General features: G+C 46.3%; 2 protein-coding genes across 6 annotated transcripts; one reads left to right on the top strand and one right to left on the bottom strand.

Moving 5' to 3' along the window:
• Window positions 1–35183: 35183 nt before the first annotated feature.
• Window positions 35184–63683, bottom strand: LOC135054695 (zinc finger protein 271-like). 3 transcript variants are annotated; one of them, XM_063957966.1, is made up of 5 exons: window positions 63428–63681; window positions 57959–58072; window positions 57740–57837; window positions 45617–46343; window positions 35184–37415 (listed from the first exon to the last, which is right to left on the bottom strand). In XM_063957966.1, exons 2-5 carry the CDS (start codon window positions 57990–57992, stop codon window positions 35728–35730), a joined length of 2547 nt encoding a protein of 848 aa, XP_063814036.1. In that variant the 5' UTR covers window positions 57993–58072; window positions 63428–63681; the 3' UTR covers window positions 35184–35727. The 3 variants fall into 3 exon arrangements, with proteins under 3 accessions (XP_063814036.1, XP_063814034.1, XP_063814037.1); XM_063957964.1 differs by having other exon boundaries at window positions 35184–37418; window positions 63428–63680; XM_063957967.1 differs by lacking the exon at window positions 57959–58072 and having other exon boundaries at window positions 35184–37418; window positions 63428–63683.
• A 19-nt stretch (window positions 63684–63702) lies between these two features.
• On the top strand, window positions 63703–122412 carry LOC135054697 (zinc finger protein OZF-like). Of its 3 annotated transcripts, none has more exons than XM_063957970.1 (5): window positions 63703–64434; window positions 65529–65607; window positions 65727–65824; window positions 116405–116513; window positions 118312–122412. In XM_063957970.1, the coding sequence occupies exons 1-5, from the start codon at window positions 64237–64239 to the stop codon at window positions 119475–119477; spliced, it is 1650 nt and encodes a 549-aa protein (XP_063814040.1). In that variant the 5' UTR covers window positions 63703–64236; the 3' UTR covers window positions 119478–122412. The 3 variants fall into 3 exon arrangements, with proteins under 3 accessions (XP_063814040.1, XP_063814039.1, XP_063814041.1); XM_063957969.1 differs by having other exon boundaries at window positions 63704–64434; window positions 118309–122412; XM_063957971.1 differs by lacking the exon at window positions 63703–64434 and adding an exon at window positions 64869–64895 and having other exon boundaries at window positions 118309–122412.
• The last annotated feature ends 21767 nt before the right edge of the window (window positions 122413–144179 follow it).

The following is a 144179-nucleotide window of genomic DNA, read 5'->3' as shown; positions in this document are numbered from 1 at the left end:
TCAGAACTGAGATCAATTATGTCAGAATTCCCCGATCCCAGAAAAGATCTAGTCGAATGCCAGAAATTCATTAAAGAATTAGGTAACGCCCATGAGCCCACAAATAAAGATTGGCGAACAGTGCTACGAGTGTGTTTACCCTCAAATATTGACATCCCAAAATTGATAACAGATTGTAAATTAGATGCAGAAGTGCCTCTCACTGATGAGTACAATCAGGAGAATATAAGGCAAATCAACCTGCAATTAGGAGTGTATTTCCCCACTGTTGTTAAATGGAATAAAATTTTCTCCATAAGACAAAAAGAAGGTGAAATGGCATCCGAGTATTTCCATAGAGCACTGCAGGAAATGGCTAGATACACTGGGATCAAGCATATTAAGGAGAATGCCAACCACCGGGAGGTAGGTGTTTCTGTGTTAATGGACGGAGTAAAGGAGGCACTAAGGACAAGGGTGCAAACCTCTCTGCCAAATTGGAGAGGTATCTCGGTGGCTGCGTTGAAAGAGTCCGCTATCGAACATGATCATAACATCAGTAAACACAGGGAGTCGCAATGGGATAAGCTGATGATGGTAAGTATACAGGCACTTACAGGAAAGTCCCATCAGCCAAAACCCCAGACCCCTGATGGTAAGTCACGGGCAATGGTATGTTACTAATGCCAGAAGGGAGGACATTGCGCAAGGGATTGTAGGAGTAAAGGGACACATAACGTATACAGACCCCCTAGACCTGAATACGAACCACACTACAATACACATAGTTGGGACCAGGGACCACATAGAAGGGACTACGAACCGCATAGAGGGAAAACATGAAGGTGCCCACCCAGGAGGGACTGGCAGACCTCCGAAAACTCAGTTATCCCCCTCACATATTGTAGCTGCCAATGCGCTGCGGGAAGGTCCCACTACACAATAGAGGTTAGGCCACACCTGTAGTTTACAGCCAGTGAAGTTGATTGCTAGCCTTGGTAGTGAACCTGAGGTCATGGTTGGTGTAGCTGGTGTACCACTACCTTTTCTTGTAGATACAGGGGCGGCCAGGTCAGTGTTGAATTCCATAACAGGTGTAAAAACCACGGATAAATGATTTCGGCAATGGGAGTAACAGGAACGGTGCAACAATACCCTTTGAGTAGACCTGCAGAGATTACGATAGGGCCCTTGCAGACAAAACATTCCTTTCTGCTGGCTGCATTGGCTCTGACTAATCTCGGCAGAGATTTGTTGTATAAAATGAGGTGTGTCATATACTGTACCCCTGAGTGTGTATTCTTAGATATACCTGAGAACCACGCACAGGAAGTGCAAGATATATTAGACACCCCTCAAAGGCTAATGTTGCACTGTTATAGACACGTGTCCATCGCAGGTAGAGGAAATGATCTCGCAAATACCGGGTTCCCTTTGGACCAAAGATGGACAGGACACTGGATTGATGGCGAATGTAGCCCCAGTAGCAGTACAAGTAAAAGATGGCAGGATAGCTCCAAAAATTCCCCAGTATCCTCTGAAGCCAGAGGTAGAATTAGGAGTGTACCCGTCATAGAGCGGCTGCTACAGCAGGGCATCCTAGTCAGGACGTCCAGCACCGCCAATAGTCCCATCGTCCCTGTGAAAAAGAGTGGGGGGAGGGGTTACAGGCTAGTGCAGGATCTAAGGGGGATAAACAAGATAGTTGAGATCCAATTCCCCGTAGTGTCCAATCCAGATGTCATCCTCATGCAAATTCCCTCTACCTCAAAATTCTTCACTGTCATTGATCTCTGTTCTGCTTTTTCTGTCCCTCTTCACCCTGACAGCCAATACCTCTTTGCCTTCACTTACAGAGGAGTACAGTACACCTGGACTCACTCTCCCAAGGTTTCATTGACAGCCCGAGTATTTTCTCCCAGGCCTTACATGACTGTTTGCAATCTATTTAACCTGAGAGTGGGTCAGTGCTAATACAATATATTGATGACTTGTTGTGCTCTGACTCATTTGAGTCGTCCTTGGCAGATACTAAACAACTTCTGTTTCACCTCTCCCAGACAGGACACAAGGTTTCAAAGGATAAGTTGCAGTTGTGCCGGACCAGGGTTCAATACTTGGTACACTGCTTGACACAAGAATTGACCGCTGATAGAATACAAGCGATTTGCGACATGACTCAGCAACAGATCCGCACTTTTCTCTGAATGTGTGGGTACTGTCAGAACTGGATTCCGGGGTTCTCCATACTGGTATTACCTTTGCAAGAAATGGTCTCTTCGAACAAACCGACACGGATCTCTCACACAGATGAGTCCGAACTGGCGTTTGAGAGACTAAAACAGTATTTATCACAAGCACCTGCGTTGAGTATGCCAGATTATGAGAAGCCCTTTGAATTGTACGGTACTGAAACTGCTGGGTGCGCGGCAGGAGTCTTAACACAGAGACATGGTGATGCCAGCGACCGGTAGCCTACTACAGTGCACAGTTGGACACTGTAGCACGGTCTCTCCCCACTTGCTTGCGAAGTGTTGCAGCGATAGCTTTGCTGGTAAGTAAAAGCGAGGACGTAGTATTAGGACACAACCTGACCATCCATACACCTCATGCAGTATCAGCCTTACTGAACTCAGCCAAAATCAGACATGTCTCATCTGCTCGGTTTACAAAGTGGGAATTATCACTGATGGCCCCTGTTAACATCACCATTAAGAGATGCAGCTCACTAAATCCTGCAACCTACTTGCCAAGTGTGCCTGGTCATGCACAAAGGGTGGAGGATGAGAACAATGGTGAAGGAGGATTTAGTGCAGATACTGATACGTATGAGTGTATGGATTACCTGAACCAAACTTTCACTGCGAGACCTGACATCAGTGACAACCCACTGGAAGTAGACTTTACCTTCTACACTGATGGTAGTTGCCACAGACAGACGGAATCGGGAGACCTGTGCACCGGATATGCAGTTGTAGATGACGAAGGTATCATAGAAGCTGAACCCCTTGGCCCACTGCACTCAGCACAAGTCGCTGAGCTGGTCGCACTGACCAGAGCATGTGAGTTGGCCAAAGTTAAGTCAGCTAATATATATACACGGACTCTAGGTACGCCTTTGGAGTGGTGCATGATTTTGGGGCCCTATGGTGCCTCAGAAATTTCATGACGGCAGCTGGCACACCTGTAGTGCATGCGTCCCACATCAAAAGGCTTCTGACAGCAATACAGGAACCAGACAGAGTGGCTGTTATCAAGTGTAAAGCACACACTCACAACCAAGGCCCAATTTCACTTGGTAACAGCCCGGCAGACGAAGCTGCAAAATCAGCAGCAAGCACAACCATATGAACTAACATCACATCACTGATGACATTTGAAACAACATGCAACAGTTAATTGAAATGCAAAATTTGTGTTCCCTACAGGAAAAGGCAGTCTGGAAGGCGAAGGGATATGGTCAGGAGTCCTCATGACTTTGGACAGATGGACACGGTAAGCCAGTGGCCCCCAGAGCATATATCTTCCAAGTCTAGCTGATGCGGCACACGGTCTGACACATCTGGGCAAGGAGGGTATGTGCAAGCTGGTAATTGCCTTCTGGAGTGCACCAGGGTTCTCTTCTCATGCAGGTAAGAAAGCAATGACATGTCTTACTTGCTTGAGGAAGAATATTGGTAAGGCAATACGAACAGAGCCATCCCATATCCCTCCTACAGACGGACCTTTTCAGGTAATACAAATCAACTTCATACAGTTACCACCCTGTAGGAATTTAAAATATGTATTAATATGTACTGATGTGTTTACAAACTGGGTAGAAGCGTTCCCTGCTGCCACAAATACTGCTACGTTCACTTTAAAGAAAATCGTGCAGGAATTTGTGTGCAGATATGGTATCCCTAGAATGACTGAAAGTGCTAGGGGTACCCATTTTACAGGTGAAGTCTTTCAGGTCATGTGCAAACTGATGGGTATTAATAGCAAGCTGCATACTACCTACCAGCCACAGGCAAGTGCGACGGTGGAGAGAATGAACAGCACTATTAAGAACAAGCTGAGCAAAGTGATTGCTGAAACTGGGTTGTTGTGGTCAGAAGCTTTGCCACTAGTGTTGTACAGCATCAGAACCACTCCTAGGTCACCGCTTAACTTATCACCCTTTGAAGTTCTTTTTGGTCGACAACCGCATGTAATGATAGACCCCCAGGATGATTTGAAGTGCAATAACAAAATAACTGTGCAATATTTGGTTAGGATGAGCCAGCAGCTGAGAAATCAACAAATAAATCTAAAGCTGGTGATTCCTGACCTACCAAACAGTAATTGTCATGACATTGAGCCTGGGGATTATGTGATGATTCCAAATTTTTTACGCTGAGGTTGCCTCATAGACAGGTGGGAAGGACCGTATCAAGTTTTGTTGACCAGCACGACAGCACTAAAGGTTGCAGAGAGAGAGACTTGGGTCCACTCGTCCCACTGCAAGAAGGTCGCTGACCCGGAGAAAACTCGTGACAAAGATAAAGGTGAAGAGAACCTCAAATCATTAGTCTATTCCGGGAAAGCTGAGAGGCAGGACTGTTGAAAGGCACCTGAGCACGGAGAACAAGATCAAGGACGGTTGTCGTACCATTTTCTTTTTTCACCCCGCACTGCATTTTTCTTTTATTTTCCCTCTTATTTTTCTTTTTGCTCCTTAACGAAATGGATCTACCTCAAGAGACTGCGTTTCGGGTTTTTCTGGTAACTATGTTTTTGATCAGGACAATCTGTTTTTGTGAGGGTCCCAGAGACATTGAGCAAGGATCTGGAATGGGTTCTGATGGTGAGTACGGATTTATAGGAACTCAGGAGCAGCACATCACTCTAGTAAAGGCTGGTGTCAGTAAGCGCTCTGGTAGTCACGGAGCTCGGAGGCACTGTGAAAGGTTATTGTCTGAAGAATATTGTATATGTAGAAATTTGCGAGAACATAGTCGAAGATGGGTGCATCCAAAGATGTCAGTCCAACATTAATGCCGACATCCGTTGAGTGATTATCATTATCACTCATTAGTGGGTAAGGTCTTAAACCAGACGGAATGCTGGGTGTGCTCACAGGTACCTCTCAAGGACAGAGTAAGTCAGGATTAGTACCATACCCTTTAACGTTAGATAAGGTACTTGAATTACGGGGTGGGAGACCGGTGGACAAGAAATTCAATATGAACAAAAGAATCAGCTGCGCAATATATCAGGGAAAAGGACAATAAAAAGGTATGAGAGCCGATGTATATAGAATAGATTTATTAACCATAAATATAAAATAATTGATTAATAATCAAATAGTAACAATGCAACATTAAAATGTTATAAGATAAAAAAGCACACCTCAAATAAATATATCCCATTCAAAGGAGTAACAGCTGTATTGGTTCTCTAAATGAAAGTCCACACATAATATGGAGCTCAGCTGATATTCAGAACAATGAGTGGCAAATAAACTCGGGATAATGACAACAAAGCTGAATGCTGGAGACGCAGTGAAAGGTCAGTTGGATGTATGTCCCATAACATCAAAAGCGGGTTGACCCGATATTAAACACAGAATTGATACCTCTCCTTGTGTGGGCTGGTCCAGAGCCAAGCGTCCTTGGTGGTGTATCCTGCAGTGCCCACTGATGCGAATGCCGCAAGGGAGAGGGAGCCGTAAATTCACTGTAAAGAGCCGTTTGTTGGTATAGACGGCTAGCGGGGAAGACAAGCCCGCGGCTGCTCTTACGAACTCTGTGGATGATATGGACGGCTGGCGGGGAGACCAAACCCGCAGCTGCTTCCAAAACTGCTTCCAAAGCCGGATACCTTGGCAAGGTGTGCTGAAGGAGGCGTGGAAATTCAATATATCTAGGCCCCCTAGCTTGAAGCTCCACCAGTACAACGTAGATAGGTCCCTGTTGTGTTTTAATGTTTCCAATTTCCGAAAAACAGAAAATTGGGAAGTGACTTGGAATAACCAATGACCTTTTCACACAGAGCTGTGATTCCTATCGACTCTGAACTTGCACGCAAGATAGCCAACAGTGGAAAGTATTTTCGGTACCGGTATACACGGATCAAAACCATGTGGGTTGGAAAAGTCTTGTAGGGGTATTGTGCCCACATCATCCAGCCCAATACTTGTACTGAACAAATGAGATAACTAGGGATTGGTTTCTTTATAAGAAAGATTTGTCATTTGGTGTTGTTTGTTGCATTTTGTCCCTTATATTCTCCCAGATGATGCCTATTTCATATGTGGGAGGAAAGCGTACAAGTGGCTTACTCTGAGCTCTGAAGGGTTGTGTTATATTGGGAGAGTACTACCAGAGGTCATGACCGTAGCGCACGATAAAATGAAAGACATTCACCGCAACGCTCAGACTCCTTATACTCATACCCATTATAAACACATCATCAAGAGACACCTCATAGATAGGGCAGAGCACGCAGCCTCTGATTTGATCCACGAATCCACCGTGATTCAGTTCCTTCTCGCATTAGATATCACCCGTATTGCCAGAGGAACTATAAATTATAGGTACATCCATGCGCTGGTGAACTTGATAGATAATATCACCGAGATTTATGATGACACCTTCAGGTATACGGGTAGGGAGTTACAAGCCTACAAGAAGGAATTGATCCAGCATAGGATGGTCCTTAATTACGTTACGGCTGTGACAAGTGGGTACTGTGTTACTCTGGCAACTCAATATGGTGTGAAGTGCTGTACGTACATTACGAATAGCACTGACGACCCCACGGAGATCATTGATCAAAAGATGGACGAGATCCTGCAGTTGAAGTGGGAGATCAGGAGGAAACACAACCTTACCTTGACGGCTGTGGGTAATGAACTGACCGGCTGGGTCTCATGGTTAAACCCACGTAAATGGTTCTCAGGGTTAGGAGAGTGGGCACAGAATGTAATTATGAGTGTGGGAAAGTTTCTCCTTTGTATCCTGGGAGTCATCATAATTATTGGTTTGATATTCAGGTGTGTTCGAATCTTGACGAGGCGCAAGCACGGCACAAATTTGATGAGTCTAAGGAGCGAGGGCGTTGTTACAGCAGATTTGATTTATGATCCATCCGTAATGGATTGCAAATGAATTTCATGGCCTGTTTCTTTCACCATTTCTCTGTTTCCCCCTCTACCCAGAAACATCCAACCGGAAAAGACGTCAACCATACCCAATGTTATGTGAATGTATTTTTATATATGTCTTACCTTCATCACTGCAGCCCTCAGTTAATGGCACACATAGTCGACAGGTGTTATCCACACATAGTAGCACTCACATGTTTCCCCCTCCATGTATAATCAGATAAATGTGCTCCCCATTTGTTGGAATAAGAAGCCGAAAAGGGTGAGGAGTCAAAAGCCCTTGCCCGAAAGGAGCTCGGTATTGTCTGTTTGCCCAAGTACAGACCCTTAATACGGGATAAGAAGGATTTAATGTATACTTTGCAATACCTCGAAGCTTACTTAGCACATATACGGCACGATGATACATGCCCCTCAGACATTGATTCATACATACACTTTTTACTATCCCACTAGGCTATACATTTCCTACCTACAACTCTCCCCCGATCATCCGAACTTTGTATATATTGTATAGGTAATATTTTCAGTTTATTAGTTAGTAATGGCAGTTATTGATGACTGCCAAAGGGTGGACTGTCGAAGTCGAAAATATTATTGTCATACGCACCAAGGGGGTGATTCCGAGTTGTTCGCTCGCTAGCCGCTTTTAGCAGCATTGCACACGATAAGCCGCCGCCCTCTGGGAGTGTATCTTAGCTTAGCAGAAGTGCGAACGAAAGATTAGCAGAATTGCGAATAGAAATTTCTTAGCAGTTTCTGAATAGCTCCAGACTTACTTAGCCATTGCGACCAGCTCAGTCTTTTTCGTTCCTGGTTTGACGTCACACCCAGCATTTGCCCAACCACTCCCCCGTTTCTCCAGCCACTCCTGCAATTTGCAACTCGAACGCCTGCCTCTTTCCGCACACTCCCATTAAACGACCAGTGTCCGCCCAGAAACACCCACTTCCTGTCAATCACACTACGATCAGCACAGCGATTAAAAAGCTTTGTTATGCCATGAGTAAAATACCTAACTTTTGTGTAAAATAACTAAGCGCATGCGCAGTAAGCGACTAATCGCAGTATAGCGAAAATCGGCAAGGAGCGAACAACTCGGAATGACCCCCCAAGTACAAACACCACACAGATGGCCTCCGTGTGCGTACTTATTCTGCTGTGCGTGCACATACTCACAAGTTGCGTATAACCGCTCACGCGGTGGTGTGTATCAGCGCGTGGTATGAGTAATTACGGTAGCATTTGTATCCGCATGGAAAAGCCACAAAGAGACATTCCATATTTAATCCACATAGTGCACGATTTACACATAGCCTGCATGCACCACACCAGCTAGTTACACTTGCTTGAAAGGTACAATAACAAAGGAATTCACCTTTACAGGATATGAGGGGACAGAATTAGGTTAGGAGGTGGTGTTTGGTATCCAGCTGTACAGTATATTAAGAGCAATATTCCGATAGCAGTTTGCAGAAGATAGCACGCTCCTGCGCATAGATATGCGCAGGAACAGAATATTAATATTACACTGTATTTACTGTACTTTAATATTCGTCGGGAACCCAGTGGAGACCATCTGCACGTGCACCTGGACCAGGCATCGCCCACCTATTCAAACCAACCTATGACCCCTCCTGTACTGTAAATGACCAGCCCTTTGACCTATGGGTGAAGAGATTACAGTTTCTATTGTATCATGAACTGGACAAATGTATAAAAAGCCAAGCTTCCTGGCCGGTCACATTCTCTGAAAGTCATCTAGATTTACCGAGGACCGGGTGGCGCTTGCGAACAAACGTATGTATCATTGATTGTAGCCTGTATCTCGTATTGTGAATTGTATTACTATTGTAACCCCCTGTTAGTAAATAACTGTTGGTGGGTCGGATCCCAACATATTTAAATACAATTGGTGTCGTGTCCCTTTTCTGCTAAGGTTTAAGGTGTATTTCAGCAACACGTGTAGCTGCATTGTGCTTACAGCGTGTCGGTGTGTACGCAAAGTGTGTACTTTGTACGTCCATTGCGGCGTGTGTACGCAAGCTGCGTACACAGTACGGGCCTGTGTACGCTAACTGGATAAAAGGTACGTAGGTTAAGGATTACATCCAAACAGCCGCAGCGGCTAAGGTTTTAGTGTAAAAGGTATAGCTTTTCTGTCCTGTAAGTTAATCAGCATTAACAGCATCAACCACTCTGATCGGCATAGTAGAGAGATGGGGAGCAGTCTTTCTATAGACATACAAATAGACACACATTGGGACTCCACCCAGAGCTCCTGGAACACCCACATATAGCACAGTCCTTATTTCTCACACTTGTAGTGTCCTGATGGTGGCGCCGCTAACCAATTTCTGTGTCAGTTTTTACATTTTTAGAAAACAAAGCTGACATTAGAGTGAACATTTATGGAATCACATGTCTCTGCCACCTGGTATATCACAGGCTACTGCTGGTGAGGAGGTGGTCGGGAGGAACACAACTCTCAGGTGTCAGACCATATAGATGGGAGGGGACTTTAAGCTTCCGTAACACCCTTGGGACTGTTCATGCCCTCTACACTCTTGCTCATAATAATTTTTTTCTTTAGGACAAAAAACTTTTCCCTGCATACACACGTTTCACCTGTTTAAATATGTATGAATAATGTCATGTTTACCAAGAACTGATTTCTCTCAATCAGAACATGGAAATGGTTTGTCACCTATGTGACTTCTCTGATGTATGATGACAGATGCTCCACGTGTAAACCATTTCCCACACTCAGAACATGGAAATGGCTTTTCACCTGTGTGACTTCTCTGGTGTTTAACAAGATCTGAATTCTGTGTAATACATTTCCCACACTCAGAACATGGAAATGGCTTTTCACCTGTGTGCATTCTCTAGTGTTTAACAAGATCTGATTTTTGTGAAAAATATTTTCCACATTTAGAACAGGAAAACGGCCTCACCTGTGTGACCTCTCTGATGTGTAACTAGATTAGATTTATGTGTAAAACATTTCCCACACTCAGAACATAAATATGGCTTTTCATCAGTGTGACGTCTCTGATGTATAACGAGTTTTGATTTGTGTAAAACCTTTTACACACTCAGAACATAGAAATGGCTTCTCATCAGTGTAACATCTCTGATGAATAACAAGTTTTGATTTCTGTGTAAAACCTTTTCCATACTCCGAACATAAATATGGCTTTGCACCTGTTTGAATTTTCTCATGTATAATACGTTTTTTCAGTGTAAAACCTTTCCCACACTCAGAACATGGAAATGGCTTCTCTCCAGTGTGATGTCTCTGATGTATAATAAGTTCCAAATTTTGTGTACAACATTTCCACACTCAAAACATGAACATATTTTTACTCCTGTGTGAGTTCTCTGATGTATTACAAGAGATGATTTATGTGTAAAACATTTGCCACACTTAGAACAGGAAAATAGATTCACACCTGTTTGACTTCTGTGATGTATGTCAAGATTTTTTTCTCTGTAAAACATTTCCCAAACTCAGAACATGGAAATGGCTTTTCACCTGTGTGACTTCTCTGATGTATAACAAGAAGTGTTTGCTGTGTAAAAAATTTCCCACTCAGAACAGGAATATGGCTTCACATCTGTGTCACTTCGCTAATGTACAACAAGAGATGATTTCTAAAACATTTCCCACACTCAGAACATGGAAATGGCTTCTCATCTGTGTGACTTCTCTCATGCGCAACAAGATATGATTTAAATGTATAACATTTCCCACACTCAGAACATGGAAATGTTTTAGCTGGCTGATGGGTTATAAGCCTTGCGTCCTGTGTAAAGCATTTGGTATCTACTCTTTCTTCTGTGACAGCCATCTACTGGGAATACAATATATAGAATTATCAGTGATTGCCCATAACACGTGTAACAGCTTATATGAGACACTCATGTCCGCCCAAAGCAAAACATCTATAAGTACAGTATTTAAAATTCAATTTTATTTTCTCATACGTCCTAGAGGATGCTGGGGTCCACTTCAGTACCATGGGGGGTGTAGACGGTTCTGCAGGAGCCATGGGCACTTTAAGACTTAAAAGTAAATCCTTTCCTCGAAATGTCCGTCTCCCTGGGCACAGTTCCTATACTGAGGTCTGGAGGAGGGGCATAGAGGGAGGAGCCAGTTCACACTCTGAAAAAGTCTTAAAGTGCCCATGGCTCCTGCGGAACCGTCTATATATTTATGAAAACGGAAATTCAAATTGAACAGAGTAAAAGATCTGGTTAGCTTTGTAATAAGGACAGTATCTGGGTTGTACTAAGAATAACCTTAGATGTATGGAATTTCTTTACTCTTTGTATGTAATTAACGATAACACAGCATAGATTTACAACACTGGAGTATAGTGAAAGAGATGACATCACTGTGCCTTGGTGATTTCCTGTTTGGATATGATTGGCTACTAGTACTATAAATACATGGCTTCCCACACAGCAGGTCATGTCTTGACAAAGGTCCAAGGACCGAAATGCGTCGACAGACGGCTGTGTGAGTAGCCACCAATTTTTCTTTCAATTGGAAAGTTTTATTTGGACTCTTTTATTGTGGTTTGCACTAATTTTTTATCTTTGTAAACATTTTTTTGGGTGGAGAACTTGTTTACGTATATGAAATTCTCTCATGGTGGACTTTTTTTGGATTAATAAAGTATTGGGGGTCATTCCGAGTTGTTCGCTCGTTATTTTTTTCTCGCAACGGAGCGATTAGTCGCTAATGCGCATGCGCAATGTCCGCACTGCGACTGCGCCAAGTAAATTTGCTATGCAGTTTGGAGTTTTACTCACGGCATTACGAGGTTTTTTCTTCGTTCTGGTGATCGGAGTGTGATTGACAGGAAGTGGGTGTTTCTGGGCGGAAACAGGCCGTTTTATGGGAGTGTGTGAAAAAACGCTACCGTTTCTGTGAAAAACGCGGGAGTGGCTGGAGAAACGGAGGAGTGTCTGGGCGAACGCTGGGTGTGTTTGTGACGTCAAACCAGGAACGACAAGCACTGAACTGATCGCAGATGCCGAGTAAGTCTGGAGCTACTCAGAAACTGCTAAGTGTCTGTTCGCAATTCTGCTAATCTTTCGTTCGCAATTTTGATATGCTAAGATTCACTCCCAGTAGGCGGCGGCTTAGCGTGTGCAAAGCTGCTAAAAGCAGCTTGCGAGCGAACAACTCGGAATGACCCCCATTGTTTTTTAACTTCTGAGATCAACCGTTTACTGACTGATCAGGGGAAGCACAGTAAAGAAACCGTGATAGGATTCGTCTGACTCCCATATCTGTGAGTTGGGGTACGCCCATAAATCTTCTATTTGTAAAGATACTGTGATAAGGAGTTATCCACTTGATGATTGTGGGAGTCGGGGTACGCTACCATACTTGGAAGTGATTGGGATACTGAAGTCCTTTTGGGGTGAGATCACCCTGTAAAGAAACCTTGATATATGTGTGATGCTCAAATCTTGTGAGTGGGGTACGCACATGTACTAGTTTAAAGAAATTAGTACTTTTTTGGTTTGACCTCTGAAATCAATACCACACATTTGTTGTCTCTTTTTCTATATTTCTTTTGTTGTACGTGTTGACCGGATGTCTGAGAAGTATATCAAGATCCACGTAGGACACTTCTGAGACAGATAAAAGAAACCTTGATGAGAGTCAACATTACTGACATTGTGTGAGTTGGGGTACGATACCCTGTTTTTGGATCATTTTGAACACCTGGTTGATGGAACATAGTGTTTTCCAGCTAGGATAGCAAAGAAACTTTTATGTGCATATCCCACTACCTATCTACGTGAGTGGGGGTATGCTATACAGCAAAACCTTTTTCTTTTTCATCCACTAGGGTTCACTGGAGTACTCTTGGGATATGGACGGTTCTACAGGAACTAGGCACTGAATAAATTAAAATTTGAGACTACTCCTCCCCTCCATATCCCAGAGTACCTCAGTGTTTTTTTGGTGCTCACAGAGCAACAAGGCTTGTGGAGTTGGTCCACAATTATTGGATTTCTTTTGATTTTTTTTCAATGTTCCACATCCCTTCCCCCCTCCCAGAAAGGCGAGGGTCCGGGATAGTGGAAGCTGCTGAAGCAGCTGTGGGTGTCGGGCCTCTCTGAAAGAGCTCCCTCACCACCACGTGCAGGACTCCCTGCAGAAAAGGCTGGACGGAGCTTACAGAAGAAACCCCGTCATAGCCCTCACCACAGGGTCCAGGTATGTTGGGACGGGGCGGTCAGCTCACGCTGCCGCCCCGCTGTTTGGGGATACTGTGTGTGTGTGGCCACCCACCGCTGCTTTAAGCCGCCCACAGCCGCTTCCAGCGGCGCTGATTACGCTGCCTCCCCGCCGCTCTGAGCCGCACCGGCCACGTTGATTTATGCATAGGCCGCTCCACGGCTCTATGCAGCGCGCTCCCTGGCCCTTGATGCCGCTTCCGGCCCCCTCTCCACCATATCACAGCTCCGTGTATAGAGAGCGGTACACAGAGCACGGGGGGGGGGGGTGGAGGGGCACACAAATGAGAGTTAGTTGTAAAAGGCAGGCTCCATAGCCTAGTGAGTAACTTTGCTGCCACTGTGATGTTCCCTGCACACAGAAATGTCTGGGTCACTGGATAAAATCTCATGTTCAACTCTTGTTGATAAAAGGGAAAGTATGTTTACTAGAATACAGCAGCGCTGCATATGTATTACAATAGGCTATTAAGTTTTTGTTAAACCGGATGCAAGTTATATATGCAGGTTTGAATGCAACATAAGATGTTTATTAAATCTGCTTACATAATTATAAGTCTGCACTTTGTGTTATACTGTGAGCATGGGGACATATTTAACCATGCTTCCTGTTGTTTTTCCTGTTGTATTTCCAGAATTTCCTGTATTACATCTCTCCTCCATTGAAGGCGCAGGGGTGTTAAGGGGAATTTGGGATCAGGCATATTGCTGGCGTGCACTGCACTTGGCCAGATATATATTTATAGAGACACCTTAGTGCTATTTACTGAGTCGCGCAAGTTGTCTGTCTTTGTATTTTGTATTGTCTGTCTGCATAATGAGTAAGACACCAGCAAAGACTAAAAAGCAGTTTTCCCTGCCATGTCTGTAAGAGTGTATTACATGGATCTACACTCACTTCTCTTACTATTATTTTTATCATAACTGTTTATAATGATATTATCCTAAAGACTGCAAATCTGAATCATGGCTGTGGTCAGCCAAATACTGGCTTTGTTCACTGTTGTAAAGTAAGATGTGTTATACAATTGGTCAGCACAGGGTGCTTATAAAACAGTATCTGTGGAGCACTGCAAGCATTGTGAGTTCAGGCTCACCTGCAGCAGCTTTGCTTAATTCACTTAGCCACACCACACTGGATACGCCCAATCTCATCTGATCTTGGAAGCTAAGCAGTGTTGGGCCTGGTTAGCCACCTGGGAATACAAGGTGCTGTAGGTATTTTTAATCTACAGCCACACCACACTGGATACGCCCAAAATCATCTGATCTTGGAAGCTAAGCAGTGTTGCATATTGTTCTGCCATCTGGGAGGAAACTGGTGATCCAACTAGATTGCATACTAATGCATGCTAGTTTAAACTGTTAAAAAGATACATTCTGGTTAGCTCAGTTTGGGCTTACACTATCAATATAAACCTACCATAGGTTTTACAGTCATGATAGCTCCCCAGAGCCCGCTCCCGGCGCCGGCCACTAGATAGGGCCCATTAACTAAGCTGCGGTTAAGCAGCAGACATCTCAGGTTATTAAGCCTGTGAGAGGTCACATTTAGTTTCAGACTTCTAAGAATTATTATACCTCTGAATCAGGATATATCTGGATATATGTATATGGGTATATAATATATATGTGTATGTGTGTATGTATGCATATATATGAAATATATATATATTTATAAAGGTCTGAGTATGTGTGAATATACATTGTTGTATATATATATATATATATATATATATATAAAAAGACAAAAGAAGAGGGGGCGCTCCATAGTGCATAAAAGTTTTAATTCAAACAGACAGATAAAAGACTGTGAACTCCAGAGAGATGTGACTCGTACCAGAGAATAAAACACTGTGGGCTGGTTACCACACGACATGTAATGTTACCATCCAGGCAATACTCGTCCCGCAGTTTAACGACTCTCCAGAGCAGAACACATGAAGCTGCCAGCCGGAAAAGATGTTTTAGCTTCACACGGACCCGCAGTGTGTGTGAGCTGCTGCACTGGATCGCTTAGACACAGTAAAGGATTGCCGGAGGTGCAGATAGAGAGCGCACTGTCAGATCACACCCTGACCGGTTTCGTCTGAAAGACTTCGTCAGAGGGCGTGACCTGACATGCACCAGGGCAGCTTTTTAAAGTGTGTCTCTACCAACAATAGCAATCACACTAGCACACCGGTTACTAATGACTTCTAATTACTGTGTGCAATGAACATTAGCCCACCACAGCAACAATATAATGACTCACAAACATGTAGCAAGTCCTCAGAGAAGAATAAATGAGTATAGTAACATAGTTACTTTAGCAGCAGAGGTAGTAAATATTTGTAACAGGAATAGGTATAAAATAAATCATACCTAACAGCAGATAAATATAAACATTAAAAATACATACAATGTCACAAATAAATTACAGCCAATTTCATAATCATACCATAACATTACAGTTCTAAGTATCAGTCAGTAATAAAAGGTGTAACCTCATAACCTTCATTCAATTCTATAGGTACCATAGTGTTTAACATCAGTATCCAATATGTTTCTCTCTTCAGCAGGTGTTTGTCCCTATCACCACCACGCTTATTAGCAGCTACTACTTCAATACCTTTTATGGTGAGCCCACTAGGATCCATATTATGAAAAGCTTTAAAGTGCCTCGGGACACTATGCGTTAACACCCCGTTTTTGATGTTGCGATAATGTTCTAACATTCTAATTTTTAATGCTCGCTTGGTTTTCCCTATATAATGTTTATTGCAAGGACATGTAAGTAAATAGACCACAAAGGTGGTATTACAATTAATAAAACTCTTAATACTATATGGTTTATCTAAAAGCATTTCACAATTAGTAATAGTGGAACCTTTGGCAATAAAAGGACAAATCTTACATTTACCACAAGGAAAACAACCATTAGTCTTTAAAAAATGACTAGACTGTTGAGTTTCAGGAATACTAGTAAGTTGACTTTTAGATAAAAGATTCTTCATATTTGCGGCTTTTCTATACACAATTCTAGGAGTATCAGTAATAACGTCAGCTAGCATAGGGTCCAATTTTAAAATATGCCAATTCTTATTAAGAATCCTAGATATATCTTTCTGGTTATCATTATATTTAGTAATAAACAAACAATCAGCTGACTTTTCCTGGTTTCTAGGGCGTGGTTTGCTAGATAGCAAATCACATCTATTTCTCTCTCTTGCTCTGGAAATAGAGGTTTCCACAATATGCTTGGGATAGCCTCTTTCCAAGAAACGATCTTGGTACACACAAGCTTGTTCATTGAAGGTCTCAATATCCATACAATTACGGCGCAAACGGAGAAATTGCGAATAAGGTATATTATTTTTCCATAACTGAAAATGACAACTATTATACTCCAGATAGCTGTTACTATCCACAGACTTAAAAAACGTGGAGGTAATTGTACGTAATTGTACGGATATTGAGACCTTCAATGAACAAGCTTGTGTGTACCAAGATCGTTTCTTGGAAAGAGGCTATCCCAAGCATATTGTGGAAACCTCTATTTCCAGAGCAAGAGAGAGAAATAGATGTGATTTGCTATCTAGCAAACCACGCCCTAGAAACCAGGAAAAGTCAGCTGATTGTTTGTTTATTACTAAATATAATGATAACCAGAAAGATATATCTAGGATTCTTAATAAGAATTGGCATATTTTAAAATTGGACCCTATGCTAGCTGACGTTATTACTGATACTCCTAGAATTGTGTATAGAAAAGCCGCAAATATGAAGAATCTTTTATCTAAAAGTCAACTTACTAGTATTCCTGAAACTCAACAGTCTAGTCATTTTTTAAAGACTAATGGTTGTTTTCCTTGTGGTAAATGTAAGATTTGTCCTTTTATTGCCAAAGGTTCCACTATTACTAATTGTGAAATGCTTTTAGATAAACCATATAGTATTAAGAGTTTTATTAATTGTAATACCACCTTTGTGGTCTATTTACTTACATGTCCTTGCAATAAACATTATATAGGGAAAACCAAGCGAGCATTAAAAATTAGAATGTTAGAACATTATCGTAACATCAAAAACGGGGTGTTAACGCATAGTGTCCCGAGGCACTTTAAAGCTTTTCATAATATGGATCCTAGTGGGCTCACCATAAAAGGTATTGAAGTAGTAGCTGCTAATAAGCGTGGTGGTGATAGAGACAAACACCTGCTGAAGAGAGAAACATATTGGATACTGATGTTAAATACTATGGTACCTATAGGATTGAATGAAGGTTATGAGGTTACACCTTTTATTACTGACTGATACTTAGAACTGTAATGTTATGGTATGATTATGAAATTGGCTGTAATTTAATTGTGACATTGTATGTATTTTTAATGTTTGTATTTATCTGCTGTTAGGTATGATTTATTTTATACCTATTCCTGTTACAAATATTTACTACCTCTGCTGCTAAAGTAACTATGTTACTATACTCATTTATTCTTCTCTGAGGACTTGCTACATGTTTGTGAGTCATTATATTGTTGCTGTGGTGGGCTAATGTTCATTGCACACAGTAATTAGAAGTCATTAGTAACGGGTGTGCTAGTGTGATTGCTATTGTTGGTAGAGACACACTTTAAAAAGCTGCCCTGGTGCATGTCAGGTCACGCCCTCTGACGAAGTCTTTCAGACGAAATCGGTCAGGGTGTGATCTGACAGTGCGCTCTCTATCTGCACCTCCGGCAATCCTTTACTGTGTCTAAGCGATCCAGTGCAGCAGCTCACACACACGGCGGGTCCGTGTGAAGCTAAAACATCTTTTCCGGCTGGCAGCTTCATGTGTTCTGCTCTGGAGAGTCGTTAAACTGCGGGACGAGTATTGCCTGGATGGTAACATTACATGTCGTGTGGTAACCAGCCCACAGTGTTTTATTCTCTGGTACGAGTCACATCTCTCTGGAGTTCACAGTCTTTTGTCTGTCTGTTTAAATTAAAACTTTTATGCACTATGGAGCGCCCCCTCTTCTTTTGTCTTTTTTGTTAGAAATGACACCTATGAATCCTGGGTTTCTGGAGTTGGAGTAGGGGAGCAGCGGCCCTGATATACGTGGTTATAAGTGCAGACTCCCTACAGATCATCTGTTGGCTTTGCTGGACTATTTATACACAAGTACACTGGCGCTTTCACTAATTGTTTTATTTTAATATATATATATATATATATATATATATATATAAAATATGCTGACATTAAAAAAATCTATTTTGCAATAAGCAAGACTACAGTGGCGCAATTGGCCAGCACACAGTGCTTATTAAACAGTATCTGTTGAGCACTGCAAACATTGTGAGTTCAGGCCTCACCTGCAGCAGCTTTGCTTATTATTTTTACAGGTGGCTCTGTAGCCAAGTGGTTAGGCTTCCCGCCCACAGTGAACATTGTGATTGCATGGACACTGGTTCAGATCCTGGTTTAACAGGTGTTCGTAAAAAAAAAAAAAAAAACATGGTAGGACACCATTTTTAACGTTACTTCCTGGTTCTTTCCCGGAGGTTGCTGCCCTACAACACTCAGCCTCTGGAGGAGCGGGGTGTTGTTAGGAATTTAATTTATTAATTGTTTTTGTACAGCATGACTCTACAGGAAGATTCACTATTGCTGGTAACCACATTCACCGTAATGCAGGTTTATACACACGTTACTTCCGTGGTGTACTTACTGGTCAGGGTACATGATCACTAAGTCTAATGCATAGTCAAACAAGCAGCTTCACTGCAAAGTCGGTCACACAGTGTGTCGGACAAATACGACTGCACAGACAGACCCTTACCGGTCCTCTTTGGGGGGAATGCGGGCGCATGTACTGCCTGAGAGGAAAAATTTACTGTTTCAGCTAGATTGTTGCGGTCGATTCGCCGCCAGCCCTCATAGCACCAGGCCAGTACGTCAGGTTCTCAGCGAAGGCTGAACAATTTCCAATGAGAGACAATTGCAATTATTGGGCGTTTAACTACCTATCGGAGTGTACCCTGCACAGCAGTACGGCTGTAGCTTCGCCCTGCTTTGGTAAGGGTTTGAGGTAACAAGGCTGTAGTGGCAGGGCACTCCAGTTCAGGTTTGCCCTAAACAAAGACCACCTTACACTTCTTGCTGCCTACAGCTTCTCTGGACGTTGGCAGTTGGTTCTTGCGTTTTCAGCTTCGCTAGTGGCGCACAACGTCCACTTTAGCTACGTTCCTAACAGGCGGAGTCGGATTCCAAACGAGAATAGATCGCAGACCAAGTGGGGGGGGGATCTGATTTCCTACCATTGTCTACGCGAATTCCTGAATGATTCCATCTCAACGACTTCAATTCCTAGGTATGATTCTCGATACGGTAAATCAAAGAATTTACCTACCCGAACAGAAAGTACAGGTCATTCGTCATCTGGTACAATTAGTGCTCAAGCCACGCACAGTCTCGGTTCATTTGTGCATTCGCCTATTAGGCACAATGGTGGCGGCTTTCGAAGCGCTTCAGTTCGGAAGACTTCACTCACGTCCTTTTCAACTGGATGTGCTCGCACAGTGGTCGGGCTCGCATCTGCAGATTCACCGCAGGGTGAGGTTGTCTCCAAGGGCCAGAGTGTCTCTACTCTGGTGGCTCAAAGTACAGAATCTAACCACAGGGAAACGGTTCGGCACCTGGAATTGGATAATTCTCACGGCGGACGCGAGTCTCAGAGGTTGGGGAGCTGTAGTTCAAAATTATCAGCTCCAGGGTCTCTGGGCGGATCACAAAAGATTGCTGTCTATAAATATCCTGGAACTCCGGGCAATTTACAATGCACTACGACGAGCAGTGCACATGCTGCAGGCTCAGGCTGTTCAGGTGCAGTCAGACAATGCGACGGCGGTCGCATACATCAACAAACAAGGAGGAACGAGAAGCCGCATGGCCATGCGGGAAGTAGCTCGAATCCTCAATTGGGCCGAGTATCACCAAGTGATATTGTCGGCAGTGTTCATTCTGGGAGTGGACAACTGGGAGGCGGATTATCTCAGCCGTCGGGATTTTCATCCACGAGAATGGGCATTAAATCCAGAAGTGTTTCACATGCTGGTCCAGAAGTGGGGTTACCCGCAAGTGGACCTGATGGCATCTCGCCACAATCATCAAACGCCCCAGTACGTGTCCAGAACGAGAGATCCAAAGGCAGTGGCGGTGGATGCTCTCACAATCACGTGGCCATACAGTCTCGTGTACCTGTTTCTACCATTTCCGCTGCTCCCTCTGTTGCTAAAACGGATCAAAAGAGAGTCCGTCACAGTCATACTAGTGGCGCCTCTTTGGCCTCGGGGAGCTTGGTTCTCGGATCTCCGCGGTCTACTCGCAGACGATCCTTGGCCGTTCCCACTACGTCCGGACCTGTTACAACAGGGTCCGTTCCTTTACCCCGATTTAGCGCGGCTGCGTTTGACGGGTGGCTGTTGAGACAGCCCTCTTAAGAAGAGAGGGCATTCCAGAATCGGTTATACCAACCATGTTATGAGCTAGGAAGCCGGTTACTGCAGCTCATTATTACAGAATTTGGTGTGCCTATATAGGTTGGTGTGAAGCTCGGAAGTTTCCGACATCATCTTTCAAGTTATCCCGTCTTTTGTTATTTCTACAGATGGGGTTAGATGGAGGTCTGCGTTTATCCACACTAAAAATGCAGATATCTGCGTTGTCAATTTATTTTCAAAAAAGATTGGCTCTATTGCCGTCGGTACACACCTTTATTCAGGGTGTCCTCAGAGTAGCTTTGCCGTGCAGCTACAAGTTTGATACTTTTGCAGCATCTAGCTTTGGCCGTCTAGTGTTACAGGTGCCAAACAGCTCTCCCGCCTACGGGGGAAACTTTGGTACGTCCCAAGAGTACTCCAGTGACCCCTAGTGGATGAAAAAGAAAATAGGAATTTGGTACTTACCAGGTAAATCCTTTTCTTTGAATCCATAGGGGGCACTGGACGCCCACCCAGAGCAGTTATACCTGGTTTGTGGTAGGTTCAGAGAATCTTATGGTAACACACTCTCACCGACTGGTTCAAATTAGCATGTTCTATCGGGTTTGGTGTCAACTGTTAGTTGTCAGTAACGTTATGTGTCAACTTTATTGTTGTCCGTTTTGTTATATGTAATTCTCCATTATCAACCTCTATAGCTCCTGTTCTGCTCAGTTAAAAAACACTGAGGTACTCTGGGATATGGAGGGGAGGAGTAGTCTCAAATTTTAATTTATTCAGTGCCTAGTTCCTGTGGAACCGTCCATATCCCAAGAGTACTCCAGTGCCCCCTATGGATTCAAAGAAAAGGATTTACCTGGTAAGTACCAAAGTCCTATTATCTGTTTAGATTAAACCAATAAAGGGAAGTCATTTATTTATTTAGCATAAAATTTCCCTTTTCCCCAGCGCCATAGGTGGTTTATTTATTCATCTTTTTTTCTCATCTTTAACATCTGTCCGGCCATTATCAATGGCAGTGCACCAAACCCAAATCTTTTTCCATGACATGACGTTATCACTGTACACTGTAACTAGTTGGAGATGAATGCCAGCTGGCTGATGTGCCCTTTAGACTCAGACATCTGATCACACTATGCACCGCAATGTGTGACCATGTTTCCACCAGCCCCGCCATCTTACACCTGATGTTGGGGACATTATGACTGATATGAGGAGCAGTCTAATGGCCGTGAGGGGAAGCAGTGGTCTACCTGCTCTGGTAGGGACAACAGAACATTACACACGTGACATGTCTTCTTACCATACTTACTCAACCACCCTTGTAGATAGGACTTTATATTGGAGAATCTGAACCTGTTACTCTGAGTAACACGTCAATCCTACTGTATGTTGTAGTTCCCATTTTTCTATAGCTGCTTTGTCCATCAGTTGAATTGTATCACTAATACTGAATGTTACTTATATGATGCAAATGACATATCAAGTGAAAGTACTGCATGACCATAAAATGATTATGTATTGTTTTATGACACCATGTTATTCAATATCTATATGTGCAGCTAGGTATGGCATCATGTACCCATGTAGCCAAGTGACTCATCTGGGCTGCTAGGACCTACTACAGGATGTCCCAAACTGTCATCTCCATACACCGCTCAGCTGAATACCCGTGACATCACAAATGCCAACAAAGGGGTTAAACTGACATGCTTGGTATTTAAACATTGACCATGTCAACATTTGTGTGGGCACTGATGAAATGTCGACCAAATGTTCTTGGAGGTGTTTCAGGGACTTTCCTGTTGAGGTAGGCTCCAGTGGTGTCTTCCAGGTATGGGGGTGATGTAATATTGACTTCTGGCTCATCCTGCAGCGGTTCTGGTGGTGAGCATCCCTAACCCTAAACCTCCCCCTAGCACCTAACTCGAACAGTCCACTCCCATCCGGTGCTGCAGTCTATACCTCCGGTGCATGCACAATGTTGATATGGAAAATGTTGACATAATGACTGCATCACAATAACCAGAGTGCAGGGAGGAGACTGGCCAGGTCTCTGGGCTGGTAACAGAGAGTAACATGATGTAAGGAGGAGAGCAGGAGTATAATAAGGGCTGATGGTACCTCATGTATGAGATACACCAGAGAGTGTGTGGGGAGAAGACTGGTAACACATATGATGTGAGGTGGAAAGCAGGAGTTTAATAGTTGATGATAGCTCCTGATGTATGAGATACACCAGAGGGTGTGGGAGAAGACTGGTCATATCTCTGGGCTGGTAACACACAGTGACATGATGTGAGGAGAGCAGGAGTATAATAGTGGCTGATGGCTCCTGATGTATGAGATACACCAGAGAGTGTGGGGAGGAGACTGGTCAGATCTCTGGGCTGGTAACACAGAGTGACATGATGTGAGGAGGAGAGCAGGAGTATAATAGGGGCTGATGGCTACTGATGTATGAGATACACCAAAGTGTGGGGAGGCGACTAGTCAGATCTCTGGGCTGGTAACACACAGTGACATGATATGAGGAGGAGAGCAGGAGTATAATAGGGGCTGATGGCTCCTGATGTATGAGATACACCAGAGAGTGTGGGGAGGAGACTGGTCAGATATCTGGGCTGGTGACACACCGTGACATGATGTGAGAGGGAGAGCAGGAGTATAATAAGGGGCTGATGGCTCCTGATGTACGAGATACACCAGAGAGTGTGGGGCGGAGACTGGTCATATCTTTGGGTTCTTTACACACAGTGACATGATGTGAGGGGGAGAGCAGGAGTATAATAGGGGCTGATTTGCCTGAATGCTTTCCCTTTTGAGTCTTTTTAGAACCCTTGGAATGAGCGGGATTGGAGGAAACAGGTAAACAAACTGGTACGTCCATGGTGTCGTCAGCGCGTCCACTGCTACAGCCTGCGGATCCCTCGTTCTGGAACAGTAACGGTGTAGCTTCTTGTTGAGATGAGAAGCCATCAGGTCTATCTGCGGACACCCCCACCAGTGAATCAATTGTTGAAACACCTGAGGTTGAAGGCCCCATTCCCCCGGATGGAGGCCGTGCTTGCTGAGGAAGTCCGCCTCCCAGTTGTCCACTCCTGGAATGAATATGGCTGAGATGGCCCTTGCGTTGGCCTCCGCCCAGAGGAGTATTTTTGACACTTCTCACATTGCTGCTCGGCTTCTTGTTCCTTTATGTACGCCACCGCCGTGGCATTGTCCGACTGAACTTGGATAGCTTGATCCTGGAGAAGATAGGAAGCTTGTAGAAGGGCATTGTAAATCGCCCTGAGTTTCAGGACATTTATCGATAGTGCAGATTCCTGACTCAACCATTTCCCCTGGAACTGAGCCCCTTGGGTCACAGCCCCCAACCCCGGAGGCCGGCATCCGTTGTCAAGTAGAATCCAAGACTGGGTACTGAAACTCCGGCCTACCACCAGGTGAGTAATTTGTAGCCACTACAACAGGGAAATTCGAGCTCTGGGTTACATTCTAATGCATGTATAGATGAGACCCCGACCACTTGTCCAGCAAATCCAGCTGAAAACGATGGGCATGAAATCTCCGTACTGGACTTCCTTGTATGAGGCCACCCTCTTGCCCAGCAAGTGCATGCAAAGGTGAATTGAGACCATGTGGAGTCTGAGTATCGAGCGGACCATACCCTGGATAGTCAAGGTCTTGTCCATTGGTAGAAACATCTTCTGAGACACCATGTCCAGTTTCATTCCCAGGAACTGAAGTCGTTGGGATGGTTCCAGGTGAGATTTCCGAAAATTCAGGATCCACCCATGATCCGTAAGCAGGCAAGTCGTCAGGTCGATGCTTTGTAGCAGACGTTCCCTGGACACTGCTTTTATCAGGAGATCATCCAAGTAGGGGATAATGTTGACTCCCATTTTGCGCAGCTGCAGCACCATCTCCGCCATGACCTTTGTGAAGACCCTTGGAGTTGTGGAGAGACTAAAGGATAAGGCCTGAAACTGTAAGTGGCTGTCCAAGACGGCGAACCAGAGGTAAGCCTGATAAGGGGGCCACATAGGGATGTGCAGGTAAGCATCCTTGACATCTAGAGACACTAGAAATTCCCCTTCCTCCAGACCGGACACCATTGCCCGCAGGGACTCCATCTTGAATTTGAATACCCGCAGATAAGGGTTTAAAGTCTTCAGATTCAAGATGGGCCGCACCTAACCGTCCGGTTTTGAGATGACAAATAGACTGGAGTAAAACCCCCTGTTGTGTAACGGAGGAGGTACTGGAACCACAACTCCTGTTTGTAAAAGTTTTTGAATGGTCTCTTGCAAGTTAACCCTTGCTAAGGGTGAAGCTGGTAAGCCTGACCTGAAGAATCTGTAGGGAGGAAGTACATGGAATTCAAGTCGGTATCCTTGGGATATGAGGTCCCTCACCCAAGGATCCCGGCAGGACTCTGCCCACACATGGGCGAAGTGTTGAAGGCAAGCACCTACCTGAAAGTCGCCTTGTTGCTGGGGCCAACCATCAAGCGGAGAGCTTCACGGCAGGGGATCCAGAGGTCTGGTCCAGGGATGCAGCAGCTGCTGGTTTACGGGACTTACCACGAGATCCTCTAGCAGCATTGGAGGCCCCTCGGCCTCTGCCTCTTGCTACACAAGAGGACTGCAAAGAAGGCCCCCGAGTAGGGACGTCTAGCAGGTGGTGCAGCCGACGGCAGATAGGTAGACTTACCCGCCGTCCCCTGAGAGATCCACTTGTTCAACTCTTCTCCAAATAGCGCATCTCCTGTAAAGGGAAGATTCTCCACACCCTTTTTGGAATCAGCATCCGCTGACTGATGCAGCCACAGGGCTCGGCGGGCCAAGACCGCCATAGCAGTGGTACGGCCATTAATCTGACATAATTCCTTAACAGCCTTGCCCATAAAGTTTGCAGCAACCTGGATATGCTGCAGCAGTGTAAAGATCTCCTTATGAGGCAGGGAGTTAAATCCATTTATTATATTATCAGACCATTTGACCGCTGCCAAGGAAATCCAACCACAAACTATAGTGGGACGCTGAGCTACGCCCGCCGCCGTATATAGTGCTTTGAGAGTAGTCTCAATTTTACAGTCAGCTGGGTCTTTTAGAGATATAGCCCCAGGTACCGGCAGAACCAGCTTACGTGACAGCCTGGACACAGAAGTATCGACTGACAGGGGGTTTACCCATACCTTCCTATCTTCAGCAGGGAAGGGAAAGGATGATAACCTCTGAGGAGTCTTGAATTTCTTATCAGGATTGACCATGCCTCCTTGGCAAGGGAGTTTAATTCTTTAGATACAGGAAACGTGGCTGAGGATTTAGGTTTTACATTAAAATATGATTCCTCTTCTGGTTCTGTTTCCTTATTGGGTATGTTAAGAACCTCCCTAATAGCATAAATTAGGGCTTCTACCCATGGGGACAGATAGCTGTCCTCCTCCATATAAACTTCTGATTCATCTAAGTCTGGAAGTTCAGAATCAGACTGGAGCACCTGTGGAAATGAACGTTTATGTGACACCAACAGAGGGGGCTGAGGAGCCTGTCTGTAATCTGCAGCGTTAGCCATGTTCTGCCACCCCATAGAGAGTGGGATTGTCCCATCGATCTCATCCCCGGCAAGAAGCCACCTAGGGGGCGTACTTATCCGTTATCTGTACCTGAAACCGAGGCAATGAGTGAGTACATCAGGGAGAATTTACAGAAAGGATTCATCCGCCCTTCGTCCTCGCCCTCCGGAGCGGGTTTTTTCTTTGTTAAAAAGAAAGATGGAGGATTACGTCCGTGCATCGATTATCGGGGGCTCAACGATATTACCATCAAAAATAGTTATCCATTACCTCTCATCACTGAATTATTTGACAGAGTCAAGGGAGCCCGCATTTTCACTAAGTTAGATCTCCGCGGTGCCTACAATCTCATCAGGATCCGAAGTGGCGATGAATGGAAAACTGCCTTTAACACTCGGGATGGTCATTACGAGTACCTTGTTATGCCGTTCGGGTTGAGTAATGCCCCAGCAGTGTTCCAGCACTTTGTTAACGAAATTTTCCGTGATGTCTTGTATAAATATCTTGTAGTCTATTTGGATGATATCCTTATCTTCTCTCAAGATCTCTCCTCGAATCGCCTTCAAGTTCATGAGGTCCTCCGACGTCTTCGTGAGAACCGTCTCTACGGCAAGTTGTCTAAATGTACCTTCGAAGTTCCATCCATACCCTTCCTGGGGTATGTAATTTCCGGATCAGATCTCCAGATGGACCCAACAAAATTAGAAGCTATTGCTAATTGGTCCACTCTGAGTACTCTCAAGTCCATTCAGCGATTCTTGGGGTTCGCTAATTATTATAGGAAGTTCATCAGAGGATTCTCAACTCTCATTGCTCCTATTACCAGCTTAACTCGAAAAGGGGCAGATCATTCCAACTGGTCAGAAGATGCCTTGGCTGCGTTTCAGAGAATTAAGCAGGCTTTCATGTCCGCCCCAGTTCTGTCACAACCAGATATTAACAAGCCGTTCGAGTTGGAGGTAGATGCTTCTACAGTGGGAGTTGGAGCAGTTCTCTCCCAAGTAGGGGTTGATGGAAAGATTAATCCTTGTGGGTTCTTCTCTCGCAAGTTCCTTCCTGCGGAAGCTAATTACTCCATCGGTGACCAAGATTTACTGGCGATCAAGCTGGCCCTTGAGGAGTGGAGGTATCTCCTGGAAGGGGCAAAGTATCCATTTAACATCTACACGGATCACAAGAACCTGCTCTACTTAAAGGCAGCCCAGTGTCTTAATCCTCGCCAGGCCCGGTGGGCAATGTTCTTCTCTCGTTTCAACTTTAAGCTTCATTTCCGTCCAGGTTCTCAGAATACCAAAGCTGATGCTCTGTCCCGTTCTATGGGATCCGAAGAGGAGATTCCCGATCCAGTTCCTCATTCCGTTTTGAATCCAGTTGTGTTTGCCTCATCTCAAGTTACTCCTGTTCCGCCTCCTGGCAAGATTTTTGTTTCCCCTGAGCTTCGTTCTAAGTTGTTGTCTTGGGCTCATCAGTCTAAGTTCACAGGGCATCCTGGTGTCCTAAAGACTTTTAAGTTCCTGTCTGAAACCTACTGGTGGCCTAAAATGAAGGTCGACATCAAGGACTTCGTGGCATCCTGCTCCAAATGTGCCTAGCATAAGACTCCCCGTCAGTCTCCGGCAGGTCAGTTACAGCCGTTATCAATACCCAGCCGTCCCTGGTCTCACCTGTCCATGGACTTCATCTCCGATCTACCCTCCTCTCAAGGATTCAATACCATCTGGGTAGTTGTCGACAGGTTTACCAAAATGGCCCACTTTGTTCCACTCCAGGGCCTTCCCTCGGCTCCAAAACTTGCTCAAGTCTTCCTACTGGAGATCTTTCGTTTACATGGACTGCCTACTGAAATTATATCTGACCATGGAGTTCAGTTCGTAGCAAGGTTTTGGAGAGCCCTCTGTTCTGCCCTACAAGTTAAACTTAAGTTTTCTTCAGCCTACCACCCTCAGACGAATGGACAGACAGAAAGGGTGAATCAAGAATTAGAGACCTTCTTGAGACTTTATATTTCCTCTTCCCAAGATGACTGGGTAGACCTGCTTCCCTGGGCTGAATTTGCTCACAACTTTCGCTATTATACTGCCACGGAGACCACCCAGTTCTTTGCTGTATATGGGCAACATCCTCGTGTTCCAGATTTCCAAGATCTACCAAACATCGATGTTCCTGCAGCCACTTCTGTTCTAAATCAGTTTTCGTCAACTTGGAGGAAAATTCATGTTTCCCTTAAAAAGGCCTCAAGCCGTTACAAGTTCTTTGCTGACCGCAAAAGACGTGCAGTTCCCAGCCTAAAACCTAATGATAAGGTTTGGCTTTCCACCCGGAACCTTCGTCTCAGAGTGCCAGCAATGAAGTTTGCACCACGCTTTATTGGTCCTTTTTCCATTGACAAAGTCATCAGTCCTGTAGCGTACAAGCTCAGATTGCCTCCTTATTTGCGAATACCTAATGCCTTTCATGTCTCTCTCCTTAGACCCTTGATCCTTAATCGTTTCCAAAAAGCTCTTCCCGTTGGCCCCAAAGTACGAACTCAAAGGGGCATTGAGTTTGAAATAGAGAAGATTCTGGATTCTCGTTGCCGGTACGGTCATCTGCAATACCTTATCGACTGGTCCGGCTATGGTCCTGAGGAGAGGAGTTGGGTAAATGCTACAGATGTCCATGCTCCAAGGTTGATCCATGTTTTCCACAGAACTCATCCTTCCAAGCCACGTGGGTGTTCGGTGCCCACCCGTAAAGGGGGGTTACTGTCAGGAATCGACTTACTGCAGCTGCATCTGTCCGCCGGTGCGGTCTCGGCTCCCATGTATTGCTGCCACTGGTCACCTTGTCGCCAAATGTCATCCTGGGCCTAAGGACACTCCTGTTGTCAGCAGGCGTGCATGCACGCCGCGTTCCCGCCGGGCCGTGGCATGGGCGCCGCCATGACAGTTCCCATCAGCTTCTTCGCATCGGCCAATCCGGAGCTTGGCCGCACCTCCCCATTCACTCCCAGCCAATACCTGCAGACCGGGGGGTATATCAGGAGCAGCATGGAGAGTCAGTCCTTGCCTTTGACTTCGTGTCATTCCTCTGACCTGTGTCACTGGCTCCGTTCTCCAGTACCTCTGAGTTCCTACTCTGCCTTCCAGTCTGATCCTGCATTGCCGTGGAACCACAAGCAGTGGCTACTGACGCCTTAGAGAAATCGAAGTCTCTTGATGTAGTCAGAGCTTTGAAAATTTATGTAGCCAGAACGGCTCAGATTAGGAAAACGGAGGCTCTGTTTGTCCTGTATGATCCCAACAAGATTGGGGCTCCTGCTTCCAAGCAGTCTATTGTCATCCTGGGCCTAAGGACACTCCTGTTGTCAACAGGCGTGCATGCACGCCGCGTTCCCGCCGGGCCGCGGCATGGGCGCCGCCATGACAGTTCCCATCAGCTTCTTCGCATCGGCCAATCCGGAGCTTGGCCGCACCTCCCCATTCACTCCCAGCCAATACCTGCAGACCGGGGGGTATATCAGGAGCAGCATGGAGTCAGTCCTTGCCTTGGACTTCGTGTCATTCCTCTGACCTGTGTCACTGGCTCCGTTCTCCAGTACCTCTGAGTTCCTACTCTGCCTTCCAGTCTGATCCTGCATTGCCGTGGAACCACAAGCACCAGCAACCTGGGTGCTTGTGATTAAGCCTCTTCAGTTCCTCTGTGAATCTACTCTACATTCCAGTCTGGTCCTGTACTGCTGTGGAACTACAAGCACCAGCAACCCGGGTAACTGTGATCAAGCTTCATACCTTTACCAGCTACAGTGTGCTCCAGCCCTCTGCAGTAGAGACTTTCCTCCAGGTGCATCTCGTTATCTACACCTGTTCATCAGCCTGCAAGCTGCCAGTGTTATTCAACCTGCACTGAGGATTTCAACACTTGTCTCCTGCAACTGTTACCTGGCTTGCTATTCTTACCATCATCCCTGCTGTGTTCCATGAACCAGGAACCATCGGTTTCCAAACTGATACATTGATGCCCTGATCGATTGCTACATACCATACAGACTTTGCCATAAGATTTTCAACTTCTTTACTACTTATTCATTATTGCATATCCTCTGTTACCATCAAGTATTCCTTCTGCCATACTATCTGTTAAAACTGTTTAATAAACAACTTAGCGCACATGCGCAGGAATCCTATCTGGCCTCCTCGTTTTCTCCATCCTGTCTCCACTGACCCACTAGTGTCCCCTCCGGGAACACAAACTAGACAGAACCTGACAGCAAGATCCTAGCCCGAAAGGGTATTCCCGGTGAAGTAATTCCCACACTGCTTCAGGCTAGAAAAGAGGTAACGGCGAAACATTATCAGCGTATTTGGAGAAAATATGTGTCTTGGTGTGAATCCAAGGAGGCTCCTACGGAAGAATTTCAGCTGGGCCGTTTTCTCCATTTTCTGCAAGCAGGGGTGGATGCGGGCCTAAAATTAGGCTCAATTAAAGTACAAATTTCGGCCTTATCAATTTTCTTTCAAAAAGAATTGGCTTCCCTTCCGGAAGTTTAGACTTTGGTGAAAGGCGTGCTGCACATCCAACCTCCCTTTGTGCCCCTGGTGGCACCATGGGATCTTAACGTGGTGTTGCAGTTCCTGCAATCTCATTGGTTTGAATCTTTACGTAAGGTAGAGTTGAAATTCGTCACTTGGAAAGTGATCATGCTGTTGGCCTTGGCCTCTGCAAGGCGGGTGTCTGAATTGGCGGCTTTGTCTCACAAGAGCCCCTATTTGATCTTCCATGAAGATAGAGCGGAGTTGAGAACTCGTCAGCAATTTCTGCCAAAAGTGGTGTCATCATTTCACATGAACCAACCTATTGTGGTGCCAGCGGCTACTGACGCCTTAGAGGAATCGAAGTCTCTTGATGTGGTCAGAGCTTTGAAAATTTATGTAGCCAGAACGGCTCAGATTAGAAAAACGGAGGCTCTGTTTGTCCTGTATGATCCCAACAAGATTGGGGCTCCTGCTTCCAAGCAGTCTATTGCACGCTGGATCTGTAGTACGATTCGGCAGGTTCATTCTACGGCTGGATTGCCGTTACAGATATCGGTGAAGGGCCATTCTACCAGAAAGGTGGGCTCATCCTGGGTGGCTGCCCGTGGGGGTATCGGCATTACAGCTTTGCCGAGCAGCTACTTGGTCAGGTTCAAACACTTTTGCAAAGTTTTACAAGTTTGATACCCTGGCTAAGGAAGACCTCTTGGTTGGTCAATCGGTGCTGCAGAGTCATCCGCACTCTCCCGCCCGTTCTTGAGCTTTGATATAAACCGCATGGTTCTTGAAGTGTCCCTAGCATCCTCTAGGACGTAGGAGAAAATAGGACACTTCGAGAACCATGGGGTATAGACGGGATCCGCAGGAGACATGGGCACTTTAAGACTTTAAAAGGGGTGTGAACTGGCTCCTCCCTCTATGCCCCTCCTCCAGACTCCAGTTATAGGAACTGTGCCCAGGGAGACAGACATTTCGAGGAAAAAGGATTTATTTTGATTTAAACTAAGGTGAGATACATACCAGCTCACACCTCAAACATGCCGTAGAACATGGCAATCAACCCAACGCATGCAACGGCATGAATAATGACAGCAACAGGCTGCCTATAAATGCAACACAACACGTGTGTAACTATAACCAATAACTGCAGATACAGTAAGCACTGGGACGGGCGCCCAGCATCCTCTACGGACTAAGAGAAAAGGATTTACTGGTAGGTATTAAAATCCTATTAAATCCTCTAGTATCATGCCTGACCACTTTACTATGGCTTTAGAAATCCATGCACAAGCAATAGTGGGCCTAAGCTCCACGCCAGAAGCAGTGTATATGGATTTGAGCGTAGTCTCAATCTTGCGGTCTGCCAGTTCTTTCAAAGCGGTAGACCAAGGGACAGGTAAAACCACCTTTTTAGACAATCTAGAAACAGAAGCATCTACTATATGAGGGTTTTCCCACTTTTTTCTATCCTCTTCAGGGAAAGGAAAAGCAACCAGAACTCTCTTTGGGATCTGGAATTTTTTCTCTGGGTTTTCCCAGGATTTTTTAAATATTGTGTTTAATTCCCTAGACGCAGGAAAGGTAAGGGAGACTTTCTTATCGTCTGTAAAGAAAGCCTCCTCGACCTGTCCAGGTACCTTGTCAGTAATGTGTAAAACATCTCGAATGGCCTGAATCATTATCTGCACCCCTTTAGCAAGGGATGCCTCCCCCCGCAGTATGTCCCCATCACCATCACCCATATCAGAGTCGGTATCTGTGTCGACTTGCATTACCTGGGCAAGAGCACGCTTTTGGGGGCATAAACCAGGGAACTTAGATGAGGTAGTGGGAGTTGAATACAACAAACTCTCCACAGATTGTTTTAAAACCTGTGTTTCAGTCTCATAATGAGCTATCCTAGATGAAATCTGGGATATCATACCCTAATAGAAGCCACCCACCTGGGTTCGGGTTCAGAGGGCTGAGACAGTGTATTGCATTCCTGAGTACATGGAATAGACTCTACTGGAGAAGATACATACTCTGCAGCACAAGATACAAGATAAACTGAGTCTGGTAGGAGGGGCATAGAGGGAGAAGCCAGCCCACACTATTAAACTCTTAAAGTGCCCATGGCTCCTAGTGGACCCGTATATACCCCATGGTACTAATGTGGACCCCAGCATCCTCTAGGACAGGCATGTCCAAACTGCGGCCCTCCAGCTGTTGAGAAACTCCACATCCCAGTATGCCATGACACAGCATGAGCATTCTCTGACAGCAAAACTGTGTCAGGGCATGCTGGGATGTGTAGTTTCACAACAGCTGGAGGGGCGCAGTTTGGACATGCCTGCTCTAGGACGTAAGAGAAATTCTCTTTAAAGCGCTGTGTGCACAATATAAATAGCTTAATAAATACCTACTGTCACTAATGGTGGTGCAGCATCAGTCCAGGGTTTGTGGGTTGTGTATTTCACATTACACAAAGCATACCCTCCAACTGTACCTTTTTGGCAGGTACAGTACCTTTTTTTATGGTCTGTATCTGGCAAAAAGAGCTTTGTACCGATTTTTGACTCTCCAAATTAACTTTGAAAGTATAGGAAAGGGGGCGTGGCCACACACCCTTTACCCGTGGTCACGCCCCCTTTACCTGTGGCCACGCACCCTTTCCTAATCTGTACCGGTTTTCATGTGTAAAATGTTGGGGGGTCTGACAAAGGTGTAAAACGCTCGGACATAACTAATCTGAGAAAAAGGTAAAGGAAACAATGCTAATAATATAAAGTTATAATATAGTAAAAAACATATCTTATAGACCACAAATGGTACAAACAGCATAAAAAACATTCTATTAGAAAGGATTTTTTTTTTAAATGATGTTCTATGGAGTGGGAATAAATTAGTGTCCACTCCGCAAGAGACTCACTTTTTATATTCCTATTAGAATGTTTTGTATATTATTTCTGTAAGAGTTCTGATACATTTTTGAATTTATTACAAAGCCGCGTATTTATTTTAAATGTATAACTTCAAATGATTAGCGCTGTTTCTTTTACCTTATGAATTGTTATCTTGCTACTTGTGGTAGGACGCTGACACTTTCCCCAAACACCCCTCTGGTAGTGCCCTTGGTGGGCCCATCACGGCTATTTACATATCACCCTGGCTTCAGATTAATAATCTATCATTTGAAATCAGGGTGTGAAGGCTTTATATTCCCTGTAGTGCTACTGGCACTTTCTTCCTCCCTAATAAGACTGAACTAGCAGGATCTGTACACATTACACCAGAGGTTCTCAAACTCGGTCCTCGGGGGCACACACAGTGCATGTTTTGCAGGTAACCCAGCAGGTGCACAGGTGTATTAATTACTCACTGACACATTTTAAAAGGTCCACAGGTGGAGCTAATTATTTCACTTGCGATTCTGTGAGACCTGCAAAACATGCAGTGTGTGTGCCCCCGAGGACCGAGTTTGAGAACCTCTGCATTACACAGACTGTACATACAATGCTTTATATGGATTGTACCTGATGTGTTACACCCAGGTTTATCCTTCTGTTGAAGCAATAAGTAACCTCACTGGTGCAGATATCGGGGGTGATTCAGATCTGATCAGTTACTTTAGACATGCAGTGGGGATGCCCAGCACAGGGCTAGTCCACCCCGCATGTTAGCCCCCCCCCCCCCCCACACACACACGGCGGCAACACTTTTGCACCCGCTGAGTAGCTCCCAGCCTGTGCAGCCTAGCTGCGCTAGCAGGTGGCTACTCGCCACATCCCGAGCCACAGGGGATGCATGGGATGTCACGCAATCGCCATACCCGCCCCCACAACGGTCCGGACACGCCTGCATTGTCCGGAATGCGCCCAACCAATGGCGTTCTAATGCCGTTGGCACGCCCTCCTCCTGCCCCGTGACCGCCTCTGCCTGTCAATCAGGCAGAGGCGATTGCAGCCCTAAGATGCTTTTAGCGTCTCACTGGGACTCCCGTGGTGCGCGTGCGCACTCGACAAAGGGCTTCAGACTGCGATCGTTCCTGCAGCAGCGATCCAGTCTGAATGAGACCCATTAACTGTCTGTTCTCCATTAGGTTTCCTGCTGGAATCAGCCATGCCTGCTATTACATCATAGCTCCTCCAGTGATGTCACACACATCCCTTTATTAGCACTATAACAGACACTAGAGACAGTTCTATGGCAAGAACATTTGTGACATCCCAATACTAACAAATATTAAGTGATACAAAAGGCAACATATGACAATGTAGCATTTATGACAATCTCAGTATATATCCAGCACAAAGTTTTAAAGTTAAACCACTCAGATCGGCATAGTAGAGAGATGGGGAGCGCTGTCTGTCTATAGACATACAAATAGACACACATTGGGACTCCACCCAGAGCTCCTGGAACACCCACATATAGCACAGTCCTTATTTCTCACACTTGTAGTGTCCTGATGGTGGCGCCGCTGACCAATTTCTGTGTTTGTCAGTCTTTACATTTTCAGAAAACAAACCTATGTCATTTACGGTCACATGTTTCTCTGGCACCTGGTATCCTTCTGGTATATCACTGGCCACTGCTGATGAGGAGGGGGTTGGGAGGAACATATCTGTCAGGTGTCACATCATATGGATGGGCGGGGACTTTATGCTTCCTTAACACCCTTGGGACTGTTCATGCCCTCTACACTCTTGCCTATAATAAATTTCTTTCCGACAAAAAACTTTTCCCTGCATACACACGTTTCACCTGTGAAAATGTGTATGAATAATGTCATGTTTACCAAGATCTGATCAATCAGAACATGAAATTGGTTTCTCACCTATGTGACTTCTCTGATGTATAATGACGGATGCTCTACGTGTAAAACATTTCCCACACTCAGAACATGGAAATGGCTTTTCACCTGTGTGACTTCTCTGATGTTTAACAAGATCTGAATTCTGTGTAAAACATTTCCCACACTCAGAACATGGAAATGGCTTTTCGCCTGTGTGTATTCTCTGGTGTTTAACAAGATCTGATTTTTGTGTAAAACATTTCCCACACACAGAGCATGAAAATGGCTTCTCACCTGTGTGAGTTCTCTCATGCGTTACAAGAACTGATTTCTGTGTAAAACATTTTCCACATTTAGAACAGGAAAATGGCCTCTCACCTGTGTGACTTCTCTGATGTGTAACAAGATGAGATTTCTGTGTAAAACATTTCCCACACTCAGAACATAAATATGGCTTCTCATCAGTGTGACGTCTCTGATGTATAACAAGTTTTGATTTCTGTGCAAAACCTTTTCCACACTCAGAACATCGAAATGGCTTCTCATCAGTGTGACATCTCTGATGTATAATAAGTTTTGATCTCTGTGTAAAACATTTTCCACACTCCGAACATAAATATGGCTTTGTACCTGTGTGATTTTTCTCATGTATAATAAGAAGTTTTTTCCGTGTAAAACATTTCCCACACTCAGAACATGGAAATGGCTTCTCACCAGTGTGATGTCTCTGATGTATAATAAGTTCCGATTTCTGTGTAAAACATTTCCCACACTCAGAACATGAACATATTTTCTCTCCTGTGTGAGTTCTCTGATGTAGAACAAAATGTGATCTCTGCTTAAAACATTTCCCACACAAAGAACATGAAAATGGTCTCTCACCTGTGTGATCTCTCTCATGTATTACAAGAGACGATTTCTGTGTAAAACATTTCCCACACTTAGAACAGGAAAATGGATTCACACCTGTGTGACTTCTGTGATGTATGGCAAGATTTGATTTCTGTGTAAAACATTTCCCACACTCAGAACATGGAAATGGCTTTGCACCTGTATGACTTCTCTGATGTATAACAAGAAGTGTTTGCTGTGTAAAACATTTCCCACACTCAGAACAGGAATATGGCTTCACACCTGTGTGACTTCGCTCATGTATAACAAGAGATGATTTCTGTCTAAAACATTTACCACACTCAGAACATGGAAATGGCTTCTCCCCTGTGTGACTTTTCTCATGCAGGACAAGATGTGATTTTTGTGTAAAACATTTTCCGCACTCAGAGCATGGAAATGGCCTCTCACCTGTGTGACCTCTCTCATGGGTAATTAGATATGATTTCCGTGTAAAACATTTCCCACACTCAGAACATGGAAATGGCTTCTCACCTGTGTGACTTCTCTCATGCGCAACAAGATATGATTTGAATGTAAAACATTTCCCACACTCAGAACATTGAAATGTCTTAGATGGCTGATGGGTTATAAGCTTTGTGTCCTGTGTAAAGCATCTGGTATCTACTCTATCAGAACATTCCTCATGATAAGTGGGATCAGATGACAAATCTGTACTGTGAAGATCTGGATGCATAATTGAGGTAATAGGGATCTCTACTGGAGAATCTCTTGTAATGTTATCTTCTATTTTACAGTCCCGAGATAAAGGGAGACGTTCCTTCCATATATTTCTTCTGTTACATCCATCTACTGGGAATACAATATAGAGAATTATCAGTGATTGCCCATAAAACGTGTAACAGCTTATATGAGACACTCCAGTCCACCCAAAGCAAAACAAGTATAAGTACAGTATTTAAAAGTACATTTTATTATAATGCTTACAGATCTTTATGTGTATAGGTGCTAATAAGCTGTGAAAGATATTTAAAAAATAGTAAGAATGAGTGACCATACAGAAAAAGTCATTAAAATGATGTGTATTGTCACCAAGGGACTAAAGTGATTTCTGTGGAAATTAGTAATTAATCACCCATATAATTACAGCGGTAGTGTTAATATGGTCACTGGATAAGGTGACTGTCTATGAGCAGCTGTTTTCTCTATGTTTACAGTCACTATTATTTGTGAGTGTATATCGATCAGCATTGGCTACAGCAGGGGTGGCCAACCAGTCAGCGTCAAGGAGCCAAAAAATCTTGTTAGGTACGTCAAAGAGCCGAAGGCAAGCATGCAAAAATGGGGCGTGGCCTTGTGCCTGCTAGGCACCGCCCCTGGTGTAAAATACATTGAAAAAGCCAGATCCACATAAAATTAATTTTTAAAGCCAGATCCAACATAAAATACATTGAGGAAGTCACTTCCACATAAAATAATTGAAAAAGCAAGAACCACATAAAATATAATGAGACGATTCACATAGTACACTTCAGCTCTCCCATGTGTCACTCCAGTCAGCTCCCCTACATGTCACTCCTGCTAGAACCCTCATGTGTCACTTCAGAGCTCCCCCCACCTCATGCCATTGTAGCAGCTCCTTATTACCCCTTTCACACCGCACAAATATCCCGGTATCGACCCGGCATATTGCCAGGTGGACACGGGTTGGTGTGCGGTGTGAATGGGCCATGGTCGAATTCCTGGGTCGCCTGACCCGGTAATTCAACCCAGGTTATAAGCAGTGTTATTCCTGGGTTGGATACCGGGTCCTGTGGCAGCGTAAACGGTTTCCGGGTCAATGCGACCCAGGACCCGTTTACTACATAGGGAGAGGCGGCGCGGAGATGAGCTCATCTCCCAGCGCCTTCTCCACCCTCGCTGCCGCCCCCCACCCCCTACAGCTATGGTAACCAACCCAGCAAATTGCCAGGTCGGGAAGCCACCTGTTAGGGTCCAATGCTGGATCCCACTCGGGAAGGACTGTTTCTAATTCCCGGGTGGGATCCTGCATTGGCGATGTGAAAGGGGGTTAAGAATCCTCTGTTTGACGGTGGGTAGTTTATCTCTAGTATCTGGCTCCCTCAGTCCACAGCCCTCGTAGTGCTTCTGCATGTCTTTCTGGAGTGCAATGGTTAGCGGATGTTGTGGTCAGGTGACTGAGTGTCGGGAGCCACATTTAAAGAAAGAAAGAGCCACATGCGGCTCAAGAGCCACTGGTTGGCCACCGCTGGGCTACAGTGTAGGGCTGATAGGCCATTACTCAGTAACGCAGCTAACCAGTGCTAGTAATTAGCCCTTCTGTATCTATGTTCGGCTCTGTGAGCTCTTCTCGCTCCTTCTTATAGCTTTAGCCAAAAAGGAATAATTATTTGTACTTGTATACGACCATATTAATCTCACTGGATTGGGGGTATGTATAAAAGTAATCTAGTAGACAGTATAACCACGTATGATGAATTACATCCATTAAAGATATTTACATTAGGATTACAGACCGCAAAGTGTTAGTCGCACAGTTATACACTGAGTGGGCAAATGACTAGGATCACTGGGTTAGTATATTGTTGGGCCACACTCAGTTGAAGCCATATTAATGGCAAAAGCCTTTAATACGGCTTGAATACTTCTAGGTATGGCATCTACAATCAGTATGTTTTGTGGGAATATCAGCCTAAGGCCCAGATTTATCAAGACTTGGAGAGTGATAAATGGTGCTAAAGTACCAACCGACCAGCTCTTAACTACCCAGTTTCTTACACACAAAAGGAGAACAGCCTGATTTGTACGAGCGTCAATGCACACATTATCTAAAATTAAAAATGTACATTTGCAATGTGGCTTAGCAGATATAATACAATAATTAGTAATAATATTACAATATGCAGAAATAGCAATACGCAATAAAACACATGTACAGAACAGTCGTAATGCACATGGACCCTTTGAAGTAAGCAGTTGTTTGATACTGTAGGTCCAAATATCCAGGATGTACAGTACTGTGCAAAGGTTTTAGGCAGATTTGGAAAAAATGTGGCAAAGTCAGAATACTTTAAAAAATGGAAGTGGTAATGGTTTATTTTGATCAATTAACAAAATGCAAAGTGAAGGAACAGAAGAGGACCACCCTTTGCCTTCAAAACAGCATCAATTCTACTAGGTACACTTGTACGCAGCTTTTGAAGGAACCCAGCAGGGACGTTGTTCCAAATATCTTGGGGAACTAACCACAGATCTTCTATGGATGTAGGCTTGTTCATATCCTTCTGTCCCTTCATGTAATTCCAGACAGACTCGAGTATGTTGAGATCAGGGCTCTGTGGGTGCCAGATCATCACATCCAGGACTCCTTTTTCTTCTTTACGCTGAAGATAGTTCTTAATGACTTTGAATGCATGATTGGGGTTATTGTCCTGCTGCAGAATAAATTTGGAGCCAATCAGACGCCTCCCTGATGGTATTGCATGATGGACTTTGCAGCCAGTAGATAGATGACAAGGTACAACAAGGTCAACAGTTCCAGTATATGTGCCAGTTAGTGGATAAACATTACAAAAATCTATGCCATCAGGAGGTCTTCTGGATTTTTAAGATTAATTCGTTAAACCCAGATGGTCTCAATGAATCCATTGAACTGAATTCTATTATCTGATTCCTCACGTTTTCTTGCCGTCAACCCAGCTTGTTCTCTCAACAATATCGATGAAGTAATCACGAGATCACTATATACTGCCTTTGATCTGTGTCCAATATATCAACATCCTGGGTATTACCCTATTTGGATAGTTAATATAAAGTGCACCTTCCCCTTTTGTCCCATTAATTTCTCACCTTTTATAAAGTATACTCGCTGATGTTCCCAGTTTCAACAGGGCAAAGGCATGCTGGGCAAAACATTTTACCCCTTTTTACCCCCTTAGGAGCCTAAATTGGTAAAATCTCTGCTTAGTGTGTGGCTGCAAATAACTGTCACAGTTTCCAGACCACCCAGCAGGTCACATATTCCAGGTCACCCAGCAAGTACACAGGGATAGTTCACCAACTGTCACATTTTCCAGAGCACAATAGTGAAGCATTGTAAATGGCAGGCAGACGTTTTGCAACATAACTCCAAATTACAATGCTATTATGTTTCTGCAAATCTATGGACCATTAATTTGGTATATGACGTTCCCTGCTCAGACAACAGCATCCTAGAAATATGTCACTCATAAAAGTCATCCTTCTGCTATTAATATATAGAATGCCTAATGGACATTTGACCAAGATTACTGACTGCGCTTTACAACAACAGCATTATTTATATCCTGGATAATTATTTGGACCTACTAAGCAACTACTTACCTCAAAGAATCCATGTGCATTACTGAGGCCTGCGATTGGTTTTATTAAACCATAAATTCATGACTGTTCTGTCCATGTGTTCAATTGCTTAATGCTATTTCTACATAATTTATTATAACTATTAAATACTGCATTATATACCTCTGGTTTTTGGTTTTGTGTACAGAGACCCAGTTTCTTGCATGCTGGTCTTCCCTGTGTGCACTTAAACAACTGCTGTCCTCAGACAATCCACCAGCACAGCCGCGTTACCAACACACAGCTGCTGCAAGCGCCAACATTTATTCCAAGTTCAAAATCTGTCAGGTCACGTCCTTTATTACTTCAAGAGTAATACTCTCCATTAGTCTTTGCATACTTTGCCTTTATGTTCTTATACAAATTAAAACATACTACGTACTGTATATACACAGCCATAACATTAAAACCACCTGCCTAATAGTGTGTAGGTCCCCCTCGTGCCACCAAAACAGATCTGACCCAATGAGGCATGGACTCCACAAGACCTCTGAAGGTGTCCTGTGGTATCTGGAACAAACACGATAGCAGCAGATCTTCTAAGTCCTGTAAACTGAGAGGTGGGGCCTCCATGGCTGGGACTTGTTTTTCCAACACATCCCACAGATGATCGATCTGATTGCGATCTGTGGAACTTGAAGGCCAAGTCAACACCTAGATCTCTGTTATAGGTTATGTGGAAGGGCGTATTATGCTGCCGAAAGAGGCCATTGCCATCAAGGAATAACGTTGCTATGGAGGGGTGTACATGGTCTTCAACAATGTTTTGGTAGGTGGTACATGTCAAAGTAACATTTACATAAATGCCAGGACCAAAGATTTCCCAGCAGAACATTGCCCAGAATATCACACTGCCTCTTCCGACTCGACCACATGATGTAAAAAAAACAAAAACTTGATTCATCGGACCAGGCCATCTTCTTTCATTGCTCCACAGTCATTCTGACACTCACATGGCCATTGTTGGAGCTTTTAGCAACGGACAGGTGTCCGCATGGACACTCTGACCAGTCTGCAGCTACGAAGCCCATACACAGCAAGCTGCGATGCATTGTGTGTCTTGACTTTTATTATAGCAGCATTAATCTTTCAGCAATTTGTCCTTGCAATGATCCAAGAGCCCTAACCCAACTCATCGCAGGGTATCAGTATACTTTTCCAGTCTCTGCAGTATATAAGGAACAGATACATAATTATTGTGCACATCTGGTAGGGGAAAATAGCTGTCTGTGCATCTCGACTGCAATGGACAGGACTGTGCATTGGAGATTAATACAACACTCCGGTACTTACAGTATAGTTGTTAGTGCCCCAATAGTTTAAGCAGTTCAATAAGGTTTTAAGAAAATTCAGTATACCTACAGGTCTGGCTGTGGTCTTCGATAGGGTTCTTAATGCGTTTCTCCACCTTCTTTCAGTAGCTTCCTCAGAAGGTGGTGGAGTGTTAAAGAAAAGAAGTGGGACTTCTGGGCACTAAAAGTCTTCGCATTCTCCCTGTGGTCCCGTATAGCATAACTAACATACTCTATATGGCCTAACTAAGCATAATCTATTATAAAAGACTAATATGACTACAACCTAACTAAAGGTCTGGGGATTTGCTTCATGTGCTTTTAAACGGGATGCAGTGAAAATGCTGCTGAACAGGATCCTGGCGGTCGAACTACCGACACAGGAATCCGAACCGACGGCAAAACCCTGTCGTTTCCCAATAATCCCGATCGTTATTCCAGAAGGAAGCACTCGCGTCCTGCCGTGTGGGGGTAGGTTTGGGCATTAGAAGGGGGGTTACGATGCAGGGACGGGAAGGTTAGGGTTAGGTACCGGGCAGGGATGGTTAGGTTTAGGCAGTTAGAAGTGGAGGTTAGAGTTAGGCACCTAGCAGGGAGGCTTAGGATTAGGCAGCAGGGAAGGGAGGGTTAGGCGCCACCGGAGAGGGTTAGGCACCCACAAGGGTTAGGGTGCTTTTTGAGCTGCTGCCGGTATTCTGACCACCGGCATCCCGTCCATCGAGATTACATACTGGACCCTTCTAAACTGCTGTCATGGGCCTGTATTAAGCCAATAAACTTTGGTATGGCAAGATATACGAAGTGGTTCAATAAATAAGGTAACAGGACCTCTCATTGTGTACATTTATTCAACTCGTACATATACGTCTAATTATTAGCATAGCCTTGGTACAGATTCTTCCACATAGTCCCCATACTTGTCTAAGCATTTGTTCCAATGGTACACCAAGGCGTCTACTCCAGCATAGAAGAAGTCAAGAGCCTGCACCCCAGTTGCTCATGAACAATGCTATGTACACCACCCACTGAGATGTTCAGTTCATCAGCAATTTCACTAACTCGAATGTGTGTTCTCCTGAATCAGACCTTCAATGCGGCACAACTTGTCATCTGTGGTGGGAGTGCTTGGCAGTCTGGATCGCTGCTCATCTTGAACGTCTGACGGCCATTATCAATACCAGTGCACCAATCCCAAACCTGTTTCCATGACATAACGTTATCACTGTACACCTCGACAAGTTTGCGATGAATGCCAGCTGCTGACTGGTCAGATCTCTGGGCTGGTAACACAAGGTGACATGATGTGAGGGGGAAAGCAGGAGTATAATAGAGGCTGATGGCTCCTGATGTATGAGATACACCAAAGAGTGTGGGGAGGAGACAGGTCAGATCTCTGGGCTGGTAACACACAGTGACATGATGTGAGGGGGAGAGCAGGAGTATAATAGAGGCTGATGGCTCCTGATGTATGAGATACACCAGAGAGTGTGGGGAGGAGACTGGTCAGATCTCTGGGCTGGTAACACACAGTGACATGATGTGAGGGGAGGAGCTGGAGTATAATAGGGGCTGATGGCTCCTGATGTAAGAGATACACCAGAGAGTGTGGGGAGGAGACTGGTCAGATCTCTGGGCTGGTAACACACAGTGACATGATGTGAGGGGGAGAACAGGAGTATAATAGAGGCTGATGGCTCCTGATGTATGAGATACACCAGAGAGTGTGGGGAGGAGACTGGTCAGATCTCTGGGCTGGTAACACACAGTGACATGATGTGAGGGGAGAGCAAGAGTATAATAGGGTCTGATGTCTGAGATACACCAAAGAGTGTGGGGAGGAGAGTGGTCAGATCTCTGGGCTGGTAACACACAGTGACATGATGTGAGGGGAGAGCAAGAGTATAATAGGGTCTGATGTCTGAGATACACCAAAGAGTGTGGGGAGGAGACTGGTCAGATCTCTGGGCTGGTAACACATAGTGACATGATGTGAGGGGGAGAACAGGAGTATAATAGGGGCTGATGGCTCCTGATGTATGAGATACACCAGAGAGTGTGGGGAGGAGACTGGTCAGATCTCTAGGCTGGTAACACACAGTGACATGATGTGAGGGGGAGAGCAGGAGTATAACAGCTCCTGATGGCTCCTGATGTATGAGGTACACCAGAAAGTGTGGGGAAGAAACAGGTCAGATCTCTGGCTTGGTGACACACAGTAACATGATGTGAGGGGGAGAGCATGAGTATAATAGGGGCTGTTGGCTCCTGATGTATGAGATACACCAGAGAGTGTGGGGAGGAGACTGGTCAGATCTCTAGGATGGTAACACACAGTGACATGATGTGAGGGGGAGAGCAGGAGTATAATAGGGGCTGATGGCTCCTGATGTATGAGATACACCAGAGAGTGTGGGGAGGAGACTGGTCAGATCTCTGGGCTGGTAACACACAGTGACATGATGTGAGGGGGAGAGCAGGAGTATAACAGCGGCTAATGGCTCCTGATGTATGAGATACACCAGAGATTGTGGGGAAAAGACTGGTCAGATCTCTGGGCTGGTAACACACAGTGACATGATGTGAGGGGGAGAGCAGGAGTATAATAGGGGCTGGTGACTCCTGATGTATGAGATACACCAGAGAGTGTGAGGAGACTGGTCAGATCTCTGGGCTGGTAACACACAGTGACATGATGTGAGGGGAGAGCAGGAGTATAATAGGGGCTGATGGCTCCTGATGTATGAGATACACCAGAGAGTGTGGGGAGGAGACTGGTCAGATCTCTGGGCTGGTAACACACAGTGACATGATGTGAGGGGGAGAGCAGGAGTATAATAGGGGCTGATGGCTCCTGATGTATGACGGTACACCAGAGAGTGTGGGGAGGAGACTAGTCAGATCTCTGGGCTGGTAACACAGTGACATGATGTGAGGGAAGAGCAAGAGAATAATAGGGACTGATGACTCCTAACACCCCCACTAGGTAGATACATTTCCCTCATTAGTATGTATGTATGGTGTAATGGTTAGCATTACTGCCTCACAGCACTGAGGTCATGGGTTCAGTTCCCACCATAGCCCTAACTGTGTGTAGTTTGCATATTCTCCCCTTGCTTGTGTGGGTTTCCGCCGTGTATTCCAGTTTCCTTCCGCAACCCAAAAATTTACTGGTACGTTAATTGGCTCCTGATAAAAATTATCCATAGTGTTTGAGTGTGTGCATATACATGGGCAGACTAGATGGGCCATACAGTTCTATGTTTACTGACAGAGGAGGGTGCAGGATAGGAGATTGCTGCAGTGACTGAGCAAGGAAAATATGTGACTCTGTTCTGCAATAAAGTGATTATTACTCACCTGTGCTGATATCTGTAGGGATTTCCTCCTCCTTACACTGCTGATCACCCCTCATGTGCATCTCTTCTTCCTCCTTTATATCTTCTAACTTCATATCAGTCACATACGTCTCTTCTTCTCCATCTGTATCTTCTGCCTTCATATCAGTCACATACGTCTCTTCTTCTCCATCTGTATCTTCTGCCTTCATATCAGTCACATACGTCTCTTCTTCTCCCTCTATAGCTTCTGCCTTCATATCAGTCACATACGTCTCTTCTCCTCCCTTTATATCTTCTGCCTTCATATCAGTCACATACGTCTCTTCTTCTCCCTCTATATCTTCTACCTTCATATCAGTCACATACGTCTCTTCTTCTCCCTCTATATCTTCTGCCTTCATATCAGTCACATACGTCTCTTCTTCTCCCTCTGTATCTTCTGCCTTCATATCAGTCACATACGTCTCTTCTTCTCCCTCTATATCTTCTGCCTTCATATCAGTCACATACGTCTCTTCTTCTCCCTCTATATCTTCTGCCTTCATATCAGTCACATACGTCTCTTCTCCCTCTATATCTTCTGCCTTCATATCAGTCACATACGTCTCTTCTTCTCCATCTGTATCTTCTGCCTTCACATCAGTCACATACGTCTCTTCTTCTCCATCTGTATCTTCTGCCTTCATATCAGTCACATATGTCTCTTCTTCTATATGTTCTGCCTTCATTTTAGTCAAATCTTCACCCTATATGACCCACAAAGCAATAGAAAAAAAGAGGATTTTGGTACTTACCAGATAAATCCTTTTCTTTGAATCCACAGCGGGCACTGGAGTACTCTTGGGATATCTACGGGGCATAAGCAGGGATAGGCACACTTAAATATTTAAATTAGTAACCCTCCACTCCCTCCATACTCCCAAGATACCTCAGTGTTTTTTGTTTTATTTACTGAGCTCGGACCAATTCAGGAATTGAGCAACTTCTCGCATGGCCATGCGACTTCGAGACCCTCCTTGTTTGATAATGTATGCAACTGCCATCGCATTGTCTGACTAAACCTGAACAGTCTGAGACTGGAGTATTTGTACTGCCTGACGCAGAGCGTTGTAGATTGCCTTGAGTTCCAGGAGATTTATTGACAGTAATCTTTCTCGGTCTGACCAGAGACCCTGAAATTGACGATGTAGGACCACTGCTCCCCAACCTCTGAGACTTGCGACGGTCGTCAGTATTATCCAATACCAGATTTTGAATCTTTTTCCTGCGGTGAGATTGTGTATGTGGAGCCACCAGAGTAGTGATACTCTGGCCCTTGGAGACAACCGCACCATCTGATGAATTTGGAGATGAGAGCCTGACCACTGTGCTAGAAGATCTAGCTGAAACGGACGTGAGTAAAATATTCTGAACTGGAGTGCTTCGATAGACTCCACCATCTTTCCTAAAATTCGAATGCACAAGTGCAAAGAGACTGTCCGTGGTTTAAGCACTAACTGCACTAGATGACGAATACTTTGTGCTTTCTGTTCTGGCAGGTAAATTCGTTGATCCATCGTATCCAGAATCATTCCTAGGAATTGAATCCTTTGACACGGAACCAGGCTCGATTTCCTGAAGTTGACAATCCTACCGTGCTGAACTAGTACATTGTACGTTAGTAAGGCATGTTGAAGGAGTATTTGTTGAGACGGAGCCTTGATGAGAATGTCATCTAAGTAGGAACTATTATCACTCCCAGGGATCTGAGATGAGGTATCATCACAGCCATCACCTTTGTGAATACCCAAGGCACTGATGAGAGGCTAAACGATAGCACCTGAAATTGATAATGTTTTGTTGTACTGCAAACCTTAAGTACGCCTGATGCGGTGGCCAAATTGGAATGTGTAAGTACTCATCCTTGAGATCCAGCGAAATCATGAATTCCTGTGGTTCTAAACCTGCAATCACCGACCACAGGGATTCCATCTTGAATCTGTAGTACGTCAAGTACTGATTGAGCCCATTTAGGTTCAATATCGATCTGACCGAGCCGTCCGGCTTTGGTACTACAAAAAGATTGGAATAATAACCTTGACCCTGTTGGTAAACTGGAACCTGAATCAAAACTGCTGACTCTATGGGAGTCGCGGTTTGCAGTACCGCCCTTTTTGTATCCTGACACAGGCAGGCTTGTCTTGAAAAACCGCATTGGTGGTAGACAATTGAACTGTATTTTGTAACCTTTGAACACTAAATTGCAGATCCACCCATCTTTGGATGTCTGAAACCACGCCAAGTGAAACGTCTGAAGGCGTGCTCCCACAACTGACGATCCAAGATGGGCTGGAAGCCCGTCATGCCACTGGCTTGTCAGTGGCCTTCGTGTCCTGTTGACGGTTAGGGGTTTGTTGAAAAACACGTCCTCTACCATGTCTACTCTGTATGTTGTTCCTCTCGCACGGTCTCGAAAGGACTGAGGTCTAAAAGATTTGAACGCTGGTCCAGCGTATTTCCATTTAGGAACTGGTGCAGGCAATGGCAGGAAAACAGAATTTCCCCCAGTAGCCTGAGAAATCCATTTGTCTAATTCAGGACCAAATAATATATCGCCAGTGTAAGGCAACGCTTCTATTCTTCGTTTTGACTCTGCCTCTGCCTGCCAAGAATGCAGCCAAAGCGCCCATCGGGACGCAACTAGTAAAGCTGAAAGCTGAGAACTAACCTGTCCATAGAAGCCATACCTAAATACTCAGCAGATTCACAGATGTGATCAGCAAGAAGTATAAGCTGGTCTAAGGGAAGAACCTGTTGTAGGCCCAACTTGAGCTGTGTTGCCCATGCAACTACAGCCTTGTTAACCCAAACTAAAACTAAAGCAGGTCTAAGCAACACCCCTACTGCTGTATACATTGACTTTAGCATAGCATCTAGCATACGCTCTGACGGGTCTTTAAGAGTCATTGCAGCGGGGACTGGAATGGTTAACTTCTTTGAAAGTTTTGAAACTGAGGAATCCACTGTTGGTGGATTTTCCCCATTTAGTTGTCATAGACTTTGGGAATGGGTAGTTAAACAGAAATCGCCTAGGCATAGAAAACAGTTTATCTAGATTTTTCCATGCTTCCGTTAACTGCTTATTAAGAGAATCTGAATAAGGAAAACACACAGTTGCCCTCTGTTTTTTAGCAAATAAAATTTCATCATTTGAAAGAGGTTCCTCGGTCTCAGTAAAATTTAGAACCTGGCGTACCGCCCTGATGAGATTATCAATGGCCGGGCTATCAATACCATCACTATCTGACTCCTGGCCCAATTCACCTTCCTCTTTTTTTTCCTGAGATATAAGGTCTGGCATTGAATCGTCAGACTGCAAAACAGCTGAAACCGGTAAACAATTAGCCAAACTATGACTACTTTTAAGAATCGAGCTAGACCTGGACTTTTGTAAACTCTGCAAAGTCCTTGACATCTCCTGAGCCCACTCTGGAAGCTCAGATGGTATTAACCTAGAATCAAACCTAGCAGCCTCACAATCTTTTCGCGCAGCGGCAAGCTCTGATTTTAACTCAGACATCACACCTGCCATCATCGCCCGAGGATCAGGATAGAGGTTCGTATTTGGACCCTTATTTGCAAGACACTGTAAGTGGTAGTTCCATCAGGTAACACACTCTCACAGGTATCGCAGACGAGCTGCTTCTTTGATTTTGCATTAGCTTTACTCATCATGCACACAGACAGGTATATGTTAGGATCTCCTGCTCTGTGCTGCCACGTCGCCATGGCAACCGGGAGGCAAGTGTTAGCGAAGTAACCAGAGCGCAGCTGATACTCCGGTCCGGGTTTTTACTGTGTAGTGGTGACAGGCTCTGTGAACGGAAGGGAATCCGGCGCTGGTTTTGTGCTCACAGTCTGTGAGGTCTGAGTGGGGCGTGGACAGCACCTGCTATATAAACCATCCTCTCAGGCTAGGCAAATGCTGCTGAATCTTTGTTTGTTAGTCAGTTCCAGAGAGTTAGCTAGTACTGTGTGACTTTGTATTTACTTGTTGCTTACTGCGAATAGGCCTTGGGATTCGGTACTTCATTCTGCCAATCCGGACCTAGCAGTAAGATTGGAGTCAGTTGTTTGACCTGCTGGGGTTCTTTTGCTATTCTGTGAACCCAGCAGGTTTGCGGCTGTACTCTCAGACCTGCTTGCTTAATCCTCCCTCACTGTGCAGGGCGTCCAGGTGTCAGTTTAGTGGCAGTAAGCTGAACCTGTGCCCTGCCAGTGGGGGTTAGGATTGTGGATACTCTCCTTGTGTCTATATTTCTATCTCTGACCAAGGAGTTTATTCCCACACCCGTTGGTAACCCTTTGGGGTTTTTTCTGTTGCTCTTAGCAACATCATTTCAGGTGCTCCACATGTTAAATCACTACACCTCGCTTTATTGTCCGCTCTATTCCATCTGAGCATTCCTGACACTAGGGAGACACCCAATTCCTGAGCCTTTGGGCTTCTCCGTTCACTTTGTGTTTATTAGTTATTCCATCACCTCCTGTGTATGTTATGTTATACTGTCTGTGAGTTCGTTTGCTTCGCTTCCCTCTCTGTTCATACACCGGTATACTCCTGTTAGCACTGGTGTGCGTAACATATTCAGCAGCCCTTCTCCTGTTGAAATTTTGTGGGAATATGGAGCATACCCCTCAAAATACTTTGCAACAGGTGGTCGATCAGGTGCAGGTCCTGACTCGACAATTTAATGAGATGTCCATTAAAATGAACACCCCGCAGGCCGCTAGCGGAGCTCCCGCAGCAGCAGCGGCAAGTTCAGGGGTTAAGGAGCCGAAAGTAAATCTCCCGGATCGTTTTTCTGGAGATCGCTCGCAGTTCTTTTGTTTCAAGGAGAGCTGTAAGCTATATTTCAGGCTTAGGCCCCAGTCTTCTGGGTCGGAGATTCAGCGGGTGGGCATGGTGATTTCCTTGCTACAAGGAGACCCACAGGTCTGGGCATATGGGTTACAGCCTGACTGTCCGTCGCTTAAAAGTGTTGATGCTTTTTTTACGGCACTGGGCATTTTGTATGATGACCCTGACAAGATGGCTTCAGCCGAGGCTCAGATTACGGTTCTTAAGCAAGGGCGACGGCCAGCTGAGGTTTATAGTACGGAGTTTCGGAGGTTGGCTCATGATACCCAGTGGAATGACCCAGCCCTGCGAAACCAGTACCGAAGGGGCCTTTCTGACCAGATAAAGGACCAACTGGTACAATATCCCTCGCCTGATAGCTTAGATCAGCTCATGCAGTTATCTATCCGGGTGGATAGACGGCTGAGAGAGCGTAGGCTTGAAAGGGAGACCGCAGTTTCCTTTTTTCCCAAGGGAACCTCAGACTCTGAGGAATATTCCGAGGAGCCTATGCAGATTGGGGCTACCCGCCTCTCCTCGTGTGAGAAGACGCGGAGGAGACAGCAGGGTTTGTGTTTGTACTGTGGGAATAAAGGTCATGTTGTAGTATCATGCCCAGAAAAACCGGAAAACTTCAGGGCCTGAGGGTGATGGGAAATATCCTGTCAGGCCAGAAGTCAGAATTTCCCAAAAATACTTTTCTCATTCCGGTGACTTTGGAGATCCTCGGTCAAACTGTCAAGACTGAGGCCTTTGTTGACAGTGGGGCCGATGGGGTTTTCATGGACCGTCAATTCGCCCTGGAACACTCTGTTCCCTCAGTACCTTTGGCATCAGAGATTGAGATCTGTGGGTTAAACGGGGAACCATTGTCCCAGGGTAAAATGACCTCCTGCACCAGCCAAATTCCTTTGTTTATTGGAGCCACACACTCTGAAAAATTGTCTTTTTATGTGACTGTCTGTTCTTTTGCCCCATTGGTTTTGGGGTTACCCTGGTTAAGGGCCCATAACCCTCAATTTGACTGGGTCTCTGGGGAGATTCTTAGTTGGGGTAGTGATTGTTTCAGGAGTTGCTTGAGCCTTCCAGTCAGGCTCTCGCAGCTAAGTTTGCCAGGATTGCCAGGATGTTATGCAGATTTTGCGGATGTGTTCTCCAAAAAAGTTGCGGAGGTACTACCTCCCCATCGCCCCTATGACTGTGCCATTGATTTGTTGCCGGATGCTAAGCTTCCCAAGAGCAGGCTGTACTCCCTGTCACGTCCTGAGACTCAGGCTATGGCAGAGTACATTCAGGAGAACTTGGCTAAGGGATTTATCAGACCCTCACAGTCCCCAGTTGGGTCGGGGTTCTTCTTCGTGGGTAAAAAGGACGGTTCGTTGCGACCCTGCATCGACTTCAGGGAATTGAACCGTATCACGATTAAAAACTCGTACCCACTGCCTCTCATTTCGGTTTTGTTTGACCAGCTTCGTACTGCCACCATTTTTTCTAAGATTGACCTACGCGGTGCTTACAATCTAATCCGAATAAGAGAGGGGGATGAATGGAAGACTGCCTTTAATACTCACTCAGGGCATTATGAATATTTGGTGATGCCTTTTGGGCTCTCTAATGCCCCGGCAGTCTTCCAGGAATTCATGAACGATGTGCTCAGGGAATATTTGGATAGATTCTTAGTTGTTTATCTAGATGACATCCTAATCTTCTCTCATTCCCTGGAGGAACATCGGAAGCATGTACGCTTAGTCCTCCAGAAACTCAGAGACCACCAGCTTGGGGCGAAGCTGGAGAAGTGCAAGTTTGAAGTCCAGCAAATCGCATTTCTAGGGTATATTATCTCCTCAGAAGGTTTCCAAATGGAGGGTTCTAAGGTACAGGCAGTCCTGGATTGGGTGCAGCCCACTAGTTTGAAGGCGCTTCAGCGTTTTCTGGGCTTTGCGAATTTTTATAGACGGTTTATCGCTGGATTTTCGTCTATAGTGGCCCCCTTGGTGGCACTCACTAAGAAAGGGGCGGATGTTGCTCACTGGTCTTGTGAGGCCAAAGCGGCCTTTGCCCGTCTCAAAAGGGCATTTGTCTCGGCCAAGGTGCTGCGACACCCAGGTCCAGAGCGTCCTTTTGTGGTAGAAGTGGATGCCTCTGAGATAGGTATTGGGGCAGTGCTCTCTCAGATGGGGGTGTCTGATAATCGCCTTCATCCCTGTGCTTACTTTTCCCGTAAATTTTCGTCTGCCGAGATGAATTATGATGTGGGTAACCGGGAATTGTTGGCTATAAAGGATGCACTCGGGGAGTGGAGACACTGGCTTGAGGGGGCTAAGTTTGTGGTCTCAATTCTCACCGACCATAAGAATCTGGCATATTTAGAGTCAGCGTAGCGGCTCAATGCCAGGCAGGCACGATGGGCTTTGTTTTTTGCTCGCTTTAATTTTTTGATAACATATCGCCCTGTGTCAAAAAACATCAAGGCTGATGCGCTCTCGCTGAGTTTTGCTCCAGTTCAAGAGACCACCGAGGAGCCATTGCCCATTGTGTCCCCATCATGCATTAAAGTGGGCATTACCCAGGACCTCTTGTCATTAGTCCTTAGAGCACAGGAGCAGGCTCCTCCAGACCTTCCGGTAGGTCTCTTGTTTGTGCCTCCTAGGTTAAGACAGCGAGTGTTCCTGGAATTCCATGCCAAGAGGTCGGCAGGGCATTCGGGTATTGACAGAACTCGGGAGTTGCTGTCTAGGGCGGTGTGGTGGCCCTCGGTGGCTAGGGATGTGGATCAGTGGGTTCGGGCATGTGACGTTTGTGCCCGAAATAAAACTCCTAGAGGGGTTCCTGTCGGCCCATTACATCCACTCTCTATTCCGTCTAAGCCATGGACCCACATTTCCATGGATTTTGTGGTGGACTTGCCCAAATCCTCGGGGATGACAGCCATTTGGGTTGTCGTTGACAGGTTTTCGAAGATGGCAAATTTCGTTCCACTGGTTGGGTTGCCATCGGCCAGACGCCTGTCTGAGTTATTTATGCAGCATGTTGTGCGCCTCCACGGGTTGCCACTTGATGTGGTCTCTGACCGTGGATCCCAGTTTGTGGCCAAATTCTGGAGGGCATTTTGTTCTGATCTCCAGATTTCTGTGAGCTTGTCGTCAGGCTACCATCCACAGTCTAATGGGCAGACTGAGAGGGTGAACCAGTCCTTGGAGCAGTTCCTCAGGTGTTATGTCTCCAAGTGTCATACTGACTGGGTTGCTCATCTGTCCATGGCGGAGTTTGCCTATAACAACGCGGCTCACTCTGCTACAGGGATCTCTCCCTTCCTTTGTGTGTATGGGCATCATCCTAAGGCCAATTCTTTTGACCCCCTGGATTCCACGCCTGGTGGTTCCTCTGTTGTTTCGGTCCTAAGGGGTATTTGGAGGAAAGTGAAGAAAGCCCTTGTGTCTGTGTCATTAGTGACCAAAAGGGTTTTTGATAAGCGGAGAAGACCCTGCAGCTTCAAATTAGGAGACTTCATCTGGTTGTCCACCAAGAATTTGAAGTTGAGACAGCCATCTCATAAGTTAGGCCCCCGGTTCATCGGCCCTTATAAGATCACCAGGGTTATCAATCCGGTGGCATTTCAGTTAGATCTGCCCCGTTCATTGGGTATCAATAAAACATTTCATTGTTCCCTTTTAAAACTGGCGGTTAGTAATCCTTCTTCCAGTGGAAGACCTTCTCCTCTTCTGATACGGGGTCAGAGGGAGTTTGTGGTTGAAAGGGTTCTTGACTCCAAGATGGTTCGGGGTCGGCTGTCATTTTTGGTGCACTGGAAGGGGTATGGCCCGGAGGAGTGGTCGTGGGTGCGCAGTTGTGATCTTCATGCCCCCAGACTGATACGCTCTTTCTTCTCGCAGTTCCCCGATAAACCCTTTGGTAGGGGTTCTTTGACCCCTCGTCAGAGGGGGGGTACTGTTAGGATCTCCTGCTCTGTGCTGCCACGTCGCCATGGCAACCGGGAGGCAAGTGTTAGCGAAGTAACCTGAGCGCAGCTGATACTCCGGTCCGGGTTTTTACTGTGTAGTGGTTACAGGCTCTGTGCACGGCAGGGAATCCGGCGCTGGTTTTGTGCTCACAGTCTGTGAGGTCTGAGTGGGGCGTGGACAGCACCTGCTATATAAACCATCCTCTCAGGCTAGGCAAATGCTGCTGAATCTTTGTTTGTTAGTCAGTTCCAGAGAGTTAGCTAGTACTGTGTGACTTTGTATTTACTTGTTGCTTACTGCGAATAGGCCTTGGGATTCGGTACTTCATTCTGCCAATCCGGACCTAGTAGTAAGATTGGAGTCAGTTGTTTGACCTGCTGGGGTTCTTTTGCTATTCTGTGAACCCAGCAGGTTTGCGGCTGTACTCTCAGACCTGCTTGCTTAATCCTCCCTCACTGTGCAGGGCGTCCAGGTGTCAGTTTAGTGGCAGTAAGCTGAACCTGTGCCCTGCAAGTGGGGGTTAGGATTGTGGATACTCTCCTTGTGTCTATATTTCTATCTCTGACCAAGGAGTTTATTCCCACACCCGTTGGTAACCCTTTGGGGTTTTTTCTGTTGCTCTTAGCAACATCATTTCAGGTGCTCCACATGTTAAATCACTACACCTCGCTTTATTGTCCGCTCTATTCCATCTGAGCATTCCTGACACTAGGGAGACACCCAATTCCTGAGCCTTTGGGCTTCTCCGTTCACTTTGTGTTTATTAGTTATTCCATCACCTCCTGTGTATGTTATGTTATACTGTCTGTGAGTTCGTTTGCTTCGCTTCCCTCTCTGTTCATACACCGGTATACTCCTGTTAGCACTGGTGTGCGTAACAGTATACAGTGAAAGACAAGTCCCACAACTCAGTAAAAAATGTAACTAAAGTGTGTATAACCCAGAGGTGCACTGCACCTGGTGCACACTAAAATCAGTTAAATATGTGCTTCACAGAATTCCTACTAACACCCCTGCACCCTCCAGTGGCCGTGTGTTGTAGGACCAACACCAAACTTCCTGCAAGAAGAACCAGGAAGTTGTGTTAAAATGGCATCCAGCCATGTGCTTTCACTTTTGTCATATATATATATATATATGTATATATATATATATATATATATATATATATATATACGCAATGGGGGAGATTCAAATGTTTGAAAAGTCAGTTGGGAGTCTGTTTTTTCCTTTCTAATAGACACCCAACCGACTTTTCAAACATTTGAATCTCCCCCAATAAATCCCTATGCATAATATAAGCCCCTTTGTCAGGGTCTTATCATTAGATACCCTATGCATCTATAAACACTTTCGTTATATATGTCATATATATATATATATATATATATATATATATTTTTTTTTTTTTTTTACATTTATTTATTACCAGTTATTTATACTGTATAGCGCACATGGGTGGTCATTCCGAGTTGTTCGCTCGTTGCCGATTTTCGCTATGCTGCGATTTGTTGCTAAATGCGCATGGTACGCAGAGCGCATGCGCTAAGTTATTTTACACAAAACTTAGTAGATTTGCTGGTGTTCGTGCGGCGCTTTTCAGTCGCACTGCTGATCGGTGAATGATTGACAGGAAAGGGGCGTTTCTGGGTGGTAACTGAGCGTTTTCCCGGAGTGTGCTAAGAAACGCAGGCGTGTCAGGGAAAAACGCGGGAGTGTCTGGAGAAACGGGGGAGTGGCTGGCCAAACGCAGGGCGTGTTTGTGACGTCAAACCAGGAACTAAAGGGACCGAGCTGATTGCAATCTAGGAGTAGGTCTGGAGCTACTCAGAAACTGCAAGAAAATATTTAGTAGCAGTTCTGCTAATCTTTCGTTCGCTATTCTGCTAAGCTAAGATACACTCCCAGAGGGCGGCGGCCTAGCGTTTGCACTGCTGCTAAAAGCAGCTAGCGAGCGAACAACTCGGAATGAGGGCCATATTCCGCAGCGCTTTACAGAGAATATTTGGCCATTCACATCAGTCCCTGCCCCAGTGGAGCTTACAATCTATATTCCCTATCACATGTACACACAGACAGATTCACACTAGGGTTAATTTTTGTTGGAAGCCAATTAACCTACCAGTATATTGTTGGATTGTGGGAGGAAACCGGAGTACCTGGAGGAAACCCACGCAAGTGCAGGGTGAATATACAAATTCTGCACTGTAATATATATATACACACACACACACACACACACACACACACAATCAGATCCCCTATAAGCATTTGTTTCAGGCTTAATAGCCTGATAGCAGGGACCTTATCACTGTGCTTAAAATTAACATGACATTAGACACAGCCTCAACCCCAGGTTGTTGGTTGAGAGTCTGTGCTATTAGTTCACTACATCCCAGGCACTCCTCCTATGAGCTGCGGTGCTGCTGCAGGTGTAAACCCCCCCCCCCCCGCACGCGATCTCCCCCCTTCAGCAGCAGCAGCAGTGAGAGCTGTCTGCAGCCAGTGAGTGAGGGGCGAGCCGCGGCAGCATGGAAGCTGTCCAAGGTGGTGAGGAGGATCCTGGCGGCTAACGGTTAGCGGGAGCTAATTACGTGAGACAGCCGGGGAGCATCAGGTGCCCAGCGGTGGCAGCATGGCTGGCCACGTCTGGGCTGGGGGGCGGTCAGCGGGCGACATATTACAAAGTAACAAAAACTTTGGCGGAGCGGCAGCATGAGCTGGTCGCCAGGCTCCCACAGCAAGACAATGCAAAGGAGCGGTGGCAGTGTGAGCTGCCTGGTCGCTCTTACCTGAATACAGTGGAGGCTATGACGGGGCTTCTCCTGCAAGCGCTGTCCAGCTCCTTGTTCGCAGCCCTAGGCTGAAATCAGTCAACGCTGATTCTGGTCTATGGTGGGGCTCCTCTCCTGAGCGCCGACAAGCCAATGCTGCAGTCAGCAGCATCCACAATCCCGGACCCAAGCTTCTTAATAAGCTGGGAAGGGATTGTGCAAAAGAAAAATCTTGTTTAAAAAAGAAAAGTAAAGTGTGGAGAATCCTCCAACACGTGCCTTCCCGGCGAGGCACAAAAAAACACTGATGGAGTATGGAGGGGGAGGAGAGTTACTAATTTAAATATTTAAATGTGCCTATCCCTGCTAATGCCCCGTCCATATCCCAAGAGTACTCCAGTGTCCCCTAGTGGATTGAAAAGAAAATACTTTAATAACATTGAGATTAAGCAATAGGGTTATACAAATGGAGTTTGGTCTACAGATCATACAGCGACAGTCCCTTTCATATTTTGACCGCAACCTACCTGATGCTCCTGTGAGATCCTGTGATTCTCCGCTGTACAATCCTGGGAATACAGAGGATGGGGACTTCTCCCTGGGGTATCACTGTTACTGGGACAATCTGTAGGAGACACACAGTGACTGAGTACAGTGTATATATGTGATTATCACATGATGATGTGTGTATATAGGGGACCCCATACCTGCTTCCCCTTGTACAATACATGACTGTCTCTTCTTACCCAGTGATGCGAGGGGCCGGTGATTCTCCATCATCACGTCCTTGTACAGACCCCTGTGTTCCTCTATATACTCCCCCTCCTGCACGGAGTGATATCCTGACACCTTATAGGCACCTGACACACAGAATGACACAGTCATCACCCAGACACCCATTAGTCAGCAGTGACTGATGATCACCCCCTATAGTCAGCTCAGCTGGTGGTTATTGATGATTGCTCCCTGTAGTCAGTTCAAATGGCAGCGACTGATGATCACCCCTTGTAGTCAGACCAGCTGGAGGGAACTGTTGCTCTGAGATACAGAAGGGAGCTGGAGAAGCAGAAGAGGCTGAGACACACAAGGAGGCAGGTGAGACAAAAAAGGGCTTTAGAAACGCTGGAGCTGGAGAGATACAAGGGGGCTGGAGAGAAAGATAGGACTGGAACTGGAGAGACAGAAAGGTACTGGAGCTGGAGAGACAGAAAAAGGGAACAAAGAGACACAAGGGCCTAGTGAGACACAAGGAGGATGGAGAGACAAAAGAGGGCTGGAGATGGAGAGACACAGGGGGGGTGGAGAGGAACAAGTGGCTGAAGCTTGGATACAGAGATGCTGGAGGTGGAGATACAGAGGGGGCTGAAGCTGGAGAGACAAGTGATTGGAGAGACACAAGGAGGTCGCAGAGACAAAAGATGGCATTAGAGACACTGCATGGCTGGAGCTGGAGAGACACTAATGGGCTGGAGAGGAACAAGGGGCTACAACAGGAGATACATAAAGAGGGTTGGAGCTAGAGACAGAAAGGGTCTGGAGCTAGAGAGACACAAGGGGAACAAAGAAATACAAGGGCCTAGCGATACACAAGGAGGATGGGGTGACAAAAGGGGCTGAAGAGAAACAAGTGGCTGGAGCTTGGATACAGAAGGGACTGGGGCTGGTGACATGGAGGAGCGCTGGAGAGACAGAAAAGGGCTGGAGAGAAACAAGTGGCTGGAGCTTGGATACAGAAAGAACTGGTGACACGGAAGAGGGCTGGAGAGACAGAAAGGGGCTGGAGCCAGGAAGAGATAAGGGGGCTAGAGCTGGAGAGACAAAAGGGGAACAGAGACACATGGGCCTAGTGAGATACAAGGAGGATGGAGAGACAAGGGAGTTGGAGAGACGAGAGGGCTGGAAAGACACTGTAGGGCTGGAGATGGAGAGACAAAAGCGGGCTGGAGCTTGGATACAGAAGGGGCTTGAGCTGGAGATACAGAAGGGGGCTGGAGAGACACAGGGGGGTTGTTTGTGAAGAGCCACCTGGCTCAGCTACTGGGTAGCTCTGCAGTTGTTTTTTCCACACATCAGAGTAGCTGCTGATCCTTTTTTAATATAGTAATAACATCAGCGGGAAGACCAACAAGGGGGTGGGGACATTAATGGTGTGCTTAGAGGCGGCCTGACTTTTAAATACCTTGCCCTGGGTATGGAGAAGGCCAGGCTAGGAAGGGTGCTGGTCAGGGAAGGCTTGTGTTGTGCATTATAACATTATAAAAGGTGATGGCCTCTATGTCTACCCATAACCCGGGATCAGAGGGTGAGTGCAGAGGAACACACTAAAGTAAGTGAGTAAATACATTTGGTGGCTATTTGTTGTAACATTTAATGGCACAATGTACCTATAGTACATATTTTACATAGATGATCTCTTTATCTTGTGGATGCGTCTCAAACAAGTATTAAAAAAAATAGTCACCATGGGTGAATACGTTCTATCTTGCTAGTCTTCACTTTAATGTAAGAGAGAGAGCAAGGGTATTCTTTTTACTGGGTGCTCATTGAAATGAATAATTTAACAAAACTTAGCCTTTATTGCATCTTGATATAAAAATATCCCAATTTCTGTGTTAGATACAGTGCCTTAACAAAGCTGTATATACAGTGAAACGTGCACGTAGGCATTTCAGCAAGTCCACTATATGTTCTATCTAAAAACGTGCATTTAAATTACCTGTACCAGTCTAAGTTGCGAGACTAATGACAATGTGTAGCGTCTCAGCAGGTCTCCTATCTGTTCAATAAGAATGTATATGTGACATTCACATTAATCGGCTCCATTATTTCTGGGCAGCGCTCCATGGGGGTAATTCAAGTTGATCGCAGCAGGACATTTTTTAGCAGTTGGGCAAAACCATGTGCACTGCAGGGGGGGCAGATATAACATTTGCAGAGAGAGTTAGATTTGGGTGGGTTATTTTGTTTCTGTGCAGGGTAAATACTGGCTGCTTTATTTTTACACTGCAATTTAGATTGCAGATTTAACTCACCACACCCAAATCTAACTCTCTCTGCACGTTATATCTGCCTCCCCTGCAGTGCACATGGTTTTGCCCAACTGCTAAAAAATTTCCTGCTGCGAGCAACTTTGAATTAACCCCCATGAGGAGGCTTATGTTATGTATAATCCAGTTACTAACATTGAATGTCAGTAACTGAATATAATTCAGTTACTAACACTGAATGTCACTACCACTTTGAGGCAATATAGATGACCAATATATCCACTGAGGGCTGTAATACTTACCTGGATTCTTTGGCTTTATTTAAAATACTTGGACACTATTAAAAATGTATGCGTTAATAAATACTCAGTTATATACATTTCATCGGGAGACACTAGATATCCCAGCTGTCGGGATCCCGGCGCTCTGCATACTGGCACCAGAATCCCGGCCGCCGGGATACCGACACCTATTCTCCCTCCAGGGGTGTCCACGACACCCCTGGAGAAAGAATAAATGGTGTAGTGCACCACGGTGGCCGCAGTATGGCCTGCGCAGCGAGCCCACAAGGGGCTCTTTTGTGATCACCCTGCTGCCGGCATTCCGGTGGTCGAACAGCCCATTTAATCTATTCCTCTGTGTAAAATCGAACTCATGGAGTTAATAGGAGATGTCAGAATATTGAATACAACACTGTTGCCATTTAGTAACAACAGTTACTCTCATATTGCTATATACTATGAATGTTAATAAATGCAATGTGGTTACAATATTGATACACGAGAACAGCACACATTATTGAGGAATACCACTGTACTGTCTTCTCAGTAAAGAGCCTCCAACTTTATTGCTTATGGTGATATTACTCACTAATTAAATAACAGATAAGATAGCGATCCCGGTACTGATTTAATATTTTAAGGATTTATAAAGATACAGTACGTACGTATGTTGAATTAATTCTACTGCTGATTTAATATATATATATAGAACCAACAGAGATACGTATACACAATTATTAGTTGAATCATTCCATACCAACCAACAGACTTTGATTTTGACAGTGTAAAGACATTGATTCAAAAGTCAATATTGGATAATTAATATTTAATTAATAATAAAAATGGCTTCATGATAACACTGTCTAGTGTGCAGGATTTATGTGCACACTGAGAGTTACATTGATCCTCATTCTACAATATTCTGGTTACAGTGAAGCACTATATATTGCAAAGGACCTAACAGTGGATTTCACCTTTTAATTATCACTTTCTCGCATTTTCTAACTTTTTCATTGAATCATGTATGTGCGTTAATCAGCTCTTATTTAACTGTATCTCACCTAGAAATTGGGATATTTTTATATCAACACGCCATAAAGGCAAAGTTTTACTAAATCGTTTTTTTCGGTGTGCCCCCAATTAAAACAACCCTTTGATCTCTGTCTTACATTACAGTTCAACTTGGTTGAATTAGGGCTGCACCCCCCCCCCCCCCCCTTAAACCTAACCTCCCCCATACCCTAATCTAATTGATGAATAATTCATATGTGGTCTCCTTTCTGTGGTTAAGAATCACTAATGTTGGCCGTGTGTCTATTTTCTCTAGTCTTCACATTAGTAAGGCAGCCAAAAGGCTTCAGGGCTTAGACTACTTCCAATCCGGAGTTACGGTGCCTCCATAACACGCACTTGCATATTGGATACCGAGCACAAAAAACATCTGCACTCATATTTGTAGAAGGTCATTTACAAAAAACAAAAAAAAACCATGATGAGGAATGACATCATATTGGATACCGAGCACAAAAAACTCCTGCACTCATATTTGTAGTCCACGCACAAATCATTATATCCCTGAATTTTTTATGTTGTCTATAAATAACAAATCGTAGGCGCTACTAAATGACAACATGGGGGTATTCAATTAGTGCCGAATGTATGTGTGTGAGCGTGTGATGTTCCTCTGCTCCCAATCAGAAATATATTAATCATGCACGTGTCCATACATCGCTGTCATTAAACCTAATCCATGTCTGAATAGATGTATAATACAATAGTATAATACAATAGAGGAGCAGCTGGCCGATTTTCAGTGTGGAGACTCCAGCGATGAACGATGCGCGGCCCCGCGCTCGTTCATCGCTGGTCTCCCGTCGGCTGTGCATGCAGGCCAATATGGACGATCTCGTCCAAATTTGCCTGCACTTCAATGCAGCCGCGTGACGGGGGGAGTGAAGAAACTTCACTCCCCCGTCACTGCCCCCCCGCCGCCGGGTCGCTCGTCGGCCGTATCTGCCGTCGGGCAGCTCGGCGGCGGGTCGGCCAGTGAGTAGTTATCAGGAGATCATTTCTTTATCTGAATAGCATTCATGTGAACTACTTTTAATTAGGTTACAATATTCTGGTGTATAAGTCAATGCCGCTGTCTGTAATTGGCCTTTCTGCATAGGCACTATGCTTATACACAGACAGATTGGGCGGGATGTACTAAGCATTGCATCCTTGATGCCTTACATCCCACCACTTACCACATACATGCTAATCGCATATGTACTTAAAGACATAATTAGTATCCTGATAAGATTTGTCCTTTGCGGTGTGAGGGCTTTCGGGTTTAGTACATGGGGTCCCTTCTGTGCCTGGGCCGAGTGATGCTGCGGCCACAGGAGGGAGGGGGGGAAGGGGGGCGGCGATGGCTCCGGGAGGGATCTGATTAGATCCCTCTCAGGAGGGAGTTGCGAAAAGAAGCCCATAGGCTTTTATTGGATACCACAACCTAAAGATGGCGCTACCCACCGGAATGCAACTTGGTACATATCAAAATACTATACCCCGCCCTACCCACCGGAATGCATTCTGGAACTTGGTACATATCAAAATACTACTGTGATTAGCCTAGCATTGGGGCAGACTGCTCTCTCTATTATACGGCACAGCTCCTTATAATGCATGAGCCCCTGGTGTGACACCTCCTACAGGGGAACCAGGTGAGGTATAATGAGGCTGAGGCGGGTGATAGGAGGACATGGGGTGGAAAGCCAGGAGGATGGGGGGGGGGGGGGGGGGGGGAGGTTCAGTTCTAGGTCATGTGATCGGGGTGACAGCCCCAAATGCCTACTTCATAATAAGGATAATGGTGACATGTGCCAGCATCAGCCATGTCCCTGCTCTAGCCCAGCTGTAAGTGTCTCACTGTACCTCTGTACCTCTCCCCGTGCGGACTCACCCCCAGAGGCTCCCAGGCCCGGCCTCTTCCTCTCACCAGCATTCCGTTACACACCCGGCTTCCGTACAGTGCGTTCCACCTGACTTCCGGTCTATGCGGTCCAATCGGCTTCCGGCCTGTGCGTTCCAACCGACTTCTGGCCTGTGCGTTCCAACCGGATGTGAGGTCCCCGCGCTCCTCCCCTCTGGACTCCGCCCTCTGCTCCCGGGTGACTGGTGACTGGGAGACATCGCTGTGTGTGACACCGCCAGGTGCTGCTCCTTGTACCGCATGCTGCTGCCCTGTGTGCCCCCTGCTATTCCCTTCCCACCCTCACTCCTGTGTTCCCTGGTATCAGCCCCCCGACCCTGTGCCCCCTGTTATCCCCTCTTCCCACCCTTGTGCTCCCCTACCTCCCTTGTGCCCCCACCCCTGTGCCCTGTTTTCCCCTCCCACCCCTGTGCCCCCCCATTGTCCCCTCACCTCCCACCCCTGTGCCCCCCGTTGTCCCCTCACCTTCCACCCCTGTGCCCCCTGTTGTCCCCTCCTGCTGCGTTGTCCCCTCTCAACCCTGTGCCCCCTGTTGTCCCCTCCCCAACCAATCCCTGTTGTCTTCTCCCCTCCCACCCCTGTGCTCCCTGTTACCCCCTCCCCTCCCACCTCTGTGCTCCCTGTTACCCCCTCCCCTCCCACCCCTGTGCTCCCTGTTACCCCCTCCAACTCCTGTCTACCTTTTTATCCTCGCCCTAATGTCTGTATAATGCCTGCTTTCTTCTGCATTCACCCCTCCTACCCCTGTGCCTCCTATTATCCTCTATTTACTTTTTTTTATGTCTCACCCATTACACAGTTACACTGTAGTGAAGAAGACATCTGGTGAGTGTGAGACACCCAGCAACCATCCCCGTGTGTCAGGAGGACTGGGCCTCATCCCGGTGCCTCCACCTCACTCACTGATACATGGGAGGCACAATGACCAGAAGATCCTGGAACTCACCAACAAGATCATTCAGCTGCTGACTGGAGAGGTGACTGCTGGGAATAGGACATTATACAGTAACATCGGGGGACGTGTCTGGGCGATGACTGGAGAGGTGACTGCTGGAAATGGGGCATTATACAGTAACACCAGGGGATGTGTCTGGGTGATGACTGGAGAGGTGACTGTTGGGAATGGGACGTTATACAGTAACACCAGGGGACGTGTCTGGGTGATGACTAGAGAGGTGACTGCTGGAAATGGGGCATTATACAGTAACACCAGGGGATGTGTCTGGGTGATGACTGGAGAGGTGACTGCTGGGAATGGGACGTTATACAGTAACACCAGGGGACGTGTCTGGTGATGACTGGAGAGGTGACTGCTGGAAATGGGGCATTATACAGTAACACCAGGGGACGTGTCTGGGTGATGACTGGAGAGGTGACTGTTGGGAATGGGACGTTATACAGTAACATCGGGGGACGTGTCTGGGCGATGACTGGAGAGGTGACTGCTGGGAATGGGAAATTATACAGTAACACCAGGGGATGTGTCTGGGTGATGACTGGAGAGGTGACTGCTGGGAATGGGACGTTATACAGTAACACCAGGGGACGTGTCTGGTGATGACTGGAGAGGTGACTGCTGGGAATGGGGCGTTATACAGTAACACCAGGGGACATGTCTGGGTGATGACTGGAGAGGTGACTGTTGGGAATGGGACATTATACAGTAACACCAGGGGACGTGTCTGGGTGATGACTGGAGAGGTGATTGCTGGGAATGGGGCATTATACAGTAACACCAGGGGACGTGTCCGGGTGATGACTGGAGAGGTGACTGCTGGGAATGGGGCATTATACAGTAACACCAGGGGACGTGTCCGGGTGATGACTGGAGAGGTGACTGCTGGGAATGGGACATTATACAGTGACACCAGGGGACGTGTCCGGGTGATGACTGGAGAGGTGATTGCTGGGAATGGGGCATTATACAGTAACACCAGGGGACGTGTCCGGGTGATGACTGGAGAGGTGACTGCTGGGAATGGGGCATTATACAGTAACACCAGGGGGTGTGTCTGGGTGATGACTGTATCATTGTGTGTGTCAGGATGTCTCTGTCTATCTCTCCATGCAGGAGGGGGAGTATATAGAGGAACACAGGAGTCTGTACAAGGACGTGATGATGGAGAATCACCGGCCCCTCACATCACTGGGTAAGAGGAGACTGTCATGTATTGTACAGGGGGGAGCAGGTATGGGGGCTCCTTATATACACACATCATCTGATAATCACATATATACACTGTACTCAGTTACTGTGTGTCTCCTAAAGATGGACCCAGTAACAGAGATACCCCAGAGAGATGTCCCCGTCCTCTGTATTCCCAGGATTGTACAGAAGAGAATCACAGGATCCCACAAGAGCATCAGGTAGGTGATACTCTCCAAATGCCTATCACTGTTATTTTCTACTGGTAACTCTAGAGTAATGAATTACAACATTATTAATTGAGACACTCAGACGGTGCTGGCTTCAGAGGTCTCAAGAGGTCGGGTCCAGTCTCACTGTATACCTTTCCTTGGTGTCAGGTTATACAGCACTTGTCATACCAACTTTTGAGGTATTTGAGTCAGTGCCCAGTGTAATATGCATTGTACGTGACTTGGTGCTAGCTACTGCTGTTTGTGTTCAAACTCTGCTGTATTTATTATACTATCCCTATTCCCATACCAGGTGTTAAGGGTTATGTTATACCTCGCATTTTACTTGTACTATGTGAGTGGTGTGTCGAAGTCGAAAATATTCTAGCCATACGCATCACATACAAACACCATTCAGAGTGGCCTCTGTGCGGTTGCGTACCAGCCGTGCGTGCGCAAACCCGAACGCTGCGTACATTGGCTCGTGAAGCCCTGCGTATTAGCACGGGGTATGAGTAAATACGGTAACATACGCATTCGCATAGAAAGGCCACAAAGCCATGTTCAATATTTTATCCATATAGTGCAGAATTTACACACAGTCTGTACATTCTTCAATGGCAATTTACTGTGCACACACAAATTAATCAAACCACCCATACGCATTCAAAGGCGATTCTTCTAGAATCTCAATCACAAACAGTGTCTTGAATGTATCAGACTGTCTTGTTTACGCAAAGCTTTGTAATCATGGAACATGGACCCTGATCTATGAGGAAGGTCAATACCTTTGGTTGCCCCCATTGTTTTGGAGTGTATATTGAGACAACAGATACTGGACTGTCATTGTTTTACTAGAAGCCAGAACAAACAAGAAGACAATATACATCCTACACAAAACACAAGCCAGAACTTTGCTTGTACAGTAACTTGAAAAAAACCACTAAATAGCTGACAAATTATAGACCAGACATTTAATGGATGATATACTGTATAACAAGTATATCCTCATACACATAGTCTAAACTCATCCAACCCATGGTAATATATGTATATTTCATAACTAATTGTAATGGCAGGAAAGTATATATGTGTGTGTGTATAATATATATATATATATATATATATAAAAGGAACAATGTGTACGGCACTCCTGTGATGTAGATTACCTTCACCCGGTGCCCTCGCAATGAACAGGATGCAGGCAGGCGACGGCGCGGCACTCAAGGTTAGAGGAAGAAGACAATGGGCGACAACCAGGTCTGCAACAACATTTCAATCTTATTGGATTTTCATCAGGTTACAATCAATAATACAAAACATCCTATCTTATATCCATCACCAACACCATGTGGACATGACGTCCGTACCGGCGTCCCACACATGCCGCCGCGGTCCGATGCCGTCATCACGCACCTCTCCGTCAGTCAGCACGGGAACCTCCGGGCCACAGCGTCACGTCATGACGTCATCGCGCATATGCGCGTTACACGCCCCCATCACCATAACAACCGGACAATAACAAGTGAAGCTGTATAAAAACGAGGAGACAAATGCATAATATCCATGCTGATATGAGGAAATACCATGTCAAAATGCATGGAGAAACTATATATAACAATGAATCCAAAGAGAACAGTAATATCATATCGCCATTAATAAGTGACTCTCTTATAGAATTCCACACTTATTATTAAACAACAATACAGCATTATTCATATCAAATAGCAAATAACGATTGATAATGTGATTATTTACAACATTGCTCCTAAAGTTAATTTATCATTAAGTCCTTTGGGTGCCATGACACCCAACCGGATAATCCACTCAGTTTCCTTCTTAATCAATAGTGCCCCTCTATCACCGCCTCTCTTAGATACCGGAACATGGTCAATCATCCGGTATCTGAGGCTGGCTAAAATATGACGTGCCTCCAAAAAATGCCTCGCGACCGGTTGGTCGCTACTGCCACTCTCTAACGCTAATTTGATACTGGAGCGGTGTACCGCCATGCGTTCTTTAAATTTTCGTTGTGTCTTTCCGATATATGAAAGTCCGCAAGGACATATAATCTGGTACACGACGTAGCTACTATTACACGTCAGATGATCCCTGATGTTATACCTCTTACCACTACTAGGGTGCAAAAAAGTGTCACGGGACCTTATAAAATTTAAAAGAGAGAAACTGCGGAAGGTGGAGTTAGATTATGAAAACCACCAGGTATACCAGTGGCTTCTGGGCGGTCGACAGGTCGAACAGAGGAGAAGACCCTTTTTCAGACGTGGCAATCATTCCAAATCTACATTGGATACAGAGTCCTCACAGGACACTCCAGTTGATAGCAGTGGCTCAGAAATAGGAGGGGCCCGTCGCAAGGTCATCAATACGAATAAGAATAAAAACAAAAATAAAACCGCAGCTGCTGTCCCTTTAGGACGATTAACCAGGATGCAGGCACGAGGAAGCACAGAAGATATACCAGGAGGGGCGGACAAAATCAAAGATCAATTGGGCGTCAAGAAACCATCAACCAGCAAGAGCAAGTGATTTACAATCTTTCGTCTCATGAGCTTACTGCGAGTGAAACAAGCCTCCTGTCTAAAGGGCTGTCCTTTGTGCCCTCTATAGGTTTTGACAAGGTGCAATGGCAAATGGAGAAACATCGGTTGATACGACAGCTAAAACTACACAACGAAAATTTAAAGAACGGATGGCGGTACACCGCTCCAGTATCAAATTAGCGTTAGAGAGTGGCAGTAGCGACCAACCGGTCGCGAGGCATTTTTTGGAGGCACGTCATACTTTAGCCAGCCTCAGATACCGGATGATTGACCATGTTCCGGTATCTAAGAGAGGCGGTGATAGAGGGGCACTATTGATTAAGAAGGAAACTGAGTGGATTATCCGGTTGGGTGTCATGGCACCCAAAGGACTTAATGATAAATTAACTTTAGGAGCAATGTTGTAAATAATCACATTATCAATCGTTATTTGCTATTTGATATGAATAATGCGGTATTGTTGTTTAATAATAAGTGTGGAATTCTATAAGAGAGTCACTTATTAATGGCGATATGATATTACTGTTCTCTTTGGATTCATTGTTATATATAGTTTCTCCATGCATTTTGACATGGTATTTCCTCATATCAGCATGGATATTATGCATTTGTCTCCTCGTTTTTATACAGCTTCACTTGTTATTGTCCGGTTGTTATGGTGATGGGGGCGTGTAACGCGCATATGCGCGATGACGTCATGACGTGACGCTGCGGCCCTGAGGTTCCCGTGCTGACTGACGGAGAGGTGCGTGATGACGGCATCGGACCACGGCGGCATGTGTGGGACGCCGATACGGACGTCATGTCCACATGGTGTTGGTGATGGATATAAGATAGGATGTTTTGTATTATTGATTGTAACCTGATGAAAATCCAATAAGATTGAAACGTTGTTGCAGACCTGGTTGTCGCCCATTGTCTTCTTCCTCTAACCTTGAGTGCCGCGCCGTCGCCTGCCTATATATATATATATATATATATATATATATATATATATAATATTTATATATATATATATATATATATATATATATATATATATATATATATATATAAAAAATATAGATGGATGGAAATGAATAAATATATCATGTGTGGGATCATATTGTTCAGGATCACATAAGCAGTAATCCGGTGGGTATGAGAATATTGTCTCATATTGCAGCGATAACTTATTGTCGCAACTGAGGGCCTGAGCTGACGGAAGGCAGCCTCAGTTGTAGGGGCTGAGATGTACCGGAACCTGGGAGGTTGTATCAGACCCCTGGACATGTAAGTAACATGAAGAGAAACCGCCCGAAGGCGTGACCACGACAACTTGAGTAAAAGTCAATGATATTTATTTATGACAAACTCCATGCATCACAGAAGCAGTAAAAAGTAACATAAAAATCAGCAGAGAAATAATAATACAGTTCCTGGGTACTACAGGGTGGCAGGGGCCACAGAGCTCTGGTGGTATGAGACAGTTCTTATTATCTGCAAGTTGGAAAGTCCTTACCAGGCTCAACTGTAGCAATGAGGAAAGCCCAGGGTCGTACCAGCTGGTGTTCCAGGGAAAGCTGGACTGCTGTAGATAAAATGCTGCTGTGGGTACTGGTTAGAACCAGACAGGTGTTGGCACGGAGTGGATACTGGCTGGAACCAGTTAAATAATAAATAAAGCTTGAGAGCGATGCAATGTAGATGAAATGTAGAATTTGAGAGCGGAGAAATAATAATACCGGTGGAGAGTGGTAAACTGCAGAAAGGACACCGGCCCTTTAAGAGAAGCTGTACACTGCTGGAAGCTAAGCTGGAAGCAGGTGATGTTGTAGCTGGAAACAGGTGAGTCCAGAATGGATCGGAGAGTCAGGCTACACCGCAGATGGAATGCTGGTGCGGGTCTCTATAGCAGAAGTCTGGAGACAGGAGCTGGAACCTGGAAGACATTCACAGAAAAGAGACAAACTGGAACTAGGTTTGACAACCAAAGCACTGACGCCTTCCTTGCTCAGGCACAACCTATTTATACCTGCAGCAAGGAAGGCATTGGCTAGGCAATTATGCAAATTAATAATACTGACAACGGATTGGTAGGAATGATCAGCTGACAGAATCCAAGATGGCTGCGCCCATGCAGACACTTGGAGGGAAGTTTGGATTGTAATCCATGTGGTCTGGAAAACAGTAATGGCGGCGCCGGCCACCGGAGACAGGAGACGCCAGGCTGACAGATGCACATCCGACCACGCGGACACAGCGGAGGCCGCGGCTGACGTAATCGCCACTCTGAATGCAGAAGCTCAGGGACGGCGGCGGAGGCCGCGGGAGACGCCATGCCAGATGTATAAGGCGTTACTGTGACTGCGTCCAGAGAGACAGGAGAGGATGCGGGAATGTGCACATCAGGATAACAGATGGGATCCGGTCCTGGAGCGCTGAGCCAGCCTTAGGAGGCATCTGATAGGTAAGAAATGGCGTCCAGATACCCGGATCGTGACAGCACCCCCCCCCCCTTTAGGAGTGGCCCCAGGACACTTCTTTGGCTTTTGAGGAAACTTGGAATGGAATCTCCGGACCAAGGCAGGAGCATGGACATCAGAAGCATTGGTCCATGAACGTTCCTCAGGGCCATAACCCTTCCAGTCAATAAGATACTGAAGTTGACCGTAACGGTGACGTGAGTCCAGGATCTTGGCTACTTCATACTCAACGCCTCGTTGAGTTTGGACTTTCGGAGTTGGAGGAAGTGAGGAATGAAACCGATTCAAGATTAGCGGTTTCAACAGGGAAACATGGAATGTCCTGGGTATCTTTAAGAAGGGAGGCAACTGGAGTCTGTAAGCAACAGGATTGATGACTTGATCAATTTTAAAAGGACCGATGTAGCGAGGTGCAAACTTCATACTGGGAACTCTTAACCTCAAATTCTTCGTGGATAACCATACCCGATCACCCACCTTGAGAGCAGGAACTGCTCGACGCTTCTTATCCGCAAACTTCTTGTACCTGAACGATGCCTTGAGCAGAGCTGATCGTACGCTCTTCCAGATATTGGCAAACTGATGCAAGGTGATATCCACTGCCGGAACAGAAGTTGCTAGAAGCGGTTGGAACTCAGGGACTTAAGGGTGGAATCCAAAGTTGGTGAAGAATGGTGTTGAAGAAGATGAAGAATGATACTGGTTGTTATGACAGAACTCGGCCCAGGGAAGTAATTGAACCCAGTCATCTTGAGAAGAGGACACATAGATGCGGAGGAAGGACTCCAAGTCCTGATTCACCCTCTCAGTTTGACCATTGGTCTGAGGATGGTAAGCCGTGGAAAACTTTAGCTTGACTTGGAGGGCTTGACATAAACTTCGCCAGAATTTGGCTGTGAATTGAACTCCTCGATCTGAGATAATTTCTTCTGGAAGACCGTGGAGTCGAAAGATCTCTTGTATAAATACTTGAGCCAACTTGGAAGCTGACGGAAGACCGGTGAGAGGAATGAAGTGTGCCATCTTGGTGAACCGGTCAACTACCACACAGATGGTATTAAACTTGTTGCACATGGGCAAATCTGTAATAAAATCCATCGACAAATGGGTCCATGGTCGACGGGGAACAGATAGTGGAACCAGTTGCCCCGCAGGCGACTGGCGGGATACCTTATGTTGAGCACACTTTGGGCAAGATGCAATAAACTCCAAAACGTCCTTTTTCAGAGTTGGCCACCAATAAGACCTAGAGATAAACTCCAGGGTTTTTTGGATACCTGTATGTCCGGCAAAGCGGGAAGCATGGGCCCAATGCATGAGCTTCTTCCTTAGTGTCGGCTTCACAAAACTTTTCCCTGATGGGGGCGTAGAGTCCATCCCTACCGTGGAGAATGCCAACGGATTTATAATATGATGCTTGTCTGAAGACTCTGACTCATTTTCTTGCTCCCATGAGCGGGAAAGGGCATCGGCCTTGCGATTCTGAGAGCCCGGACAGAACTGGAGTTTAAAGTCGAACCTGGAAAAGAAAAGTGCCCATCTGGCCTGACGAGGGTTGAGACATTGTGCGCCTTTCAGATATAGAAGGTTCTTGTGGTCTGTAAGGATGGTGATTGAATGAGAAGCTCCCTCCAACAGATATCTCCACTCCTCTAGAGCGAGCTTGATGGCTAGCAACTCCTGGTCGCCAATGGCATAGTTGCGCTCCGCTGGGGAGAACTTCCGTGAGAAGAAACTGCAAGGATGTAAATGGCCATCTTTAGCCCTCTGAGATAACACCGCTCCTACTCCAACGGAGGAGGCATCCACCTCTAGGATGAAAGGAGAGTCGATGTCAGGCTGTTTCAGGACAGGCGCAGAGATGAACCTCTGTTTTAAAAGATGAAAAGCTTGCATGGCTTCTTCAGACCACTTGGACGGGTTAGCACCCTTCTTGGTGAAAGCAGTAATAGGCGCCACAATGGTGGAAAAGTCTCGTATAAACTTTCGGTAATAATTGGCGAACCCTAAGAACCTCTGGACCCCTTTGAGGGTTAAGGGTACCGGCCAATTCTGGATTGCTTGTAGTTTCTCAGGATCCATCTCTAGTCCGGAACCGGACACAATGTACCCTAGAAACGGAATGGACTTGACTTCAAAGACGCATTTCTCTAATTTGCAATAGAGATGATTGACACGGAGACGGGACAGAACCTCCTTTACCCAAAAACGATGTTCCTCTAAATTGTTGGCAAAAATGAGGATATCGTCTAGATAGACCACGACATGACGGTATAGAATGTCTCTGAAGATCTCATTGACGAAATGCTGGAAGACAGCTGGAGCATTGCTCAATCCGAAGGGCATGACGAGGTACTCATAATGACCGTCACGGGTGTTAAATGCGGTCTTCCACTCGTCACCCTCACGGATCCGGATGAGATTGTATGCACCTCTCAAGTCCAGCTTTGTAAAGATGGTAGCTCCGCTAACTCTGTCAAAGAGCTCAGTAATCAGGGGTAAAGGATAGCGGTTCTTAATGGTAATGTCGTTCAAACCTCTGTAGTCGATGCACGGCCGCAGACCACCATCTTTCTTTTTTACGAAAAAGAAGCCTGCGCCGGCTGGAGAAGAAGAAGGTCGAATGAACCCCTTTGCTAGGTTCTCTTTAATGTATTCCTCCATAGAATGCGTCTCGGGCAGAGACAACGGATAAGTTCGGCCTCGAGGTGGAACCTTCCCTGGAACGAGATCAATCGGGCAGTCCCATTCTCTATGAGGAGGAAGGATATCAGCAGAAGCTTTACTGAACACATCCGTGAAATCTAGATATGGAGGAGGTGGAACATCAGACGACCTGGGGGAGGAAGAACAGACAGGCAACACTTTAAACAAACATGTCTCAGCACAGGAGGGACCCCATGCCAGGATTTGCGTAGTCGTCCAATCAATTGTAGGATTGTGAAGACGGAGCCATGGAAGGCCCAGGACCACAGGATGTGTGGCTCTTGGAATCACTAAAAGTGAAATAAGTTCGGAATGAAGAACTCCCACTCTCAGACGAACTGGTAGAGTCCTTAGAGCAATAACTGTATCAAAAATTTTACTGCCATCCACGGCAGTTAAGGAAAAGGAGGAAGGAAGTCTCTCGGTGGGTAGGGACCACCGTTTAACATAGGCTTCGGTAATAAAGTTCCCAGCTGCTCCGGAATCCAGGAGGGCAATGACGTTCTGATAACGTTGAGCAACTTGAAGCGAGACTGGGAGATTACAATCTTGAGGAGATGGAGAGGAGATCATTACTCCTAGCCGGCCCTCTCCTTGACGAGCTAGGACTTGGAGTCCCGGACGTTTGGGACAGGCATTAATGGTGTGAGACGGAGCTGCACAATAAAGACAGAGAGACTCGGAGAGACGTCTTCGGCGCTCAGCAGGAGTTAAACGGGAATGGCCAATTTGCATGGGTTCATCTTTAGTTGGTGACAGTTGGCGAGGAGGAGGAGCAGAAGATTTTGGAGCAGATGATCTTCCACGCTCAGTTGCTCTCTCTCTGAAACGTAAGTCAACTTTTGTACAAAGTGAGATTAGCTCATCTAACTTGGAGGGTAAGTCTCTGGTAGCTAACTCATCTTTAATACGCTCGGATAAACCATGCCAGAATGCAGCATACAGGGCCTCATCGTTCCATGCCAGTTCAGATGCCAGGATCTGGAACTGTATAAGATATTGTCCTACAGTATGTGATCCCTGGCGTAAACGGAGAATCTCAGACGAAGCTGAAGTTACCCGGCCTGGCTCGTCGAAGATGCGCCTGAATGTTGACACGAATGCAGTGTAAGAAGATAGCAGGGTGTCGGACCTCTCCCATAACGGTGATGCCCAGTCAAGGGCTGAGCCACTGAGAAGTGAGATGATGTAGGCAATTTTTGTACGGTCACTGGGAAAATTGCCAGGTTGTAGCTCAAACTGAATCTCACACTGGTTGAGAAATCCCCTGCAGAATCTTGGAGATCCGTCAAATTTTGCTGGCGTTGGAAGATGAAGACGTGGAGCAGAAATGGGTAAGGTGGGTGGGGTTATAACTGGAGTCACTGTGGTTGACGCACCAGAAGCGCCTGATCCACGGAGAGTTGTCTGAATCCCATCCAGCCGAGTAGAGAGATCCTGGAGACAGCGGATGATGTGGCCCTGTGCAGCCTCCTGATGTTCTAGTCGGGCTGCCAGTTCTTGCATCGGCCTGGCCGCTTGATCCTGGTCTCCGGCTGGATTCATTAGGTCAGTGCTTACTGTCACAACTGAGGGCCTGAGCTGACGGGAGGCAGCCTCAGTTGTAGGGGCTGAGATGTACCGGAACCTGGGAGGTTGTATCAGACCCCTGGACATGTAAGTAACATGAAGAGAAACCGCCCGAAGGCGTGACCACGACAACTTGAGTAAAAGTCAATGATATTTATTTATGACAAACTCCATGCATCACAGAAGCAGTAAAAAGTAACATAAAAATCAGCAGAGAAATAATAATACAGTTCCTGGGTACTACAGGGTGGCAGGGGCCACAGAGCTCTGGTGGTATGAGACAGTTCTTATTATCTGCAAGTTGGAAAGTCCTTACCAGGCTCAACTGCAGCAATGAGGAAAGCCCAGGGTCGTACCAGCTGGTGTTCCAGGGAAAGCTGGACTGCTGTAGATAAAATGCTGCTGTGGGTACTGGTTAGAACCAGACAGGTGTTGGCACGGAGTGGATACTGGCTGGAACCAGTTAAATAATAAATAAAGCTTGAGAGCGATGCAATGTAGATGAAATGTAGAATTTGAGAGCGGAGAAATAATAATACCGGTGGAGAGTGGTAAACTGCAGAAAGGACACCGGCCCTTTAAGAGAAGCTGTACACTGCTGGAAGCTAAGCTGGAAGCAGGTGATGTTGTAGCTGGAAACAGGTGAGTCCAGAATGGATCGGAGAGTCAGGCTACACCGCAGATGGAATGCTGGTGCGGGTCTCTATAGCAGAAGTCTGGAGACAGGAGCTGGAACCTGGAAGACATTCACAGAAGAGAGACAAACTGGAACTAGGTTTGACAACCAAAGCACTGACGCCTTCCTTGCTCAGGCACAACCTATTTATACCTGCAGCAAGGAAGGCATTGGCTAGGCAATTATGCAAATTAATAATACTGACAACGGATTGGTAGGAATGATCAGCTGACAGATTCCAAGATGGCTGCGCCCATGCAGACACTTGGAGGGAAGTTTGGATTGTAATCCATGTGGTCTGGAAAACAGTAATGGCGGCGCCGGCCACCGGAGACAGGAGACGCCAGGCTGACAGATGCACATCCGACCACGCGGACACAGCGGAGGCCGCGGCTGACGTAATCGACACTCTGAATGCAGAAGCTCAGGGACGGCGGTGGAGGCCGCGGGAGACGCCATGCCAGATGTATAAGGCGTTACTGTGACTGCGTCCAGAGAGACAGGAGAGGATGCGGGAATGTGCACATCAGGATAACAGATGGGATCCGGTCCTGGAGCGCTGAGCCAGCCTTAGGAGGCATCTGATAGGTAAGAAATGGCGTCCAGATACCCGGATCGTGACACTTATTAGTAATACCGGATTTATGTATGATAATGTGGTGGGTTAATTGGTCTTGGGGCGGAATCTCAGATGTAAACAACAGTAATCACATCTCAGGACTTAGCCATCGCCCACCACTTCAGCTGACCAATGATCCCCAGTGCACAGGATATGTCCCACCCCCGGACCAATGTAAGAAGAGCATTCAGTTTCTATTGTTTCATGCTTTGGAATATTGTATAAAAGCCACGCTGCCTGGCCGGTCAGACACATTCTCTGAAGGTCATCTTTCCAGATTGACTGAGGACCGGAGCCGGGTGGCGCTGGCGAACAAACGTATGTATCCATTGATTGTAGCCTCTTCTCTTATGTGATTGTATTATTGTTGTAACCCCCTTTTGAGTAAATAGTTGTTGATGGGTTGGATCCCAACATTTTAAATACAATTGGTGTCGTATTCCTTTCCTGCTAGGGGTTATAGAGTGTATTCTGCCTCACGTGTAGCTACTCTGTGCTTACAGCGTGACGGCTTGCTTACGCAACGTGTACGCATCTGTTAGGGGTTTTACACACACACGCTTAGCGGTCGCAGCGGCCGGAACAGTTATACATTTAAGGTATTGCTTTTTCTTCCTGAAAGTTAATCAGCTTTAATAGGTGTCACATTTGCATGTTATTATAGTTATGTGTTTAACTATGTCCAAAGGCAAGGCCTCTAAGGACAAGGTGGAGTCTAGGGCTCCTGTACTGGTTTTTTGCAGGACCTGCTCAGTCAAGTTAGTCTCGCAGGATTTTGTGCAAGATGGTCTCTGCTTGAGGTGTTATGCTGCACCATCACTCAATACGGTGACTCCAGCACCTGTCCTAGAACCACCATGGGTTACTTCTTTGTCGGGTTGTGACTCAATTAGTAGAACGCTTGTCCGTGTCTACTCTAACTCTTCAACAGGGGTTCCCTCAACAGTCTCGGGGCTTCGTTGTTGCCACCCCCCGTGCAACCTCCTTGGATGGACATGATTTCACAGTCTAGCTCAGACGTCATGATATGTTACAGGCCGACAGACCAGGGGCTGCTAAAGTGTCCACACGAGTTACACCCTCATCTAAGTCGCCACAGATCTCGGAGTCTGAGACTGATTCTGGTCAAGTGGAAGACGATGCCTCAGACCCTGGTTCTTGTCCAGAACAGCGTACTAGGGTGGATATTCCTGCCTTAGTCAGGGCACTCATGGCTGTACTTGAAAGAGGAAGAAGAACCAGCTTCTAGGACTAAGGGTCCTATCTTTAAACGACAAACAGTCGTTAAGGAGGAGTTCCCTCAGTCAGATCAGCTCACTGAGCTCATGCATGAGGCCTGGAGAACTTTAAACAAGAAGTTTCAGTTACCAAAAAGGCTGACTTCGTACATTCTCCTTCTGGGATATATATAGAAGTTGGAGGTTGCCCCCACTGTAGACGCTCACATAGCTCGGCTAGTGAAGAGCTCTACATTGCCCATACCTTTTACATCCTCCCTTCAGGATGCAACAGATAGGAAAATTGTTTTCCTCAGAACCATTTTTTCTCAGGCAGGTGCTATTACTCGCCCACCTATGGCTACTGCTTGTGCAGCAAAAGCCATTGAGTGCTGGGTCGACGCAGTGGAAGTCAGTCTCTCTGTGGAGGCTTCCCAGGAACAGCTCTCATATGTTTCTTATTAAAGAGGCAGCCGGATATATTGGGGAAACAGCCCTGGATACAGGAGTATTTACTTCCAAGGTATCTGCAACATCTGTAGCTGCTAGAAGTGTGTTCTGGCTTTGCTCTTGGAGGGCGGGCTCTGATTCCAAGAAAGCATTGGAATCATTGCCTTTTACAGGAGAGATCTTGTTTGGCTCTGGGCTAGACAAAATGTAGCTACTGTAGTAGCTTCTAAAACAACCTTCCTGCATTCGGCTGCTGCTTCTAAGATCAAAGCATCATCTCTTAGGCCCCTTTGGCCTCGGGGGAAATCCAAGGGGCAGGCTTTTCCCAGTCAGTCTAGTCCTCATAAGGGTAGGCCAAGAGCAAAGTAATCTTGGGCTGCCAGACGTCCGTCTTCTAAACCGGACGACAAACCTTCTGCCTGACGGAATGAGCCTTCTTCTGGGAGACCCCAGAGTGGGAGGCCAACTTCTTCAGTTTGCAGAGGCGTGGTGTCAGACTAGCACAGACACCTGGGTGCAAGAAGTGGTCTCTCATTTATATGTTCTCACTTTTTCAGAGATGTCCTCCATAGCCCTCTCAGGGCATTGGATCTGCAACGTGCCGTTCATATCCTTCTACATTCAGGAGTTATGATGCCAGTTCCGTCACTTCAACAACGGACAGGTTTTTACACCACACTGTAAAACCCTGGCTCTTTTCGACCCATTCTCAACCTCAGGGCTCTCAACAAGCTTGTTCGAGTGCCCAGAGTTCTCATGGAAACCCTCCATTTCATTGTCCTGGCATTGGAACCTGCCTTCCCAGGACATTCAGGATGCATACCTGCATGTACCTATCAATGCTATCCATCAGCGTTACCTCAGGTTTGCCATTCTCCACCAGCATTATCAGTTTTGAGCGCTGTCCTTCGGACTCTGTACGGCCCCTCGGGTCTTTACCAAAATGATGGTAGCCATGGCTGCACATCTCAGGCGTCAGGAAGTCCGGATTTTTCACTACCTAGATGACCTACTGATCCTGGCTCGGTCGCCGGAGGGTCTGCAGCAGCGTTACTGTTTGACCATTGCCTATCTACAGACGCACGGTTGGATTATCAACTAGAAGAAATCCTCCCTGGCTGCGTCTCAAAGAATATTACATCTGGAAGCCATCCTAGAGTCTCAGGTTCAGAGGATTTTTCTGCCAGCAGACAAGATAACGTTACTCCAGTTTCGTCTGTGCAGTTTTCTTCAACGCCAGCAAGTGTCCATACACTCAACCATGCAGGTCCTAGTGTTCCCCCTAGGATGAGGCAGGGGCAGGGCGCCGGAGTTTGGGGGCACATTGGCTGTCCTGGGGTCTATGGTGTCCACCTTCGGTGAGGTGGAATAAGCCCAATTTCACTCCAGACCTCTGCAACAACTGATTTTGTCACTCTGGAATGGAGAGCATCATCTTCTCAGAGCCCATACAATGGTGTCTCGAGAGGTTCAGCTGTTGCTCTTGTGGTGGCTTCAGATGTCCCACTTGGACAAGGGACATCCATTTTGTGTCTCAGATTGGGTACTACTCACCAGAGATGCGAGTCTTTGCCGGTGGGAAGCAGTGACCAGCCAACTATCCTTGCAGGGACATTGGACAGTCCTCGAGAGTCACTTGCCCATCAACATACTGAAACTGGCCAATGTTCAGGGCACTCAGTTGGGCGCAGGACCTTCCTCAGGGTCAGCCAGTGCAGGACCAATCCGACAACGCGTCTACAGTAGCTTACCTCACCATCAGGGAGGCACGCTAAGTTTAGCCTCCATGAGAGAGGTGACGCACATCCTCACTTGGGTAGAGAGTCATCTACCAGCAATATCGGCTTCATCCCAGGAGTTCTGAAGTGAGAAGCAGACTACCTAAGCCAACAGGACATATACTCAGGAGCGTAGGCTTTGCATTTACAGGTCTTTCAGGATTAAGTGGAAAGGTGGGGTCGTCCAGAAGTGGATCTCATGGCTTCGCGCCACAAATTACCATTATTTGGACCCAGGACCAGGGATCACTCAGCCGCCTTTGTAGATGCTCTGGCAGTACTGTGGGACTTCAAGCTGGTATACATCTTCCCTCCAGTTTTACTTCTTCCGAGGGTGCTTCGCAAGTTTAAGCAAGTTCAATACTTCTCATATCTCCAGACTGGCCAAGGCGTCCTTAGTTTGGAGATCTGCAGGGTCTTTCAATTGACACTCCTCTCAGACTGCCTTTAAGGCAGGATCTGTTAACACAGGGTCCATATCTACACCAGGACCTGACTCGGCTTTCTTTGACGGCATGGCTCTTGAGACATTCCTTTAAAAATGTAAGGTCTTCTTGAGCTCGGTTGTCCAGACAGTGTTTAAAGGACGCAAGCTTGCCTCAGCAAGGATTTATTACAGGATTTGGCACACTAATTTCCAGTGGTGTTCGCCGAGGAACTACAATCCTTCAACTTTCAGAGTGGCAAGAGTACTCGCTTTCCTTTAAGCAGGATTGGATTTAAGTCTTCGACTTGCGTCCCTCAAGGTATTGGCATCTGCCCTGTCTGTGTGGTTGCAAAGAAAGATTGCTTCTCTTACAGATATCAGAGCTTTATTTCAAGGAATCATCCGCATTCAGCTTCCATTTGTCCCTCTAGTGGCTCCGTGGGACTTGTCTTTGGTTCTACAGGCATTACAGGCAGCTCCATTTGAACCATTGGAGTCTGTGGATTTAAAGGCGCTGACTGAAAATACTCTCTTCCTATTGGCCATAGCCTCATGTCTCTCTCCTTTTTGATTTTTCATCCAGACAGAGCTGTCCTCAGGACAAGGTCTGGATACCTTCCTACGGTGATCTCAAAATTTCATATCAATGAAGAGATTGTGGTTCCAGCCTTTCAGCTTTCAAACCCTGCCACAAGTGATGTATTGTTGGATGTGGTGCGAGCATTTCAGATTTATGTGGAGTGAACTAAATCCGTAAATCTGATGCTTTTTTTGTTTTGTACGGTTTCACAAAAGAGGATGGCCTCCTAACAAGCAGACCTTGGCTCTATGGCTTCGAATGACCATTGCTCAGGCATACATGGAAGTGGATCTACCTGTTCCTACGATGCTCCAGGCTCATTCCACTCGGTCTGTGGGCCCTTTATGGGCTGTTAGTCTTAGAGCATCTGCCGAACAGTTGTACAGAGCAACAACGTGGTCTTCTGTCAATACTTTCCTCCGTTTCAATTCATCCGATACCTTTGCCTCCCAGGATGCTGCATTTGGGCGATGGGTACTCCGTTCTGATCAGGAGCGTTCCCTCCTTTAGGGGATATTAGGATGTCCCCATGATAATCCTGTGGAGCCTAAGGACCCTGAAGAAGAAAATAAGTGTTATGATAGACTTACCATAGTTAACTCTAATTCTTCGAGGTCCATAGGCTCCACCCTGACGCACCTGCCTTGTCGGTATTACTATTTTCTCTTACGTCCTAGAGGATGCTGGGGACTCCGTAAGGACCATGGGGTATAGACGGGCTCCGCAGGAGACATGGACACCTATAAAGAACTTTTAGTATGGGTGTGCACTGGCTCCTCCCTCTATGCCCCTCCTCCAGACCTTAGTTAGATCTTGTGCCCAGAGGAGATAGGGTGCATTACAGGGAGCTCTCCTGAGTTTTCTGTGTAAAAGAATTTTGTTAGGTTTTTTTTATTTTCAGGGAGCACTGCTGGCAACAGACTCCCTGCATCGTGGGACTGAGGAGAGAGAAGCAGACCTACTTAAATGATAGGATCTGCTTCTTAGGCTACTGGACACCATTAGCGCCAGAGGGAGTCGGAACACAGGTCTCACCCTGGAGTTCGTCCCGGAGCCGCGCCGCCGTCCTCCCCGCAGAGCCGGAAGATAGAAGCCGGGTGAGTATGAGAAGAAGAGAAGACTTCGAGGCGGCAGAAGACTTCGGATCTTCATGAGGTAAGCCGCTGCGCGCCATTGCTCCCACACAACACACACAGGCACAGATGGGTGCAGGGCGGGCGCCCTGGGCAGCAATAAACCTCGTTTTTGGCACAAATATATATATATATATTAGCCTGCGGAGGCAGCAAATAGACGATCCCCCGCCATTTTTTATGAAATTGAAGCGGGATCGAAGCCCGCCGCTGGAGGGGGCGGAGCTTGATCCCTCAGCACCTACCAGCGCCATTTTCTCCACAGAAGCTGCAGAGAACGCTGGCTCCCCGGACTCTCCCCTGCTGAACGCATCAGAGGGCTGAAAAAAAGAGGAGGGGGCACATTTCAAGCGCAGTGAGTGGGAATAGCATTGGCATTATATATAAAAGCGCTATCTGGGTTTTCCAGTGTCAGTTTGGCGCTGGGTGTGTGCTGGCATACTCTCTCTCTGTCTCTCCAAAGGGCCTGGTTGGGGAATCGTCCCCGTATAGTTATATCCCTGTGTGTGTGGGGGGTCGGTACGTGCATGTCGGCATGTCTGAAGCGGAAGGCTTATCAAAGGAGGAGGTGGAGGAGATGAGTGGTGTCTCCCCGTCGGTAGTGCAGACTCAGGAATGGATGGATATGTGGCATATGTTAAATGCAAGTGTAGCATCATTGCATAAGAGGCTAGACAAAGCAGAATCCAGGGAGACATCAGGGGGTCAATCCACGGATTGGACCGACTCACAGGGCCCGTCAGGGTCTCAAAAGCATTCCTTGTCACAAATTGTGGACACAGATACCGACACGGACTCTGATTCCAGTGTCGACTATGATGATGCTAGATTGCACCCTAGGGTGGCAAAAACTATTCAGTATATGATTATTGCAATAAAAGATGTTTTGCATATCACGGACGACCCCTCTGTTCCCGACACGAGGGTGCGCATGTATAAGGAAAAGAAACCTGTGGTAAACTTTCCTCCATCTCATGAACTTAATGAGTTATTTGAAAAAGCTTGGGAATCTCCAGATAAGTGACTGCAGATTCCCAAAAGGGTTCTTATGGCGTACCCTTTCCCTACACAGGACAGGGCACGTTGGGAATCCTCTCCCATAGTGGACAAGGCTCTAACACGCCTGTCCAAGAAGGTGGCGCTGCCGTCTCCAGATACAGCGGCCCTCAAGGACCCTGCAGATCGCAGGCAGGAGACTACATTAAAGTCTATTTATACACATACTGGTACTTTACTTAGACCGGCAATTGCGTCGGCATGGGTATGTAGTGCAGTTGCAGCTTGGACAGATACCCTGTCAGCTGACCTTGATACCCTAGATAGGGATACTATTTTGCTAACTTTAGCACATATTAAAGACGCAGTCTTATATATGAGAGACGCTCAAAGAGACATTGGATTGTTGGGTTCCAGAGACAATGCCATGGCTATTTCAGCGAGACGATCCTTATGGACCCGCCAATGGACGGGTGATGCGGATTCAAAAATACATATGGAGGTTTTACCCTATAAGGGTGATGTGTTGTTTGGGGATGGGCTTGCGGACCTGGTTTCCACAGCTACCGCAGGTAAATCTACCTTTTTACTTTTTGTTCCCCAACAGCAAAAGAAAACTTCACAGTATCAGATGCAGTCCTTTCGGTCGCAAAAGCCCAGAAGAGGTCGGGGCTCCTCCTTCCTTGCCAGAGGTAAGGGTAGAGGGAAAAGAACACCTGCCGCGGCGGGTTGCCAGGAACAGAAGTCCTCCCTGGCTTCTACAAAATCCAGCGCATGACGCTGGGGCTCCCCTGCGGGAGTCCGCACCGGTGGGGGCACGCCTTCGACTCTTCAGCCAGGTCTGGGTTCGGTCAGACGTAGATCCTTGGGCGATGGAGATAGTTTCCCAAGGCTACAAGCTGGAATTCGAAGAGGTGCCCCCACGCCTATTTTTTAAGTCGGCCTTACCAGCTTCTACCCTAGAGCGGGAAGTAGTGTTAGCTGCAATTCAAACGCTGTGTCAACAGCAAGTGATTATCGGGGTTCCCCTGAGCCAACAGGGAAAAGGGTACTATTCGACCCTCTTTGTGGTCCCGAAGCCGGATGGTTCGGTCAGGCCCATTTTAAATCTAAAATCCCTAAATCTGTACTTGAAATGTTTCAAATTCAAGATGGAATCACTCCGAGCTGTAATAGCCAGCCTGGAAGGGGGGGATTTTATGGTGTCACTGGACATAAAGGATGCTTACTTTCATGTCCCCATATATCCCGCTCATCAGGAGTACCTGAGATTCGCGGTACAGTATTGTCATTTCCAGTTTCAGACGTTGCCGTTTGGGCTTTCAACGGCCCCGAGGATTTTCACCAAGATAATGGCGGAAATTATGGTGATCCTGCGCAGGCAAGGAGTCACAATTATCCCATACTTGGACGATCTCCTGATAAAGGCGAGATCAAAAGATCAATTACTGAACAACGTGTCACTCTCTCTGAGAGTGCTCCAGCAACACGGTTGGATCCTCAATCTGCCAAAGTCACAGTTGGTTCCAACAACTCGACTATCGTTCCTAGGCATGATACTAGACACGGAACGAAAGAAGGTTTTTCTCCCGTTGGAAAAAGCCCAGGACCTCCAGAACATGGTCAGAGACCTGCTAAAGCCAAAAAGAGTGTCAGTTCATCAATGCACTCGAGTTCTGGGGAAAATGGTGGCAGCCTACGAGGCCATTCCCTTCTGCAGGTTCCATGCGAGGACGTTTCAATGGGACCTTCTGGACAAGTGGTCTGGGTCCCATCTACAAATACATCAGAAAATAACACTGTCCCCCAGGGCCAGGGTGTCCCTCCTATGGTGGCTGCAAAGTGCTCACCTTCTAGAGGGTCGCAGGTTCGGCATTCAGGACAGGGTTCTGGTAACCACGGATGCGAGCCTCCGAGGATGGGGAGCAGTCACCCAAGGAAGAAACTTTCAAGGATTATGGTCAAGCCAGGAGTCCTGTCTGCACATCAACGTGCTGGAATTAAGTACCATATATAACGGCCTTCGACAAGCGGAGGGTCTTCTTCGCAACCTACCGGTTCTGATTCAATCGGACAATGTCACAGCCGTGGCTCATGTGAACCGCCAAGGCGGGACAAGGAGCAGAGTCGCGATGGCGGAAGCCACCAGGATTCTTCGCTGGGCGGAAAATCACGTAAGCGTTCTGTCAGCTGTCTTAATTCCGGGAGTGGACAACTGGGAAGCAGACTTCCTCAGCAGACACGATCTCCATCCAGGAGTGTGAGCACTTCATCAAGAAGTCTTTGCAGAGATAACGGGTCTCTGGGGAGTTCCTCAAATAGACATGATGGCGTCACGCCTCAACAAGAAGCTTCGGAGGTACTGTGCCAGGTCCCGGGACCCTCAGGCAATAGCAGTAGACGCTCTGGTAACGCCATGGGTGTTCCAGTCGGTCTATGTGTTTCCTCCTCTGCCTCTCATCACAAAGGTGTTGAGGATCATAAGACGGAAAAGAGTACAGACAATACTCATTGTTCCAGACTGGCCTCGAAGGGCCTGGTACTCATATCTTCAGGAGATGCTCGCAGAAGATCCTTGGCCTCTTCCACTAGGGGAGGACCTGTTACAACAGGGACCCTGCACGTTCCAAGACTTACCGCGGTTACGTTTGACTGCGTGGTTGAACGCCGGATCCTAGCTGAGAAGGGTATTCCGGATGAGGTCATACCTACTCTAATAAAGGCTAGGAAGGAGGTGACGGCGAAACATTATCACCGTATCTGGAGGAAGTATGTATCTTGGTGTGAAGCCAAGAATGCTCCTACGGAAGATTTCCACCTGGGCCGTTTTCTCCACTTTCTACAGACAGGAGTGGATATGGGCCTGAAGTTAGACTCTGTTAAGGTACAGATTTCGGCCTTATCGATATTCTTTCAGAAGGAATTGGCTTCTCTTCCAGAAGTCCAGACTTTTGTGAAGGGAGTGCTACACATCCAGCCTCCTTTTGTGGTCCCAGTGGCGCCATGGGACCTGAACGTGGTGTTACAGTTCCTTAAGTCACACTGGTTTGAACCCCTTAAAACGGTTGAGTTGAAATTTCTCACCTGGTAGGTGGTCATGTTATTGGCCTTAGCTTCAGCAAGGCGGGTATCTGAATTGGCGGCATTGTCTCACAAGAGCCCCTACTTGATTTTTCATGTGGATAGAGCAGAATTGAGGATGAGGCTACGAGTGACTTGGAGGATTCCATGTCCCTGGATGTAGTCAGGGCCTTAAAGATTTATGTAGCCAGGACGGCTAGAATTAGGAAAACAGAGGCTCTGTTTGTCCTGTATGCAGCCAACAAGATTGGCGCGCCTGCTTCAAAGCAGACTATTGCTTGCTGGATCTGTAACAGGCTTATGTTACGGCTGGATTGCCGTTACCACATTCGGTAAAGGCCCATTCCACTAGGAAGGTGGGCTCTTCTTGGGCGGCTGCCTGAGGCGTCTCGGCATTACAGCTTTGCCGAGCGGCGACTTGGTCGGGTTCAAACACTTTTGCTAAATTCTACAAGTTTGATACCCTGGCTGATGAGGACCTAGCATTTGCTCAGTCAGTGCTACAGAGTCATCCGCACTCTCCCGCCCGATTGGGAGCTTTGGTATAAATCCAATGGTCCTTACGGAGTCCCCAGCATCCTCTAGGACGTAAGAGAAAATAAGATTTTAAACCTACCGGTAAATCTTTTTCTCCTGGTCCGTAGAGGATGCTGGGCGCCCGTCCCAGTGCGGAAAATCTGCAAGACTTGTATATAGTTATTGCTTACATAAGGGTTATGTTACAGTTGGAATCGGTCTTGGACCGATGCTGTTGTTTGTTCATACTGTTAACTGGTTTTGGGTATTCCAGGTTATATGGTATGATTGGTGGGGGCTGGTATGAATCTTGCCCTTAGATTAACAAAATCCTTTCCTCGTATTGTCCATCTCCTCTGGGCACAGTTCTCTAACTGAGGTCTGGAGGAGGGGCATAGAGGGAGGAGCCAGTGCACACCCATACTAAAAGTTTTTTATAGGTGCCCATGTCTCCTGCGGAGCCCGTCTATACCCCATGGTCCTTACGGAGTCCCAAGCATCCTCTACGGACTAGGAGAAAAAGATTTACCGGTAGGTTTAAAATCTTATTATTATATGGTCGCTAGTTCTCCTCTTCTAACATGAGTGTGTTTCTAGAGTGTTCAATTCTTCCTTCTCATGTGTCCTGCTCCTGCCTTGGGCTTGTTTACCAAACTGAATAGCCTGGGGTTGGGGAGGGGTTATAGGTGAGGACCCAGTGCATTCTGGGAGCGAAAAGCTTTTACTGTTTGGTGCCCGGTTAGTTCTAAACCACCTAAACCCCATGGTATTCCTGTGGAGTCTATGGACCTCGAAGAAATAGAGTTAACCATGGTAAGTCTACCATAACTCCTTATTATTTAGTTTTTCTCTTTAACCAATGAAATGGTTTATTGTTTTGTTTTATTGTGTATGTTTATTTTATTGATATGACACAATGAAAATACCGTATATACTCGAGTATAAGCCGACTTTTTCAGCACATTTTTCTGTGCTGAAAAAGCCCCCCTCGGCTTATACTCGAGTCAATGGCTGCAGCAGACGCCGTGGGCTGTGTGGGCGTCCGCTGCAGCCGGCTCCAGGACAGACACTAGAGGTCATTATTGACCTCTAGTGTCTGTGCGCGTTGCTATGGGAGAGACGTCATGACGTCTCTCCCATAGAGATGATCGGGTGCCGGGGAGCGGGCGGCCGCACAGAGCGGCGGCCGGACGGAGCGTGCGGCCGGATGGAGCGAGCGGACGGACGGAGCGGAGCAGCGCAGCAGCAGAAGAAGCGGTCGGGAAGCAGGAGCGGGGCAGTGGTAAGTATTGTTTTTGTGTGTGTTTGTGTGTTTGTAAGCGGCGACGGGGGCACTGCAACAGGGGGCAAAGAAAGAAGGGGGCACTGCAACAGGGGGCAAAGAAAGAAGGGGGCACTGCAACAGGGGGCAAAGAAAGAAGGGGGCACTGCAACAGGGGGCAAAGAAAGAAGGGGGCACTGCAACAGGGGGCAAAGAAAGAAGGGGGCACTGCAACAGGGGGCAAAGAAAGAAGGAGGCACAACTACTGAGGGCAATGAAAGGGGGCACAACTACTGGGGGCAATGAAAGGGGGCACAACTACTGGGGGCAAAGAAAGAGGGGCACAACTACTGGGGGCAAAGAAGGGGCATAACTACTGGGGGCAAAGCAACGGCAGCATGTTTTTATCTGGCACTGTGGGGGGATATCTGTTACTGGGGGTATATGTGGCACTGGGGGCACAACCCTAGCAACAAGCATTACCCCCTGGCAACAAGCATAACACCTACCGCATGAAACCCCTGGCAACGAGCATGACACCCTGAGCATGAACACCCCTGGCACCGTACATTTCCCACCCTAGGCTTATACTCGAGTCAGTCATTTTTCCCATTTTTTTGTGGTAAAATTAGGTATCTCGGCTTATATTCGGGTCGACTTATACTCGAGTATATGCGGTACTTAAATATGTTTTTTAAATTAGGGATCCATGGAAATCCAAGGATAGTGATCAAGTGTAATAATAAGGGGATAAATAGGTGAAGATTTGGATATGGGATTGGTGAATATGGTAGGAATGGGATCGGTTACATTACATAGTATCTAAGGTTGAAATAAGACAATTGTCCATCGAGTTCAACCTATTTGTGGTCTCCTATGCACGATTATTTTGTATAAAATTTTGACTGAAGTTGATGTCTGCCGTTACGTTTTACCCCTCTTTTTTTATAATACCCATAGTGCGTTACTATGCCCCGTAACCCTGGATATCCTTATCCATTAGGAATTTATCTAACCCATTCTTAAAGGTGTTGACTGAGTCCACCATTACAACTCCCTCAGGCAGGGAATTCCAAACACGTATCGGCCTTACCATAAAAAAGCCTTTACGCCGTATTGTGTGGAATCTCCTCTCCTCTAACCTGAGCGAGTGTCCACGAGTTCTCTGTGTTGATCTAACCAAAACCAGGTCCTGCGCAAGATCTGTATAATGTCCCCCTTATATATTTGTAAATGTTGATCATGTCCCCTGAAGCGACTCGGCATCCCCCTCGGCATTTCTAACTTTACACAATTTGGTATCATTATTATTATTATTATTATTATTATTATTATCCTTTATTTATATGGCGCCACAAGGGTTCCGCAGCGCCCAATTACAGAGTACATATGCACATAATCAAAACAGGAAAACAGTGACTTACAGTTGATGACAATTTAGGACAAGTACAGGGTAACTAAGCATAACTACACCAGTAAATGACAGAGAAGTTCCAGGTGGCCAAAAAACTGCTTGATTTGGGCAGTTGAGGATTATTAAAGTAAGGAAAGGATAAGCACATGAGGGAAGAGGGCCCTACTCGTGAGAGCTTACAATCTATTTTTACAATCATCTGCAAAAATTGACACCATGCTCTCTAGACCTTCTGTTAGGTCGTTAATGAAAATATTGAACAATAGCGGTCCTAATACTGAGCCTTGTGGCACACCACTTAGTACTTCAGTCCAAGTTGAAAAAGATCCATTAACCACAACGCGCTGCTCCCTATTATCTAACCAGTTTTTGACCCAAGTGCATATTGTGCTTCCTAGCCCTGATTCTTGTAGCTTGTAGATAAGTCTCATGTGTGGTACAGTGTCGAATGCTTTGGCAAAATCTAAAAAGATTACATCCACGTCTTTACCCTGATCTAGGTTTGCGCAACCTGTTTCATAAAAGCCAAGTAAGTTGGTTTGACGGGATCTGTCCTTCATAAACCCATGTTGATTCCTTTTAATGACCTTACTGACTTCAAGGAACTTCTGAATACTATCTCTTAGAATACCTTCCAATACTTTCCCCACTATAGATGTAAGACATGGATAGTTTAATAGCGGTGTAATACCAGGGGAATGAGGCCGGTTGACGTAAATGTGTTAGAGAGTGTGGTACACGGCGGGGAGGGAGAGAGGATATACGGGCAGTAATGGGATCCAGTCGGGATCCTGGCAGTTGAAATACCGAAGCTGGGTTGACAACACTACTCGGAATGTAGACACCGGTATCGCAATTAGGATCACCTGCCCGGCGCCGGAATCCCAACCGCCGGGATCCTGAGCAACCAAGTGGCGGGACTGGAGAGGTAAGTTGCAGGGGAAGGGCGATTATGTTTAGGCTGCAAGGGAAGAGTTATAGGGTTAGGCACCCCCCTCCCCCCTAGAGACTTAGGGTTAGGCTGTGGGGGTTTAGATTTAGGCTGATGGGAGGGTGGGTTAGGGGGTCATAAGTATACTTACCTTCCCCTGTCGGAATTCTGATATCCGGGATGCCGTAGCCGGTATTCTGACTGTCTACATTCCTTACCGAACCCGCAGTAACACTGTGTATATAGTAAGTAGTTGACGGTGAAAATGTCGATTATCTTACAGGAAAGAAAGCTACACTTTACCATGGAGCCGCTGCGGCCGCTAAACTTAGTACACACTCTACGTACTTTATACACTGTTTGCATACGGAGTCCCGTATCACTGTAAGGACTTAGCGTACAAACGCCGCGCTGGGGGTACAAAGTACACACAGCGCGCACACACCCAGAGATACACTTTAAACCTTCACAGTAATGCAATGCAATGATAAAACACTTTAAACCTTAGCAGGGCAATGAAGACACGACACCAATTGTGATTTAACCGCTCGGTTCCGACACCACAGTGGATTATTGCTGAAAGGGGGTTACAATATAAATAATACAATACAATATAACAGAGTAAATGGCTACATTCAATGGTACATACTTGAGTAGATTCGCTTGCGCTTCCCGGCCCGGTCCTCGGTCATCAAATAGATAACTTTGTGAGTCTTGTGATTTACCAGGCCAGAAGCAGGCTCTCTTTATACACTTCTTCCAAAAGCAATACAATAGATACTGTAATCCCTTTGTCCATTGGACACAGGAATGCACTTTTACAGTACAGGAGAGGTCATAGGTCGGTTTGAATAGGTGGGCGATGTCTTTCCCAACTGCTCTTGTGGGTGGTCTCCTCTGGATTCCCGCCGCATACATAATGTACAGTAAATACAGTTTATATCTATTCTGCTTCTGCACATAACTATCCGCAGGAACATGCGATCTTCCTCAAACCAACACCGGAATGTTACCCTTAAAATACCCTACAACTGGATACCAAACACCACCTTATGACCTTGTTCTGTCCCCTCCTATTCTGTAAAGGCGAATCCCTTTGTTCTGAAACCATTTAAACTGTTGTTTATTTCATATGTGGTGCAGGGGGACTGTGTGTACATTGTGCACTATTTGGATTAAATATGTAATGTGTTTTGATAGCTCTCCATGCGTTCACAAACTCTACCGTAAATACCCATACCACGCGCTAATGCGCAGGACCGCGGACATGTGCACGCACGGCAGAACAAGTACACGCGCAGAGGCCATCTGTGTGTGGTTTGTACGTGATGTGTGTACTTCAATATTTTTCGACTTTGACAACGGGGAGGATAAGTATAATATGTAATAAGTGGATGGAGGCGGGAGGGAGAGGGGATATATGGGCAGTAACACTGTGTATATAGTAAGTGGCAGGAGGGAGGATAAGTATAATATGTAATAAGTGGATGGAGACGGGAGGGAGAGGGGATATATGGGCAGTAACACTGTGTATATAGTAAGTGAGGGGAGGGATAAGTATAATATGTAATAAGTGGATGGAGACGGGAGGGAGAGGGGATATATGGGCAGTAACACTGTGTATATAGTAAGTGGCTGGAGGGAGGATAAGTATAATATGTAATAAGTGGAGGGAGAGGGGATATATGGGCAGTAACACTGTGTACATAGTAAGTGGCAGGAGGGAGGATAAGTATAATATGTAATAAGTGGATGGAGACGGGAGGGAGAGGGGATATATGGGCAGTAACACTGTTTATAGTAAGTGGCAGGAGGGTGGATAAGTATAATATGTAATAAGTGGATGGAGACGGGAGGGAGTGGGGAATATATGGGCAGTAACACTGTGTATATAGTAAGTGGCTGAAGGGAGGATTAGTATTATATGTAATAAGTGGATGGAGACGGGAGGGAGAGGGGATATATGGGCAGTAACGCTGTGTATATAGTAAGTGACTGGAGGGATAAGTATAATATGTAATAAGTGGATGGAGACGGGAGGGAGAGGGAATATATGGGCAGTAACACTGTGTATATAGTAAGTGGCTGGAGGGATAAGTATAATATGTAATAAGTGGATGGAGACGGGAGGGAGAGGGGATATATGAGCAGTAACACTGTGTATATAGTGAGTGGCTGGAGGGAGGATAAGTATAATATGTAATAAGTGGATGGAGACCAGAGGGAGAGGGGATATATGGGCAGTAACGCTGTGTATAATACAGTAAGTGGCTGGAGGGATAAGTATAATATGTAATAAGTGGATGGAGACGGGAGGGAGTGGGGGATATATGGGCAGTAACACTGTGTATATAGTAAGTGGCTGAAGGGAGGATTAGTATAATATGTAATAAGTGGGTGGAGACGGGAGGGAGAGGGGATATATGGGCAGTAACGCTGTGTATATAGCAAGTGACTGGAGAGCTAAGTATAATATGTAATAAGTGGATGGAGACGGGAGGAAGAGGGGATATATGGGCAGAAACGCTGTGTATATAGTAAGTGGATGGAGGGATAAGTATAATATGTAATAAGTGGAGGGAGAAGGGGATATATGGGCAGTAACACTGTGTTTATAGTAAGTGGGTGAAGGGAGGATTAGTATAATATGTAATAAGTGGATGGAGACGGGAGGGAGAGGGGGATATATGGGCAGTAACACTGTGTATATAGGAAGTGACTGGAGGGCTAAGTATAATATGTAATAAGTGGATGGAGACGGGAGGGAGAGGGGATATATGAGCAGTAACACTGTGTATATAGTGAGTGGCTGGAGGGAGGCTAAGTATAATATGTAATAAGTGGAGGGAGAGGGGGGTATATGGGCAGTAACACTGTGTATACAGTAAGTGGCTGGAGGGATAAGTATAATATGTAATAAGTGGAGGGAGAGGGGATATATGGGCAGTAACACTGTGTATATAGTAAGTGGTTCGAGGGATAAATATAATATGTAATAAGTGGATGGAGACGGGAGGGAGAGGGGGATATATGGGCAGTAACACTGTGTATATAGTAAGTGGTTCGAGGGATAAATATAATATGTAATAACTGGATGGAGACGGGAGGGAGAGGGGATATATGGGCAGTAACGCTGTGTATATAGTAAGTGACTGGAGGGCTAAGTATAATATGTAATAAGTGGATGGAGACGGGAGGGAGAGGGGATATATGAGCAGTAACACTGTGTATATAGTGAGTGGCTGGAGGGAGGCTAAGTATAATATGTAATAAGTGGATGGAGACGGGAGGGAGAGGGGGGTATATGGGCAGTAACACTGTGTATACAGTAAGTGGCTGGAGGGATAAGTATAATATGTAATAAGTGGAGGGAGAGGGGATATATGGGCAGTAACACTGTGTATATAGTAAGTGGTTCGAGGGATAAATATAATATGTAATAACTGGATGGAGACGGGAGGGAGAGGGGATATATGGGCAGTAACGCTGTGTATATAGTAAGTGACTGGAGGGCTAAGTATAATATGTAATAAGTGGATGGAGACGGGAGGGAGAGGGGATATATGAGCAGTAACACTGTGTATATAGTGAGTGGCTGGAGGGAGGCTAAGTATAATATGTAATAAGTGGATGGAGACGGGAGGGAGAGGGGGGTATATGGGCAGTAACACTGTGTATACAGTAAGTGGCTGGAGGGATAAGTATAATATGTAATAAGTGGAGGGAGAGGGGATATATGGGCAGTAACACTGTGTATATAGTAAGTGGCTGGAGGGAGGATAAGTATAATATGTAATAAGTGGAGGGAGAGGGGATATATGGGCAGTAACACTGTGTATATAGTAAGTGGTTCGAGGGATAAATATAATATGTAATAAGTGGATGGAGACGGGAGGGAGAGGGGATATATGGGCAGTAACGCTGTGTATATAGTAAGAGGCTGGAGGGAGGATTAGTATAATATGTAATAAGTGGATGGAGACGGGAGGGAGAGGGGATATATGAGCAGTAACACTGTGTATATAGTGAGTGGCTGGAGGGAGGATAAGTATAATATGTAATAAGTGGAGGGAGAGGGGATATATGGGCAGTAACACTGTGTATATAGTAAGTGGCTGGAGGGAGGGAGGATAAGTATAATATGTAACAAGTGGATGGAGACGGGAGGGAGAGGGGATATATGGGCAGTAACACTGTGTATATAGTAAGTGTCTGGAGGGATAAGTATAATATGTAATAAGTGGATGGAGACGGGAGGGAGAGGATGATATATGGGCAGTAACACTGTGTATATAGTAAGTGGCTGGAGGGATAAGTATAATATGTAATAAGTGGATGGAGACGGGAGGGAGAGGGGATATATGGGCAGTAACGCTGTGTATATAGTAAGTGGCTGGAGGGAGGATAAGTATAATATGTAATAAGTGGATGGAGACGGGAGGGAGAGGGGATATATGGGCAGTAACACTGTGTATATAGTAAGTGGCTGGAGGGATAAGTATAATATGTAACAAGTGGATGGAGACGGGAGGGAGAGGGGATATATGGGCAGTAACACTGTGTATATAGTAAGTGGCTGGAGGGATAAGTATAATATGTAACAAGTGGATGGAGACGGGAGGGAGAGGATGATATATGGGCAGTAACACTGTGTATATAGTAAGTGGCTGGAGGGAGGATAAATATAATATGTAATAAGTAGATGGAGACGGGAGGGAGAGGGGATATATGGGCAGTAACACTGTGTATATAGTAAGTGGCTGGAGGGATAAGTATAATATGTAACAAGTGGATGGAGACGAGAGGGAATATATGGGCAGTAACACTGTGTATATAGTAAGTGGCTGGAGGGATAAGTATAATATGTAATAAGTGGATGGAGACGGGAGGGAGAGGGAATATATGGGCAGTAACACTGTGTATATAGTAAGTGGCTGGAGGGATAAGTATAATATGTAACAAGTGGATGGAGACGGGAGGGAGAGGGGATATATGGGCAGTAACACTGTGTATATAGTAAGTGGCTGGAGGGAGGATAAGTATGATATGTAATAAGTGAATGGAGACGGGAGGGAGAGGGGATATATGGGCAGTAACGCTGTGTACATAGTAAGTGGCTGGAGGGAGGATAAGTATAATATGTAATAAGTGGATGGAGACGGGAGGGAGAGGGGGATATATGGGCAGTAACACTGTGTAGATAGTAAGTGGCTGGAGGGATAAGTATAATATGTAACAAGTGGATGGAGACGGGAGGGAGAGGGGATATATGGGTAGTAACACTGTGTATATAGTAAGTAGCTGGAGGGAGGATAAGTATAATATGTAACAAGTGGATGGAGACGGGAGGGAGAGGGGATATATGGGCAGTAACGCTGTGTATATAGTAAGTGGCTGGAGGGAGGATAAGTATAATATGTAATAAGTGGATGGAGACGGGAGGGAGAGGGGATATATGGGCAGTAACGCTGTGTATATAGTGAGTGACTGGAGGGAGGATAAGTATAATATGTAATAAGTAGATGGAGACGGGAGGGAGAGGGGATATATGGGCAGTAACACTGTGTATATGGTAAGTGGCAGGAGGGAGGATAAGTATAATCTGTAATAAGTGGATGGAGACGGGAAGGAGAGGGGGATATATGGGCAGTAACGCTGTGTATATAGTGTGTGACTGGAGGGAGGATAAGTATAATATGTAATAAGTGGATGGAGACGGGAGGGAGAGGGGATATATGGGCAGTAACGCTGTGTATATAGTGAGTGACTGGAGGGAGGATAAGTATAATATGTAATAAGTAGATGGAGACGGGAGGGAGAGGGGATATATGGGCAGTAACACTGTGTATATGGTAAGTGGCAGGAGGGAGGATAAGTATAATATGTAATAAGTAGATGGAGACGGGAGGGAGAGGGGATATATGGGCAGTAACGCTGTGTATATAGTAAGTGGCTGGAGGGATAAGTATAATATGTAATAAGTGGAGGGAGAGGGGATATATGGGCAGTAACACTGTGTATATAGTAAGTGGCTGGAGGGATAAGTATAATATGTAATAAGTAGATGGGGAGGGAGAGGGGATATATGGGCAGTAACACTGTGTATATAGTAAGTGGCTGGAGGGATAAGTATAATATGTAATACGTGGATGGAGACGGGAGGGAGAGGGGGATATATGGGCAGTAACACTGTGTATATAGTAAGTGGCTGGAGGGATAAGTATAATATGTAATAAGTAGATGGGGAGGGAGAGGGGATATATGGGCAGTAACACTGTGTATATAGTAAGTGGCTGGAGGGATAAGTATAATATGTAATAAGTGGATGGAGACGAGAGGGAATATATGGGCAGTAACACTGTGTATATAGTAAGTGGCTGGAGGGAGGATAAGTATAACATGTAATAAGTGGATGGAGACGGGAGGGAGAGGGGGATATATGGGCAGTAACACTGTGTATATAGTAAGTGGCTGGAGGGATAAGTATAATATGTAATAAGTGGATGGAGACGGGAGGGAGAGGGGATATATGGGCAGTAACACTGTGTATATAGTAAGTGGCTCGAGGGATAAATATAATATGTAATAACTGGATGGAGACGGGAGGGAGAGGGGATATATGGGCAGTAACACTGTGTATATAGTAAGTTGCTCGAGGGATAAATATAATATGTAATAAGTGGATGGAGATGGGAGGGAGAGGGGATATATGGGCAGTAACACTGTGTATATAGTAAGTGGCTCGAGGGATAAATATAATATGTAATAACTGGATGGAGACGGGAGGGAGAGGGGATATATGGGCAGTAACACTGTGTATATAGTAAGTGGCTCGAGGGATAAATATAATATGTAATAAGTGGATGGAGACGGGAGGGAGAGGGGGATATATGGGCAGTAACGCTGTGTATATAGTAAGTGGCTTGAGGGAGGATAAGTGTAATAATTAATAAGTAGATGGAGACGGGAGGGAGAGGGGATATATGGGCAGTAACACTGTGTATATAGTAAGTGGCTGGAGGGAGGATAAGTATAATATGTAATAAGTGGATGGAGACGGGAAGGAGAGGGGGATATATGGGCAGTAACACTGTGTATATAGTAAGTGGCTGGAGGTATAAGTATAATATGTAATAAGTGGATGGAAACGGGAGGGAGAGGGGGATATATGGGTAGTAACACTGTGTATATAGGAAGTGGCTGGAGGGATAAGTATAATATGTAATAACTGGATGGAGACGGGAGGGAGAGGGGATATATGGGCAGTAACACTGTGTATATAGTAAGTTGCTCGAGGGATAAATATAATATGTAATAAGTGGATGGAGATGGGAGGGAGAGGGGATATATGGGCAGTAACACTGTGTATATAGTAAGTGGCTCGAGGGATAAATATAATATGTAATAACTGGATGGAGACGGGAGGGAGAGGGGATATATGGGCAGTAACACTGTGTATATAGTAAGTGGCTCGAGGGATAAATATAATATGTAATAAGTGGATGGAGACGGGAGGGAGAGGGGGATATATGGGCAGTAACGCTGTGTATATAGTAAGTGGCTTGAGGGAGGATAAGTGTAATAATTAATAAGTAGATGGAGACGGGAGGGAGAGGGGATATATGGGCAGTAACACTGTGTATATAGTAAGAGGCTGGAGGGAGGATAAGTATAATATGTAATAAGTGGATGGAGACGGGAAGGAGAGGGGGATATATGGGCAGTAACACTGTGTATATAGTAAGTGGCTGGAGGTATAAGTATAATATGTAATAAGTGGATGGAAACGGGAGGGAGAGGGGGATATATGGGTAGTAACACTGTGTATATAGGAAGTGGCTGGAGGGATAAGTATAATATGTAATAAGTGGAGGGAGACGGGAGGGAGAGGGGGATATATGGGCAGTAACACTGTGTATATAGGAAGTGGCTGGAGGGATAAGTATAATATGTAATAAGTGGAGGGAGAGGGAATATATGGGCAGTAACACTGTGTATATAGGAAGTGGCTGGAGGGAGGATAAGTATAATATGTAATAAGTGGATGGAGACGGGAGGGAGAGGGGGATATATGGGCAGTAACACTGTGTATATAGGAAGTGGCTGGAGGGATAAGTATAATATGTAATAAGTGGATGGAGATGGGAGGGAGAGGGGATATATGAGCCGTAACACTGTGTTTATAGTGAGTGGCTGGAGGGAGGATAAGTATAATATGTAATAAGTGGATGGAGACGGGAGGGAGAGGGGAATATATGGGAAGTAACACTGTGTATATAGTGTCACGATCCGGGTAATTATACACGCTTATTTACCTTCTAAGTGATTCCTGAGACTGTCCCTGCACTCCAAGCCTGCCTTACACCTGCGCTGTCTGCGGGCAGCGCGCTCCACTGCATCTCCACAGTCTCCCCTCAGCAATTCCGCAGTGCTGTCATGGCGACTAACCAGCATGTTCCTCCTGTTCCGTCTCCTGTCCTCTCGGCCTCCGCCGCCATTATTACAGGTTTCCACATGCTGATACAAACATACTTTCCCTCCAGAACCAAACATGGGCGCAGCCATGTTTGGCCTCATCACATGATTCTCCATAGCCTATCCGCTGCACTCTGGACTCTCCCTGATTACTCAGCCAGTACCTGCTTCCCAGCTGGTATAAATATCCTGAATCCAGACTGCCTAGTCGTCAGTGCTTTGGTTGTCTATCCCAGTGTTAGATGTCTCTCCTGTCTGTGGATGTTACTGCTTGCTGTCTTCAGGTATTCCAGCTCCTGTGACCTAGCTCCACTTAAAGAGACCTGCACCAGTTTCCACCCTGCGGTGCTGCCTGACTCCAGCAGTGTTCCTACATTGCTCTGTTATCTGCAGTGATTCTTCACCAGCTTCCAGCTCTCAGCGGTGTTCCAGTATCACTTCCAGCTCTCCGCGGTGTTCCAGTATCGTTAACAGTTCTCAGTGGTGTTCCAGCATCGCTTCCATCCTCCATTGGTGTTCCAACATCGAACCACAGTTCTCCATCGGTGCCTCACCATCGAACTCTGTCTACATCGGTGAGTTCCACAGCACCTTTTCCACCTGGCCGGTTCGATCTGGTAACCCCGGCAGCTATTCAGAGCTCACCTCTGCCTCTGTGCAATATTACCATCACCAGATTCCAGTGTGCCATCTGCTGGTCTGTTTCTGTACGTTCACCTATACAGTGGTTAGCTGTTGGCCTAAACGGACTTACCATCTCCGGGTCTTGCAAGGACTATTCCATATTGTGTTCTCAGCATTGCCACAGTAACCTCCTACCACTGCGCCTTTGGACCTGTACCGTCTCCTGTAATCTGCACATCCTTGTCGTTGAGTATTCCACTTCTATGAACTGCCAAAGTGTATATGAACTGTGTGCTTAATAAACAAGCTTTGATTTTATTCAAGTTGTCTTGGTCACGCCTTCGGGCATCAGTGCTAAGGTTCCCTGCATGTCCAAGAACCCTATACTACCTCCCAGGTTTAAGTACACGTCAGCCCCTATGCCTGAGGCTTCCCCAGGTCAGCCTTAGCCCCCAGGTGTGACAGTAAGCACTTACCTAATGATTCCGGCCGGAGAACAGGCCCAAGCGACCAGCCCGGTACAACAGCTTGCAGCCCACTTGGAACATCAAGAGGCTGCACAGGGACAAGTGATTCGCTGTCTCCAGGACCTCTCCACTCGGCTGGATGGAATCCAAGCAACCCTCCGTGGTTCAGGGGCGTCCAGTGTACCGACTACAGTACCAAAGGTGGTAACCCCACCCAATATTCCCGTTTCTGCACCTCAACTTCATTTGCCAACACCAGCCATGTTCGATTGTTCCCCTAAAGCCTGTCTGGGTTTCCTGAATCAATGTGAAATACATTTTGCGTTACAGCCTGGCAATTTCCCTACAGATCGCAACAAGGTTGCCTACATTATCTCTCTCCTCAGTGGCTCTGCCCTGGACTGGGCATCACCTTTATGGGAGAAATCTGATGTACTTGTTTCTTCATACACGGACTTCGTGGCGACCTTCAGGTGCATCTTCGACGAGCCTGGGTGAGTGACGTCTGCCTCTACCGACCTTCGGCTGCGCCAGGGAACACGAACAGTCGGCCAATACTTGGTGCAATTCCAAATGCTAGCATCTGAACTCTCCTGGAATGACAACGCTCTCTATGCAGCTTTCTGGCACGGGTTATCCGAATGGATCAAAGATGAGCTAGCTACCAGAGACTTACCTCAAAAATTGGTTTAGCTCATTTCTCTGACGTCCTAGTGGATGCTGGGTACTCCGTAAGGACCATGGGGAATAGACGGGCTCCGCAGGAGACTGGGCACTCTTTAAAGAAAGATTAGGTACTACATCTGGTGTGCACTGGCTCCTCCCTCTATGCCCCTCCTGCAGACCTCAGTTAGAATCTGTGCCCGGCCAGAGCTGGATGCACACTAGGGGCTCTCCTGAGCTTCCTAGAAATAAAGTATTTGTTAGGTTTTTTATTTTCAGTGAGATCTGCTGGCAACAGACTCACTGCTACGTGGGACTGAGGGGAGAGAAGCGAACCTACCTGCTTGCAGCTAGCTTGGGGTTTTTAGGCTACTGGACACCATTAGCTCCAGAGGGATCGAACACAGGCCCAGTCCTTGGTTGTCCGGTCCCGGAGCCGCGCCGCCGTCCCCCTTGCAGAGCCAGAAGAACCGAAGAGAAGTTGAAAATCGGCGGCTGAAGACTCCGGTCTTCATTAAGGTAGCGCACAGCACTGCAGCTGTGCGCCATTGCTCCCTCTGCACACCACACACTCCGGTCACTGATGGGTGCAGGGCGCTGGGGGGGGGGGCGCCATGGGCAGCAATTAGAGTACCTTACATGGCTAAAAAGCACATAATACAGCTAATAAACTGTATATGTGCATAATCCCCCGCCATAAAGCATATAAAAAAGCGGGAGAAGTCTGCCGAGAAAGGGGCGGGGCTATCTTCCTCAGCACATGGGCGCCATTTTCTCTTCACAGCTCCGCTGGAAGGCAGCTCCCCAGGCTCTCCCCTGCAGTTTCCAGGCTTCAAGGGTAAAAAAGAGAGGGGGGGCACTAAATTTAGGCGCAAACTGTGTATAATAAGCTGCTATAGGGAAAAATCACTCACTTTAGTGTAAATCCCTGGTTATATAGCGCTGTGGTGTGTGCTGGCATACTCTCTCTCTGTCTCCCCAAAGGACTTTGTGGGGTCCTGTCCTCAGTCAGAGCATTCCCTGTGTGTGTGTGTGGTGTGTCGGTACGGCTGTGTCGACATGTTTGACGCTTAAGTGGAGGCGGAGCAGGAGCCGATAAATTTGATGTCGCCCCCTGCGGGGCCGACACCAGAGTGGATGGATATGTGGAAGGTATTAACCGACAGTGTCAACTCCTTGCATAAAAGGTTCGATGACGTAACAGCTTTGGGACAGCCGGCATCTCAGTCCGCGCCTGCCCAAACGTCTCAGAGGCCAACAGGGGCTCAAAAACGCCCGCTACCTCAGATGGCAGACACAGATGTCGACACAGAGTCTGACTCCAGTGTCGACGAGGATGAGACAAATGTACAATCCACAAGGGCCATCCGATGTATGATTACGGCAATGAAAAATGTGTTGCACATTTCTGACAACCCGGTTACCACAAAAAAGGGTATTATGTTTGGGGAGAAAAAGCAGCCAGTGACTTTTCCCCCATCTGATGAGTTAAATGAATTGTGTGAAGAAGTGTGGTGTTCCCCAGATAAGAAACTAGTGATTTCTAAACGGTTACTAATGGTTACTATGTTTGGGGAGAAAAAGCAGCCAGTGACTTTTCCCCCATCTGATGAGTTAAATGAATTGTGTGAAGAAGTGTGGTGTTCCCCAGATAAGAAACTAGTGATTTCTAAACGGTTACTAATGGCGTACCCTTTCCCGCCAACGGTTAGGCTACGCTGGGAGACATCCCCTAGGGTGGACAAGGCGCTCACACGCTTATAAAAAAAGGTGGCACTGCCGTCTCAGGATACGGCCGCCTTAAAGGAGCCTGCAGATAGAAAGCAGGAGGCTATCCTGAAGTCTGTGTATACACACTCAGGTACTATACTGAGACCTGCTATTGCTTCAGCATGGATGTGTAGTACTGCAGCAGCATGGTCTGATTCCCTGTCAGATAACATTGATTCCCTTGACAGGGATACTATTTTGCTAACTATAGAGCATATTAAAGACGTAGTCTTATATATGAGAGATGCACAGAGGGACATTTGCCGGCTGGCATCTAGAATTAATGCAATGTCCATTTCTGCCAGGAGAGTATTATGGACTCGGCAGTGGACAGGTGATGCTGATTCTAAAAGGCACATGGAAGTTTTGCCTTATAAGGGTGAGGAATTGTTTGGGGACGGTCTCTCGGACCTCGTGTCCACAGCAACAGCTGGGAAGTCGACCTTTTTACCTCAGGTTCCCTCACAGCCTAAGAAAGCACCGTATTATCAAGTACAGTCCTTTCGGCCTCAGAAAGGCAAGCGGGTCAGAGCGCGTCCTTTCTGCCCAGAGGCAGGGGTAGAGGGAAAAAGCTGCACCAGACAGCCAGTTCCCAGGAACAAATATCCTCCCCTGCTTCCACTAAGTCCACCGCATGACGCTGGGGCTCCACAGGTGGAGCCAGGTGCGGTGGGGGCCCGTCTCCGGAACTTCAGCGACCAGTGGGTTCGCTCACAGGTGGATCTCTGGGTTCTACAGGTATCTCAGGGATACAAGCTGGAGTTGGAGACGTCTCCCCCTCGCCGTTACCTCAAATCAGCCTTGCCTGCTACTCCCAAGGAAAGGGAGGTAGTACTGGCGGCAATTCACAAGCTGTACCTCCAGCAGGTGATAATCAAAGTTCCCCTCCTTCAACAGGGACGGGGTTACTATTCCACAATGTTTGTGATACCGAAACCAGACGGTTCGGTGAGACCCATTCTAAATTTGAAATCCTTGAACACTTATATAAGGAAGTTCAAGTTCAAAATAGAATCGCTCAGGGCGGTTATTGCAAGCCTAGAAGAGGGTGATTTTATGGTGTCACTGGACATCATGGATGCTTACCTACATGTCCCCATTTACCCACCTCACCAGGAGTACCTCAGGTTTGTGGTACAGAACTGCCATTACCAATTCCAGAGGTTGCCGTTTGGTCTATCCACGGCACCGAGGGTGTGTACCAAGGTAATGGCCGAAATGGTGATACTCCTTCGAAAGAAGGGAGTTATACTTATCCCGTACTTGGACGATCTCCTTATAAAGGCGAGGTCCAAGGAGCAGTTGTTGATCGGAGTAGCACTATCTCAGGAAGTGCTACAACAGCACGGCTGGATTCTGAATATCCCAAAGTCGCAGCTGGTTCCTACGACGCGTCTGCTGATATTGGGCATGTTTCTGGACACAGAACAGAAGAAGGTGTTTCTCCCGGAGGAGAAGGCCAAGAGTTGTCATCTCTGGACAGAGACCTCCTGAAACCAAAACAGGTGTCGTTGCATCATTGCACGCGAGTCCTGGGAAAGATGGTAGCTTCTTACGAAGCAATTCCCTTCGGCAGGTTCCATGCAAGGAACTTTCAGTGGGACCTGTTAGACAAGTGAGGATCGCATCTTCAGATGCATCGGCTGATCGCCCTGTCCCCGAGGGCCAGGGTGTCTCTGCTGTGGTGGCTGCAGAGTGCTCATCTTCTCGAGGGCCGCAGATTCGGCATTCAGGACTGGGTCCTGGTGACCACGGATGCAAGCCTCCGAGGTTGGGGAGCAGTCACTCAGGGAAGAAACTTCCAAGGACAATGGTCGAGTCAGGAGACTTCCCTACACATAAATATTCTGGACCTAAGGGCCATTTACAATGCCCTAAGTCAAGCAGAACTCCTGCTTCAAAACCAGCCGGTGCTGATTCAGTCAGACAACATCACGGCTGTCGCCCATGTAAACCGACAAGGCGGCACAAGAAGCAGGATGGCGTTGGCAGAAGCCACAAAGATTCTCCGATGGGCGGAGAATCACGTGCTAACACTGTCAGCAGTGTTCATTCCGGGTGTGGAAAACTAGGAAGCAGACTTCCTCAGCAGTCACGACCTCCACCCGGGAGAGTGGGGACTTCATCCAGAAGTCTTCACGCAGATTGTAAACCGTTGGGAACGGCCACAGGTGGACATGATGGCGTCCCGCCTCAACAAAAAGCTAAATAAGTATTGCGCCAGGTCAAGAGACCCTCAGGCGATAGCTGTGGACGCTCTAGTGACACCGTGGGTGTACCAGTCGGTTTATGTGTTCCCTCCTCTTCCTCTCATACCCAAGGTACTGAGGATAGTAAGTAAGAGAGGAGTAAGAACTATACTCGTAGTTCCGGATTGGCCAAGAAGAACTTGGTACCCAGAACTACAAGAAATGATCTCGGAGGACCCATGGCCTTTGTCTCTCAGACAGGACCTGTTACTACAGGGGCCCTGTCTGTTCCAAGACTTACCGCGGCTGCGTTTGAAGGCTTGGTGGTTGAACGCCGGATCCTAACGGAAAAGGGCGTTCCAGATGAAGTGATTCCTACGCTGTTAAAGGCTAGGAAAGACGCTGCCTGAAGTTCAGACGTTGTTAAGGGAGTGCTGCATATTCAGCCCCCTTTTGTGCCTCCAGGGGCACCTTGGGATCTCAACGTAGTGTTGGATTTCCTAAAATCACATTGTTTTGAGCCACTTCAGACCGTGGAGTTGAAGTATCTCACGTGGAAAGTGGTCATGCTTTTGGCCTTGGCTTCGGCTAGGCGTGTGTCAGAATTGGCGGCTTTGTCATGTAAAAGCCCTTATCTGATCTTCCATATGGACAGGACAGAATTGAGGACTCGTCCCCAATTTCTCCCTAAGGTGGTATCAGCGTTTCATTTGAACCATCCTATTGTGGTGCCTGCGGCTACTCGGGACTTGGAGGATTCCAAGTTGCTGGACGTAGTCCGGGCCCTGAAAATCTATGTTTCCAGGACGGCTAGAGTCAGAAAAACTGACTTGCTGTTTATCCTGCATGCACCCAACAAGTTGGGTGCACCTGCTTCAAAGCAGACTATTGCTCGCTGGATCTGTAGCACGATTCAACTTGCACATTCTGCGGCTGGACTGCCGCATCCTAAATCAGTAAAAGCCCATTCCACGAGGAAGGTGGGCTCTTCTTGGGCGGCTGCCCAAGGGGTCTCGGCTTTACAACTTTGCAGAGCTGCTACCTGGTCGGGGTCAAACACGTTTGCAAAATTCTACAAGTTTGATACCCTGGCTGAGGAGGACCTTGAGTTTGCTCATTCGGTGCTGCAGAGTCATCCGCACTCTCCCGCCCGTTTGGGAGCTTTGGTATAATCCCCATGGTCCTTACGGAGTACCCAGCATCCACTAGGACGTCAGAGAAAATAAGAATTTACTCACCGGTAATTCTATTTCTCGTAGTCCGTAGTGGATGCTGGGAGCCCGTCCCAAGTGCGGACTTCTGCAATACTTGTATATAGTTATTGCTTAACTATAGGGTTATTGTTCTGAGCCATCTGTTGAATGAGGCTCAGCTATTGTTCATACTGTTAACTGGGTATAGTTATCACAAGTTGTACGGTGTGATTGGTGTGGCTGGTATGAGTCTTACCCTGGATTCCAAATCCTTTCCTAGTAATGTCAGCTCTTCCGGGCACAGTTTCCCTAACTGGGGTCTGGAGGAGGGGCATAGAGGGAGGAGCCAGTGCACACCAGATGTAGTACCTAATCTTTCTTTAAAGAGTGCCCAGTCTCCTGCGGAGCCCGTCTATTCCCCATGGTCCTTACGGATTACCCAGCATCCACTACGGACTACGAGAAATAGAATTACCGGTGAGTAAATTCTTATTTTCTCTCTGCACAAAGGTTGATCTCTGATTCCGCGAAAAGGCGGCTGAGCGAGGAAGGTCCACGCTTCCAAAGTCCTCTGCCTTTATTCCTCCTCGTCAGCCATCTCCTCCTAGGGATGAGCCCATGCAGATTAACCGTTCTCGTCTGTCGCCTGCAGAGCGTAGAAGATGTCTGTCCGAACACCTGTGTCTATGCTGTGCTGCTCCATCCCATGTCATTAACGCTTGTCCTAAGCGTCAGGAAAACTCCAAATCCTAGCCAGTCAAGGAGAGGGCCGGCTAGGAGTAATGAATTCCTCTCCATCATCATGTGATTGTAATCTTCCTGTATCCCTTCAAGTGTCTCAGCGCTTCAGGAATCTCATTGCTCTTCTGGAGCGTCCGGGAATTTTGTTACTGCTGAATTCGTTAAACGGTGGTCTCTACCCACTGAGAGACTTTCATCCTCTGTGTGCCTGACTGCCGTGGACAGCAGTAAGATTTCTGATGCAGTTATTGACAACAAGACCCTGCCTATCCATCTGAAGGTAGGAGCTCTTCACTCCGAACTGATATAATTTCTAGTCATTCCAAAAGCTACGCATCCTGTCGTTCTGAGCATTCTGTGGCTCCTTCTTCATAATCCTCAGATTGACTTGAAGTCTACACAAATCCTGGCATGGAGTTCTTCCTGTTTTGGAACCTGTCTTCAAAAGGTCCTTCCAGCTTGAAGTTCCACTTCCAAGTCTCCAGATGCTCTACCTCCTCAGTACCAAGAATTTACCGATGTCTTCAGTAAGTCCTCCGCAGATATTCTTCCTAGATCTCATCCCAGGGAAGACTCCTCGGGGACGCACCTACCCTCCGTCACTTCCAGAGACCCACGCCATGGAGGAATATATAAAAGACAACCTTGCTAAGGGTTTTATCCGGCCTTCCTCTTCTCCAGCAGGCTTCTTCTTTGTGAAAAAGAAAGATGGCGGACTGCGTCCGTGTATTGATTACCGTGGGCTCAATGACATCACAGTGAAGAATCGGTATCCGTTACCTATAATCCCAGAGTTATTTGACCGTGTCAGTGGAGATACCATATTTTCCAAATTAGATCTGAGGGGCGCATACCATCTCATCCGTATCCGAAAGGGTGACAAGTGGAAAACCGTGTTTACACCCGTGACTGACATTACGAGTACCTCGTCATGCCTTTCGGACTCTGCAACGCTCCAGCTGTATTCCAGCATTTTGTCAATGGAATCTTTTGTGATATCCTCTACTGACATGTTGTGGTCTATCTCGATGATATTCTCATCTTCGCTAACGATCTCAAGAAACATCGTTATTGGGTGAAGGAAGTCCTGTCCCGTCTCCGTGCCAATCATCTCTGCTGCAAGTTAGGGAAGTGTGTCTTTGAAGTTAAGTCAGTTCCATTTCTAGGATACATTGTTTCTGGTTCCAGTCTAGAAATGGATCCTGAGAAACTCCAGGCTATCCGTGATAGGCCCGTACCCACTTCACTGAAAGGTGTTCAGAGATTTCTGTGTTTTACCAACTACTATAGGAGATTCATCGGAGGTTTCTCCACCATCGTGGCACCGATCACTGCTCTCATACGGAAAGGTGCCAATCCTTCCAAGTGGCCGGAAGGAGCCACTCAAGCCTTCCATCTTCTCAAGCAAAAGTTTGTCTCCGCTCCAGTCCTGAATCAGCCTGATACCAACTTACCTTTCACCTTCGAGGTGGACGCTTCATCGGTAGGAGTTGGTGCTGTACTATCCCAAAGAGCTGACAATGGCTACTTGTATCCCTGTGGCTATTTCTCACGGAAGTTCTCGTCTGCAACTACGCCATTGGCGATCAGGAACTTCTAGCAATCAAGCTCGCCCTAGAAGAATGGAGATACTTGCTTGAGGGTGCCTCTCACATTATTACCATTTTAAAAGATCATAAGAATCCTCCTGTACCTGAAAGTGTCTCAACCTTCGTCAAGCCAGGTGGGCACTCTTCTTCTCCAGGTTCAACTTTAAGCTCTTGTTTTGTCCCGGGTCACAGAATCGTAAGGCTCATGCTCTTTCCTGTTCCTAGGAGCAAGAAAATTAGTCTGAAACCACTGGTAAGCATCCTATTATCGACCCAGTGTCATTCTCCGCCGTGGGAGTGGACTCTATGCGTCCACTAGGGAAAAGCCTCGTAAAACCTGCTCTCAGAAAGAATTTCTTGCAATGGGCACATTCTTCTTGCTTCGCCGGACACGCGGGTATCCAGAAAACTTATGAATTCGTCTTCAGATCATACTGGTGGCTGACCCTAAAGGAAGACATCACAGAGTTTATTGCATCCTCTCCTAAGTGTGCGTAACACAAGGTACCTCGCCAGTCGCCCGCTGGTCAACTGGTACCTTTGTCAATTCCTCATCGACCTTGGTCCCATTTATCAATGGACTTCATTACTACCCTTCCTGAATGTAACAAGTTCAATACCATCTGGGTGGTAGTTGACCGGTTCACCAAGATGGCACATTTCATTCCTCTCACCGGTCTTCCGTCCGCTTCCAGGCTGGCTCAAGTGTTCTTCCAAGAAATCTTTAGATAACTTTGTCTCACCGAAGAGAGAATTTCTGACAGAGGAGTCCAGTTTGTAGCCATATTCTGGCGAAGTCTGTGTACAGCTCTCCAAGTCAAATTAAAGTTCTCTACTGCCTATCACCCTCAGAACAATGAGCAAACTGAGAGGTTGAATCAGGACTTGGAGGCATTCCTCCGAATTTATGTTTCTTCTTCACAAGACGACTGGATTCATCTTCTGCCGTGGGCCGAATTTTGTCACAACAATCAGTATCATTCTTGATCTTCCACGCCTTTCTTTGCCAACTACAGATTCCATCCCAAGGTCCCTGAATTCCAACCGCTTCCAGCAACATCAGTACCTGTGGCTGATATTGCGCTTCATCAGTTTTCTCAAACCTGGAAGAATATTCGGTCAGCCTTTCTGAAAGCTTCTTCAAGGTACAAGAAATTTGCGGACAAGAAGCGCAAAGCAGTTCCTGCTCTCAAGCCAGGGGATCGTGTTTGGCTGTCTACAAAAAAATCTGAGGCTGAAGGTTCCAAGTATGAAGTTTGCTCCTCGTTTATATTGGGCCCTTCCAGATCGAGCAAGTCGTCAACCCTGTCGCCTACAGACTCAAGTTGCCTCCATTCTTAAAGGTTCCAAGGACATTCCATATTTCTCGCCTCAAGCCGGTGGTCCTGAATCAGTTTCACTCAGCGCTTCCCAAAGCACCCAAGGTCCAGACTCTATGTGGTGTCGAGTATGAAGTGTCAAAGGTTCTGGACTCAAGCTTTCGGTACGGTCACCTTCAATACCTGATCGATTGGAAGGGCTATGGGCCTGAAGAATGTTCTTGGACGAATGCTTCAGATGTTCATGCTCCTAAGTTGGTCCAGGCTTTCTACGTCAAGTTGTCCTGGGGCCACCCCTAAAGGGGGGGTGCTGTCACGATCCGGGTAATTAGACACGCTTATTTACCTTCTAAGTGCCTCCTGAGACTGTCCCTGCACTCCAAGCCAGGCTTCCACCTGCGCTGTCTGCGGGCAGCGCGCTGCACGATATCTCCACAGTCTCCCCTCAGCGATCCTGGCAGCGCTGTCATGGCGACTAGTCAGCATGTTCCTCCTGTTCCAGTAGATGGCGTGTCCTGTTCTCCGCGGCCTCCGCCGCCATTATTACAGGTTTCCACATGCTGAAACAAACAGACTTTCCCTCCAAAACCAAACATGGGCGCAGCCATGTTTGGCCTCATCACATGATTCTTCATAGCCTATCCGCTGCACTCTGGACTCTCCCTGATTACTCAGCCAATACCTGCTTCCCAGCTGGTATAAATATCCTGAATCCAGACTGCCTAGTCATCAGTGCTTTGGTTGTCTTTTCCAGTGTTAGATGTCTCTCCTGTCTGGGGTTGTTACTGCTTGCTGTCTTCAGGTATTCCAGCTCCTGTGACCTAGCTCCACTTAAAGAGACCTGCACCAGTTTCCACCCTGCGGTGCTGCCTGACTCCAGCAGTGTTCCTACATTGCTCCCTGTTATCTGCAGTGATTCTTCACCAGCTTCCAGCTCTCAGCGGTGTTCCAGTATCGCTTCCAGCGGTGTTCCTGTATCACTTCCAGCTCTCAGCGGTGTTCCAGCATTGCTTCCAGCTTCCAGCAGTGTTCCAGTATAACTTCCAGCTCTCATCGGTATACCTACATTGCTCTCTGTGATCTGCAGTGATTCCTCACCGGCTTCCAGCTCTCAGCAGTGCTCCAGTATCACTTCCAGCGGTGTTCCAGAATTGCTTCCAGCTCTCAGCAGTGTTCTAGTATCGCTTCCAGCTCTCAGTGGTGTTCCAGTATCGTTTACAGTTCTCAGCGGTGTTCCAGCATCGAACCACAGTACACCATCGGTGCCTCACCATCGAACTGTCAACATCGGTGAGTTCCACAGCACCTTTTCCACCTGACCGGTTCTATCCGGTAACCCCGGCAGCTATTCAGAGCTCACCTCTACTTCTGTGCAGTATTACCATCACCAGCTTCCAGTGTGCCATCTGCTGGTCTGTTCCTGTACGTTCACCTATACAGTGGTTTGCTGTTGGCCTAAACGGACTTACCATCTCCAGGTCTTGCAAGGACTATTCCATATTGTGTTCACAGCATTGCCACAGTAACCTCCTACCACTGCGCCTTAGGAACTGTACCGTCTCCTGTAATCTGCACATCCTTGTCGTTGAGTGTTCCATTTCTGTGAACTGTATATGAACTGTGTGCTTAATAAACAAGCTTTCATTTTCTCAAGTTGTCTTGGTCACGCCTTGGGGCATCGGTGCTAAGGTTCCCTGCATGTCCAAGAACCCTATTCTACCTCCCAGATTTAAGTACACGTCAGCCCCTATGCCTGAGGCTTCCCCAGGTCAGCCTCAGCCCTCAGGTGTGACATATAGTAAGTGGCTGGAGGGAGGATAAGTATAATATGTAATAAGTCGATGGAGACGGGAGGGAGAGGGGGATATATGGGCAGTAACACTGTGTATATAGTAAGTGACTGGAGGGAGGATAAGTATAATATGTAATAAGTGGATGGAGACGGGAGGAAGAGGGGATATATGGGCAGTAACACTGTGTATATAGTAAGTGTCTGGAGGGATAAGTATAATATGTAATAAGTGGATGGAGAGGGGATATATGGGCAGTAACGCTGTGTATATAGTAAGTGGGGGGAGGGATAAGTATAATATGTAATAAGTGGATGGAGACGGGAGGGAGAGGGGGATATATGGGCAGTAACACTGTGTATATAGTAAGTGACTGGAGGGAGGATAAGTATAATATGTAATAAGTGGATGGAGACGGGAGGGAGAGGGAATATATGGGCAGTAACAATGTGTATATAGTAAGTAGCTGGAGGGAGGATAAGTATAATATGTAATAAGTGGATGGAGAGGGGATATATGGGCAGTAACACTGTGTATATAGTAAGTGGCTGGAGGGAGGATAAGAGTAATATGTAATAAGAGTAGGGAGAGGGGATATATGGGCAGTAACGCTGTGTATATAGTAAGTGGCTGGAGGGAGGATAAGTATAATATGTAATAAGTGGCTGGAGGGATAAGTGTAATATGTAATAAGTGGCTGAAGGGATAAGTATAATATGTAATAAGTGGCTGAAGGGATAAGTATAATATGTAATAAGTGGCTGGGGGGAGGATAAGTATGATATGTAATAAGTGAATGGAGACGGGAGGGAGAGGGGATATATGGGCAGTAACGCTGTGTACATAGTAAGTGTCTGTAGGGAGGATAAGTATAATATGTAATAAGTGGCTGGAGGGATAAGTGTAATATGTAATAAGTGGCTGAAGGGATAAGTATAATATGTAATAAGTGGCTGAAGGGATAAGTATAATATGTAATAAGTGGCTGGGGGGAGGATAAGTATGATATGTAATAAGTGAATGGAGACGGGAGGGAGAGGGGATATATGGGCAGTAACGCTGTGTACATAGTAAGTGGCTGGAGGGAGGATAAGTATAATATGTAATAAGTAGATGGAGACGGGAGGGAGAGGGGGATATATGGGCAGTAACGCTGTGTACATAGTAAGTGGCTGGAGGGAGGATAAGTATAATATGTAATAAGTGGATGGAGACGGGAGGGAGAGGGGGATATATGGGCAGTAACACTGTGTATATAGGAAGTGGCTGGGGGGAGGATAAGTATAATATGTAATAAGTGGCTGGAGACGGGAGGGAGAGGGCAATATATTGGCAGTAACACTGTGTATATGGTAAGTGGCAGGAGGGAGGATAAGTAAAATATGTAATAAGTGGATGGAGACGGGAGGGAGAGGGGGATATATGGGCAGTAACACTGTGTATATGGTAAGTGGCAGGAGGGAGGATAAGTATAATATGTAATAAGTGGATGGAGACGGGAGGGAGAGGGGATATATGGGCAGTAACACTGTGTATATAGGAAGTGGCTGGGGGGAGGATAAGTATAATATGTAATACGTGGCTGGAGACGGGAGGGAGAGGGCAATATATGGGCAGTAACGCTGTGTATATAGTAAGTGGCTATAGGGAGGATAAGTATAATATGTAATAAGTGGCTGGAGGGATAAGTATAATATGTAATAAGTGGCTGGAGGGATAAGTATAATATGTAATAAGTGGCTGGAGGGATTAGTATAATATTTAATAAGTGGCAGGAGTGATGAGTATAATATTTAAGTGGCTGGAGGGAGGATAAGTATAATATGTAATAAGTGGATGGAGACGGGAGGGAGAGGGGGATATATGGGCAGTAACACTGTGTATATAGTAAGTGACTGGAGGGAGGATAAGTATAATATGTAATAAGTGGATGGAGACGGGAGGAAGAGGGGATATATGGGCAGTAACAATGTGTATATAGTAAGTAGCTGGAGGGAGGATAAGTATAATATGTAATAAGTGGATGGAGAGGGGATATATGAGCAGTAACGCTGTGTATATAGTAAGTGGCTGGAGGGAGGATAAGTATAATATGTAATAAGTGGCTGGAGGGATAAGTGTAATATGTAATAACTGGATGGAGACGGGAGGGAGAGGGGATATATGGGCAGTAACACTGTGTATATAGGAAGTGACTGGAGGGAGAAGTATAATATGTAATAAGTGGATGGGGACGGGAGGGAGAGGGGATATATGAGCAGTAACACTGTGTATATAGTAAGTGGCTGGAGAGAGGATAAGTATAATATGTAATAAGTGGATGGAGACGCGAGGGAGAGGGGATATATGGGCAGTAACACTGTGTATATAGTAAGTGGCTGGAGAGAGGATAAGTATAATATGTAATAAGTGGATGGAGACGCGAGGGAGAGGGGGATATATGGGCAGTAACACTGTGTATAGTAAGTGGCTGGAGGGAGGATAAGTATAATATGTAATAAGAGGATGGAGACGGGAGGGAGAGGGGATATATGGGCAGTAACACTGTGTATATAGTAAGTGGCTGGAGGGAGGATAAGTATAATATGTAATAAGTGGATGGAGACGGGAGGGAGAGGGGATATATGGGCAGTAACACTGTGTATATAGTAAGTGGCTGGAGGGAGGAAAAGTATAATATGTCATAAGTGGCTGGAGGGATAAGTATAATATGTAGTAAGTGGCTGGAGGGATAAGTAGAATATGTAATAAGTGGCTGGAGGGATAAGTATAATATGTAATAAGTAGATGGGGAGGGAGAGGATGATATATGGGCAGTAACACTGTGTATATAGTAAGTGGCTGGAGGGAGGATAAGTATAATATGTAATAAGTGGCTGGAGATGGGAGGGAGAGGGGGATATATGGGCAGTAACACTGTGTATATAGGAAGTGGCTGGAGGGATAAATATAATATGTAATAAGTGGATGGAGACCAGAGGGAGAGGGGAATATATGGGCAGTAACGCTGTGTATATAGTAAGTACCTGGAGGGATAAGTAGAATATGTAATAAGTGGCTGGAGGGATAAGTATAATATGTAATAAGTAGCTGGAGGGATAAGTATAATATGTAATAAGTGGCTGGAGGGATAAGTAGAATATGTAATAAGTGGCTGGAGGGATAAGTAGAATATGTAATAAGTAGATGGGGAGGGAGAGGGGATATTTAGGCAGTAACACTGTGTATATAGTGAGTAGCTGGAGGGAGGATAAATATAATATGTAATAAGTGGATGGAGACCAGAGGGAGAGGGGAATATATGGGCAGTAACGCTGTGTACATAGTAAGTGTCTGTAGGGAGGATAAGTATAATATGTAATAAGTGGCTGGAGGGATAAGTGTAATATGTAATAAGTGGCTGAAGGGATAAGTATAATATGTAATAAGTGGCTGAAGGGATAAGTATAATATGTAATAAGTGGCTGGGGGGAGGATAAGTATGATATGTAATAAGTGAATGGAGAGGGCAATATATTGGCAGTAACACTGTGTATATGGTAAGTGGCAGGAGGGAGGATAAGTATAATCTGTAATAAGTGGATGGAGACGGGAGGGAGAGGGGATATATGGGCAGTAACACTGTGTATATAGGAAGTGGCTGGGGGGAGGATAAGTATAATATGTAATACGTGGCTGGAGGCGGGAGGGAGAGGGGATATATGGGCAGTAACGCTGTGTATATAGTAAGTGGCTGGAGGGAGGATAAGTAAAATATGTAATAAGTAGATGGGGACGGGTGGGAGAGGGGATATATGGGCAGTAACACTGTGTATATAGTAAGTGGCTATAGGGAGGATAAGTATAATATGTAATAAGTGGCTGGAGGGATAAGTATAATATGTAATAAGTGGCTGGAGGGATTAGTATAATATTTAATAAGTGGCAGGAGTGATGAGTATAATATTTAAGTGGCTGGAGGGAGGATAAGTATGATATGTCATAAGTGTCTGGAGGGATAAGTATAATATGTAATAAGTGTCTGGAGGGATAAGTATAATATGTAATAAGTGGCTGGAGGGATGAGTATAATATGTAATAAGTGGCTGGAGGGATGAGTATAATATGTAATAAGTGGCTGGAGGGATAAGTAAAATATGTAATAAGTGGCTGGAGACTGGAGGGAGAGGGAATATATAGGCAATAACACAGTACTTGGATGGACCAGTATAATATGTAAGTAATGATAACAACGTGAGGACACCGATCAGTACGGTGTTAGGCTGACAAGGCACTAGTGTGATGGGTACAGGGTAAATTAATATATGAGAAGAACTGTTGGAGGGCTGATAGAAGTAAATGTGATGGGGGTAAGGTGGTGTTACTCTGTATGAGGGAGTAGTAGCTGATGGGAACCTATGTGATAGAGAGACTGTTGGGAATTATAGTGTGCTTACTATATAAGATATATGTCATTAAAGGAAATAAATAATGTGTAGGATAAAGACACAAGTACGGATTATGTCTACAGCAATATACTATGGGATAGCAATGGAAGATACAGTAACTAGTCTTCCATGGGCTGTAGGCAGTCAAGTACGCGTTTCACCACCAGTTTGTGCTAGGTAGTCTTCCATTGGGCTGTAGGCAGTGTCATGTACGCGTTTTACCTCCAGTTTGTGACTGGCAGTCCTCTATGGGCTGGATGCAGTGTCATGTACACGTTTCACCACCAGTTTGTGACTGGCAATCTTCCATGGGCTGTAGGCAGTGTCATGTACATGTTTCACCACCAGTTTGTGCTAGGTAGTCTTACATGGGCTGTAGGCAGTGTCATGTATGCGTTTCACCATCAGTTTGTGCTAGGTAGTTTTACATTAGGCTGTAGGCAGTGTCATGTACGCGTTTCACTTCCAGTTTCTGACTGGCAGTCCTCTATGGGCTGTAGGCAGTGTCATGTACACGTTTCACCACCAGTTTGTGACTGGCAGTCTTTCATTGGCTGTAGGCAGTGTCATGCATGCGTTTCACCACCAGTTTGTGCTAGTCTTCCATGGGCTGTAGGGAGTGTCCTGTATGCGTTTCACCACCAGTTTGTGTTAGTCTTTTATGTTAGTCTTCCTTGAGCTGTAGGGAGTGTCCTGTATGTGTTTCACCACCACTTTGTGCTTGGTAGGCTTTCATGGGCTGTAGGGTGTGTCTTGTATGCAATTCACCACCAGTTTGTGCTAAGTAGTCTTCCAAGAGCTGTAGGAAGTGTCATGTACATGTTTCACCACCAGTTTGTGCTAGGTAGTCTTCCATGAGCTGTAGGGAGTGTCATGTACACATTTCACAACCACTTTGTGGCTTTAGTGTGTGCTCTTCCGAGACTCATGTGTTCTTTTATAATTTTCTGGGTTTTTAGGGTGAAGATGTGACTAATAAAAAAGTAGACGACTTAAAGAGAACAGAGACATATGCAAGGGGAGACCAGCAGTATAAGAAGCAAGAAATCCCTACAGATATCAGCACAGGTGAGTAATAATTGCTAGTCACATATGCTCCTCACTTGTATATAGGATATTGTGTAATAATTTTCGGTTCTTTTATGGGATAAATGAAATTTTAGGCGCTGATCTTGAAGTGCCATCTGAACGCTATAAGAACAGTCAGAATTCTGGCACCAACATCGCACAATTTCCCTTGTGCCCTATATTTTTGCGCTGGAAAATGCAGTGTCGTTCTACTGTATTCTACCGCTATGTGCTTTGATTATCCGATCGGTCTGTCTTGCCAGAAGATATTGACCAAAAAGTCCAGATATTGTGCAGTGTGTACAGTACATTCTTGATAATCTACCCATATTTCCTCAGATTTATCCTGATTACCTCATTCTCCTTGGGTGCGGACCTATGCAAATTCAGCATTGTGTGTCAGAAACTTATATTTAAAAAAAATCATCCCGATTGTTGGTTCAACCAAAAAAATCACATGGTGTATGGGTAGCTTAAAGGGCTTTTATCTAAAGAATCCACCTCTTACTGCCTAGAAATAGGATCCTGTTGAAGAAGATATTGGTGAATTATCCTGAATCTCCAGGTTGTGAAAGCTCCTCTCCAGGAGATGTAGCTAGGACCAGAAGAACCCACACCCTCTTGTTTATCCATAAGCAAAAGTATAAGATGTGACTGGGGCCACCGGCTCTTATATATAAGAAGGGGCTCATGACAGAACGTATTCTTCAGAGCACATGGATCGACAAATATATAAGAGCGCTTTATTCAGTTGAGACACCATCAGACCCACTCCCATGCCCCTTACATGTCCATGAGGAACCCCCTCCGTCACATGCCCCTGCCACTTATAGTGTACACTATTAAGTACACGGACATAGCGGGGAAATGTAATCACCGGCGAGATGCAGCCATCAGTCACATTCCGACAAGCCCGCCCTTTTTTTCTATTATTTAAAGAGGCAATAATTTAAAAGGAAAAACATTGTTGGTTTTAATTTATTGGCCCTTCATAGAAACGAGTGGACATGGCTTATATTTTGCCAATGCCTACATCTCGCAGGTGATTATATTTCCGTCATAACGTTTCAAACAGAATGTTCCAAAAGAGAGCCCTCTGAGGTGATCTCATTGATGGTTTTCTGGCTCTCCGGGATAGTTGTCACTAGGGTGGCCTCTCCGGGATTTAGGTGAAAATTCGTCCGGGATTGGAAGTTCCAGTCCTGGGGATATTGCGGGATCCGGCAGCCCTTTAATGCCGGGAGGACAATCAACGCTGCCCCGCTCCCCCTGCGCAGCGTGACCTCTAACACTTAGGGCACATTGCGCAATCACCAGCCTGTCACCCTCCACCAAGCCTGGAAAGCCGTCCGACACCCGCCGCAGAGTTGGATGAAGATTCCACCCTGCCCCAGCAGTTAGGTGAGTTATGTGTGCGGGTAAGAAGTGGGAAGAGGCGGGCGGTGCGCGGTTGGGCGGACCCAAAGTAAAAAAAAAAAAACCAATCCCGGTAATCCTTGGATTTACCATTTTTCTATCACCATACCCGGGATTGAAAAAATGACCCAGGATATTGGCCACCCTACTTGTCACATAGGCTGAGAAATGTATTCTGTTTAAATTGATTTTTAAGTTAGCTTTTTTGTAACTCAATTTTTGGATTATCGCAGTTATAATACTACAACGGTCAGATTTAGATTTGCTGTATTTACATTTATAATTGCGATAAAGAGATTATATTATTTACTAATAGTATGAATATTTGCACCCCAGTGTAAGAAAAATGAAATTTTTATTTCCATGTATTCCTTTCCAGCAGGTGGACACAAAAGGAGGCATACAATGACGGGTTATGTCGTTTTGTCTCAAGATTTTAAAATAGAAGATAAAAACACTGTGCGAAACACTGCGGGAGAACACCCCTTCACCCTAAATGCACATCCAGTATTTCAAAGTGCAGCTATTTCATCTGATCCTTCAATTCAAAGGGAATCTCCTCCTAATCACTCGGACATTGTTACACACAGAACAAGTCTTACCGATGATACAGTTTTCCTCTGTTCTGAGTGTGGGAAATGTTTTGCACAGAAATCGGGTCTTGTTAAACATCAAAGAAGCCACACCGGTGAGAGGCCGTTTCCATGCACTGTGTGTGGGAAATGTTTTACAGACAAATCACATCTTGTTAGACATCAGAGAACTCACTCAGGTGAGAAACCATTTCCATGTTCTGAGTGTGGGAAATGTTTTACATATAAATCAGATCTGGGTAGACATCAGAAAACTCACTCAGGTGAGAAACCATTTCCATGTCTTTTGTGTGGGAAATGTTTTACATATAAATCAGATCTGGTTAGACATCAGAGAACACACACAGGTAAGAAACCTTTCCCATGCTATGAGTGTGAGAAATATTTTACAGACAAATCATCTCTTTTTAGACATCAAAAGAGTCACACAAGTGTAAGACCATTTGCGTGCTCTGTGTGTGGGAAATGTTTTAGACACAAATCAGCTCTTGTGGAACATCAAAAAGACCACACAGGTGTGAAACTATTTCCATACACTGAGACTGGGAAATGTTTTATATACAAGTCAGCTCTTTTTGAACATCAGATAGGTCACACAGGTGAGACGCCATTTCCATGTTCAGAGAGCGGGAAATGTTTTGCCCCGAAACCTGCTTTTGTTGAGCATCAGAGAACTCACACAGGGGAGAAACTGTTTTCATGCTCCGAGTGTGGGAAATATTTCACAAAGAAGTCATCTCTTCTTGCACACCAGAGAAGTCACACAGGTGAGAAACCATTTTCATGTTCTGGATGTGGGAAATGTTTTACACGGAAATCACATCTTGTTATACATGAGAGAAGTCACACAGGTGAGAAGCCGTTTCCATGTTCCGAGTGTGGGAAATGTTTTACACGGAAATCACATCTGGTTAACCATCAGAAAATTCACACAAGAGAAAAGCAATTTGTATGAGGTGATATCCAGAAACATGCTGCATTAATATTCTATATATAGTAAATATAAATATAGCAAAAGTAATTTATTTTATTAATGTAAATGTTCAAACAGACATATATACATTTTCACACTGTAAAGAGTAACACCTGGGCCATAACTAGGGGTGGTGGTGTTGTCGCCTGGAGAAAAGGCCCCTGGTGCAGCACCGTCACTGCCCGTGGACCCTGCATTTGGATATTGCAGAGCTGCCTAGAGCATCCTTTGGTTACTCCTGGCACCCAACCTATACTGCCACCTGGAGCATCCTGAGGAAGCTTTGGGCAGTGCTTTACTTTCCTATGCTGGTGGCCACGTCTCCTCCCGGTCACGTCATGAGGTCATGTATTTTGGTTTCGTTGCCAACACAGGAAGCAGTGCCACCCTGCTCTGGCACTGAATAATGCCACTGGATGGCAAAGCTCCAGTTACATATTAATTACTATGAACAGACCTAGGGCCTAATTCAGAGTTGATCGGAGCAGCAAATTTGGTAGCAGTTGGGCAAAACCGTGTGCAGTGCAGGGGGTACAGATATAACATGTGCAGAGAGAGTTAGATTTGGGTGGGGTGTGTTCAAACTGAAATCTAAATTGCAGTGTAAACATAAAGCAGCCAGTATTTACCCTGCACAGAAACAAAATAACCCACCCAAATCTAACTCTCTGCACATGTTATATCTGCCACACCTGCAGTGCACATGGTTTTGCCCAACTGCTTACAAAGTTGCTGCTGCGATCAACTCTGAATTACCCCCATAGTTGGAGTGGATAATTATGATTACTTATAATCATAGTCCATTGTGCTTTACAGTTGTGCAATTGAGAACTCCATTACAGGGTGTCAACAGAGAGGTAAGAGGGCCCTGTTTGCCAGCTTGCAATTTGATGGGGGCGATTCAATTAGCCGTGAAGAGGTTTAGAACCGGGATTAAATGGCCAGAGCTATTTAATTACTGCTCACTGTAAGCACTTAATGCAGAGTTTTGCTCGCACCCTCCTGAAGTGTGAGCCGTTATCCATGTTAAGTACTGCTTCCGGGGCTAGTCACAGGTGATAATTATATAGCTCCAGACCCTGGAACTATGGCTTATCATGTTTTAGCCACCCACTTACCACAGCAGGTAATTGAATTGCTCCAGACACAATTCCCACAGCTACTTGAATCGCCCCCTAAGACTGTAACATCTCTCATGTGCAGAACATATTACACTTTACTTATGTCAATCGATATCTGCATCGCTCTCTAAAATAATAGCAGAGAACATTGTTATAAGGGTCCTAAGTATTATATCATCCTAGCAATAGGCTACAGATATAGGGACTTGTGGGGTTGATCTTGTTATGCTCCTAAACAGCTGGTGGGACATGCTCCAATTTTATACCAAGAGTGAAGAGTGGAACATGGGCCAGGTTGATGCCAGTAGGCGTGGCTTCACAGTGTAGTAAATGCTGAAGTTGCTGTACATTGTTTGCACAACATAGTACACCAATGGTGTGTCAGAAGCCTAATACAGTCTCTGTCTGGGCCATGTTATCAATGAGCAAGTCACAATTACCGTTTAAAGTAATATGAATTCTGGTGCAAATACAGCTTTATAGTAACTGTATCAATGGTCAAGATGCAGTCGGCCAATCAGAAACATCTGGCGATCATCGGCAGCAGTGCAGGGGTGGAGCACCCACAGGTAGTACACCTTTAGGTTGGTGCACATGTGTCATTGCTAGGATACCTTTGGGTTGGTGCACATGTGTCTTCGCTAGTACACCTTTTGGTTGGTGCACATATGTCTTTGCTAATATACATTTAGGTTGGTGCACATGTGTCATTGCTAGGATACCTTTGGGTTGGTGCACATGTGTCTTCGCTAGTACACCTTTGGGTTGGTGCACATGTGTCTGCTAATATACTTTTAGGCTGGTGCACATGTGTCTGCGCTATATGGGTCACATTGGCTTGAACATGCCATTACTATAGCCCACAAATACTGGCACTTCCATCACCCGTTCCCTCTCAAGGAGTTGTAAGCGCAAATTCGGCTAAGGCTACATAGATGTTTTGGGTGTGCATGTTCAATGCAAAAAAACAACTATTTACACCAAAAACATACATTTACCTGAGCCCCATAATGGGGGATCTGAGACACTAATACATTATGGGTGGTCATAATTCCATATATGAGGTGTTTATATAACTAGCTCTGTATTGTGTTACTGCCTCACTTGGGGAGGTCACCTACAAACCTGCATATGTAATTATGTGATGCTCTGCGGCTATCTCCGCAGAAACAACAATTTATGCAGGTATATGCGTGGCTTGGCGCGTGGTGGTACACCTGCAGGGTTGAGATGTTTAAATGAGGTTCAAAGGTTGGAAAGTACATCTTTCTGGGTATCTTTCCTGTTTTACAAGGGAGTGGTCCTGCATTCTCAATCTACAAGACAGAGAAGCACATTCGTAGGGACGTGAAACCCATAGTAAATATAGTCCTTGTGCCCCTCACCTATGATTTAAGACATAATGAGAGTTGAATGAGCAGTATTATAGGACCCAGTGACTCACTGACTGCCTGTTTTCTTAAGAATGCCCCCAAAACAGCTGCTTGCACTTTGTTGCTGACCTTTGTGTTTCGGTTGACGTGATGTTAGATTATATGTAAGTCCTATAGCTGCAGCACTTTCTATGCAAGATGCCGTACAATGCTGGCTTATGTTTTATAAGGACTGATGTATTGTGTATTGTAATCTCCATAGTGGCTAATAGAATGTGTGTTAGGTTCATTTTCTTCTATAGTTTTTTTTCCTTTATAAAGTGAATAAGTTGATGAAATAATATTATACTTATATGGACATGACTTGTGATTCTGTGGCCTGCATAACAATATGGAAATAAAATGTATAATTACCAAGCAAATTTAGTTTTTGTTATTCAAGATCACTTAAACAAGAGGAAGTAAGTGAAAAGAAAACTTTAAAAAAAAAAACAGCCAATAAGGCAATAGTATGTATAAAGATCGGGAAGAGTGAGACTGTGCGAAATTGGTGGAGTATGGGGGCATGTGTGCAATGTTTCATGTAGGTGCTACTCAATATGGCGGCTCTATAAAATCAACAATAAATGAAATGGTGAAATATATTTTACAGTGCCTTGCCAAAGTATTCACCCCCCTGTGCATTTTTCATGTTTTGTTGCCTCACAACCTGGAATTAAAATGGATTGTTTGAAGGTTTGCATCATTTCATTCACAGGACATGCCTACAACTTTGAAGATGTTTTTTCTCTTACATCCTAGAAGATACTGGGGTCCATTTAGTACCATGGGGGTATAGACGGGTCCACTAGGAGCCTTTGGCACTTTAAGAATTTGATAGTGTGCGCTGGCTCCTCCCTCTATGCCCCTCCTACCAGACTCAGTTTAGAAAATGTGCCCGGAGGAGCCGGTCAGGCTGAAGGAAGCTCCTGAAGAGTTTTCTGCATTTATTTTATATGTTTGTTATTTTCAGGCAGGGCTAGATGCCTGCTTCGTGGGACTTTGGGGGTGGGGGCGGGGCGGCCCAACCTCTTGAAGGGTTAATGGTCCCGTTCCCCGCTGACAGGACACTGAGCTCCTGAGGGAACTATTCGCAAGCCCCACCACGGCGAGCGTACAATCCTGCAGCACGCCACCACCCCTAACAGAGCCTGAAGAGTGGTGAGTACTGAGCCAGCGTCCCGGCTAGTGGGGCGCCAGCCATTATGGCGGCATGAGGGTACGGAGGCGCACGGCTTCTAAACGGGGCGGAATGCATCTCCGGACACAGTGCACAACTGCGTCCCAATACACTGTACACAGTACCCATACTGGCACAACAGCCTTAAAATGGTTCTCTCCATTTTAAGCACAAAAATGACCTCAGCCAGTATAAAAAAAGCGGGAAGACCGCGCTCCATTGAAGGGGTGGGGCTTCACTATGAGAGGATCCAGCAGCTCACCAGCGCCATTTTCCCTCTGCAGTGGACACTGACAGGACAGGGACGCGCAGCTCCTCCAGTGTGACTCCAGATTACCTCAGCGGTACCAGGGAGTCATAGCAGGGGGGGAGAAATTATTAATGTACTAAGTCCCCTACCAGGGTACTTAGTCTGCGACCCAGCTAAGCTTGGCATTAGCAACAAGAGTGCGGTGGGGGCTGGCTCCAAACATCTCTATGGCTCCCTGAAGGGCTCTTTGTGGGTCCCTGAAGGGCTCTGTGATTGTGCTGTCACATTACATTATGTCAGGCAAAGAGTGTGTGTCTTGTACCGCAGAGTGTTCCTCTTCACCAGGAATATCACTAATGGGTACTCAGGGTTCACAGACTAGCTAGGCTGAATCGGAATGGGTTAACTATCTTAAGGGAATGATCTCAACTCTTTCTACAAAATTGTCACGCAATACTTAAAACAGACTGTGGATGAGTTTATGAACAGATACTCAGTCCCCAAGACAGTTTCTCAATCCCCTCCCATTTGTCCGCAAAAGCAATCTCTGGCCCATATCCTGCAGTCTGACGCTGACAGGTCAGACATGGAGGAGGGGGAGGTGGACTCAGAGGGTGGGGGGGGGTGGGGGGGGGGAATGCAGCTCTGTCAAAGGGAATAGAGGCTCTCAAAGAGGCTATCAGATGTTCTGCATATTCCTGATAAGGTGTCAGAGGAGTGTGAGGAATCTTATTTTAATGTAAAAAAGAAGTCTTCAGTCACTTTTCCTGCATCAAAGGCATTGAATACCCTGTTTGAAGAACCATGGGTTAATCCTGATAAGAAGTTTCAGATCCCTAAGAGGTTGCTCACATCTTTTCCTTTTCCTCTGGCAGATAGGAGAAAATGGGAAAATCCACCGATAGTGGACGCATCAGTCTCTAGGCGGTCACATAAAATTGTATTGCCTGTACCTGGTGCAGCCTCCCTGAAAGACACGGCTGATCGTAAAGTTGAGACTACACTCAAATCATTGTACACAGCTGCTGGGGTGGCCCAAAGACCCACTATTGCATGTGCGTGGATCACAAAAGCCATTGCTAAATGGTCAGGTAACCTAATTGAGGGGTTCGATTCCTTATCTAGGTGGGATGTTGTCTTACTCCTACAGCATATACAGGACTTTATGGTGGAAGCCATAAAGGAAATAGGCGTGCTTAACGCATGCACCACTGCTATGGCAGTGTCGGCACGCGGAGGCTTGTGGCTACACCAGTGGACTGCTGACACAGATTCCAGGAAAGGCGTGGAAGGCCTACCATTCACAGGAGAGGCCTTGTTCGGAGATGAATTAGACAAATGGATCTCCACAACTACTGCGGATAAGTCTATCTTCCTTCCGCAGCCCCCAAACCAAGAAGACTTATTCAGCTTCTAAGTTACAGTTCTTTCGGACGGCCAAGTTCAAGGGCAAATCCAGAGGTGCTTCTACGTCCTCCAGCGGCGCAAGCGGTAACACGCAAACCAGCAACATCAGGTACTCAGGAACTGAGCTCAGGCTATGCTTCCACAAAGACTTCCTCAAAGACCGCAATGCCTGGAAGGCTGTCAGGTGGGAGCTCGCCTACAATTCTTCAGTCAAATCTGGTCAAATTCGTGTCAGGATCCCTGGGTCATAAATCTTGTTTCCCAGGGCTACAGACTGGAGTTCCAAGAGCTCCCACCTCACAGATTCTTCAAATCAGGCTTGCCAGCTTCATAAGAGGCAAGTATAACTTTACAACATGCCATCCAAAAATTGGTACAGACTCACGTCATTGTTCCAGTTCCACCTCATCAGCTAAACAAGGGGTACTATTCCAACTTGTTTGTACTACCGAAACCGGACGGTTCGGTAAGAGCAATTTTGAGCCTCAAGTCGTTGAACCATACTTATGAGTGTTCAAATTCAAGATGGAATCTGAGAGCAGTGATCTCAGGTCGGGAGGAATGGGAATTCCGAGTGTCTCTGGATATCAAGGATGCATACCTTCACATTCCGATCTGGCCGCTTCACCAGGCTTATCTACGATTTGCACTGCAGAACTGTCACTACCAGTTCCAGGACCTGCCATTTGGTCTCTCCACGGCACCGATGGTGTTCACCAAGGTGATGGCAGAGATGATGTTTCTACTCCGCAAACAGGGAGTGAACATCATTCCGTACCTGGACGATCTCCTGATAGTAGCACCATCCAGGGAAAGGTTTCTGGGACAGCATTGCTCTCTCAACCAAACTTCTCCAGGATCATGGGTGGATTCTGAACCTTCCGAAATCTCGCCTAGAGCCAACACGGAGGCTCCCATTCCTGGGAATGATACTGGATACGGAGTCGCAGAAGGTGTTCCTTCTGTTGGAAAAGGCATTAGTGATCCAGTCGATGGTTCAGGATGTCCTGAAGCCAACCCTGGATATCGGTGCATCTAGGCATTCGGCTTCTAGGGGACAATTGTGTCCTCTTACGAGGCTCTTCAATACGGAAAGTTTTGCGCAAGACCCTTCCAGCTTGATCTGTTGGACAAATGGTATGGATTGCATCATCACATGCACCAGAGGATCCGTCTGTCGCCAAAAGCCAGGATCTCCCCTCTGTGGTGGCTGCAGACTTCTCACCTCGTCGAGGGTCGGAGGTTCGGAATTCAGAATTGAATTCTGTTAACCACAGACGCAAGCCTCAGAGGTTGGGGAGCAGTCACTCAGGGGGTACAGTTTCAAGGAAGATGGTCCAGTCAGGAAGTCGTCCTTCCAATCAACATTCTGGAACTCAGGGCCATATACAATGCCCTTCTGCAGGCCTCACATCTTCTTCAAGATCAGGCCATTCAGGTCCAGTTGGACAATGTGATGGCAGTAACGTACATAAACCGACAGGGCGAAACGAAAAGCAGAGCAACAATGTCGGAGGTGTCAAGAATTCTCCTCTGGGCAGAGAAATGCTGTGGCGTTGTCAGCGGTCTTCATTCCTGGAGTAGACAACTGGGAAGCAGTCTTCCTCAGCAGACACAATCAGCACCCGGGGGAGTGGGGCCTTCACCCGGAAGTGTTCAGGTGCTTGACAAGTCGATGGGGATATCCACAGATCGTCATGATGGCCTCTCTTCTCAACAAGAAGCTCAAGCAGTATTGTTCCAGGTCGAGAGACCCACAGGCGGTGGCGGTAGACGCCCTGACGACTCCATGAGTCTATCAGATGGTGTACGTGTTTCCTCCACGCCCTCTGATTCCAAAAATTCTAAAGAGAATAAAAAGGGAAAAGGTTCAAGCAATTCTAATTGCTTTAGACTGGCCAAGAAGGGCCTGGTACGCGGACCTTCTGGAGATGCTCCTCGAAGATTCGTGGCTTCTTCCTCTTCGCGAGGATCTTCTGCAACAGGGCCCGTTCATCTATCAGGACTTACCGTGGCTACGTTTGACGGCATGGAAGTTGAACGGCTGATTCTAGCCAGGAGAGGGATCCCTAACAAGGTTATCCCGACTATGATCCAAGCCAGGAGGGGGGGTAACGTCTAAGCATTACCATCGTATTTGGAAGAAATATGTCTCTTGGTGTGAGAGCGGAACGTTTTCTGCGGTGGAATTCCATCTGGGGCGTTTTCTGCTTTTTCTACAGGCATGAGTGGATGTGGGCCTACGTCTGGGCTCCATAAAAGTCCAAATTTCGGCTTTGTCCATTTTCTTTCAGAAACAATTGGCTTCTCTCCCTGAGGTCCAGACGTTCTTGAAAGGTGTTCTGCACATCCAACCTTCCTTTGTGCCTACCACCGCACCTTGGGATCTCAATGTTGTGCTGCATTTCCTGCAATCGGACTGGATTGAGCCGTTACAGGAGGTGGATGTAAAATATCTTACGTGGAAGACCATCACACTGTTGGCCTTGGCTTCAGCAAGACGTGTGTTTGAGCTGGGGGCTTTGTCTCACAAAAGTCCCTATTAAATTTTCCATGAGGACAGAGCTGAACTCCGAACTCATCAGCAATTTCTTCCTAAGGTGGTGTCTGCGTTTCACATCAACCAACCTATTGTGGTTCCTGTTGTCACCAACACATCTGCTACTTCAAAGTCTTTGGATTTCGTGAGGGCTTTGAAGGTGTATGTGAGAAGAACAGCTCATCACAGAAAGACGGACTCGCTATTTGTTCTTTATGATCCCAATAAGATTGGGTGTCCTGTTTCAAAGCAGACAATTGCACGCTGGATCAGACTTACTGTCCAGCATGCTTATTCCATGGCAAGTTTGCCATATCCAAAATCTGTACAGGCCCACTCTACTAGGTCGGTGGGTTCTTCCTGGGTGGCTGCCCAGGGTGTCTCGGCTTTACAGCTCTGCCGAGCAGCTACTTGGTCAGGTTCGAACACGTTTGCAAAGTTCTACAAGTTCGATACTTTGGCCTCTGAGTACCTTCAGGTTGGTTCAGTCAGTTCTGCAGTAACCTCAGCACTCTCCCACCCGGTTTGGGAGCTTTGGTACATCCCCATGGTACTAAATGGACCCAAGTATCCCCTAGGACCCAAGAGAAAATAGGATTTTAATTACCTACCGGTAAATCCTTTTCTCGTAGTCTGTAGAGGATACTGTGCGCCCGCCCAGTGCTTCGTTCTTCCTGCACTGTTACTTGGTTAAGTAATGTTGGTTCAGCCATTGCTGTTTCAAGTTTGGTTAGCTTGGCTTTCCTCTTGTGTGTGCTGGTTCAGAATCTCACCACTATCCTTATCTATCCTTCTCTCAAAGTATGTCCGTCTCCTCGGGCAGTTTCCTAGACTGAGTCTGGTAGGAGGGGCATAAAGGGAGGAGCCAGCCCACACTATCAAATTCTTAAAGTGCCCAAGGCTCCTTTTGGACCCGTCTATACTCCATGGTACTAAATGGACCCCAGTATCCTCTACGGACTAGGAGAAAACGATTTACCGGTAGGTATTTAAAATCCAATTTTTTTTTCTATTATGAAGCAAACAACAAATAGGACAAAATAACAGAAAACTTCAGCGTGCATAACTATTCACACCCCTAAAGTCAGTACTTTGTTTGAGCCACCTTTTGCGTCAATTACAGCTGCAAGTCGCTTTGGATAAGTCTCTATGAGCTTGCCGCATCTTGCCACTGGGATTTTTGCCCATTCCTCGAGGCAAAACTGCTCCAGCTCCTTCATGCTGGATGGTTTCCGCTTGTGAACAGCAATCTTCAAGTCTGACCACAGATTCTCAATTGGATTGAGATCTGGGCTTTGACTAGGCCATTCCAGCACATTTAAATGTTTCAACTTAAACCACTCAAGTGTTACTTTAGCAGTATTCTTTGGGTCATTGTCCTGCTGGAAGGTGAACCTCCGTCCCAGTCTCAAATCACAGGCAGACTGAAACAGGTTTTGCTCAAGAATATTTAGAACCATTCATCTTTCCCTCAAATCAAAACAGTTTACCAGTCCATGCTGCTGAAAAACATCCCCACAGCATTATGCTGCCACCACCATGTTTCACTGTGGGATGGTGTTCATGGGGTGATGGGATGTGTGGGGTTTGCGCTAGACATAGCGTTTTTGTTGGTGGCCAAAAAGTTCAGTTTTAGTCTAATCTGACAGAGCACCTTCCTCCATACATTTGTAGGGTCGTCCACATGCCTTTTGGCAAACTCAAAACGTGCCTTCTTATTTTTAGCACTAAGTATGGCTTTTTACTGACCACTCTTCCATAAAGCCCAGCTCTATGGAGTGTACGGCTTATTGTGGTCACATGCGCAGATACACCCGTCTGCTGTGGAACTCTGCAGCTCCTTCAGGGTTACCTTTGGTCTCAGTGCTGCCTCTCTGATTAATGCCCTCCTTGCCCCGTCTGTGAGTTTTGGTGGCCGGCCCTCTCTTGGCAGGTTTGTTGTGGTACCATGTTCTTTCCATTTGAAGATGATGGATTTGATGAGGCTCCGTGGGATCATCAAAAGATTTGGATATTTTTTTTATAACCCAACCCTGACTTGTACTTCTCAACAACTTTGTCCCTGACTTGTTTGGAGAGCTCATTGGACTTCATGGTGTGATGCCTCTTGCTTAGTGGTGTTGCAGCCTCTGGGGCCTTTCAGGAAATGTGTGTTTATACTGAGATCATGTGAGGAAAGTTTCCCAGTGGAAAGCATTACATTGGGAAACAGTTGGCCAGTGGACAACATTGGGAAACAGTTGGCCAGTGGACAGCATCACATTGGGAAACAGTTGGCCAGTGGACAGCATTATATTGGGAAACAGTTGGCCAGTGGACAGCATTACATTGGGAAACAGTTGGCCAGTGGACAGCATTACATTGGGAAACAGTTGGCCAGTGGACAGCATTACATTGGGAAACAGTTGGCCAGTGGACAGCATTACATTGGGAAACAGTTGCCCAGTGGACAGCATTACATTGGGAAACAGTTGCCCAGTGGACAGCATTACATTGGGAAACAGTTGCCCAGTGGACAGCATTACATTGGGAACCAGTTTTCCAGTGGACAGCATTACATTGGGAACCAGTTGGCCAGTGGACAGCATTACATTGGAAAACAGTTGGCCAGTGGACAGCATTACATTGGGAAACAGTTGCCCAGTGGACAGCATTACATTGGGAAACAGTTGGCCAGTGGACAGCATTACATTGGAAAACAGTTGGCCAGTGGACAGCATTACATTGGAAAACAGTTGGCCAGTGGACAGCATTACATTGGGAAACAGTTGCCCAGTGGACAGCATTACATTGGGAAACAGTTGGCCAGTGGACAGCATTACATTGGGAAACAGTTGGCCAGTGGACAGCAATACATTGGGAAACTGTTGGCCAGTGGACAGCATTACATTGGGAAACAGTTGGCCAGTGGACAGCATTACATTGGGAAACAGTTGGCCAGTGGACAGCATTACATTGGGAAACAGTTGGCCAGTGGACAGCATTACATTGGGAAACAGTTGCCCAGTGGACAGCATTACATTGGGAAACAGTTGGCCAGTGGACAGCATTACATTGGGAAACAGTTGCCCAGTGGACAGCATTACATTGGGAACCAGTTGGCCAGTGGACAGCATTACATTGGAAAACAGTTGGCCAGTGGACAGCATTACATTGGGAAACAGTTGCCCAGTGGACAGCATTACATTGGGAAACAGTTGGCCAGTGGACAGCATTACATTGGGAAACAGTTGGCCAGTGGACAGCAATACATTGGGAAACTGTTGGCCAGTGGACAGCATTACATTGGGAAACAGTTGGCCAGTGGACAGCATTACATTGGGAAACAGTTGGCCAGTGGACAGCATTACATTGGGAAACAGTTGGCCAGTGGACAGCATTACATTGGGAAACAGTTGCCCAGTGGACAGCATTACATTGGGAAACAGTTGCCCAGTGGACAGCATTACATTGGGAACCAGTTTTCCAGTGGACAGCATTACATTGGGAACCAGTTGGCCAGTGGACAGCATTACATTGGAAAACAGTTGGCCAGTGGACAGCATTACATTGGGAAACAGTTGCCCAGTGGACAGCATTACATTGGGAAACAGTTGGCCAGTGGACAGCATTACATTGGGAAACAGTTGGCCAGTGGACAGCATTACATTGGGAAACAGTTGGCCAGTGGACAGCATTACATTGGGAAACAGTTGGCCAGTGGACAGCATTACATTGGGAAACAGTTGGCCAGTGGACAGCATTACATTGGGAAACAGTTGGTCAGTGGACAGCATTACATTGGAAAACAGTTGGCCAGTGGACAGCATTACATTGGGAAACAGTTGGCCAGTGGACAGCATTACATTGGGAAACAGTTGCCCAGTGGACAGCATTACATTGGGAAACAGTTGGCCAGTGGACAGCATTACATTGGGAAACAGTTGGCCAGTGGACAGCATTACATTGGAAAACAGTTGCCCAGTGGACAGCATTACATTGGGAAACAGTTGCCCAGTGGACAGCATTACATTGGGAAACAGTTGGCCAGTGGACAGCATCACATTGGAAAACAGTTGGCCAGTGGACAGCATCACATTGGGAAACAGTTGCCCAGTGGACAGCATCACATTGGGAAACAGTTGCCCAGTGGACAGCATTACATTGGGAACCAGTTTTCCAGTGGACAGCATTACATTGGGAAACAGTTGGCCAGTGGACAGCATTACATTGGGAAACAGTTGGCCAGTGGACAGCATTACATTGGGAAACAGTTGGCCAGTGGACAGCATTACATTGGGAAACAGTTTTCCAGTGGACAGCATTACATTGGGAAACAGTTGGCCAGTGGACAGCATTACATTGGGAAACAGTTGGCCAGTGGACAGCATTACATTGGGAATCAGTTGGCCAGTGGACAGCATTACATTGGGAAACAGTTGGCCAGTGGACAGCATTACATTGGGAAACAGTTGGCCAGTGGACAGCATTACATTGGGAAACAGTTTTCCAGTGGACAGCATTACATTGGGAAACAGTTTTCCAGTGGACAGCATTACATTGGGAAACAGTTGGCCAGTGGACAGCATTACATTGGGAAACAGTTGGCCAGTGGACAGCATTACATTGGGAATCAGTTGGCCAGTGGACAGCATTACATTGGGAATCAGTTGGCCAGTGGACAGCATTACATTGGGAAACAGTTGGCCAGTGGACAGCATTACATTGGGAATCAGTTGGCCAGTGGACAGCATTACATTGGGAATCAGTTGGCCAGTGGACAGCATTACATTGGGAAACAGTTGGCCAGTGGACAGCATTACATTGGGAAACAGTTGGCCAGTGGACAGCATTACATTGGGAATCAGTTGGCCAGTGGACAGCATTACATTGGGAAACAGTTGGCCAGTGGACAGCATTACATTGGGAAACAGTTGGCCAGTGGACAGCATTACATTGGGAAACCGTTTCGCAGTGGACAGCAATACATTGGGAAACAGTTTCACAGTGGACAGCATTACATTGGGAAACAGTTTTCCAGTGGACAGCATTACATTGGGAAAGTTGCCCAGTGGACAGCATTACATTGGGAAACTGTTGCCATTGGAGAGCTCATATTTGTCAGTAAGAAGATAGTTTGATTTAGGTACGTGTGTGGATCACGGTTCATCTGCAGGGTTAAAGGCTTTAATAGTGCCCAATTGTGACTGGTTCCCACTCTGGTAACCTATCCTAATTGGATCAATATGTAAGGACTCGGAATCCAGGCTCACATCTAATATCAGAACAACGGTACGTCTGGTTAAAGTCACAAGGACAGTTAGGTAAACAGAAAATTCTAAGGGGTCTATTTACTAAGCCCTCTATTTACTAAGCCCTGGATGGAGATAAAGTGGACGAAGATAAAGTACCAGCCAATCGGCTCCTGTCATTTTTCAAACCCAGCCTGTGACATGGTGTGACGGAATGTGGCCATGCCCACGTCACGTCGCGTATTTTTTGGCCAGCCTGGTCCTGCGCTTCAGTAGTGATGGCAGAATGCCAGAGATAACTATTTTATCCAGTATAACACCCAGCTGTTATTCGTATCTGAGCTGTATACCCCATACTGCTGTATGCAGTGGACATAACAGGACTGTATGTAGGACAAGACTTTGATGTTATGCTGTATGGTGTATTTTGCTAGGTACCAGATGTGTGCCTGCGGTGGGAAATAGTCCCGTGTATATATGTTATGCCTATCATGGAATATCTCCCTGAGCCTTATATGTGTCTGTCACATTAAGGTACTGTTTATTGCATGGGGTAATATCGTGTTGTCCAGTGTGGGCCCAGTCAAATAGCTATCATGTAAGTTATAAACAGGATGTGCAGGGCTGACCCCCCCCCCCTCCCCTCTGTCACAGCCCCCCCTTCACAGGAAGCATCACTCAGCTGAAGAGGCTGTGACATCACAAATGACTGCACGGGGTTAAGATCGACTTAGGTTATGGCCTCAGGGCAGCCAACCTTCATATCTCCATAATTAGTGCCCATTGTTCTGGATGGCCTTCCAGTAGACTTTGTGACTCCAAAGCCACAGGGGGTCCCCTGGTGTCCCTGGACACGTTTAAATATTAGATTTGAAAATCCCTCCAATCAGGGCACCCTGCCGCATCACCAGGTGAGCAAAGCAGCATGGGAGTTTAGGAGGTTTCAAAAGGGCCTGCAGAGAGATTGGAGGGAATTCTTCTGAGGGAAAGCAGGCTGTTGCCAGGAGACTGTCCTGTCAGCCTGGGCGTGGGTGCCTGAGGCCCAGCAGGCGATAACAAACCTAAGCGTATTGCTCCCACCGGAGCTATCCCAGGTAACTGGCTTAAGTGTGCCAGCAGGAGCTGGGTGACTTTTCCAGGTTACCCTACTCGCAAGAGTAGTGGATTCACACAGGCCGTGCGGCCGGGATCAGCAAGACAGACATCATCACCCCTTCCAGGAATTAGTATCTGCAAGGAGTCGCCAAACGCAAGTATTCCCTGAGGTGGCTAGTGACTGTGTAGGGGCAGGAGTTGTTGCTTTGTGTGGTTCTTTCTGTGATATAATCTTAATCGTAATCATTATTAATGCTACCTGTATATATTGTACAAAGTGTGTTACGGATTTTCCTGTATAATTAGTGTGTATGAAAATAAAGGTACCGTTGTACCTTGCTATTGCGTTCTTACTGTGTGATCTTGGGAACCCGGTAGCGACCTCGGGGCGCAGTGCAGAGCTTTAAACGCTGCCTTTCTCAAGGCAGAGATAGCAAAAGGCGAGAATAATGCACACATGAACCCGGGGTCGTCACACATGGTAATTAGGAGCTAATTGGCTGGTACTTTATCTCTGTCCAAGGCTTAGTAAATAGACCTCTTTAAGACACAGGCTGGGTCTGTACATGGAATATGCTTGGACTAATATGTCTGTCGTTTAGGGATTCAATATAACGTTATACCTAGTGAATAATTACTAGTTGGTAATTATCATTGGCACTGTGACTGCATGACGCAGACCTGTTTAAATTGGCTTTGTTGTAATAAAATAAAAATAAATTTCTAAAACTAGAAGCCATAGTCCTATTATTAACCCTTTACCTCCCCTCACACGCATACACCTATAAGGCAACAGGAATCTGGAAGCAGTAAGGACCAGCAAAAGGATGGCCAACTTGTCCCTATACATCTATTGCACGTATACTGCCCATAAGTTATTTCTGAGGTGGAGTGACTGGGAAGAATGGACACAGATGAACTACAAACCATTCCTGACATATACTGTTTACACTAACCTGTCCCCAGCCCACCATAACCCAATAAGCTGCCCACCCCTCCCATTTAAAAAAAAAAAAATTCTAGATTGCCTATTTAGTGACAACTGTACTCTCCTGACAACAGTGGGATTGATTGCTAGAAACCTAATTGGGAACACCATTACCGTAGAGCATTCCGCTTAAAATTTTACTAGATCACGTGTTAATGATTTGGATCTTTTTAGTGTGAGTTGCTAGGGGTAACACAAGAAACTTAGCAGCGCTGACCTATCACTAATATACACCATAGATAATTCAACTTGTATCAGGGACCTTGTCTGTCTGCTCGTAAAAAATTTAATATCAGTCAAAGGACTATACAGTTGCTTCTGAAATTTCTTGGGCCATATAGATTCATAGAAAAAAAAAATCTTACCGGCAGTGGCATCCCATCTGTCGGAATCCTGGCAACGAGGCATCCAGTCTACTAGCCACGCTTCAGGCCTGATGGTGTGGACCCACCAACAGAGTGGGAATACCTCACGGGGGTCAGGATTCTGTCCGGTGGTATTTCACCGGCTGTCCTCCTGAAAGCCCGGATCCCGGCAGCCGGTATCTTAACTGCATCCCTTGCCAAGGTCATCAAAAATTCTCAGTGCATTTTGCTGTTCTTTGCTAAAACCTGTCTACAGCTCCTTGACATTTAAGAGATTCTCGACCAAGGTTCCACCTCCAGTGCAGCTTTCTGCATCTTCTGCTGGCGGCACTAGTGTTCCTGGCACTTTGGGGTAATGCTATAGCGCTGTGCTTCCCTGGCAGACGCTAGAGGTTAAGTAGGACCTCTAGCATCTGTCTCCTAAGTGGCAGCCATTTTTGGAAGTATGTTTTCAGCAGATTCCATGTGGACAGCTAGACCACATGGAATCTGCATAAACACTGGCAGGAGCATCAGCTCCAGCGCTCCCAAGCCACCACGTGGGCTGATGCTACACCACTGCATAGGAGGCTACTTAGAATCTTCATGTGGAGAAATTAAAGCATCCAAATAAAACCTGGGTACTTTTAGTATCTATGTCCATATCTCTGCTTTTACTCAGCTTTACGTTATGATGTGCTGTGCTTTACTCTGAGATACTTTCTCTAATATATCTATTTTATTTGACTCACCACTGACTCATCACAAATTCTCCTGAACCATAAGGACTAGGAACTTGAAATTTGGACAGTAGCTTGCTTTTGTGACATAGGCACCCACTAAGAAGGGAGTTTTCAAAATTCCACCCTCAAAGGGGTTAAAAGGGGTGAGATAATACCCCCCCTCACAGAGGAGAGTTAATACAGCCCACCCAGCTGGGGCTATAAAGAATGCATGGTGCCGGCAATACCAAGTTGCGGAGGATGGAGGACACAATGCTCTGTTCCTGGACTTCCTTGCCAGTGGCAGTTGCAGAGCACACCCTTATTCAAATAGGGGAGCCATCAACTGCCACCCCTAAACACTGTCAAACATTACTGGGTGTGGCTCTCCTATTTGAATAATGGACTGCTCTGCTACTGCCACTAGCAAGGAAGTCCAGTCTTTTGGTTCAGGAGATTTTGTGATGAGTCAGTGATATTTGCTACATATTAAATATATATTTCAGATAGAAGTACTTAACCAACCTATTTCCAGTCAGGAGAGGATCGTGTCTCAATTATTAGAGGTTAACCTGTCACTTGAACTAAACATTCCCAAACCTCTCAGAGACCAATAGGAAGAAAGGGGAGATAGATATTTTGACTCTTAAATGCATTAAAGGAAAGCTTGATAGTCAGCAACTGCTTATCTGCTGTGTTAAGGGCACCGACAGCTCTCTCAGTGACCTTAAGTATTGTGCGAAAATTTTCACCTCAAAGGATGAGCCCTAAGGAGAACGAGAAGCTAAGCAAGGAGACCTAGGGCCCTTTGGAATTAGAGTTAGCCTATCCCTGCAAACCTTACATATTTAACATACAGCAGACGGAGCTAACCCAGCATTTACAGCACTGAGCAGGACAGCATCAGAGGTGGTACGGAGCAGAGAAGGAGCCAGATTATTCTCAGCGACAGACTGTTGACAGCATCAATCCGGTGATGACCCGCCAGAAGTGCGGCCTGACAAAAATTGGCAGTGGTGGGCGGAGCAAGTCCTGTTGTAAGTCTAATTGGTTTACCAGGGAGTCCTTCAAAATTAAAGCTATACACACGGAAATACTTGACTTTTCCGTAGCGAAGCATTGGTATTCAGCTAGTGTGTGTATCTACCCTGTTCAAAAAAATAAAGGGAACACTAAAATAACACATCCTAGATCTGAATGAATGAAATATTCTTATTAAATACTTTGTTCTTTACATAGCTGAATGTGCTGACAACAAAATCACACAAAAATTATCAATGAAAATCAAATGTATTAACCCATGGAGGTCTGGATTTGGAGTCACCCTCAAAATTAAAGTGGAAAAACACACTACAGGCTGATCCAACTTTGATGTAATGTCCTTAAAACAAGTCAAAATGAGGCTCAGTAGTGTGTGTGGCCTCCACGTGCCTGTATGACCTCCCTACAACCCACACAAGTGGCTCAGGTAGTGCAGCTCATCCAGGATGGCACATCAATGCGAGCTGTGGCAAGAAGGTTTGCTGTGTCTGTCAGCGTAGTGTCCAGAGCATGGAGGCACTACCAGGAGACAGGCCAGTACATCAGGAGACGTGGAGGAGGCCGTAGGAGGGTAACAACCCAGCAGCATGACCGCTACCTCCGCCTTTGTGCAAGGAGGAACAGGAGGAGCACTGCCATAGCCCTGCAAAATGACCTCCAGCAAGCCACAAATGTGCATGTGTCTACTCAAACGATCAGAAACAGACTCCATGAGGGTGGTATGAGGGCCCGACGTCCACAGGTGGGGGTTGTGCTTACAGCCCAACACCGTGCAGGACGTTTGGCATTTGCCAGAGAACACCAAGATTGGCAAATTCGCCACTGGTGCCCTGTGCTCTTCACAGATGAAACAGGTTCTCACTGAGCACATGTGACAGACGTGACAGAGTCTGGAGACGCCAAGGAGAACGTTCTGCTGCCTGCAACATCCTCCAGCATGACCGGTTTGGCAGTGGGTCAGTAATGGTGTGGGGTGGCATTTCTTTGGGGGGCCGCACAGCCCTCCATGTGCTCGCCAGAGGTAGCCTGACTGCCATTAGGTACCGAGATGAGTTCCTCAGACCCCTTGTGAGACCATATGCTGGTTCGGTTGGCCCTGGGTTCCTCCTAATGCAAGACAATGCTAGACCTCATGTGGCTGGAGTGTGTCAGCAGTTCCTGCAAGACGAAGGCATTGATGCTATGGACTGGCCCGCCCGTTCCCCAGACCTGAATCCAATTGAGCACATCTGGGACATCATGTCTCGCTCCATCCACCAACGCTACATTGCACCACAGACTGTCCAGGAGTTGGCGGATGCTTTAGTCCAGGTCTGGGAGGAGATCCCTCAGGAGACCATCCGCCACCTTATCAGGAGCATGCCCAGACGTTGTAGGGAGGTCATACAGGCATGTGGAGGCCACACGCACTACTGAGCCTCATTTTGACTTGTTTTAAGGACATTACATCAAAGTTGGATCAGCCTGTAGTGTGTTTTTCCACTTTAATTTTGAGGGTGACTCCAAATCCAGACCTCCATGGGTTAATAAATTTGATTTCCATTGATAATTTTTGTGTGATTTTGTTGTCAGCACATTCAACTATGTAAAGAACAAAGTATTTAATAAGAATATTTCATTCATTCAGATCTAGGATGTGTTATTTTAGTGTTCCCTTTATTTTTTTGAGCAATATATATATATATATATATATATTAGGGATGGCCATTGGTGGGTTATCCATAGATGGTTAACCTCGATGGTGGGAAACCATTTGCAAGGGAACTATCAATGGTTTCACCCACAGGTTGTCACCCCCACTTTACTTTTTAATTAGTTGCGGGCCAGCCAGAACCCGGGGGCATGACTCTGCGGCTGTCCAAGCTATGCTCTGTGTCCCAACATCTGGGAGAAAAAATAAGATTTTACTTACCGATAAATCTATTTCTCGTAGTCCGTAGTGGATGCTGGGACTCCGTAAGGACCATGGGGAATAGCGGCTCCGCAGGAGACAGGGCACAAGAATAAAAGCTTTAGGATCAGGTGGTGTGCAATGGCTCCTCCCCCTATGACCCTCCTCCAAGCCTCAGTTAGGATACTGTGCCCGGACGAGCGTACATAATAAGGAAGGATATTGAATCCCGGGTAAGACTCATACCAGCCACACCGTACAACTTGTGATCTGAACCCAGTTAACAGTATGATAACAACGAAGGAGCCTCTGAAAAGATGGCTCACAACAACAATAACCCGATTTAGTTAACAATAACTATGTACAAGTATTGCAGACAATCCGCACTTGGGATGGGCGCCCAGCATCCACTACGGACTACGAGAAATAGATTTATCGGTAAGTAAAATCTTATTTTCTCTGACGTCCTAGTGGATGCTGGGACTCCGTAAGGACCATGGGGATTATACCAAAGCTCCCAAACGGGCGGGAGAGTGCGGATGACTCTGCAGCACCGAATGAGAGAACTCCAGGTCCTCCTCAGCCAGGGTATCAAATTTGTAGAATTTAGCAAACGTGTTTGCCCCTGACCAAGTAGCTGCTCTGCAAAGTTGTAAAGCCGAGACCCCTCGGGCAGCCGCCCAAGATGAGCCCACTTTCCTTGTGGAATGGGCTTTTACAGATTTTGGCTGTGGCAGGCCTGCCACAGAATGTGCAAGCTGAATTGTACTACAAATCCAACGAGCAATAGTCTGCTTAGAAGCAGGAGCACCCAGCTTGTTGGGTGCATACAGGATAAACAGCGAGTCAGACTTTCTGACTCCAGCCATCCTGGAAACATATATTTTCAGGGCCCTGACAACGTCAAGTAACTTGGAGTCCTCCAAGTCCCTAGTAGCCGCAGGCACCACAATAGGTTGGTTCATGTGAAAAGCAGAAACCACCTTAGGGAGAAATTGAGGACGAGTCCTCAATTCTGCCCTGTCAGAATGAAAAATTAAGTAAGGGCTTTTATATGATAAAGCCGCCAATTCTGACACACGCCTGGCTGAAGCCAGGGCTAACAGCATCGTTACCTTCCATGTGAGATATTTTAAGTCCACAGTGGTGAGTGGTTCAAACCAATGTGACTTAAGGAACCTCAAAACAACATTGAGATCCCAAGGTGCCACTGGAGGCACAAAAGGAGGATGTATATGCAGTACCCCTTTTACAAATGTCTGAACTTCAGGTACTGAAGCCAGTTCTTTTTGGAAGAAAATCGACAGGGCCGAAATTTGAACCTTAATGGACCCTAATTTTAGGCCCATAGACAGTCCTGTTTGCAGGAAATGGAGGAAACGACCCAGTTGAAATTCCTCTGTAGGGGCCTTCTTGGCCTCACACCACGCAACATATTTTCGCCAAATGCGGTGATAATGTTTTGCGGTTACATCCTTCCTGGCTTTGACCAGGATAGGGATGACTTCATCTGGAATGCCTTTTTCCTTCAGGATCCGGCGTTCAACCGCCATGCCGTCAAACGCAGCCGCGGTAAGTCTTGGAACAGACAAGGCCCCTGCTGGAGCAGGTCCTTTCTTAGAGGTAGAGGCCACGGGTCTTCCGTGAGCATCTCTTGAAGTTCCGGGTACCAAGTCCTTCTTGGCCAATCCGGAACCACGAGTATCGTTCTTACTCCTCTCCTTCTTATGATTCTCAGTACTTTTGGTATGAGAGGCAGAGGAGGGAACACATACACTGACTGGTACACCCACGGTGTCACCAGAGCGTCCACCGCTATTGCCTGAGGGTCTCTTGACCTGGCGCAATATCTGTCTAGTTTTTTGTTTAGACATGACGCCATCATGTCCACCTTTGGTTTTTCCCAACGGTTTACAATCAGGTGGAAGACTTCTGGGTGAAGTCCCCACTCTCCCGGGTGAAGGTCGTGTCTGCTGAGGAAGTCTGCTTCCCAGTTGTCCACTCCCGGAATGAACACTGCTGACAGAGCTATCACATGATTTTCCGCCCAGCGAAGAATCCTTGCAGCTTCTGCCATTGCCCTCCTGCTTCTCGTGCCGCCCTGTCTGTTTACGTGGGCGACTGACGTGATGTTGTCCGATTGGATCAATACCGCCTGACCCTGAAGCAGGGGTTTCGCTTGACTTAGGGCATTGTAAATGGCCCTTAGTTCCAGAATGTTTATATGAAGAGATGTTTCCATGCTTGACCACAAGCCCTGGAAATTTTTTCCCTGTGTGACTGCCCCCCAGCCTCTCAGGCTGGCGTCCGTGGTCACCAGGACCCAATCCTGAATGCCAAATCTGCGGCCCTCTAGTAGATGAGCACTCTGCAGCCACCACAGAAGAGACACCCTTGTCCTTGTCGACAGGGTTATCCGCTGATGCATCTGAAGATGCGATCCGGACCATTTGTCCAGTAGATCCCACTGAAACGTTCTTGCATGGAATCTTCCGAATGGAATTGCTTCGTAAGAAGCCACCATTTTTCCCAGGACCCTCGTGCACTGATGCACTGACACCTGGCCTGGTTTTAGGAGGTTCCTGACTAGCTCGGATAACTCCCTGGCCTTCTCCTCCGGGAGAAACACCTTTTTCTGGACTGTGTCCAGAATCATTCCTAGGAACAGTAGACGTGTCGTTGGAATCAGCTGCGATTTTGGAATATTTAGGATCCACCCGTGCTGACGTAACACTACCTGAGATAGTTCTACTCCGACTTCTAACTGTTCCCTGGACCTTGCCCTTATCAGGAGATCGTCCAAGTAAGGGATAATTAAGATGCCTTTTCTTCGAAGAAGAATCATCATTTCGGCCATTACCTTGGTAAAGACCCGAGGTGCCGTGGACAACCCAAACGGCAGCGTCTGAAACTGATAATGACAGTTTTGTACTACAAACCTGAGGTACCCTTGGTGAGACGGGTAGATTGGGACGTGGAGATAAGCATCCTTGATGTCCAGAGACACCAAATAGTCCCCTTCTTCCAGGTTTGCTATCACCGCTCTGAGTGATTCCATCTTGAATTTGAACCTCTTTATGTAAGTGTTCAGGGATTTCAGATTTAAAATTGGTCTCACCGAGCCGTCCGGCTTCGGTACCACAAACAGCGTGGAATAATACCCCTTTCCCTGTTGTAGGAGGGGTACCTTGATTATCACCTGCTGGGAATACAGCTTGTGAATGACTTCCAAAACTGCCTCCCTGTCGGAGGGAGACTTTGGTAGAGCAGACTTCAGGAACCGGCGAGGGGGAAACGCCTCGAATTCCAGTTTGTACCCCTGCGATACCACCTGTAGAATCCAGGGGTCCACTTGCGAGTGAGCCCACTGCGCGTTGAAATTCTTGAGACGGGCCCCCACCATGTCTGAGTCTGCTTGTAAAGCCCCAGCGTCATGCTGAAGACTTGGCAGAAGCAGGGGAGGGCTTCTGCTCCTGGGAAGCGGCTGCATGGTGCAGTCTTTTTCCCCTTCCTCTGCCCCGGGGCAGGAAGGAATGGCCTTTAGCTCGCTTGTACTTATGGGAACAAAAGGACTGAGTTTGAAAAGACGGTGTCTTTTTCTGCTGATGTGAAGTGACCTGGGGTAAAAAGGTGGATTTTCCAGCCGTTGCCGTGGCCACCAGGTCCGATAGACCAGCCCCAAATAACTCCTCCCCTTTATACGGCAATACTTCCATATGTCGTTTGGAATCCGCATCGCCTGACCACTGTCGCGTCCATAACGCTCTTCTGGCAGAAATGGACATAGCACTTACTCTTGATGCCAGGGTGCAAATATCCCTCTGTGCATCACGCATATATAGTAATGCATCCTTCAAATGCTCTATAGTTAACAGTATATTGTCCCTATCCAGGGTATCAATATTTTCAGTCAGGGAATCCGACCACGCGACGCCAGCACTGCACATCCAGGCTGAAGCGATTGCTGGTCGCAGTATAACACCAGTATGTGTGTATATACTTTTAAGAATATTTTCCAGCCTTCTATCTGCTGGTTCTTTGAGGGTGGCCGTATCAGGGGACGGTAACGCTACTTGTTTAGATAAACGTGTGAGCGCCTTATCTACCCTAGGGGGTGTTTCCCAACGTGTCCTAACCTCTAACGGGAAAGGATATAGTGCCAATAATTTTTTAGAAATTAGCAGTTTTTTGTCGGGGGAAACCCACGCTTTATCACACACCTCATTTAACTCATCTGACTCAGGGAAAACTATTGGTAGTTTTTTCACACCCCACATAATACCCTTCTCTGTGGTACTTGTAGTGTCAGAAATGTTCAATGCTTCCTTCATTGCCGTGATCATGTAACGTGTGGCCCTACTGGACATTACGTTTGTCTCCTCACCGTCGACACTAGACTCAGTATCTGTGTCTGGGTCTGTGTCGACCCACTGAGGTAACGGGCGTTTTAGGGCCCCTGACGGTGTCTGAGACGCCTGGACAGGCACTAATTGATTTGCCGGCTGTCTCATGTCATCAACCGTTCTTTGCAAAGTGCTGACATTATCACTTAATTCTTTAAATACGATCATCCAGTCAGGTGTCGACTCCCTAGGAGGTGACATCACTAACCCAGGCAATTGCTCCGCCTCCACATCATTTTCCTCCTCATACATGTCGACACACACGTACCGACACACAGCACACACACCGGGAATGCTCTGATAGAGGACAGGACCCCACAAGCCCTTTGGAGAGACAGAGGGAGAGTCTGCCAGCACACACCAAGCGCTATATATATATATATACAGGGATAACCTTATATAAGTGTTATTCCCTTATAGCTGCTGTTTATATAGTTTTTAGCTGCCAATAGTGCCCCCCCTTCTCTTTTTTACCCTGATTCAGTAGCAAGTCTGCAGGGGAGAGTCAGGGAGCCGTCCTTCCAGCGGAGCTGTGAGGGAAAATGGCGCTTGTGTGCTGAGGAGATAGGCTCCGCCCCTTCACGATGTCCTTATCTCCCGCTTTTTCTGTAAAAAATGGCAGGGGTTAAAATACATCCATATAGCCCAAGAGCTATATGTGATGTATTCTTTAGCCAACCTAAGGTATTATCTGTTATATTGCGTCTCAGGGCGCTCCCCCCCAGCGCCCTGCACCCTCAGTGACCGGAGTGTGAAGTGTGCTGAGAGCAATGGCGCACAGCTGCGGTGCTGTGCGCTACCTTAGTCTGAAGACAGGATCGTCTTCTGCCGCCGATTTCACCGGACCTCTTCGCTCTTCTGGCTCTGTAAGGGGGCCGGCGGCGCGGCTCCGGGACCCATCCAGGCTGAACCTGTGATCGTCCCTCTGGAGCTAATGTCCAGTAGCCTAAGAAACCCGATCCACTCTGCACGCAGGTGAGTCCGTTTCTTCTCCCCTTAGTCCCACGATGCAGTGAGCCTGTTGCCAGCAGGACTCACTGAAAATAAAAAACCTAAAATA

The sequence above is a fragment of the Pseudophryne corroboree genome, chromosome 3 (genome assembly GCF_028390025.1).
Source record: "Pseudophryne corroboree isolate aPseCor3 chromosome 3, aPseCor3.hap2, whole genome shotgun sequence".
Taxonomy (NCBI): Eukaryota; Metazoa; Chordata; class Amphibia; order Anura; family Myobatrachidae; genus Pseudophryne; species Pseudophryne corroboree.
Note: the sequence above shows the minus strand (reverse complement) of the source record. Positions and strands in the feature narration are given on the sequence as shown.

What these genes read in the sequence shown, in the direction of transcription:
- LOC135054695 (XM_063957964.1), bottom strand. Translation starts at nt 57,992, where the DNA reads ATGATGGAGAATCACCGGCCCCTCGCATCACTGG. An exon ending in GGATCTCACAGGAGCATCAG is followed by an intron (nt 46,344 to 57,739) that starts GTAGGTTGCGGT and finishes TGGGTCATATAG; the next exon opens with GGTGAAGATTTGACTAAAAT. An exon ending in CCCTACAGATATCAGCACAG is followed by an intron (nt 37,419 to 45,616) that starts GTGAGTAATAAT and finishes TTGTATTCCCAG; the next exon opens with TAGATGGATGTAACAGAAGA.
- LOC135054697 (XM_063957969.1), top strand. Translation starts at nt 64,237, where the DNA reads ATGTCTCACCCATTACACAGTTACACTGTAGTGAAGAAGACATCTGGT. An exon ending in TTCAGCTGCTGACTGGAGAG is followed by an intron (nt 64,435 to 65,528) that starts GTGACTGCTGGG and finishes CTCTCCATGCAG; the next exon opens with GAGGGGGAGTATATAGAGGA. An exon ending in GGATCCCACAAGAGCATCAG is followed by an intron (nt 65,825 to 116,404) that starts GTAGGTGATACT and finishes CTGGGTTTTTAG; the next exon opens with GGTGAAGATGTGACTAATAA.